The following is a 143,227-nucleotide window of genomic DNA, read 5'->3' as shown; positions in this document are numbered from 1 at the left end:
TTGTTCTCAGAATTCTACTAAAGTTTAAAAATGCTTTGGAAATATCCTATTGTTCTCGGTATGTCATTGTTTTTTTAAATAAGTTTGTAGAACTCTTTCATTGTTCTCGGAAATCTGCTGAAGTTTAAAAATGCTTTGGAACTCTTCCATTGTTCTCGGAATTCTGCTGAAGTTTAAAAATGCTTTGGAACTCTGACATTGTTCTCGGAATTCTGCTGAAGTTTAAAAATGCTTTGGAGCTGTTCCATTTTTCTCAGAATTCTGCTGAAGTTTAAAAATTCTTTGGAACTCTTCCATTGTTCTCGGAATTGTGCTGAAGTTTAAAAATGCTTTGGAACTCTTCCATTGTTCTCGGAATTCTGCTGAACTTTAAAAATGCTTTGGAACTCTTCCATTGTTCTCGGTAATCTACTGAAGTTTAAAAATGCTTTGGAACTCCGCCATTGTTCCCGGTATGTCATTGTTTTTTTAAATAAGTCTGTAGAACTCTCCCATTGTTCTCAGGATTCTGCTAAAGTTTAAAAATGCTTTGGAACTCTTCCATTGTTCTCGGAATTCTGCTGAAGTTTAAAAATGCTTTGGAAATCTTCCATTGTTCTCAGAATTATGCTGAAGTTTAAAAATGCTTTTGAACTCTTCCATTGTACTCGGACTTCTGCTGAAGTTTAAAAATGCTTTGGAACTCTTCCCTTGTTCTTGGAATTCTGCTGAAATTTAAAAATGCTTTGGAACTCTTCCATTGTTCTCGGAATTCTGCTGAAGTTTAAAAATGCTTTGGAACTTTTCCATTGTTCTCGGAATTCTGTTGAAGTTTAAAAATGCTTTAGAACTCTTCCATTGTTCTCGGAATTCTGCTGAAGTTTAAAAATGCTTTGGAACTCTCCCATTGTTCTTTGAATTCTGCTCAAGATTAAAAATGCTTTGAAACTCTTCCATTGTTCTCGGAATGTTATTGTTTTTTTAAAATCAGTCTGTAGAACTTTCCCATTGTTCTCGTAATTCAGCTGAACTTTAAAAATGCTTTGGAACTGTTCCATTGTTCTCTGAATTCTGCTGAAGTTTAAAAATGCTTTGGAACTCTGCCATTGTTCTCAGAATGTTTTTGTTTTTTTCAATCAGTCTGTAGAACCCTCCCATTGTTCTCGAATTTCTACTAAAGTTTAAAACTGCTTTGGAACTCTTCCATTGTTCTCGGAATTCTGCTGAAGTTTAGGAATGCTTTGAAACTTTTCCATTGTTCTCGGAATGTTATTGTTTTTTTAAATAAGTCTGTAGAACTCTCCCTTTGTTCTCGGAAATCTGCTGAAGTTTAAAAATGCTTTAGAACTCTCCTATTGTTCTTGAAATTCTGCTGAAGATTAAAAATGCTTTGGAACTCTTCCATTTTTCTTGGAATTCGGCTGAAGTTTAAAAATGCTTTGGAACTCTTCCATTGTTCTCGGAATTCTGCTGAAGTTTAAAAATGCTTTGGAACTCTGACATTGTTCTCGGAATGTTATTGTTTTTTTAAATCAGTCGGTAGAACTGTCCTATTGTTCTCGGAATTCTACCAAAGTTTAAAAATGCTTTGGAAATATTCTATTGTTCTCGGTATGTCATTGCTTTTTTAAATAAGTTTGTAGAACTCTTTCATTGTTCTTGGAAACCTGCTGAAGTTTAAAAATGCTTTGGAACTCTTCCATTGTTCTCGGAATTCTGCTGAAGTTTAAAAATGCTTTGGAACTCTGACATTGTTCTCGGAATTCTGCTGAAGTTTAAAAATGCTTTGGAACTGGTTCATTGTTCTCAGAATTCTGCTGAAGTTTAAAAATGCTTTGGAACTCTTCCATTGTTCTCTGAATTCTGCTGAAGTTTAAAAATGTTTTGGAACTCTTCCATTGTTCTCGGAATTCTGCTGAAGTTTAAAAATACTTTGGAACTCTCCCATTGTTCTTCCTATGTCATTGTTTTTTTAAATAACTCTGTAGAACTCTTTCATTGTTCTCGGAATTCTGCTGAAGTTTAAAAATGCTTTGGAACTCTTCCATTGTTCTCGGAATTCTGCTGAAATTTAAAAATGCTTTGGAACTCTTCCATTGTTCTCGGAATTCTGCTAAAGTCTAAAAATGCTTTGAAACTTCCATTGTGTTCGGAATGTTATTGTTTTTTAAAATCAGTCTGTAGAACTTTCCCATGGTTCTCGGTATTCTGCTGAAGTTTAAAAATGCTTTGGAACTCTTACATTGTTCTCGGAATTCTGCTGAAGTTTAGGAATGCTTTGAAACTCTTCCATTGTTCTCGGAATGTTATTGTTTTTTTTAAATAAGTCTGTAGAACTCGCCCATTGTTCTCGGAAATCTGCTGAAGTTTAAAAATGCTTTAGAACTTTTCCATTGTTCTCGGAATTTTTTGAAGTTTAAAAATGCTTTGGAACTCTCCTATTATTCTTGGAATTCTGCTGAAGATTAAAAATGCTTTGGAACTCTTCCATTGTTCTTGGAATTCGGCTGAAGTTTAAAAATGCTTTGCAACTCTTCCATTGTTCTCGGAATTCTGCTGAAGTTTAAAAATTCTTTGGAAGTCTGACATTGTTCTCGGAATGTTATTGTTTTTTTAAATCAGTCGGTAGAACTTTCCTAGTGTTCTCGGAACTTTAAAAATGCTTTGAATTCTGCTGAAGTTTAAAAATGGTTTGGAACTCTCCCATTGTTCTCAGAATTCTTCTGAAGTTTAAAAATGCTTTTGAACTCTTCCATTGTTCTCGGAAGTCTGCTGAAGTTTAAAAATGCTTTGGAAGTCTTCCATTGTTCTCTGAATTCTGCTGAAGTTTAAAAATGGTTTGGAACTCTCCCATTGTTCTCAGAATCCTGCTGAAGTTTAAAAATGATTTTGATCTCTTCCATTGTTCTCGGAATTCTGCTGAAGTTTAAAAATGCTTTGGAACTCTTCCATTGTTCTTGGAATTCTGCTGAAATTTAAAAATGCTTTGGAACTCTTCCATTGTTCTCGGAATTCTGCTGAAGTTTAAAAATGCTTTGGAACTTTTCCATTGTTCTCGGATTTCTGCTGAAGTTTAAAAATGTTTAGGAGCTCTTCCATTGTTCTTGGAATTCTGCTGAAATTTAAAAATGCATTGGAACTCTTCTTTTGTTCTCGGAATTCTGCTGAAGTTTAAAAATGCTTTGGAACTTTTCCATTGTTCTCGGAATTCTGCTGAAGTTTAAAAATGCCTTGGAACTCTTCCACTGTTCTCGAAATTCTGCTGAAGATTAAAAATGCTTTGGAACTCTTCCATTGTTCTCGGAATACTGCTGAAATTTAAAAATGCTTTGGAACTCTTCCATTGTTCTCGGAATTCTGCTGAAGTTTAAAAATGCTTTGGAACTTTTCCATTGTTCTCGGAATTCTGCTGAAGTTTAAAAATGCCTTGGAACTCTTCCACTGTTCTCAAAAGTTTGCTGAAGATTAAAAATGCTTTGGAACTCTCCCATTGTTCTCGAAATGTTATTGTTTTTTTAAATCAGTCTGTAGAACTCTCCCATTGTTCTCAAAATTCTGCTGAAGTATGAAAATGCTTTAGTACTCTTCCCTTGTTCTCGGACTTCTGCTGAAGTTTAAAAATGCTTTGGAACTCTTCCATTGTTCTCGAAATTCTGCTGAAGTTTAAAAATGCTTTGGAACTCTTCCATTGTTCTCGGAATTCTGCTGATGTTTAAAAATGCTTTGGAACTCTTCCATTGTTCTCAGAAAACTGCTGAAGTTTAAAAATGCTTTGGAACTCTTCCATTTTTCTCAGAATTCTGCTGAAGTTTAAAAATGCTATGAAACTCTTCCATTGTTCTCGGAATTCTGCTGAAGTTTAAAAATGTTCTGGAACTTTTCCATTGTTCTCAAGATTCTGCTGAAGTTTAAAAATGCTTTGGAACTCTTCCATTGTTCTCAGAATTCTGCTGAAGTTTAAAAATGCTTTGGAACTCTTCCATTGTTCTCGGAATTCTGCTAAAGTCTAAAAATGCTTTGAAACTCTTCCATTGTGTACGGAATGTTATTGTTTTTTAAAATCAGTCTGTAGAACTTTCCCATGGTTCTCGGGATTCTGCTGAAGTTTAAAAATGCTTTGGAACTCTTCCATTGTTCTCGGAATTCTGCTGAAGTTTAGGAATGCTTTGAAACTCTTCCATTGCTCTCGGAAAGTTATTGTTTTTTTAAATATGTCTGTAGAACTCTCCCATTGTTCTCGGAAATCTGCTGAAGTTTAAAAATGCTTTAGAACTCTTCCATTGTTCTCGGAATTCTTTTGAAGTTTAAAAATGCTTTGGAACTCTCCTAATGTTCTTGGAATTCTGCTGAAGATTAAAAATGCTTTGGAACTCTTCCATTGTTCTTGGAATTCGGCTGAAGTTTAAAAATGCTTTGGAACTCTTCCATTCTTCTCGAAATTCTGCTGAAGTTTAAAAATGCTTTGGAACTCTGACATTGTTCTCAGAATGTTATTGTTTTTTTAAATCAGTCGGTAGAATTGTCCCATTGTTCTCAGAATTCTACTAAAGTTTAAAAATGCTTTGGAAATATCCTATTGTTCTCGGTATGTCATTGCTTTCTTAAATAAGTTTGTAGAACTCTTTCATTGTTCTCGGAAATCTGCTGAAGTTTAAAAATGCTTTGGAACTCTTCCATTGTTCTCGGAATTCTGCTGAAGTTTAAAAATGCTTTGGAACTCTGACATTGTTCTCGGAATTCTGCTGAAGTTTAAAAATGCTTTGGAGCTGTTCCATTTTTCTCAGAATTCTGCTGAAGTTTAAAAATTCTTTGGAACTCTTCCATTGTTCTCGGAATTGTGCTGAAGTTTAAAAATGCTTTGGAACTCTTCCATTGTTCTCGGAATTCTGCTGAACTTTAAAAATGCTTTGGAACTCTTCCATTGTTCTCGGTAATCTACTGAAGTTTAAAAATGATTTGGAACTCCGCCATTGTTCCCAGTATGTCATTGTTTTTTTAAATAAGTCTGTAGAACTCTCCCATTGTTCTCAGGATTCTGCTAAAGTTTAAAAATGCTTTGGAACTCTTCCATTGTTCTCGGAATTCTGCTGAAGTTTAAAAATGCTTTGGAACTCTTCCATTGTTCTCAGAATTATGCTGAAGTTTAAAAATGCTTTTGAACTCTTCCATTGTACTCGGACTTCTGCTGAAGTTTAAAAATGCTTTGGAACTCTTCCCTTGTTCTTGGAATTCTGCTGAAATTTAAAAATGCTTTGGAACTCTTCCATTGTTCTCGGAATTCTGCTGAAGTTTAAAAATGCTTTGGAACTTTTCCATTGTTCTCGGAATTCTGTTGAAGTTTAAAAATGCTTTAGAACTCTTCCATTGTTCTCGGAATTCTGCTGAAGTTTAAAAATGCTTTGGAACTCTCCCATTGTTCTTTGAATTCTGCTCAAGATTAAAAATGCTTTGAAACTCTTCCATTGTTCTCGGAATGTTATTGTTTTTTTAAAATCAGTCTGTAGAACTTTCCCATTGTTCTCGTAATTCAGCTGAACTTTAAAAATGCTTTGGAACTGTTCCATTGTTCTCTGAATTCTGCTGAAGTTTAAAAATGCTTTGGAACTCTGCCATTGTTCTCAGAATGTTTTTGTTTTTTTCAATCAGTCTGTAGAACCCTCCCATTGTTCTCGAATTTCTACTAAAGTTTAAAACTGCTTTGGAACTCTTCCATTGTTCTCGGAATTCTGCTGAAGTTTAGGAATGCTTTGAAACTTTTCCATTGTTCTCGGAATGTTATTGTTTTTTTAAATAAGTCTGTAGAACTCTCCCATTGTTCTCGGAAATCTGCTGAAGTTTAAAAATGCTTTAGAACTCTCCTATTGTTCTTGAAATTCTGCTGAAGATTAAAAATGCTTTGGAACTCTTCCATTTTTCTTGGAATTCGGCTGAAGTTTAAAAATGCTTTGGAACTCTTCCATTGTTCTCGGAATTCTGCTGAAGTTTAAAAATGCTTTGGAACTCTGACATTGTTCTCGGAATGTTATTGTTTTTTTAAATCAGTCGGTAGAACTGTCCTATTGTTCTCGGAATTCTACTAAAGTTTAAAAATGCTTTGGAAATATTCTATTGTTCTCGGTATGTCATTGCTTTTTTAAATAAGTTTGTAGAACTCTTTCATTGTTCTCGGAAACCTGCTGAAGTTTAAAAATGCTTTGGAACTCTTCCATTGTTCTCGGAATTCTGCTGAAGTTTAAAAATGCTTTGGAACTCTGACATTGTTCTCGGAATTCTGCTGAAGTTTAAAAATGCTTTGGAACTGGTTCATTGTTCTCAGAATTCTGCTGAAGTTTAAAAATGCTTTGGAACTCTTCCATTGTTCTCTGAATTCTGCTGAAGTTTAAAAATGTTTTGGAACTCTTCCATTGTTCTCGGAATTCTGCTGAAGTTTAAAAATGCTTTGGAACTGGTTCATTGTTCTCAGAATTCTGCTGAAGTTTAAAAATGCTTTGGAACTCTTCCATTGTTCTCTGAATTCTGCTGAAGTTTAAAAATGTTTTGGAACTCTTCCATTGTTCTCGGAATTCTGCTGAAGTTTAAAAATACTTTGGAACTCTCCCATTGTTCTTCCTATGTCATTGTTTTTTTAAATAACTCTGTAGAACTCTTTCATTGTTCTCGGAATTCTGCTGAAGTTTAAAAATGCTTTGGAACTCTTCCATTGTTCTCGGAATTCTGCTGAAATTTAAAAATGCTTTGGAACTCTTCCATTGTTCTCGGAATTTTCCTAAAGTCTAAAAATGCTTTGAAACTTCCATTGTGTTCGGAATGTTATTGTTTTTTAAAATCAGTCTGTAGAACTTTCCCATGGTTCTCGGTATTCTGCTGAAGTTTAAAAATGCTTTGGAACTCTTACATTGTTCTCGGAATTCTGCTGAAGTTTAGGAATGCTTTGAAACTCTTCCATTGTTCTCGGAATGTTATTGTTTTTTTAAATAAGTCTGTAGAACTCTCCCATTGTTCTCGGAAATCTGCTGAAGTTTAAAAATGCTTTAGAACTTTTCCATTGTTCTCGGAATTTTTTGAAGTTTAAAAATGCTTTGGAACTCTCCTATTATTCTTGGAATTCTGCTGAAGATTAAAAATGCTTTGGAACTCTTCCATTGTTCTTGGAATTCGGCTGAAGTTTAAAAATGCTTTGCAACTCTTCCATTGTTCTCGGAATTCTGCTGAAGTTTAAAAATTCTTTGGAAGTCTGACATTGTTCTCGGAATGTTATTGTTTTTTTAAATCAGTCGGTAGAACTTTCCTAGTGTTCTCGGAACTTTAAAAATGCTTTGAATTCTGCTGAAGTTTAAAAATGGTTTGGAACTTTTCCATTGTTCTCGGAATTCTGCTGAAGTTTAAAAATGCCTTGGAACTCTTCCACTGTTCTCGAAATTCTGCTGAAGATTAAAAATGCTTTGGAACTCTTCCATTGTTCTCGGAATACTGCTGAAATTTAAAAATGCTTTGGAACTCTTCCATTGTTCTCGGAATTCTGCTGAAGTTTAAAAATGCTTTGGAACTTTTCCATTGTTCTCGGAATTCTGCTGAAGTTTAAAAATGCCTTGGAACTCTTCCACTGTTCTCAAAATTTTGCTGAAGATTAAAAATGCTTTGGAACTCTCCCATTGTTCTCGAAATGTTATTGTTTTTTTAAATCAGTCTGTAGAACTCTCCCATTGTTCTCAAAATTCTGCTGAAGTATGAAAATGCTTTAGTACTCTTCCCTTGTTCTCGGACTTCTGCTGAAGTTTAAAAATGCTTTGGAACTCTTCCATTGTTCTCGAAATTCTGCTGAAGTTTAAAAATGCTTTGGAACTCTTCCATTGTTCTCGGAATTCTGCTGATGTTTAAAAATGCTTTGGAACTCTTCCATTGTTCTCAGAAAACTGCTGAAGTTTAAAAATGCTTTGGAACTCTTCCATTTTTCTCAGAATTCTGCTGAAGTTTAAAAATGCTATGAAACTCTTCCATTGTTCTCGGAATTCTGCTGAAGTTTAAAAATGTTCTGGAACTTATCCATTGTTCTCAAGATTCTGCTGAAGTTTAAAAATGCTTTGGAACTCTTCCATTGTTCTCAGAATTCTGCTGAAGTTTAAAAATGCTTTGGAACTCTTCCATTGTTCTCGGAATTCTGCTAAAGTCTAAAAATGCTTTGAAACTCTTCCATTGTGTTTGGAATGTTATTGTTTTTTAAAATCAGTCTGTAGAACTTTCCCATGGTTCTCGGTATTCTGCTGAAGTTTAAAAATGCTTTGGAACTCTTACATTGTTCTCGGAATTCTGCTGAAGTTTAGGAATGCTTTGAAACTCTTCCATTGTTCTCGGAATGTTATTGTTTTTTTAAATAAGTCTGTAGAACTCTCCCATTGTTCTCGGATATCTGCTGAAGTTTAAAAATGCTTTAGAACTTTTCCATTGTTCTCGGAATTTTTTGAAGTTTAAAAATGCTTTGGAACTCTCCTATTATTCTTGGAATTCTGCTGAAGATTAAAAATGCTTTGGAACTCTTCCATTGTTCTTGGAATTCGGCTGAAGTTTAAAAATGCTTTGCAACTCTTCCATTGTTCTCGGAATTCTGCTGAAGTTTAAAAATTCTTTGGAAGTCTGACATTGTTCTCGGAATGTTATTGTTTTTTTAAATCAGTCGGTAGAACTTTCCTAGTGTTCTCGGAACTTTAAAAATGCTTTGAATTCTGCTGAAGTTTAAAAATGGTTTGGAACTCTCCCATTGTTCTCAGAATTCTTCTGAAGTTTAAAAATGCTTTTTAACTCTTCCATTGTTCTCGGAAGTCTGCTGAAGTTTAAAAATGCTTTGGAAGTCTTCCATTGTTCTCTGAATTCTGCTGAAGTTTAAAAATGGTTTGGAACTCTCCCATTGTTCTCAGAATCCTGCTGAAGTTTAAAAATGATTTTGATCTCTTCCATTGTTCTCGGAATTCTGCTGAAGTTTAAAAATGCTTTGGAACTCTTCCATTGTTCTTGGAATTCTGCTGAAATTTAAAAATGCTTTGGAACTCTTCCATTGTTCTCGGAATTCTGCTGAAGTTTAAAAATGCTTTGGAACTTTTCTATTGTTCTCGGATTTCTGCTGAAGTTTAAAAATGTTTAGGAACTCTTCCATTGTTCTTGGAATTCTGCTGAAATTTAAAAATGCATTGGAACTCTTCTTTTTTTCTCGGAATTCTGCTGAAGTTTAAAAATGCTTTGGAACTTTTCCATTGTTCTCGGAATTCTGCTGAAGTTTAAAAATGCCGTGGAACTCTTCCATTGTTCTCGGAATACTGCTGAAATTTAAAAATGCTTTGGAACTCTTCCATTGTTCTCGGAATTCTGCTGAAGTTTAAAAATGCTTTGGAACTTTTCCATTGTTCTCGGAATTCTGCTGAAGTTTAAAAATGCCTTGGAACACTTTCACTGTTCTCAAAATTTTGCTGAAGATTAAAAATGCTTTGGAACTCTCCCATTGTTCTCGAAATGTTATTGTTTTTTTAAATCAGTCTGTAGAACTCTCCCATTGTTCTCAAAATTCTGCTGAAGTATGAAAATGCTTTAGTACTCTTCCCTTGTTCTCGGACTTCTGCTGAAGTTTAAAAATGCTTTGGAACTCTTCCATTGTTCTCGAAATTCTGCTGAAGTTTAAAAATGCTTTGGAACTCTTCCATTGTTCTCGGAATTCTGCTGATGTTTAAAAATGCTTTGGAACTCTTCCATTGTTCTCAGAAAACTGCTGAAGTTTAAAAATGCTTTGGAACTCTTCCATTTTTCTCAGAATTCTGCTGAAGTTTAAAAATGCTATGAAACTCTTCCATTGTTCTCGGAATTCTGCTGAAGTTTAAAAATGTTCTGGAATTTTTCCATTGTTCTCAAGATTCTGCTGAAGTTTAAAAATGCTTTGGAACTCTTCCATTGTTCTCAGAATTCTGCTGAAGTTTAAAAATGCTTTGGAACTCTTCCATTGTTCTCGGAATTCTGCTAAAGTCTAAAAATGCTTTGAAACTCTTCCATTGTGTTCGGAATGTTATTGTTTTTTAAAATCAGTCTGTAGAACTTTCCCATGGTTCTCGGGATTCTGCTGAAGTTTAAAAATGCTTTGGAACTCTTCCATTGTTCTCGGAATTCTGCTGAAGTTTAGGAATGCTTTGAAACTCTTCCATTGCTCTCGGAATGTTATTGTTTTTTTAAATATGTCTGTAGAACTCTCCCATTGTTCTCGGAAATCTGCTGAAGTTTAAAAATGCTTTAGAACTCTTCCATTGTTCTCGGAATTCTTTTGAAGTTTAAAAATGCTTTGGAACTCTCCTAATGTTCTTGGAATTCTGCTGAAGATTAAAAATGCTTTGGAACTCTTCCATTGTTCTTGGAATTCGGCTGAAGTTTAAAAATGCTTTGCAACTCTTCCATTGTTCTCGGAATTCTGCTGAAGTTTAAAAATTCTTTGGAAGTCTGACATTGTTCTCGGAATGTTATTGTTTTTTTAAATCAGTCGGTAGAACTGACCCATTGTTCTCGGAATTCTACTAAAGTTTAAAAATGCTTTGGAAATATCCTATTGTTCTCGGTATGTCATTGTTTTTTTAAATAAGTTTGTAAGTTTCCAAAATGCTTTGGAATTCTGACATTGTTCTCGGAATGTTATTGTTTTTTTAAATCAGTCGGTAGAACTTTCCTAGTGTTCTCGGAACTTTAAAAATGCTTTGAATTCTGCTGAAGTTTAAAAATGGTTTGGAACTCTCCCATTGTTCTCAGAATTCTGCTGAAGTTTAAAAATGCTTTTGAACTCTTCCATTGTTCTCGGAAGTCTGCTGAAGTTTAAAAATGCTTTGGAAGTCTTCCATTGTTCTCTGAATTCTGCTGAAGTTTAAAAATGGTTTGGAACTCTCCCATTGTTCTCAGAATCCTGCTGAAGTTTAAAAATGATTTTGAACTCTTCCATTGTTCTCGGAATTCTGCTGAAGTTTAAAAATGCTTTGGAACTCTTCCATTGTTCTTGGAATTCTGCTAAAATTTAAAAATGCTTTGGAACTCTTCCATTGTTCTCGGAATTCTGCTGAAGTTTAAAAATGCTTTGGAACTTTTCCATTGTTCTCGGATTTCAGCTGAAGTTTAAAGATGTTTAGGAACTCTTCCCTTGTTCTTGGAATTCTGCTGAAATTTAAAAATGCATTGGAACTCTTCCATTGTTCTCGGAATTCTGCTGAAGTTTAAAAATGTTCTGGAACTTTTCCATTGTTCTCAAGATTCTGCTGAAGTTTAAAAATGCTTTGGAACTCTTCCATTGTTCTCAGAATTCTGCTGAAGTTTAAAAATGCTTTGGAACTCTTCCATTGTTCTCGGAATTCTGCTAAAGTCTAAACATGCTTTGAAACTCTTCCATTGTGTTCGGAATGTTATTGTTTTTTAAAATCAGTCTGTAGAACTTTCCCATGGTTCTCGGGATTCTGCTGAAGTTTAAAAATGCTTTGGAACTCTTCCATTGTTCTCGGAATTCTGCTGAAGTTTAGGAATGCTTTGAAACTCTTCCATTGCTCTCGGAATGTTATTGTTTTTTTAAAAATGTCTGTAGAACTCTCCCATTGTTCTCGGAAATCTGCTGAAGTTTAAAAATGCTTTAGAACTCTTCCATTGTTCTCGGAATTCTTTTGAAGTTTAAAAATGCTTTGGAACTCTCCTAATGTTCTTGGAATTCTGCTGAAGATTAAAAATGCTTTGGAACTCTTCCATTGTTCTTGGAATTTGGCTGAAGTTTAAAAATGCTTTGGAACTCTGACATTGTTCTCAGAATGTTATTTTTTTTTAAATCAGTCGGTAGAATTGTCCCATTGTTCTCAGAATTCTACTAAAGTTTAAAAATGCTTTGGAAATATCCTATTGTTCTCGGTATGTCATTGTTTTTTTAAATAAGTTTGTAGAACTCTTTCATTGTTCTCGGAAATCTGCTGAAGTTTAAAAAATGCTTTGGAACTCTTCCATTGTTCTCGGAATTCTGCTGAAGTTTAAAAATGCTTTGGAGCTGTTCCATTTTTCTCAGAATTCTGCTGAAGTTTAAAAATTCTTTGGAACTCTTCCATTGTTCTCTGAATTCTGCTGAAGTTTAAAAATGCTTTGGAACTCTTCCATTGTTCTCGGAATTCTGCTGAAGTTTAGGAATGCTTTGAAACTCTTCCATTGTTCTCGGAATGTTATTGTTTTTTTAAATCAGTCGGTAGAACTGACCCATTGTTCTCGGAATTCTACTAAAGTTTAAAAATGCTTTGGAAATATCCTATTGTTCTCGGTATGTCATTGTTTTTTTAAATAAGTTTGTAAGTTTCCAAAATGCTTTGGAATTCTGACATTGTTCTCGGAATGTTATTGTTTTTTTAAATCAGTCGGTAGAACTTTCCTAGTGTTCTCGGAACTTTAAAAATGCTTTGAATTCTGCTGAAGTTTAAAAATGGTTTGGAACTCTCCCATTGTTCTCAGAATTCTGCTGAAGTTTAAAAATGCTTTTGAACTCTTCCATTGTTCTCGGAAGTCTGCTGAAGTTTAAAAATGCTTTGGAAGTCTTCCATTGTTCTCTGAATTCTGCTGAAGTTTAAAAATGGTTTGGAACTCTCCCATTGTTCTCAGAATCCTGCTGAAGTTTAAAAATGATTTTGAACTCTTCCATTGTTCTCGGAATTCTGCTGAAGTTTAAAAATGCTTTGGAACTCTTCCATTGTTCTTGGAATTCTGCTAAAATTTAAAAATGCTTTGGAACTCTTCCATTGTTCTCGGAATTCTGCTGAAGTTTAAAAATGCTTTGGAACTTTTCCATTGTTCTCGGATTTCAGCTGAAGTTTAAAGATGTTTAGGAACTCTTCCATTGTTCTTGGAATTCTGCTGAAATTTAAAAATGCATTGGAACTCTTCCATTGTTCTCGGAATTCTGCTGAAGTTTAAAAATGTTCTGGAACTTTTCCATTGTTCTCAAGATTCTGCTGAAGTTTAAAAATGCTTTGGAACTCTTCCATTGTTCTCAGAATTCTGCTGAAGTTTAAAAATGCTTTGGAACTCTTCCATTGTTCTCGGAATTCTGCTAAAGTCTAAACATGCTTTGAAACTCTTCCATTGTGTTCGGAATGTTATTGTTTTTTAAAATCAGTCTGTAGAACTTTCCCATGGTTCTCGGGATTCTGCTGAAGTTTAAAAATGCTTTGGAACTCTTCCATTGTTCTCGGAATTCTGCTGAAGTTTAGGAATGCTTTGAAACTCTTCCATTGCTCTCGGAATGTTATTGTTTTTTTAAAAATGTCTGTAGAACTCTCCCATTGTTCTCGGAAATCTGCTGAAGTTTAAAAATGCTTTAGAACTCTTCCATTGTTCTCGGAATTCTTTTGAAGTTTAAAAATGCTTTGGAACTCTCCTAATGTTCTTGGAATTCTGCTGAATATTAAAAATGCTTTGGAACTCTTCCATTGTTCTTGGAATTCGGCTGAAGTTTAAAAATGCTTTGGAACTCTGACATTGTTCTCAGAATGTTATTTTTTTTTAAATCAGTCGGTAGAATTGTCCCATTGTTCTCAGAATTCTACTAAAGTTTAAAAATGCTTTGGAAATATCCTATTGTTCTCGGTATGTCATTGTTTTTTTAAATAAGTTTGTAGAACTCTTTCATTGTTCTCGGAAATCTGCTGAAGTTTAAAAAATGCTTTGGAACTCTTCCATTGTTCTCGGAATTCTGCTGAAGTTTAAAAATGCTTTGGAGCTGTTCCATTTTTCTCAGAATTCTGCTGAAGTTTAAAAATTCTTTGGAACTCTTCCATTGTTCTCAGAATTCTGCTGAAGTTTAAAAATGCTTTGGAACTCTTCCATTGTTCTCGGAATTCTGCTGAAGTTTAGGAATGCTTTGAAACTCTTCCATTGTTCTCGGAATGTTATTGTTTTTTTAAATAAGTCTGTAGAACTCTCCCATTGTTCTCGGAAATCTGCTGAAGTTTAAAAATGCTTTAGAACTTTTCCATTGTTCTCGGAATTTTTTGAAGTTTAAAAATGCTTTGGAACTCTCCTATTATTCTTGGAATTCTGCTGAAGATTAAAAATGCTTTGGAACTCTTCCATTGTTCTTGGAATTCGGCTGAAGTTTAAAAATGCTTTGCAACTCTTCCATTGTTCTCGGAATTCTGCTGAAGTTTAAAAATGCTTTGGAACTCTTCCATTGTTCTTGGAATTCTGCTGAAATTTAAAAATGCTTTGGAACTCTTCCATTGTTCTCGGAATTCTGCTGAAGTTTAAAAATGCTTTGGAACTTTTCCATTGTTCTCGGATTTCTGCTGAAGTTTAAAAATGTTTAGGAACTCTTCCATTGTTCTTGGAATTCTGCTGAAATTTAAAAATGCATTGGAACTCTTCCATTGTTCTCGGAATTCTGCTGAAGTTTAAAAATGCTTTGGAACTTTTCCATTGTTCTCGGAATTCTGCTGAAGTTTAAAAATGCCTTGGAACTCTTCCACTGTTCTCGAAATTCTGCTGAAGATTAAAAATGCTTTGGAACTCTTCCATTGTTCTCGGAATTCTGCTGAAATTTAAAAATGCTTTGGAACTCTTCCATTGTTCTCGGAATTCTGCTGAAGTTTAAAAATGCTTTGGAACTTTTCCATTGTTCTCGGAATTCTGCTGAAGTTTAAAATTGCCTTGGAACTCTTCCACTGTTCTCGAAATTTTGCTGAAGATTAAAAATGCTTTGGAACTCTCCCATTGTTCTCGAAATGTAATTGTTTTTTTAAATCAGTCTGTAGAACTCTCCCATTGTTCTCAAAATTCTGCTGAAGTATGAAAATGCTTTAGAACTCTTCCCTTGTTCTCGTACTTCTGCTGAAGTTTAAAAATGCTTTGGAACTCTTCCATTGTTCTCGGAATTCTGCTGAAGTTTAAAAATGCTTTGGAAGTCTTCCATTGTTCTCTGAATTCTGCTCAAGTTTAAAAATGGTTTGGAACTCTCCCATTGTTCTCAGAATCCTGCTGAAGTTTAAAAATGATTTTGAACTCTTCCATTGTTCTCGGAATTCTGCTGAAGTTTAAAAATGCTTTGGAACTCTTCCATTGTTCTTGGAATTCTGCTGAAATTTAAAAATGCTTTGGAACTCTTCCATTGTTCTCGGAATTCTGCTGAAGTTTAAAAATCCTTTGGAACTTTTCCATTGTTCTCAGATTTCAGCTGAAGTTTAAAGATGTTTAGGAACTCTTCCATTGTTCTTGGAATTCTGCTGAAATTTAAAAATGCATTGGAACTCTTCCATTGTTCTCGGAATTCTGCTGAAGTTTAAAAATGTTCTGGAACTTTTCCATTGTTCTCAAGATTCTGCTGAAGTTTAAAAATGCTTTGGAACTCTTCCATTGTTCTCGGAATTCTGCTAAAGTCTAAACATGCTTTGAAACTCTTCCATTGTGTTCGGAATGTTATTGTTTTTTAAAATCAGTCTGTAGAACTTTCCCATGGTTCTCGGGATTCTGCTGAAGTTTAAAAATGCTTTGGAACTCTTCCATTGTTCTCGGAATTCTGCTGAAGTTTAGGAATGCTTTGAAACTCTTCCATTGCTCTCGGAATGTTATTGTTTTTTTAAAAATGTCTGTAGAACTCTCCCATTGTTCTCGGAAATCTGCTGAAGTTTAAAAATGCTTTAGAACTCTTCCATTGTTCTCGGAATTCTTTTGAAGTTTAAAAATGCTTTGGAACTCTCCTAATGTTCTTGGAATTCTGCTGAAGATTAAAAATGCTTTGGAACTCTTCCATTGTTCTTGGAATTCGGCTGAAGTTTAAAAATGCTTTGGAACTCTGACATTGTTCTCAGAATGTTATTTTTTTTTAAATCAGTCGGTAGAATTGTCCCATTGTTCTCAGAATTCTACTAAAGTTTAAAAATGCTTTGGAAATATCCTATTGTTCTCGGTATGTCATTGTTTTTTTAAATAAGTTTGTAGAACTCTTTCATTGTTCTCGGAAATCTGCTGAAGTTTAAAAAATGCTTTGGAACTCTTCCATTGTTCTCGGAATTCTGCTGAAGTTTAAAAATGCTTTGGAGCTGTTCCATTTTTCTCAGAATTCTGCTGAAGTTTAAAAATTCTTTGGAACTCTTCCATTGTTCTCTGAATTCTGCTGAAGTTTAAAAATGCTTTGGAACTCTTCCATTGTTCTCGGAATTCTGCTGAAGTTTAGGAATGCTTTGAAACTCTTCCATTGTTCTCGGAATGTTATTGTTTTTTTAAATAAGTCTGTAGAACTCTCCCATTGTTCTCGGAAATCTGCTGAAGTTTAAAAATGCTTTAGAACTTTTCCATTGTTCTCGGAATTTTTTGAAGTTTAAAAATGCTTTGGAACTCTCCTATTATTCTTGGAATTCTGCTGAAGATTAAAAATGCTTTGGAACTCTTCCATTGTTCTTGGAATTCGGCTGAAGTTTAAAAATGCTTTGCAACTCTTCCATTGTTCTCGGAATTCTGCTGAAGTTTAAAAATGCTTTGGAACTCTTCCATTGTTCTTGGAATTCTGCTGAAATTTAAAAATGCTTTGGAACTCTTCCATTGTTCTCGGAATTCTGCTGAAGTTTAAAAATGCTTTGGAACTTTTCCATTGTTCTCGGATTTCTGCTGAAGTTTAAAAATGTTTAGGAACTCTTCCATTGTTCTTGGAATTCTGCTGAAATTTAAAAATGTATTGGAACTCTTCCATTGTTCTCGGAATTCTGCTGAAGTTTAAAAATGCTTTGGAACTTTTCCATTGTTCTCGGAATTCTGCTGAAGTTTAAAAATGCCTCGGAACTCTTCCACTGTTCTCGAAATTCTGCTGAAGATTAAAAATGCTTTGGAACTCTTCCATTGTTCTCGGAATTCTGCTGAAATTTAAAAATGCTTTGGAACTCTTCCATTGTTCTCGGAATTCTGCTGAAGTTTAAAAATGCTTTGGAACTTTTCCATTGTTCTCGGAATTCTGCTGAAGTTTAAAAATGCCTTGGAACTCTTCCACTGTTCTCGAAATTTTGCTGAAGATTAAAAATGCTTTGGAACTCTCCCATTGTTCTCGAAATGTAATTGTTTTTTTAAATCAGTCTGTAGAACTCTCCCATTGTTCTCAAAATTCTGCTGAAGTATGAAAATGCTTTAGAACTCTTCCCTTGTTCTCGTACTTCTGCTGAAGTTTAAAAATGCTTTGGAACTCTTCCATTGTTCTCGGAATTCTGCTGAAGTTTAAAAATGCTTTGGAAGTCTTCCATTGTTCTCTGAATTCTGCTGAAGTTTAAAAATGGTTTGGAACTCTCCCATTGTTCTCAGAATCCTGCTGAAGTTTAAAAATGATTTTGAACTCTTCCATTGTTCTCGGAATTCTGCTGAAGTTTAAAAATGCTTTGGAACTCTTCCATTGTTCTTGGAATTCTGCTGAAATTTAAAAATGCTTTGGAACTCTTCCATTGTTCTCGGAATTCTGCTGAAGTTTAAAAATCCTTTGGAACTTTTCCATTGTTCTCGGATTTCAGCTGAAGTTTAAAGATGTTTAGGAACTCTTCCATTGTTCTTGGAATTCTGCTGAAATTTAAAAATGCATTGGAACTCTTCCATTGTTCTCGGAATTCTGCTGAAGTTTAAAAATGTTCTGGAACTTTTCCATTGTTCTCAAGATTCTGCTGAAGTTTAAAAATGCTTTGGAACTCTTCCATTGTTCTCGGAATTCTGCTAAAGTCTAAACATGCTTTGAAACTCTTCCATTGTGTTCGGAATGTTATTGTTTTTTAAAATCAGTCTGTAGAACTTTCCCATGGTTCTCGGGATTCTGCTGAAGTTTAAAAATGCTTTGGAACTCTTCCATTGTTCTCGGAATTCTGCTGAAGTTTAGGAATGCTTTGAAACTCTTCCATTGCTCTCGGAATGTTATTGTTTTTTTAAAAATGTCTGTAGAACTCTCCCATTGTTCTCGGAAATCTGCTGAAGTTTAAAAATGCTTTAGAACTCTTCCATTGTTCTCGGAATTCTTTTGAAGTTTAAAAATGCTTTGGAACTCTCCTAATGTTCTTGGAATTCTGCTGAAGATTAAAAATGCTTTGGAACTCTTCCATTGTTCTTGGAATTCGGCTGAAGTTTAAAAATGCTTTGGAACTCTGACATTGTTCTCAGAATGTTATTGTTTTTTTAAATCAGTCGGTAGAATTGTCCCATTGTTCTCAGAATTCTACTAAAGTTTAAAAATGCTTTGGAAATATCCTATTGTTCTCGGTATGTCATTGTTTTTTTAAATAAGTTTGTAGAACTCTTTCATTGTTCTCGGAAATCTGCTGAAGTTTAAAAAATGCTTTGGAACTCTTCCATTGTTCTCGGAATTCTGCTGAAGTTTAAAAATGCTTTGGAACTCTGACATTGTTCTCGGAATTCTGCTGAAGTTTAAAAATGCTTTGGAGCTGTTCCATTTTTCTCAGAATTCTGCTGAAGTTTAAAAATTCTTTGGAACTCTTCCATTGTTCTCTGAATTCTGCTGAAGTTTAAAAATGCTTTGGAACTCTTCCATTGTTCTCGGAATTCTGCTGAAGTTTAGGAATGCTTTGAAACTCTTCCATTGTTCTCGGAATGTTATTGTTTTTTTAAATAAGTCTGTAGAACTCTCCCATTGTTCTCGGAAATCTGCTGAAGTTTAAAAATGCTTTAGAACTTTTCCATTGTTCTCGGAATTTTTTGAAGTTTAAAAATGCTTTGGAACTCTCCTATTATTCTTGGAATTCTGCTGAAGATTAAAAATGCTTTGGAACTCTTCCATTGTTCTTGGAATTCGGCTGAAGTTTAAAAATGCTTTGCAACTCTTCCATTGTTCTCGGAATTCTGCTGAAGTTTAAAAATGCTTTGGAACTCTTCCATTGTTCTTGGAATTCTGCTGAAATTTAAAAATGCTTTGGAACTCTTCCATTGTTCTCGGAATTCTGCTGAAGTTTAAAAATGCTTTGGAACTTTTCCATTGTTCTCGGATTTCTGCTGAAGTTTAAAAATGTTTAGGAACTCTTCCATTGTTCTTGGAATTCTGCTGAAATTTAAAAATGCATTGGAACTCTTCCATTGTTCTCGGAATTCTGCTGAAGTTTAAAAATGCTTTGGAACTTTTCCATTGTTCTCGGAATTCTGCTGAAGTTTAAAAATGCCTTGGAACTCTTCCACTGTTCTCGAAATTCTGCTGAAGATTAAAAATGCTTTGGAACTCTTCCATTGTTCTCGGAATTCTGCTGAAATTTAAAAATGCTTTGGAACTCTCCCATTGTTCTCGAAATGTAATTGTTTTTTTAAATCAGTCTGTAGAACTCTCCCATTGTTCTCAAAATTCTGCTGAAGTATGAAAATGCTTTAGAACTCTTCCCTTGTTCTCGTACTTCTGCTGAAGTTTAAAAATGCTTTGGAACTCTTCCATTGTTCTCGGAATTCTGCTGAAGTTTAAAAATGCTTTGGAAGTCTTCCATTGTTCTCTGAATTCTGCTGAAGTTTAAAAATGGTTTGGAACTCTCCCATTGTTCTCAGAATCCTGCTGAAGTTTAAAAATGATTTTGAACTCTTCCATTGTTCTCGGAATTCTGCTGAAGTTTAAAAATGCTTTGGAACTCTTCCATTGTTCTTGGAATTCTGCTGAAATTTAAAAATGCTTTGGAACTCTTCCATTGTTCTCGGAATTCTGCTGAAGTTTAAAAATCCTTTGGAACTTTTCCATTGTTCTCGGATTTCAGCTGAAGTTTAAAGATGTTTAGGAACTCTTCCATTGTTCTTGGAATTCTGCTGAAATTTAAAAATGCATTGGAACTCTTCCATTGTTCTCGGAATTCTGCTGAAGTTTAAAAATGTTCTGGAACTTTTCCATTGTTCTCAAGATTCTGCTGAAGTTTAAAAATGCTTTGGAACTCTTCCATTGTTCTCGGAATTCTGCTAAAGTCTAAACATGCTTTGAAACTCTTCCATTGTGTTCGGAATGTTATTGTTTTTTAAAATCAGTCTGTAGAACTTTCCCATGGTTCTCGGGATTCTGCTGAAGTTTAAAAATGCTTTGGAACTCTTCCATTGTTCTCGGAATTCTGCTGAAGTTTAGGAATGCTTTGAAACTCTTCCATTGCTCTCGGAATGTTATTGTTTTTTTAAAAATGTCTGTAGAACTCTCCCATTGTTCTCGGAAATCTGCTGAAGTTTAAAAATGCTTTAGAACTCTTCCATTGTTCTCGGAATTCTTTTGAAGTTTAAAAATGCTTTGGAACTCTCCTAATGTTCTTGGAATTCTGCTGAAGATTAAAAATGCTTTGGAACTCTTCCATTGTTCTTGGAATTCGGCTGAAGTTTAAAAATGCTTTGGAACTCTGACATTGTTCTCAGAATGTTATTGTTTTTTTAAATCAGTCGGTAGAATTGTCCCATTGTTCTCAGAATTCTACTAAAGTTTAAAAATGCTTTGGAAATATCCTATTGTTCTCGGTATGTCATTGTTTTTTTAAATAAGTTTGTAGAACTCTTTCATTGTTCTCGGAAATCTGCTGAAGTTTAAAAAATGCTTTGGAACTCTTCCATTGTTCTCGGAATTCTGCTGAAGTTTAAAAATGCTTTGGAACTCTGACATTGTTCTCGGAATTCTGCTGAAGTTTAAAAATGCTTTGGAGCTGTTCCATTTTTCTCAGAATTCTGCTGAAGTTTAAAAATTCTTTGGAACTCTTCCATTGTTCTCTGAATTCTGCTGAAGTTTAAAAATGCTTTGGAACTCTTCCATTGTTCTCGGAATTCTGCTGAAGTTTAGGAATGCTTTGAAACTCTTCCATTGTTCTCGGAATGTTATTGTTTTTTTAAATAAGTCTGTAGAACTCTCCCATTGTTCTCGGAAATCTGCTGAAGTTTAAAAATGCTTTAGAACTTTTCCATTGTTCTCGGAATTTTTTGAAGTTTAAAAATGCTTTGGAACTCTCCTATTATTCTTGGAATTCTGCTGAAGATTAAAAATGCTTTGGAACTCTTCCATTGTTCTTGGAATTCGGCTGAAGTTTAAAAATGCTTTGCAACTCTTCCATTGTTCTCGGAATTCTGCTGAAGTTTAAAAATGCTTTGGAACTCTTCCATTGTTCTTGGAATTCTGCTGAAATTTAAAAATGCTTTGGAACTCTTCCATTGTTCTCGGAATTCTGCTGAAGTTTAAAAATGCTTTGGAACTTTTCCATTGTTCTCGGATTTCTGCTGAAGTTTAAAAATGTTTAGGAACTCTTCCATTGTTCTTGGAATTCTGCTGAAATTTAAAAATGCATTGGAACTCTTCCATTGTTCTCGGAATTCTGCTGAAGTTTAAAAATGCTTTGGAACTTTTCCATTGTTCTCGGAATTCTGCTGAAGTTTAAAAATGCCTTGGAACTCTTCCACTGTTCTCGAAATTCTGCTGAAGATTAAAAATGCTTTGGAACTCTTCCATTGTTCTCGGAATTCTGCTGAAATTTAAAAATGCTTTGGAACTCTCCCATTGTTCTCGAAATGTAATTGTTTTTTTAAATCAGTCTGTAGAACTCTCCCATTGTTCTCAAAATTCTGCTGAAGTATGAAAATGCTTTAGAACTCTTCCCTTGTTCTCGTACTTCTGCTGAAGTTTAAAAATGCTTTGGAACTCTTCCATTGTTCTCGGAATTCTGCTGAAGTTTAAAAATGCTTTGGAAGTCTTCCATTGTTCTCTGAATTCTGCTGAAGTTTAAAAATGGTTTGGAACTCTCCCATTGTTCTCAGAATCCTGCTGAAGTTTAAAAATGATTTTGAACTCTTCCATTGTTCTCGGAATTCTGCTGAAGTTTAAAAATGCTTTGGAACTCTTCCATTGTTCTTGGAATTCTGCTGAAATTTAAAAATGCTTTGGAACTCTTCCATTGTTCTCGGAATTCTGCTGAAGTTTAAAAATCCTTTGGAACTTTTCCATTGTTCTCGGATTTCAGCTGAAGTTTAAAGATGTTTAGGAACTCTTCCATTGTTCTTGGAATTCTGCTGAAATTTAAAAATGCATTGGAACTCTTCCATTGTTCTCGGAATTCTGCTGAAGTTTAAAAATGTTCTGGAACTTTTCCATTGTTCTCAAGATTCTGCTGAAGTTTAAAAATGCTTTGGAACTCTTCCATTGTTCTCGGAATTCTGCTAAAGTCTAAACATGCTTTGAAACTCTTCCATTGTGTTCGGAATGTTATTGTTTTTTAAAATCAGTCTGTAGAACTTTCCCATGGTTCTCGGGATTCTGCTGAAGTTTAAAAATGCTTTGGAACTCTTCCATTGTTCTCGGAATTCTGCTGAAGTTTAGGAATGCTTTGAAACTCTTCCATTGCTCTCGGAATGTTATTGTTTTTTTAAAAATGTCTGTAGAACTCTCCCATTGTTCTCGGAAATCTGCTGAAGTTTAAAAATGCTTTAGAACTCTTCCATTGTTCTCGGAATTCTTTTGAAGTTTAAAAATGCTTTGGAACTCTCCTAATGTTCTTGGAATTCTGCTGAAGATTAAAAATGCTTTGGAACTCTTCCATTGTTCTTGGAATTCGGCTGAAGTTTAAAAATGCTTTGGAACTCTGACATTGTTCTCAGAATGTTATTGTTTTTTTAAATCAGTCGGTAGAATTGTCCCATTGTTCTCAGAATTCTACTAAAGTTTAAAAATGCTTTGGAAATATCCTATTGTTCTCGGTATGTCATTGTTTTTTTAAATAAGTTTGTAGAACTCTTTCATTGTTCTCGGAAATCTGCTGAAGTTTAAAAAATGCTTTGGAACTCTTCCATTGTTCTCGGAATTCTGCTGAAGTTTAAAAATGCTTTGGAACTCTGACATTGTTCTCGGAATTCTGCTGAAGTTTAAAAATGCTTTGGAGCTGTTCCATTTTTCTCAGAATTCTGCTGAAGTTTAAAAATTCTTTGGAACTCTTCCATTGTTCTCTGAATTCTGCTGAAGTTTAAAAATGCTTTGGAACTCTTCCATTGTTCTCGGAATTCTGCTGAAGTTTAGGAATGCTTTGAAACTCTTCCATTGTTCTCGGAATGTTATTGTTTTTTTAAATAAGTCTGTAGAACTCTCCCATTGTTCTCGGAAATCTGCTGAAGTTTAAAAATGCTTTAGAACTTTTCCATTGTTCTCGGAATTTTTTGAAGTTTAAAAATGCTTTGGAACTCTCCTATTATTCTTGGAATTCTGCTGAAGATTAAAAATGCTTTGGAACTCTTCCATTGTTCTTGGAATTCGGCTGAAGTTTAAAAATGCTTTGCAACTCTTCCATTGTTCTCGGAATTCTGCTGAAGTTTAAAAATGCTTTGGAACTCTTCCATTGTTCTTGGAATTCTGCTGAAATTTAAAAATGCTTTGGAACTCTTCCATTGTTCTCGGAATTCTGCTGAAGTTTAAAAATGCTTTGGAACTTTTCCATTGTTCTCGGATTTCTGCTGAAGTTTAAAAATGTTTAGGAACTCTTCCATTGTTCTTGGAATTCTGCTGAAATTTAAAAATGCATTGGAACTCTTCCATTGTTCTCGGAATTCTGCTGAAGTTTAAAAATGCTTTGGAACTTTTCCATTGTTCTCGGAATTCTGCTGAAGTTTAAAAATGCCTTGGAACTCTTCCACTGTTCTCGAAATTCTGCTGAAGATTAAAAATGCTTTGGAACTCTTCCATTGTTCTCGGAATTCTGCTGAAATTTAAAAATGCTTTGGAACTCTCCCATTGTTCTCGAAATGTAATTGTTTTTTTAAATCAGTCTGTAGAACTCTCCCATTGTTCTCAAAATTCTGCTGAAGTATGAAAATGCTTTAGAACTCTTCCCTTGTTCTCGTACTTCTGCTGAAGTTTAAAAATGCTTTGGAACTCTTCCATTGTTCTCGGAATTCTGCTGAAGTTTAAAAATGCTTTGGAAGTCTTCCATTGTTCTCTGAATTCTGCTGAAGTTTAAAAATGGTTTGGAACTCTCCCATTGTTCTCAGAATCCTGCTGAAGTTTAAAAATGATTTTGAACTCTTCCATTGTTCTCGGAATTCTGCTGAAGTTTAAAAATGCTTTGGAACTCTTCCATTGTTCTTGGAATTCTGCTGAAATTTAAAAATGCTTTGGAACTCTTCCATTGTTCTCGGAATTCTGCTGAAGTTTAAAAATCCTTTGGAACTTTTCCATTGTTCTCGGATTTCAGCTGAAGTTTAAAGATGTTTAGGAACTCTTCCATTGTTCTTGGAATTCTGCTGAAATTTAAAAATGCATTGGAACTCTTCCATTGTTCTCGGAATTCTGCTGAAGTTTAAAAATGTTCTGGAACTTTTCCATTGTTCTCAAGATTCTGCTGAAGTTTAAAAATGCTTTGGAACTCTTCCATTGTTCTCGGAATTCTGCTAAAGTCTAAACATGCTTTGAAACTCTTCCATTGTGTTCGGAATGTTATTGTTTTTTAAAATCAGTCTGTAGAACTTTCCCATGGTTCTCGGGATTCTGCTGAAGTTTAAAAATGCTTTGGAACTCTTCCATTGTTCTCGGAATTCTGCTGAAGTTTAGGAATGCTTTGAAACTCTTCCATTGCTCTCGGAATGTTATTGTTTTTTTAAAAATGTCTGTAGAACTCTCCCATTGTTCTCGGAAATCTGCTGAAGTTTAAAAATGCTTTAGAACTCTTCCATTGTTCTCGGAATTCTTTTGAAGTTTAAAAATGCTTTGGAACTCTCCTAATGTTCTTGGAATTCTGCTGAAGATTAAAAATGCTTTGGAACTCTTCCATTGTTCTTGGAATTCGGCTGAAGTTTAAAAATGCTTTGGAACTCTGACATTGTTCTCAGAATGTTATTGTTTTTTTAAATCAGTCGGTAGAATTGTCCCATTGTTCTCAGAATTCTACTAAAGTTTAAAAATGCTTTGGAAATATCCTATTGTTCTCGGTATGTCATTGTTTTTTTAAATAAGTTTGTAGAACTCTTTCATTGTTCTCGGAAATCTGCTGAAGTTTAAAAAATGCTTTGGAACTCTTCCATTGTTCTCGGAATTCTGCTGAAGTTTAAAAATGCTTTGGAACTCTGACATTGTTCTCGGAATTCTGCTGAAGTTTAAAAATGCTTTGGAGCTGTTCCATTTTTCTCAGAATTCTGCTGAAGTTTAAAAATTCTTTGGAACTCTTCCATTGTTCTCTGAATTCTGCTGAAGTTTAAAAATGCTTTGGAACTCTTCCATTGTTCTCGGAAATCTGCTGAAGTTTAGGAATGCTTTGAAACTCTTCCATTGTTCTCGGAATGTTATTGTTTTTTTAAATAAGTCTGTAGAACTCTCCCATTGTTCTCGGAAATCTGCTGAAGTTTAAAAATGCTTTAGAACTTTTCCATTGTTCTCGGAATTTTTTGAAGTTTAAAAATGCTTTGGAACTCTTCCATTGTTCTTGGAATTCGGCTGAAGTTTAAAAATGCTTTGCAACTCTTCCATTGTTCTCGGAATTCTGCTGAAGTTTAAAAATGCTTTGGAACTCTTCCATTGTTCTTGGAATTCTGCTGAAATTTAAAAATGCTTTGGAACTCTTCCATTGTTCTCGGAATTCTGCTGAAGTTTAAAAATGCTTTGGAACTTTTCCATTGTTCTCGGATTTCTGCTGAAGTTTAAAAATGTTTAGGAACTCTTCCATTGTTCTTGGAATTCTGCTGAAATTTAAAAATGCATTGGAACTCTTCCATTGTTCTCGGAATTCTGCTGAAGTTTAAAAATGCTTTGGAACTTTTCCATTGTTCTCGGAATTCTGCTGAAGTTTAAAAATGCCTTGGAACTCTTCCACTGTTCTCGAAATTCTGCTGAAGATTAAAAATGCTTTGGAACTCTTCCATTGTTCTCGGAATTCTGCTGAAATTTAAAAATGCTTTGGAACTCTTCCATTGTTCTCGGAATTCTGCTGAAGTTTAAAAATGCTTTGGAACTTTTCCATTGTTCTCGGAATTCTGCTGAAGTTTAAAAATACCTTGGAACTCTTCCACTGTTCTCGAAATTTTGCTGAAGATTAAAAATGCTTTGGAACTCTCCCATTGTTCTCGAAATGTAATTGTTTTTTTAAATCAGTCTGTAGAACTCTCCCATTGTTCTCAAAATTCTACTGAAGTATGAAAATGCTTTAGAACTCTTCCCTTGTTCTCGTACTTCTGCTGAAGTTTAAAAATGCTTTGGAACTCTTCCATTGTTCTCGGAATTCTGCTGAAGTTTAAAAATGCTTTGGAACTCTTCCATTGTTCTCGGAATTCTGCTGATGTTTAAAAATGCTTTGGAACTCTTCCATTGTTCTCAGAAAACTGCTGAAGTTTAAAAATGCTTTGGAACTCTTCCATTTTTCTCAGAATTCTGCTGAAGTTTAAAAATGCTTTGAAACTCTTCCATTGTTCTCGGAATTCTGCTGAAGTTTAAAATGTTCTGGAACTTTTCCATTGTTCTCAAGATTCTTCTAAAGTTTAAAAATGCTTTGGAACTCTTCCATTGTTCTCAGAATTCTGCTGAAGTTTAAAAATGCTTTGGAACTCTTCCATTGTTCTCGGAATTCTGCTAAAGTCTAAAAATGCTTTGAAACTCTTCCATTGTGTTCGGAATGTTATTGTTTTTTAAAATCAGTCTGTAGAAATTTCCCATGGTTCTCGGGATTCTGCTGAAGTTTAAAAATGCTTTGGAACTCTTCCATTGTTCTCGGAATTCTGCTGAAGTTTAGGAATGCTTTTGAACTCTTCCATTGCTCTCGGAATGTTATTGTTTTTTTAAATATGTCTGTAGAACTCTCCCATTGTTCTCGGAAATCTGCTGAAGTTTAAAAATGCTTTAGAACTCTTCCATTGTTCTCGGAATTCTTTTGAAGTTTTAAAATGCTTTGGAACTCTCATAATGTTCTTGGAATTCTGCTGAAGATTAAAAATGCTTTGGAACTCTTCCATTGTTCTTGGAATTCGGCTGAAGTTTAAAAATGCTTTGGAACTCTTCCATTCTTCTCGAAATTCTGCTGAAGTTTAAAAATGCTTTGGAACTCTGACATTGTTCTCAGAATGTTATTGTTTTTTTAAATCAGTCGGTAGAATTGTCCCATTGTTCTCAGAATTCTACTAAAGTTTAAAAATGCATTGGAAATATCCTATTATTCTTGGCATGTCATTGTTTTTTTAAATAAGTTTGTAGAACTCTTTCATTGTTCTCGGAAATCTGCTGAAGTTTAGAAATGCTTTGGAACTCTTCCAGTGTTCTCGGAATTCTGCTGAAGTTTAAAAATGCTTTGGAACTCTGACATTGTTCTCGGAATTCTGCTGAAGTTTAAAAATGCTTTGGAGCTGTTCCATTTTTCTCAGAATTCTGCTGAAGTTTAAAAATTCTTTGGAACTCTTCCATTGTTCTCTGAATTCTGCTGAAGTTTAAAACTGCTTTGGAACTCTCTCATTGTTCTCGGAATTCTGCTGAAGTTTAAAAATGCTTTGGAACTCTGCCATTGTTCCCGGTATGTCATTGTTTTTTTAAAAAAGTCTGTAGAACTCTCCCATTGTTCTCAGGATTCTGCTAAAGTTTAAAAATGCTTTGGAACTTTTCCATTGTTCTCGGAATTTTGCTGAAGTTTAAAAATGCTTTGGAACTCTTCCATTGTTCGCAGAATTCTGCTGAAGTTTAAAAATGCTTTTGAACTCTTCCATTGTTCTCGGAATTCTGCTGAAGTTTAAAAATACTTTGGAACTCTCCCATTGTTCTTGGAATTCTGATGAAATTTAAAAATGCTTTGGAACTCTTCCATTGTTCTCGGAATTCTGCTGAAGTTTAAAAATACTTTGGAACTCTTCCATTTTTCTCAAAATTCTGCTGAAGTTTAAAATACTATGGAACTCTTCCATTGTTCTCGGAATTCTACTGAAGTATAAAAATGCTTTGGAACTCTCGCATTGTTTTCGGAATCTAATTGTTTTTTTAAATCAGTCTGTAAAACTCTTCCATTGTTCTTGGAATTCTATTGAAGATTAAAAATGCTTTGGAGCTCTTCCATTGTTCTCGAAATTCTGCTGAAGTCTAAAAATGCTATGGAACTCTTCCATTGTGCTCGGAAATCTGCTGAAATATAAAAATGCTTTGGAACTCTCCCATTGTTCTCGGAATGTTTTTGTTTTTTTAAATCAGTCTGTAAAACTCTCCCATTGTTCTTGGAATTCTTTTGAAGTTTAAAAATGCTTTGGAACTTTCCCATTCTTTGCAAAAATGTTATTTTTTTTTTAATAAGTATGTAGAACTCTCCCATTGTTCTCTGAATTCTGCTGATTATTAAAAATGCTTTGGAACTCTTCCATTGTTCTCAAAATTCTGCTGAAGTTTAAAAATAGTATGTACAACTCTCCCATTGTTCTCGGAATTTTGCTGAAGTTTAAAAATGCTTTGGAACTCTTCCATTGTTCTCGGAATGTTATTGTTTTTTTAATTCAGTCTGTAGAACTCTCCCATTGTTCTCGGAATTCTACTAAAGTTTAAAAATGCTTTGGAACTCTTCCATTGTTCTCGGTATTCTGCTGAAGTTTAAAAATGCTTTGGAACTCTGCCATTGTTCTCGGAATGTTATTGTTTTTTTAAATCAGTCTGTAGAACTCTCCCATTGTTATCGGATTTCTACTAAAGTTTAAAAATGCTTTGGAACTCTTCCATTGTTCTCGGAATTCTGCTGAAGTTTAAAAATGCTTTGGAACTCTTCCATTGTTCTCGGAATTGTGCTGAAGTTTAAAAATGCTTTGGAACTCTTCCATTGTTCTCGGAGTTGTGCTGAAGTTTAAAAATGCTTTGGAATTCTTCCAATGTTCTCGGAATTCTGCTGAAGTCTAAAAATGCTTTGAAACTCTTCCATTGTGTTCGGAATGTTATTTTTTTTTTAAAATCAGTCTGTAGAACTTTCCCATTGTTCTCGGAATTCAACTGAACTTTAAAAATTCTTTGGAACTGTTCCTTTGTTCTCGGAATTCTGCTGAAGTTTAAAAATGCTTTGGAATTCTTCCATTATTCTCGGAATTCTGCTGAAGTTTAAAAATGCTTTAGAACTCTTCCCTTGTTCTCGGACTTCTGATGAAGTTTAAAAATGCTTTGGAACTCTTCCATTGTTTTCGAAATTCTGCTGAAGTTTAAAAATGAAATGGAACTCTTCCATTGTTCTAGGAATTCTGATGAAGTATAAAAATGCTTTGGAACTCTCCCATTGTTATCGGAATGTTATTGTTTTTTTAAATCAGTCTGTAAAACTCTTCCATTTTTCTTGGAATTCTATTGAAGTTTAAAAATGCTTAGGAACTTTCCCATTCTTCTCGGAATGTTATTGTTTTTTCTAAATAAGTTTGTAGTACTCTCTCATTGTTCTCGGAATTCTGCTGAAGATTAAAAATGTTTGGAACTCTTCCATTGTTCTCGAAATTCTGCTGAAGTTTAAAAATGCTATGGAACACTTCCATTGTTCTCGGAATTCTCCTGAAATACAAAAATGCTTTGGAACTCTCCCATTGTTATCGGAATGCTATTCTTTTTTTAAATCAGTCTGTAAAACTCTTCCATTGTTCTCGGAATTCTGCTGAAGTTTAAAAATGCTTTGGAACTCTTCCATTGTTCTCGGAATTCTGCTGAAGTTTAAAAATGCTTTGGAACTCTCCCATTGTTCTTGGAATTCTGCTCAAGATTAAAAATGCTTTGAAACTCTTCCATTGTTCTCGGAATTCTGCTGAAGTTTAAAAATGCTTTGGAACTCTCCCACTGTTCTTGGAATGTTATTCTTTTTTTAAATCAGTCTGTAAAACTCTTCCATTGTTCTCGGAATTCTGCTGAAGTTTAAAAATGCTTTGGATCTCTTCCATTGTTCTCGGAATTCTGCTGAAGTTTAAAAATGCTTTGGAACTCTCCCATTGTTCTTGGAATTCTGCTCAAGATTAAAAATGCTTTGAAACTTTTCCATTGTTCTCGGAATTCTGCTGAAGTTTAAAAATGCTTTGGAACTCTCCCATTGTTCTTGGAATTCTGCTCAAGTTTATAAATGCTTTGAAACTCTTCCATTGTTCTACGAATTCTGCTAAAGTTTAAAAATGCTTTGGAACTCTGCCATTGTTCTCGGAATGTTATTGTTTTTTTAAATCAGTCTGTAGAACTCTCCCATTGTTCTCGGATTTCTACTAAAGTTTAAAAATGCTTTGGAACTCTTCCATTGTTCTCAGAATTCTGCTGAAGTTTAAAAATGCTTTGGAACTCTTCCATAGTTCTCGGAATTGTGCTGAAGTTTAAAAATGCTTTGGAACTCTTCTATAGTTCTCGGAATTGTGCTGAAGTTTAAAAATGCTTTGGAACTCTTCCATTGTTCTCGGAATTCTGCTGAACTTTAAAAATGCTTTGGTACTCTTCCATTGTTCTCGGTATTCTGCTGAAGTTTAAAAATGCTTTGGAACTCCGCCATTGTTCCCGGTATGTTATTGTTTTTTCAATAAGTCAATAGAACTCTCCCAATGTTCTCAGGATTCTGCTAAAGTTTAAAAATGCTTTGGAACTCTTCCATTGTTCTCGGAATTCTGCTGAAATTTAAAAATGCTTTGGAACTCTTCCATTGTTCTCAGAATTCTGCTGAATTTTAAAAATGCTTTTGAACTCTTCCATTGTTCTCGGACTTCTGCTGAAGTTTAAAAATGCTTTGGAACTCTTCCATTGTTCTTGGAATTCTGCTGAAATTTAAAAATGCTTTGGAACTCTTCCCATGTTCTCGGAATTCTGCTGAAGTTTAAAAATGCTTTGGAACTTTTCCATTGTTCTCGGAATTCTGCTGAAGTTTAAAAATGCTTTAGAACTCTTCCATTGTTCTCGGAATTCTTTTGAAGTTTTAAAATGCTTTGGAACTCTCATAATGTTCTTGGAATTCTGCTGAAGATTAAAAATGCTTTGGAACTCTTCCATTGTTCTTGGAATTCGGCTGAAGTTTAAAAATGCTTTGGAACTCTTCCATTCTTCTCGAAATTCTGCTGAAGTTTAAAAATGCTTTGGAACTCTGACATTGTTCTCAGAATGTTATTGTTTTTTTAAATCAGTCGGTAGAATTGTCCCATTGTTCTCAGAATTCTACTAAAGTTTAAAAATGCATTGGAAATATCCTATTATTCTTGGCATGTCATTGTTTTTTTAAATAAGTTTGTAGAACTCTTTCATTGTTCTCGGAAATCTGCTGAAGTTTAGAAATGCTTTGGAACTCTTCCAGTGTTCTCGGAATTCTGCTGAAGTTTAAAAATGCTTTGGAACTCTGACATTGTTCTCGGAATTCTGCTGAAGTTTAAAAATGCTTTGGAGCTGTTCCATTTTTCTCAGAATTCTGCTGAAGTTTAAAAATTCTTTGGAACTCTTCCATTGTTCTCTGAATTCTGCTGAAGTTTAAAACTGCTTTGGAACTCTCTCATTGTTCTCGGAATTCTGCTGAAGTTTAAAAATGCTTTGGAACTCTGCCATTGTTCCCGGTATGTCATTGTTTTTTTAAAAAAGTCTGTAGAACTCTCCCATTGTTCTCAGGATTCTGCTAAAGTTTAAAAATGCTTTGGAACTTTTCCATTGTTCTCGGAATTTTGCTGAAGTTTAAAAATGCTTTGGAACTCTTCCATTGTTCGCAGAATTCTGCTGAAGTTTAAAAATGCTTTTGAACTCTTCCATTGTTCTCGGAATTCTGCTGAAGTTTTAAAATACTTTGGAACTCTTCCATTGTTCTTGGAATTCTGATGAAATTTAAAAATGCTTTGGAACTCTTCCATTGTTCTCGGAATTCTGCTGAAGTTTAAAAATACTTTGGAACTCTTCCATTTTTCTCAAAATTCTGCTGAAGTTTAAAATACTATGGAACTCTTCCATTGTTCTCGGAATTCTACTGAAGTATAAAAATGCTTTGGAACTCTCGCATTGTTTTCGGAATCTAATTGTTTTTTTAAATCAGTCTGTAAAACTCTTCCATTGTTCTTGGAATTCTATTGAAGATTAAAAATGCTTTGGAGCTCTTCCATTGTTCTCGAAATTCTGCTGAAGTCTAAAAATGCTATGGAACTCTTCCATTGTGCTCGGAATTCTGCTGAAATATAAAAATGCTTTGGAACTCTCCCATTGTTCTCGGAATGTTTTTGTTTTTTTAAATCAGTCTGTAAAACTCTCCCATTGTTCTTGGAATTCTTTTGAAGTTTAAAAATGCTTTGGAACTTTCCCATTCTTTGCAAAAATGTTATTTTTTTTTTAATAAGTATGTAGAACTCTCCCATTGTTCTCTGAATTCTGCTGATTATTAAAAATGCTTTGGAACTCTTCCATTGTTCTCAAAATTCTGCTGAAGTTTAAAAATAGTATGTACAACTCTCCCATTGTTCTCGGAATTTTGCTGAAGTTTAAAAATGCTTTGGAACTCTTCCATTGTTCTCGGAATGTTATTGTTTTTTTAATTCAGTCTGTAGAACTCTCCCATTGTTCTCGGAATTCTACTAAAGTTTAAAAATGCTTTGGAACTCTTCCATTGTTCTCGGTATTCTGCTGAAGTTTAAAAATGCTTTGGAACTCTGCCATTGTTCTCGGAATGTTATTGTTTTTTTAAATCAGTCTGTAGAACTCTCCCATTGTTATCGGATTTCTACTAAAGTTTAAAAATGCTTTGGAACTCTTCCATTGTTCTCGGAATTCTGCTGAAGTTTAAAAATGCTTTGGAACTCTTCCATTGTTCTCGGAATTGTGCTGAAGTTTAAAAATGCTTTGGAACTCTTCCATTGTTCTCGGAGTTGTGCTGAAGTTTAAAAATGCTTTGGAATTCTTCCAATGTTCTCGGAATTCTGCTGAAGTCTAAAAATGCTTTGAAACTCTTCCATTGTGTTCGGAATGTTATTTTTTTTTTAAAATCAGTCTGTAGAACTTTCCCATTGTTCTCGGAATTCAACTGAACTTTAAAAATTCTTTGGAACTGTTCCTTTGTTCTCGGAATTCTGCTGAAGTTTAAAAATGCTTTGGAATTCTTCCATTATTCTCGGAATTCTGCTGAAGTTTAAAAATGCTTTAGAACTCTTCCCTTGTTCTCGGACTTCTGATGAAGTTTAAAAATGCTTTGGAACTCTTCCATTGTTTTCGAAATTCTGCTGAAGTTTAAAAATGAAATGGAACTCTTCCATTGTTCTAGGAATTCTGATGAAGTATAAAAATGCTTTGGAACTCTCCCATTGTTATCGGAATGTTATTGTTTTTTTAAATCAGTCTGTAAAACTCTTCCATTTTTCTTGGAATTCTATTGAAGTTTAAAAATGCTTAGGAACTTTCCCATTCTTCTCGGAATGTTATTGTTTTTTCTAAATAAGTTTGTAGTACTCTCTCATTGTTCTCGGAATTCTGCTGAAGATTAAAAATGTTTGGAACTCTTCCATTGTTCTCGAAATTCTGCTGAAGTTTAAAAATGCTATGGAACACTTCCATTGTTCTCGGAATTCTCCTGAAATACAAAAATGCTTTGGAACTCTCCCATTGTTATCGGAATGCTATTCTTTTTTTAAATCAGTCTGTAAAACTCTTCCATTGTTCTCAGAATTCTGCTGAAGTTTAAAAATGCTTTGGAACTCTTCCATTGTTCTCGGAATTCTGCTGAAGTTTAAAAATGCTTTGGAACTCTCCCATTGTTCTTGGAATTCTGCTCAAGATTAAAAATGCTTTGAAACTCTTCCATTGTTCTCGGAATTCTGCTGAAGTTTAAAAATGCTTTGGAACTCTCCCACTGTTCTTGGAATGTTATTCTTTTTTTAAATCAGTCTGTAAAACTCTTCCATTGTTCTCGGAATTCTGCTGAAGTTTAAAAATGCTTTGGATCTCTTCCATTGTTCTCGGAATTCTGCTGAAGTTTAAAAATGCTTTGGAACTCTCCCATTGTTCTTGGAATTCTGCTCAAGATTAAAAATGCTTTGAAACTTTTCCATTGTTCTCGGAATTCTGCTGAAGTTTAAAAATGCTTTGGAACTCTCCCATTGTTCTTGGAATTCTGCTCAAGTTTATAAATGCTTTGAAACTCTTCCATTGTTCTACGAATTCTGCTAAAGTTTAAAAATGCTTTGGAACTCTGCCATTGTTCTCGGAATGTTATTGTTTTTTTAAATCAGTCTGTAGAACTCTCCCATTGTTCTCGGATTTCTACTAAAGTTTAAAAATGCTTTGGAACTCTTCCATTGTTCTCAGAATTCTGCTGAAGTTTAAAAATGCTTTGGAACTCTTCCATAGTTCTCGGAATTGTGCTGAAGTTTAAAAATGCTTTGGAACTCTTCTATAGTTCTCGGAATTGTGCTGAAGTTTAAAAATGCTTTGGAACTCTTCCATTGTTCTCGGAATTCTGCTGAACTTTAAAAATGCTTTGGTACTCTTCCATTGTTCTCGGTATTCTGCTGAAGTTTAAAAATGCTTTGGAACTCCGCCATTGTTCCCGGTATGTTATTGTTTTTTCAATAAGTCAATAGAACTCTCCCAATGTTCTCAGGATTCTGCTAAAGTTAAAAAATGCTTTGGAACTCTTCCATTGTTCTCGGAATTCTGCTGAAATTTAAAAATGCTTTGGAACTCTTCCATTGTTCTCAGAATTCTGCTGAATTTTAAAAATGCTTTTGAACTCTTCCATTGTTCTCGGACTTCTGCTGAAGTTTAAAAATGCTTTGGAACTCTTCCATTGTTCTTGGAATTCTGCTGAAATTTAAAAATGCTTTGGAACTCTTCCCATGTTCTCAGAATTCTGCTGAAGTTTAAAAATGCTTTGGAACTTTTCCATTGTTCTCGGAATTCTGCTGAAGTTTAAAAATGCTTTAGAACTCTTCCATTGTTCTCCGAATTCTGCTGAAGTTTAAAAATGCTTTGGAACTCTGCCATTGTTCTCAGAATGTTATTGTTTTTTTAAATTAGTCTGTAGAACTCTCCCATTGTTCTCGGATTTCTACTAAAGTTTAAAAATGCTTTGGAACTCTTCCATTGTTCTCGGAATTCTGCTGAAGTTTAAAAATGCTTTGGAACTCTTCCATTGTTCTCGGAATTGAGATGAAGTTTGAAAATGCTTTGGAACTCTTCCATTGTTCTCGGAATTGTGCTGAAGTTTAAAAATGCTTTGGAACTCTTCCATTGTTCTCGGAATTCTGCTGACGTCTAAAAATGCTTTGAAACTCTTCCATTGTGTTCGGAATGTTATTGTTTTTTTTAAATCAGTCTGTAGAAGTTTCCCATTGTTCTCAGAATTCAGCTGAACTTTAAAAATGCTTTAGAACTGTTCCATTGTTCTCGGAATTCTGCTTAAGTTTAAAAATGCTTTGGAACTCTTCCATTGTTCTCGGAATTCTGCTGAAGTTTAAAAATGGTTTGGAACTCTCCCATTCCTCTCAGAATTCTGCTGAAGTTTAAAAATGCTTTTGAACTCTTCCATTGTTCTCGGAATTGTGCTGAAGTTTAAAAATGCTTTGGAACTCTTCCATTGTTCTCGGAATTCTGCTGACGTCTAAAAATGCTTTGAAACTCTTCCATTGTGTTCGGAATGTTATTGTTTTTTTTAAATCAGTCTGTAGAAGTTTCCCATTGTTCTCAGAATTCAGCTGAACTTTAAAAATGCTTTAGAACTGTTCCATTGTTCTCGGAATTCTGCTTAAGTTTAAAAATGCTTTGGAACTCTTCCATTGTTCTCGGAATTCTGCTGAAGTTTAAAAATGGTTTGGAACTCTCCCATTCCTCTCAGAATTCTGCTGAAGTTTAAAAATGCTTTTGAACTCTTCCATTGTTCTCGGAATTCTGCTGAAGTTTAAAAATGCTTTGGAACTCTCCCATTGTTCTTGGAATTCTGCTCAAGTTTAAAAATGCTTTGAAACTCTTCCATTGTTCTACGAATTCTGCTAAAGTTTAAAAATGCTTTGGAACTCTGCCATTGTTCTCGGAATGTTATTGTTTTTTTAAATCAGTCTGTAGAACTCTCCCATTGTTCTCGGATTTCTACTAAAGTTTAAAAATGCTTTGGAACTCTTCCCTTGTTCTCGGATTTCTGCTGAAGTTTATAAATGCTTTGGAACTCTTCCATAGTTCTCGGAATTGTGCTGAAGTTTAAAAATGCTTTGGAACTCTTCCATAGTTCTCGGAATTGTGCTGAAGTTTAAAAATGCTTTGGAACTCTTCCATTGTTCTCGGAATTCTGCTGAACTTTAAAAATGCTTTGGTACTCTTCCATTGTTCTCGGTATTCTACTGAAGTTTAAAAATGCTTTGGAACTCCTCCATTGTTCCCGGTATGTCATTGTTTTTTAAATAAGTCTATAGAACTCTCCCATTGTTCTCAGGATTCTGCTAAAGTTTAAAAATGCTTTGGAACTCTTCCATTGTTCTCGGAATTCTGCTGAAGTTTAAAAATGCTTTGGAACTCTTCCATTGTTCTCAGAATTCTGCTGAAGTTTAAAAATGCTTTTGAACTCTTCCATTGTTCTCGGACTTCTGCTGAAGTTTAAAAATGCTTTGGAACTCTTCCATTGTTCTTGGAATTCTGCTGAAATTTAAAAATGCTTTGGAACTCTTCCATTGTTCTCGGAATTCTGCTGAAGTTTAAAAATGCTTTGGAACTTTTCCATTGTTTTCGGAATTCTGCTGAAGTTTAAAAATGCTTTAGACCTTTTCCATTGTTCTCCGAATTCTGCTGAAGTTTAAAAATGCTTTGGAACTCTGCCATTGTACTCAGAATGTTATTGTTTTTTTAAATTAGTCTGTAGAACTCTCCCATTGTTCTCGGATTTCTACTAAAGTTTAAAAATGCTTTGGAACTCTTCCATTGTTCTCGGAAACCTGCTGAAGTTTAAAAATGCTTTGGAACTCTTCCATTTTTCTCGGAATTGTGCTGAAGTTTGAAAATGCTTTGGAACACTTCCATTCTTCTCGGAATTGTGCTGAAGTTTAAAAATGCTTTGGAACTCTTCCATTGTTCTCGGAATTCTGCTGAAGTCTAAAAATGTTTGAAACTCTTTCATTGTGTTCGGAATGTTATTGTTTTTTTAAAATCAGTCTGTAGAACTTTCCCATTGTTCTCAGAATTCAGCTGAACTTTAAAAATGCTTTGGAACTGTTCCATTGTTCTCGGAATTCTGCTTAAGTTTAAAAATGCTTTGGAACTCTTCCATTGTTCTCGGAATTCTGCTGAAGCTTAAAAATGGTTTGGAACTCTCCCATTGTTCTCAGAATTCTGCTGAAGTTTAAAAATGCTTTTGAACTCTTCCATTGTTCTCGGAATTCTGCTGAAGTTTAAAAATGCTTTGGAACTCTTCCATTGTTCTTGGAATTCTGCTGAAATTTAAAAATGCTTTGGAACTCTTCCATTGTTCTTGGAATTCTGCTGAAGTTTAAAAATGCTTTGGAACTTTTCCATTGTTCTCGGAATTCTGCTGATGTTTAAAAATGCTTAGGAACTCTTCCATTGTTCTTGGAATTCTGCTGAAATTTAAAATGCTTCGGAACTTTTCCATTGTTCTCGGAATTCTGCTGAAGTTTAAAAATGCCTTGGAACTCTTCCACTGTTCTCGAAATTCTGCTGAAGATTAAAAATGCTTTGGAACTCTTCCATTGTTCTCGGAATTCTGCTGAAGGTTACAAATGCTTAGGAACTCTCCCATTGTTCTCGAAATGTTATTGTATTTTTAAATCAGTCTGTAGAACTCTCCCATTGTTCTCAAAATTCGGCTGAAGTTAGAAAATGCTTTAGAACTCTTCCCTTGTTCTCGGACTTCTGCTGAAGTTTAAAAATGCTTTGGAACTCTTCCATTTTTCTCAAAATTCTGCTGAAGTTTAAAATACTATGGAACTCTTCCATTGTTCTCGGAATTCTACTGAAGTATAAAAATGCTTTGGAACTCTCCCATTGTTCTCGGAATCTAATTGTTTTTTTAAATCAGTCTGTAAAACTCTTCCATTGTTCTTGGAATTCTATTGAAGTTTAAAAATGCTTTGGAACTTTCCCATTCTTCTTGGAATGTTATTGTTTTTTTTAAATAAGTATGTAGAACTCTCCCATTGTTCTCGGACTCCTGCTGAAGATTAAAAATGCTTTGGAACTCTTCCATTGTTCTCGAAATTCTGCTGAAGTTTAAAAATGCTATGGAACACTTCCATTGTTCTCGGAATTCTGCTGAAATATAAAAATGCTTTGGAACTCTCCCATTGTTCTCGGAATGTTATTGTTTTTTTAAATCAGTCTGTAAAACTCTCCAATTGTTCTTGGAATTCAATTGAAGTTTAAAAATGCTTTGGAACTTTCCCATTCTTCGCAGAATGTTATTTTTTTTAAATAAGTATGTAGAACTCTCCCATTGTTCTCTGAATTCTGCTGAAGTTTAAAAACGCTATGGAACTCTTCCATTGTTTTTGGAATTCTGCTGAAGTTTAAAAATAGTATGTAGAACTCTCCCATTGTTCTCGGAATTTTTCTGAAGTTTAAAAATGCTTTGGAACTCTTCCATTGTTCTCGTATTTCTGCTGAAGTTTAAAAATGCTTTGGAACTCTTCCATTGTTCTCGGAATTCTGCTGAAGTTTAAAAATGCTTTAGAACTGTTCCATTGTTCTCGGAATTCTGCTTAAGTTTAAAAATGCTTTGGAACTCTTCCATTGTTCTCGGAATTCTGCTGAAGTTTAAAAATGGTTTGGAACTCTCCCATTCTTCTCAGAATTCTGCTGAAGTTTAAAAATGCTTTTGAACTCTTCCATTGTTCTCGGAATTCTGCTGAAGTTTAAAAATGCTTTGGAACTCTCCCATTGTTCTTGGAATTCTGCTCAAGTTTAAAAATGCTTTGAAACTCTTCCATTGTTCTACGAATTCTGCTAAAGTTTAAAAATGCTTTGGAACTCTGCCATTGTTCTCGGAATGTTATTGTTTTTTTAAATCAGTCTGTAGAACTCTCCCATTGTTCTCGGATTTCTACTAAAGTTTAAAAATGCTTTGGAACTCTTCCCTTGTTCTCGGATTTCTGCTGAAGTTTATAAATGCTTTGGAACTCTTCCATAGTTCTCGGAATTGTGCTGAAGTTTAAAAATGCTTTGGAACTCTTCCATAGTTCTCGGAATTGTGCTGAAGTTTAAAAATGCTTTGGAACTCTTCCATTGTTCTCGGAATTCTGCTGAACTTTAAAAATGCTTTGGTACTCTTCCATTGTTCTCGGTATTCTACTGAAGTTTAAAAATGCTTTGGAACTCCGCCATTGTTCCCGGTATGTCATTGTTTTTTAAATAAGTCTATAGAACTCTCCCATTGTTCTCAGGATTCTGCTAAAGTTTAAAAATGCTTTGGAACTCTTCCATTGTTCTCGGAATTCTGCTGAAGTTTAAAAATGCTTTGGAACTCTTCCATTGTTCTCAGAATTCTGCTGAAGTTTAAAAATGCTTTTGAACTATTCCATTGTTCTCGGACTTCTGCTGAAGTTTAAAAATGCTTTGGAACTCTTCCATTGTTCTTGGAATTCTGCTGAAATTTAAAAATGCTTTGGAACTCTTCCATTGTTCTCGGAATTCTGCTGAAGTTTAAAAATGCTTTGGAACTTTTCCATTGTTTTCGGAATTCTGCTGAAGTTTAAAAATGCTTTAGACCTTTTCCATTGTTCTCCGAATTCTGCTGAAGTTTAAAAATGCTTTGGAACTCTGCCATTGTTCTCAGAATGTTATTGTTTTTTTAAATTAGTCTGTAGAACTCTCCCATTGTTCTCGGATTTCTACTAAAGTTTAAAAATGCTTTGGAACTCTTCCATTGTTCTCGGAAACCTGCTGAAGTTTAAAAATGCTTTGGAACTCTTCCATTTTTCTCGGAATTGTGCTGAAGTTTGAAAATGCTTTGGAACACTTCCATTCTTCTCGGAATTGTGCTGAAGTTTAAAAATGCTTTGGAACTCTTCCATTGTTCTCGGAATTCTGCTGAAGTCTAAAAATGTTTGAAACTCTTTCATTGTGTTCGGAATGTTATTGTTTTTTTAAAATCAGTCTGTAGAACTTTCCCATTGTTCTCAGAATTCAGCTGAACTTTAAAAATGCTTTGGAACTGTTCCATTGTTCTCGGAATTCTGCTTAAGTTTAAAAATGCTTTGGAACTCTTCCATTGTTCTCGGAATTCTGCTGAAGCTTAAAAATGGTTTGGAACTCTCCCATTGTTCTCAGAATTCTGCTGAAGTTTAAAAATGCTTTTGAACTCTTCCATTGTTCTCGGAATTCTGCTGAAGTTTAAAAATGCTTTGGAACTCTTCCATTGTTCTTGGAATTCTGCTGAAATTTAAAAATGCTTTGGAACTCTTCCATTGTTCTTGGAATTCTGCTGAAGTTTAAAAATGCTTTGGAACTTTTCCATTGTTCTCGGAATTCTGCTGATGTTTAAAAATGCTTAGGAACTCTTCCATTGTTCTTGGAATTCTGCTGAAATTTAAAATGCTTCGGAACTTTTCCATTGTTCTCGGAATTCTGCTGAAGTTTAAAAATGCCTTGGAACTCTTCCACTGTTCTCGAAATTCTGCTGAAGATTAAAAATGCTTTGGAACTCTTCCGTTGTTCTCGGAATTCTGCTGAAGGTTAAAAATGCTTAGGAACTCTCCCATTGTTCTCGAAATGTTATTGTATTTTTAAATCAGTCTGTAGAACTCTCCCATTGTTCTCAAAATTCGGCTGAAGTTAGAAAATGCTTTAGAACTCTTCCCTTGTTCTCGGACTTCTGCTGAAGTTTAAAAATGCTTTGGAACTCTTCCATTTTTCTCAAAATTCTGCTGAAGTTTAAAATACTATGGAACTCTTCCATTGTTCTCGGAATTCTACTGAAGTATAAAAATGCTTTGGAACTCTCCCATTGTTCTCGGAATCTAATTGTTTTTTTAAATCAGTCTGTAAAACTCTTCCATTGTTCTTGGAATTCTATTGAAGTTTAAAAATGCTTTGGAACTTTCCCATTCTTCTTGGAATGTTATTGTTTTTTTTAAATAAGTATGTAGAACTCTCCCATTGTTCTCGGAATTCTGCTGAAGATTAAAAATGCTTTGGAACTCTTCCATTGTTCTCGGAATTCTGCTGAAGATTAAAAATGCTTTGGAACTCTTCCATTGTTCTCGAAATTCTGCTGAAGTTTAAAAATGCTATGGAACACTTCCATTGTTCTCGGAATTCTGCTGAAATATAAAAATGCTTTGGAACTCTCCCATTGTTCTCGGAATGTTATTGTTTTTTTAAATCAGTCTGTAAAACTCTCCAATTGTTCTTGGAATTCTATTGAAGTTTAAAAATGCTTTGGAACTTTCCCATTCTTCGCAGAATGTTATTTTTTTTAAATAAGTATGTAGAACTCTCCCATTGTTCTCTGAATTCTGCTGAAGTTTAAAAACGCTATGGAACTCTTCCATTGTTTTTGGAATTCTGCTGAAGTTTAAAAATAGTATGTAGAACTCTCCCATTGTTCTCGGAATTTTTCTGAAGTTTAAAAATGCTTTGGAATTCTTCCATTGTTCTCGGATTTCTGCTGAAGTTTAAAAATGCTTTGGAACTCTTCCATTGTTCTCAGAATTCTGCTGAAGCTTAAAAATGCTTTGGAACTCTTCCATTGTTCTTGGAATGTCATTGTTTTTTTACATATGTCTGTAGAACTCTCACATTTTTCTCAGAATTCTGCTGAAGTTCAAAAATGCTTTGGAACTCTTCCATTGTTCTCGGAATTCTGCTGAAGTTTAAAAATGCTTTGGAACTCTCCTATTGTTCTCGGTATGTCATTGTTTTTTAAGAAAGTCTGTAGAACTCTTAGATTGTTCTTGGAATTCTGCTGAAGTTTAAAAATGCTTTGGAACTCTTCCATTGTTCTCGGAATTCTGCTGAAGTTTAAAAATGCTTTGGAAGTCTTCCATTGTTGTCGGAATTCTGCTGAAGTTTAAAAATGCTTTGTAACTCTTCCATTGTTCTCAGAATTCTGCTGAAGTTTAAAAATGCTTTGTAACTCTTCCATTGTTCTCGGAATTCTGCTGAAGTTTAAAAATGGTTTGGAATTCTCCCATTGTTCTCAGAATTCTGCTGAAGTTTAAAAATGCTTTTGAACTCTTCCATTGTTCTCGGAATTCTGCTGAAGTTTAAAATTGCTTTGGAACTCTTCCATTGTTCTTGGAATTCTGCTGAAATTTAAAAATGCTTTGGAACTCTTCCATTGTTCTTGGAATTCTGCTGAAGTTTAAAAATGCTTTGGAACTTTTCCATTGTTCTCGGAATTCTGCTGAAGTTTATAAATGCTTAGGAACTCTTCCATTGTTCTTGGAATTCTGCTGAAATTTAAAAATGCTTTGGAACTTTTCCATTGTTCTCGGAATTCTGCTGAAGTTTAAAAATGCCTTGGACCTCTTCCACTGTTCTCGAAATTCTGCTGAAGATTAAAAATGCTTTGGAACTCTTCCATTGTTCTCAGAATTCTGCTGAAGGTTAAAAATGCTTTGGAACTTTTCCATTGTTCTCGGAATTCTGCTGAAGTTTAAAAATGCCTTGGAACTCTTCCACTGTTCTCGAAATTCTGCTGAAGATTAAAAATGCTTTGGAACTCTTCCATTGTTCTCAGAATTCTGCTGAAGGTTAAAAAGGCTTTGGAACTCTCCCATTGTTCTCGAAATGTTATTGTTTTTTTAAATCAGTCTGTAAAACTCTTCCATTGTTCTTGGAACTCTATTGAAGTTTAAAAATGCTTTGGAACTTTCCCATTCTTCTTGGAATGTTATTGTTTTTTTTAAATAAGTATGTAGAACTCTCCCATTGTTCTCGGACTTCTGCTGAAGATTAAAAATGCTTTGGAACTCTTCCATTGTTCTTGGAATGTCATTGTATTTTACATAAGTCTGTAGAACTCTCACATTTTTCTCGGAATTCTGCTGAAGTTCAAAAATGCTTTGGAACTCTTCCATTGTTCTCGGAATTCTGCTGAAGTTTAAAAATGCTTTGGAACTCTGCCATTGTTCTCGGAATGTTATTGTTTTTTTATTTCAGTCTGTAGAACTCTCCCATTGTTCTCGGAATTCTACTAAAGTTTAAAAATGCTTTGGAACTCTCCTATTGTTCTCGGTATGTCATTGTTTTTTAAGAAAGTCTGTAGAACTCTTAGATTGTTCTTGGAATTCTGCTGAAGTTTAAAAATGCTTTGGAACTCTTCCATTGTTCTCGGAATTCTGCTGAAGTTTAAAAATGCTTTGGAAGTCTTCCATTGTTGTCGGAATTCTGCTGAAGTTTAAAAATGCTTTGGAACTTTCCCATTCTTCTTGGAATGTTATTGTTTTTTTTAAATAAGTATGTAGTACTCTCCCATTGTTCTCGGACTTCTGCTGAAGATTAAAAATGCTTTGGAACTCTTCCATTGTTCTCAAAATTCTGCTGAAGTTTAAAAATGCTATGGAACTCTTCCATTGTTCTCGGAATTCTGCTGAAATATAAAAATGCTTTTGAACTCTCCCATTGTTCTCGGAATGTTATTGTTTTTTAAATCAGTCTGTAAAACTCTCCCATTGTTCTTTGAACTCTATTGAAGTTTAAAAATGCTTTGGAACTTTCCCATTCTTCGCAGAATGTTATTTTTTTTAAATAAGTATGTAGAACTCTCCCATTGTTCTCTGAATTCTGCTGAAGTTTAAAAACGCTATGGAACTCTTCCATTGTTTTTGGAATTCTGCTGCAGTTTAAAAATAGTATGTAGAACTCTCCCATTGTTCTCGGAATTTTGATGAAGTTTAAAAATGCTTTGGAACTCTTCCATTGTTCTCGTATTTCTGCTGAAGTTTAAAAATGCTTTGGAACTCTTCCATTGTTGATGGAATGTCATTGTTTTTTTACATAAGTCTGTAGAACTCTCACAATGTTCTCGGAATTCTGCTGAAGTTCAAAAATGCTTTGGAACTCTTCCATTGTTCTCGGAATTCTGCTGAAGTTTAAAAATGCTTTGGAACTCTGCCATTGTTCTCGGAATGTTATTGTTTTTTTAATTCAGTCTGTAGAACTCTCCCATTGTTCTCGGAATTCTACTAAAGTTTAAAAATGCTTTGGAACTCTCCTATTGTTCTCGGTATGTCATTGTTTTTTAAGAAAGTCTGTAGAACTCTTAGATTGTTCGTGGAATTCTGCTGAAGTTTAGAAATGCTTTGGAACTCTTCCATTGTTCTCGGAATTCTGCTGAAGTTTAAAAATGCATTGGAACTCTTCCATTATTCTCGGAATTCTGCTGAAATTTAAAAATGCTTTAGAACTCTTCCCTTGTTCTCGGACTTCTGATGAAGTTTAAAAATGCTTTGGAACTCTTCCATTGTTTTCGAAATTCTGCTGAAGTTTAAAAATGAAATGGAACTCTTCCATTGTTCTAGGAATTCTGATGAAGTATAAAAATGCTTTGGAACTCTCCCATTGTTCTCGGTATGTTATTGTTTTTTTAAATCAGCCTGTAAAACTCTTCCATTTTTCTTTGAATTCTATTGAAGTTTAAAAATGCTTAGGAACTTTCCCATTCTTCCCGGAATGTTATTGTTTTTTTTTCAATAAGTATGTTGAACTCTCCCATTGTTCTCGAATTTCTGCTGAAGATTAAAAATGCTTTGGAACTCTTCCATTGTTCTCGAAATTCTGCTGAAGTTTAAAAATGCTATGGAACTCTTCCATTGTTCTCGGAATTCTCCTGAAATATAAAAATGTTTTGGAACTCTCCCATTGTTATCGGAATGTTATTGTTTTTTAAATCAGTCTGTAAAACTCTTCCATTGTTCTCGGAATTCTGCTGAAGTTTAAAAATGCTTTGGAACTCTTCCATTGTTCTCGGAATTCTGATGAAGTTTAAAAATGCTTTGGAACTATCCCATTGTTCTTGGAATTCTGCTCAAGATTAAAAATGCTTTGAAACTCTTCCATTGTTCTCCGAATTCTGCTGAAGTTTAAAAATTCTTTGGAACTCTGCCATTGTTCTCGGAATGTTATTGTTTTTTTAAATCAGTCTGTAGAACTCTCCCATTGTTCTCGGATTTCTACTAAAGTTTAAAAATGCTTTGGAACTCTTCCATTGTTCTCGGAATTCTGCTGAAGTTTAAAAATGCTTTGGAACTCTTCCATTGTTCTCGGAATAGTGCTGAAGTTTAAAAATGCTTTGGAACTCTTCCATTGTTCTCAGAATTGTGCTGAAGTCTAAAAATGCTTTGGAACTCTTCCATTGTTCTCGGAATTCTGCTGAAGTCTAAAAATGCTTTGAAACTCTTCCATTGTGTTCGGAATGTTATTAATTTTTTAAAATCAGTCTGTAGAACTTTCCCATTGTTCTCGGAATTCTGCTGAACTTTAAAAATGCTTTGGAACTGTTCCATTGTTCTCGGAATTCTGCTGAAGTCTAAAAATGCTTTGGAACTCTTCCATTATTCTCGGAATTCTGCTGAAGGTTAAAAATGCTTTGGAACTCTCCCATTGTTCTCAAAATGTTATTGTTTTTTTAAATCAGTCTGTAAACTCTTCCATTGTTCTTGGAACTCTATTGAAGTTTAAAAATGCTTTGGAACTTTCCCATTCTTCTTGGAATGTTATTGTTTTTTTTAAATAATTATGTAGAACTCTCCCATTGTTCTCGGACTTCTGCTGAAGATTAAAAATGCTTTGGAACTCTCCCATTGTTCTCGGAATGTTATTGTTTTTTTAAATCAGTCTGTAAAACTCTCCCATTGTTGTTGGAATTCTATTGAAGTTTAAAAATGCTTTGGAACTTTCCCATTCTTCGCAGAATGTTATTTTTTTTAAATAAGTATGTAGAACTCTCCCATTGTTCTCTGAATTCTGCTGAAGTTTAAAAACGCTATGGAACTCTTCCATTGTTTTTGGAATTCTGCTGAAGTTTAAAAATAGTATGTAGAACTCTCCCATTGTTCTCGGAATTTTGCTGAAGTTTAAAAATGCTTTGGAACTCTTCCATTGTTCTCAGAATTCTGCTGAAGCTTAAAAATGCTTTGGAACTCTTCCATTGTTCTTGGAATGTCATTGTTTTTTTACATAAGTCTGTAGAACTCTCACATTGTTCTCTTAATTCTGCTGAAGTTGAAAAATGCTTTGGAACTCTTCCATTGTTCTCGGAATTCTGCTGAAGGTTAAAAATGCTTTGGAACTCTGCCATTGTTCTCGGAATGTTATTGTTTTTTTAATTCAGTACATAGAATTCTCCCATTGTTCTCGGAATTCTGCTGAACTTTAAAAATGCTTTGGAACTGTTCCATTGTTCTTGGAATTCTGCTGAAGTTTAAAAATGCTTTGGAACTCTTCCATTGTTCTCGGAATTCTGCTGAAGTCTAAAAATGCTTTGAAACTCTTCCATTGTGTTCGTAATGTTATCGTTTTTTTAAAATCAGTCTGTAGAACTTTCCCATTGTTCTCGGAATTCTGCTGAACTTTAAAAATGCTTTGGAACTCTGCCATTGTTCTCGGAATGTTACTGTTTTTTTAAATCAGTCTGTAGAACTCTCCCATTGTTCTCGGATTTCTACTAAAGTTTAAAAATGCTTTGGAACTCTTCCATTGTTCTCGGAATTCTGCTGAAGTTTAAAAATGGTTTGGAACTCTCCCATTGTTCTCAGAATTCTTCTGAAGTTTAAAAATGGTTTTGAACACTTCCATTGTTCTCGGAATTCTGCTGAAGTTTAAAAATGCTTTGGAACTCTTCCATTGTTCTTGGAATTCTGCTGAAATTTAAAAATGCTTTGGAACTCTTCAATTGTTCTTGGAATTCTGCTGAAGTTTAAAAATGCTTTGGAACTTTTCCATTGTTCTCGGAATTCTGCTGAAGTTTAAAAATGCCTTGGAACTCTTCCACCGTTCTCGAAATTCTGCAGAAGATTAAAAATGCTTTGGAACTCTTCCATTGTTCTCGGAATTCTGCTGAAGGTTAAAAATGCTTTGGAACTCTCCCATTGTTCTCAAAATGTTATTGTTTTTTTAAGTCAGTCTGTAAAACTCTTCCATTGTTCTTGGAACTCTACTGAAGTTTAAAAATGCTTTGGAACTTTTCCATTCTTCTTGGAATGTTATTGTTTTTTTTAAATAAGTATGTAGTACTCTCCCATTGTTCTCGGACTTCTGCTGAAGATTAAAAATGCTTTGGAACTCTTCCATTGTTCTCAAAATTCTGCTGAAGTTTAAAAATGCTATGGAACTCTGCCATTGTTCTCGGAATTCTGCTGAAATATAAAAATGCTTTGGAACTCTCCCATTGTTCTCGGAATGTTATTGTTTTTTTAAATCAGTCTGTAAAACTCTCCCATTGTTCCAAATGCCTTGGAACTCTTCCACCGTTCTCGAAATTCTGCAGAAGATTAAAAATGCTTTGGAACTCTTCCATTGTTCTCGGAATTCTGCTGAAGGTTAAAAATGCTTTGGAACACTTCCATTGTTCTCAAAATGTTATTGTTTTTTTAAGTCAGTCTGTAAAACTCTTCCATTGTTCTTGGAACTCTACTGAAGTTTAAAAATGCTTTGGAACTTTCCCATTCTTCTTGGAATGTTATTGTTTTTTTTAAATAAGTATGTAGTACTCTCCCATTGTTCTCAGAATTCTTCTGAAGTTTAAAAATGCTTTTGAACTCTTCCACTGTTCTCGGAATTCTGCTGAAGTTTAAAAATGCTTTGGAACTCTTCCATTGTTCTTGGAATTCTGCTGAAATTTAAAAATGCTTTGGAACTCTTCCATTGTTCTTGGAATTCTGCTGAAGTTTAAAAATGCTTTGGAACTCTTCCATTGTTCTCGGATTTCTGCTGAAGTTTAAAAATGCTTTGGAACTCTTCCATTGTTCTCAGAATTCTGCTGAAGCTTAAAAATGCTTTGGAACTCTTCCATTGTTCTTGGAATGTCATTGTTTTTTTACATAAGTCTGTAGAACTCTCACAATGTTCTCGGAATTCTGCTGAAGTTCAAAAATGCTTTGGAACTCTTCCATTGTTCTCGGAATTCTGCTGAAATTTAAAAATGCTTTAGAACTCTGCCATTGTTCTCGGAATGTTATTGTTTTTTTAATTCAGTCTGTAGAACTCTCCCATTGTTCTCGGAATTCTACTAAAGTTTAAAAATGCTTTGGAACTCTCCTATTGTTCTCAGTATGTCATTGTTTTTTAAGAAAGTTTGTAGAACTCTTACATTGTTCTTGGAATTCTGCTGAAGTTTAGAAATGCTTTGGAACTCTTCCATTGTTCTCGGAATTCTGCTGAAGTTTAAAAATGCTTTGGAACTCTTCCATTATTCTCGGAATTCTGCTGAAGTTTAAAAATGCTTTAGAACTCTTCCCTTGTTCTCGGACTTCTGATGAAGTTTAAAAATGCTTTGGAAGTCTTCCATTGTTTTCGAAATTCTGCTGAAGTTTAAAAATGAAATGGAACTCTTCCATTGTTCTAGGAATTCTGATGAAGTATAAAAATGCTTTGGAACTCTCCCATTGTTCTCGGAATGTTATTGATTTTTTAAATCAGTCTGTGAAACTCTTCCATTTTTCTTGGAATTCTATTGAAGTTTAAAAATGCTTAGGAACTTTCCCATTCTTCTCGGAATGTTATTGTTTTTTTTAAATAAGTATGTAGAGCTCTCCCATTGTTCTCGGACTTCTACTTAAGTTTAAAAATGTTTTGGAACTCTTCCATTGATCTCGGAATTCTGCTGAAGTTTAAAAATGCTTTGGAACTCTTCCATTGTTCTCAGAATTCTGCTGAAGTTTAAAAATGCTTTGGAAGTCTTCCATTGTTCTTGGAATTCTGCTGAAGTTTAAAAATGCTTTGGAATTTTTGCATTGTTCTCGGAACTCTGCTGAAGTTTTAAAATGCTTAGGAACTCTTCCATTGTTCTTGGAATTCTGCTGAAATTTAAAAATGCTTTGGAACTTTTACATTGTTCTCGGAGTTCTGCTGAAGTTTAAAAATGCCTTGGAACTCTTCCACTGTTCTCGAAATTCTGCTGAAGATTAAAAATGCTTTGGAACTCTTCCATTGTTCTCGGAATTCTGCTGAAGGTTAAAAATGCTTTGGAACTCTCCCATTGTTCTCGAAATGTTATTGTTTTTTTAAATCAGTCTGTAGAAATCTCCCATTGTTCTCAAAATTCTGCTGAAGTTTGAAAATGCTTTAGAACTCTTCCCTTGTTCTCGGACTTCTGCTGAAGTTTAAAAATGCTTTGGAACTATTCCATTTTTCTCAAAATTCTGCTGAAGTTTAAAATACTATGGAACTCTTCCATTTTTCTCGGAATTCTACTGAAGTTTAAAAATGCTTTGGAATTTTCCCATTCTTCTTGGAATGTTATTGTTTTTTTTAAATAAGTATGTAGAACTCTCCCATTGTTCTCGGACTTCTGCTGAAGATTAAAAATGCTTTGGAACTCTTCCATTGTTCTCGAAATTCTGCTGAAGTTTAAAAATGCTATGGAACTCTTCCATTGTTCTCGGAATGTTATTGTTTTTTTTAAAATCAGTCTGTAAAACTCTCCCATTGTTCTTGGAATTCTTTTGAAGTTTAAAAATGCTTTGGACATTTCCCATTCTTCGCAGAATGTTATTTTTTTTAAATAAGTATGTAGAACTCTCCCATTGTTCTCTGAATTCTGCTGAAGTTTAAAAACGCTATGGAACTCTTCCATTGTTTTTGAAATTCTGCTGAAGTTTAAAAATAGTATGTAGAACTCTCCCATTGTTCTCGGAATTTTGCTGAAGTTTAAAAATGCTTTGGAACTCTTCCATTGTTCTCAGAATTCTGCTGAAGTTTAAAAATGCTTTGGAACTCTTCCATTGTTCTCAGAATTCTGCTGAAGCTTAAAAATGCTTTGGAACTCTTCCATTGCTCTTGGAATGTCATTGTTTTTTTACATAAGTCTGTAGAACTCTCACATTGTTCTCGGAATCCTGCTGAAGTTCAAAAATGCTTTGGAACTCTTCCATTGTACTCGGAATTCTGCTGAAGTTTAAAAATGCTTTGGAACTCTGCCATTGTTCTCGGAATGTTATTGTTTTTTTAAATCAGTCTGTAGAACTCTCCCATTGTTCTTGGAATTCTATTAAAGTTTAAAAATGCTTTGGAACTCTCCTATTGTTCTCAGTATGTCATTGTTTTTTAAGTAAGTCTGTAGAACTCTTTCATTGTTCTTGGAATTCTGCTGAAGTTTAAAAATGCTTTGGAAATTTTACATTGTTCTCGGAATTCTGCTGAAGTTTAAAAATGCCTTGGAACTCTTCCACTGTTCTCGGAATTCTGCTGAAAGTTAAAAATGCTTTGGAACTCTCCCATTGTTCTCGAAATGTTATTGTTTTTTAAATCAGTGTGTAGAACTCTCACATTGTTCTCAAAATTCTGCTGAAGTTTGAAAATGCTTTAGAACTCTTCCATTGTTCTCGGACTTCTGCTGAAGTTTAAAAATGCTTTGGAACTCTTCCATTTTTCTCGAAATTCTGCTGAAGTTTAAAAAAGCTATGGAACTCTTCCATTGTTCTCGGAATGTTATTGTTTTTTTAAATCAGTCTGTAAAACTCTCCCATTGTTCTTGGAATTCTATTGAAGTTTAAAAATGCTTTGGAACTTTCCCATTCTTCTCAGAATGTTATTGTTTTTTAAAATAAGTATGTAGAACTCTCCCATTGTTCTCGGACTTCTGCTGAATATTAAATATGCTTTGGAACTCTTGCATTATTCTCGAAATTTTGCTGAAGTTTAAAAATGCTATGGAACTCTTCCATTGTTCTCGGAAATCTGATGAAGTATATAAATGCTTTTGAACTCTCCCATTGTTCTCGGAATGTTATTGTTTTTTTAAATCAGCCTGTAAAACTCTCCCATTGTTCTTGGAATTCTATTGATGTTTAAAAATGCTTTGGAATTCTTCCATTGTTTTTGGAATTCTGCTGAAGTTTAAAAATGCTTTGGAACTCTCCCATTTTTCTCGGTATGTTATTGTTTTTAAATAAGTCTGTAGAACTCTTTCATTGTTCTCGGAATTCTGATGAAGTTTAAAAATGCTTTGGAACTCTTCCATTGTTCTCAGACTTCTGCTGAAGTTTAAAAATGCTTTGGAACTCTTCCATTTTTCTTGAAATTCTGCTGAAGTTTAAAAAAGCTATGGAACTCTTCTATCGTTCTCGGAATTCTGCTGAAGTATAAAAATGCTTTGGAACTCTCCCACTGTTCTCGGAATGTTATTGTTTTTTTAAATCAGTCTTTAAAACTCTCCCATTGTTCTTGGAATTCTATTGATGTTTAAAAATGCAATGGAACTTTCCCATTCTTCGCAGAATGTTATCTTTTTTATATAAGTATGTAGAACTCTCCCATTGTTCTCTGAATACTGCTGAAGTTTAAAAATGCTATGGAACTCTTCCATTGTTTATGGAATTCTGCTGAAGTTTAAAAATAGTATGTAGAACTCTCCCATTGTTCTTGGAATTTTGCTGACGTTTAAAAATGCTTTGGAACTCTTCCATTGTTCTCGGATTTCTGCTGAAGTTTAAAAATGCTTTGTAACTCTTCCATTGTTCTCGGAATTCTGCTGAAGTTTAAAAATGCTTTGGAACTCTTCCATTGTTCTTGGAATGACGTTGTTTTTTTGCATAAGTCTGTAGAACTCTCCCATTGTTCTCGGAATTCTGCTGAAGTTTAAAAATGCTTTAGAACTCTTCCATTGTTCTCGGAATTCTGCTGAAGTTTAAAAATGCTTTGGAACTGTTCAATTGTTCTCGAAACTCTACTGAAGTTTAAAAATGCTTTGGAACTATTTCATTTTTTTCGGAATTCTGCTGAAGTTTAAAAATGCTTTGGATCTCTTCCATTGTTCTCGGAATTCTGCTGAAGTTTAAAAATGCTTTGGAACTTTTCCATTGTTCTCGGAATTCTGCTGAAGTTTAGAAATGCTTTGGAACTCTTCCATTGTTCTTGCATTTCTGCTGAAATTTAAAAATGCTTTGGAACTCTTCCATTGTTCTCGGAATTCTGCTGAAGTTTAAAAATGCTTTGGAACTCTTCCATTGTTCTCAGACTTCTGCTGAAGTTTAAAAATGATTTGGAACTCTTCCATTTTTCTTGAAATTCTGCTGAAGTTTAAAAAAGCTATGGAACTCTTCTATAGTTCTCGGAATTCTGCTGAAGTATAAAAATGCTTTGGAACTCTCCCACTGTTCTCGGAATGTTATTGTTTTTTTAAATCAGTCTTTAAAACTCTCCCATTGTTCTTGGAATTCTATTGATGTTTAAAAATGCAATGGAACTTTCCCATTCGTCGCAGAATGTTATCTTTTTTTATATAAGTATGTAGAACTCTCCCATTGTTCTCTGAATACTGCTGAAGTTTAAAAATGCTATGGAACTCTTCCATTGTTTATGGAATTCTGCTGAAGTTTAAAAATAGTATGTAGAACTCTCCCATTGTTCTTGGAATTTTGCTGATGTTTAAAAATGCTTTGGAACTCTTCCATTGTTCTCGGATTTCTGCTGAAGTTTAAAAATGCTTTGTAACTCTTCCATTGTTCTCGGAATTCTGCTGAAGTTTAAAAATGCTTTGGAACTCTTCCATTGTTCTTGGAATGACGTTGTTTTTTTTGCATAAGTCTGTAGAACTTTCCCATTGTTCTCGGAATTCTGCTGAAGTTTAAAAATGCTTTAGAACTCTTCCATTGTTCTCGGAATTCTGCTGAAGTTTAAAAATGCTTTGGAACTGTTCAATTGTTCTCGAAGCTCTACTGAAGTTTAAAAATGCTTTGGAACTCTTTCATTTTTTTCGGAATTCTGCTGAAGTTTAAAAATGCTTTGGATCTCTTCCATTGTTCTCGGTATTCTGCTGAAGTTTAAAAATGCTTTGGAACTTTTCCATTGTTCTCGGAATTCTGCTGAAGTTTAGAAATGCTTTGGAACTCTTCCATTGTTCTTGCAATTCTGCTGAAATTTAAAAATGCTTTGGAACTCTTCCATTGTTCTCGGAATTCTGCTGAAGTTTAAAAATGCTTTGGAAATTTTCCATTGTTCTCAGAATTCTGCTGAAGTTTAAAAATGCCTTGGAACTCTTCCACTGTTCTCGAAATTCTGCTGAAGATTAAAAATGCTTTGGAACTCTTCCATTGTTCTTGGAATTCTGGTGAAGGTTAAAAATGCTTTGGAACTCTCCCATTGTTCTCGAAATGTTATTGTTTTTTTAAATCAGTCTGTAGAACTTTCACATTGTTCTCAAAATTCTGCTGAAATTTGAAAATGCTTTAGAACTCTTCCATTGTTCTCGGACTTCTGCTGAAGTTTAAAAATGCTTTGGAACTCTTCCATTTTTCTCAAAATTTTGCTGAAGTTTAAAAAAGCTATGGAACTCTTCCATTGTTCTCGGAATTCTGCTGAAGAATAAAAATGCTTTGGAACTCTCCCATTGTTCTTGGAATACTATTGTTTTTTTAAATCAGTCTGTAAAACTCTCCCATTGTTCTTGGAATTCTATTGAAGTTTAAAAATGCTTTGGAACGCTCCCATTCTTCTCGGAATGTTATTGTTTTTGTTAAATAAGTATGTAGAACGCTCCCATTGTTCTCGGACTTCTGCTGAATATTAAAAATGCTTTGGAACTCTTCCATTGTTCTCGAAATTTTGCTGAAGTTTAAAAATGCTATGGAACTCTTCCATTGTTCTCAGAAATCTGCTGAAGTATAAAAATGCTTTGGAACTCTCCCATTGTTCTCGGAATGTTATTGTTTTTTTAAATCAGTCTGTGAAACTCTCCCATTGTTCTTGGAATTCTATTGATGTTTAAAAATGCTTTGGAACTTTCCCATTCTTCACAGAATGTTATTTTTTTTTTAAATAAGTATGTAGAACTCTCCCATTGTTCTCTGAATTCTGCTGAAGTTTAAAAACGCTATGGAACTCTTCCATTGTTTTTGGAATTCTGCTGAAGTTTAAAAATAGTATGTAGAACTCTCCCATTGTTCTTGGAAATTTGCTGAAGTTTAAAAATTCTTTAGAACTCTTCCATTGTTCTCGGAATTCTGCTGAAGTTTAAAAATGCTTTGGAACTGTTCAATTGTTCTCGAAACTCTACTGAAGTTTAAAAATGCTTTGGAACTCTTTCATTTTTTTCGGAATTCTGCTGAAGTTTAAAAATGCTTTGGATCTCTTCCATTGTTCTCGGAATTCTGCTGAAGTTTAAAAATGCTTTGGAACTTTTCCATTGTTCTCGGAATTCTGCTGAAGTTTAGAAATGCTTTGGAACTCTTCCATTGTTCTTGCATTTCTGCTGAAATTTAAAAATGCTTTGGAACTCTTCCATTGTTCTCGGAATTCTGCTGAAGTTTAAAAATGCTTTGGAACTCTTCCATTGTTCTCAGACTTCTGCTGAAGTTTAAAAATGATTTGGAACTCTTCCATTTTTCTTGAAATTCTGCTGAAGTTTAAAAAAGCTATGGAACTCTTCTATAGTTCTCTGAATTCTGCTGAAGTATAAAAATGCTTTGGAACTCTCCCACTGTTCTCGGAATGTTATTGTTTTTTTAAATCAGTCTTTAAAACTCTCCCATTGTTCTTGGAATTCTATTGATGTTTAAAAATGCAATGGAACTTTCCCATTCTTCGCAGAATGTTATCTTTTTTTATATAAGTATGTAGAACTCTCCCATTGTTCTCTGAATACTGCTGAAGTTTAAAAATGCTATGGAACTCTTCCATTGTTTATGGAATTCTGCTGAAGTTTAAAAATAGTATGTAGAACTCTCCCATTGTTCTTGGAATTTTGCTGACGTTTAAAAATGCTTTGGAACTCTTCCATTGTTCTCGGATTTCTGCTGAAGTTTAAAAATGCTTTGTAACTCTTCCATTGTTTTTGGAATTCTGCTGAAGTTTAAAAATGCTTTGGAACTCTTCCATTGTTCTTGGAATGACGTTGTTTTTTTGCATAAGTCTGTAGAACTCTCCCATTGTTCTCGGAATTCTGCTGAAGTTTAAAAATGCTTTAGAACTCTTCCATTGTTCTCGGAATTCTGCTGAAGTTTAAAAATGCTTTGGAACTGTTCAATTGTTCTCGAAACTCTACTGAAGTTTAAAAATGCTTTGGAACTCTTTCATTTTTTTCGGAATTCTGCTGAAGTTTAAAAATGCTTTGGATCTCTTCCATTGTTCTCGGAATTCTGCTGAAGTTTAAAAATGCTTTGGAACTTTTCCATTGTTCTCGGAATTCTGCTGAAGTTTAGAAATGCTTTGGAACTCTTCCATTGTTCTTGCAATTCTGCTGAAATTTAAAAATACTTTGGAACTCTTCCATTGTTCTCGGAATTCTGCTGAAGTTTAAAAATGATTTGGAAATTTTCCATTGTTCTCAGAATTCTGCTGAAGTTTAAAAATGCCTTGGAACTCTTCCACTGTTCTCGAAATTCTGCTGAAGATTAAAAATGCTTTGGAACTCTTCCATTGTTCTTGGAATTCTGCTGAAGGTTAAAAATGCTTTGGAACTCTCCCATTGTTCTCGAAATGTTATTGTTTTTTTAAATCAGTCTGTAGAACTTTCACATTGTTCTCAAAATTCTGCTGAAATTTGAAAATGCTTTAGAACTCTTCCATTGTTCTCGGACTTCTGCTGAAGTTTAAAAATGCTTTGGAACTCTTCCATTTTTCTCAAAATTTTGCTGAAGTTTAAAAAAGCTATGGAACTCTTCCATTGTTCTCGGAATTCTGCTGAAGAATAAAAATGCTTTGGAACTCTCCCATTGTTCTTGGAATACTATTGTTTTTTTAAATCAGTCTGTAAAACTCTCCCATTGTTCTTGGAATTCTATTGAAGTTTAAAAATGCTTTGGAACGCTCCCATTCTTCTCGGAATGTTATTGTTTTTGTTAAATAAGTATGTAGAACGCTCCCATTGTTCTCGGACTTCTGCTGAATATTAAAAATGCTTTGGAACTCTTCCATTGTTCTCGAAATTTTGCTGAAGTTTAAAAATGCTATGGAACTCTTCCATTGTTCTCAGAAATCTGCTGAAGTATAAAAATGCTTTGGAACTCTCCCATTGTTCTCGGAATGTTATTGTTTTTTTAAATCAGTCTGTGAAACTCTCCCATTGTTCTTGGAATTCTATTGATGTTTAAAAATGCTTTGGAACTTTCCCATTCTTCACAGAATGTTATTTTTTTTTTAAATAAGTATGTAGAACTCTCCCATTGTTCTCTGAATTCTGCTGAAGTTTAAAAACGCTATGGAACTCTTCCATTGTTTTTGGAATTCTGCTGAAGTTTAAAAATAGTATGTAGAACTCTCCCATTGTTCTTGGAAATTTGCTGAAGTTTAAAAATTCTTTAGAACTCTTCCATTGTTCTCGGAATTCTGCTGAAGTTTAAAAATGCTTTGGAACTGTTCAATTGTTCTCGAAACTCTACTGAAGTTTAAAAATGCTTTGGAACTCTTTCATTTTTTTCGGAATTCTGCTGAAGTTTAAAAATGCTTTGGATCTCTTCCATTGTTCTCGGAATTCTGCTGAAGTTTAAAAATGCTTTGGAACTTTTCCATTGTTCTCGGAATTCTGCTGAAGTTTAGAAATGCTTTGGAACTCTTCCATTGTTCTTGCATTTCTGCTGAAATTTAAAAATGCTTTGGAACTCTTCCATTGTTCTCGGAATTCTGCTGAAGTTTAAAAATGCTTTGGAACTCTTCCATTGTTCTCAGACTTCTGCTGAAGTTTAAAAATGATTTGGAACTCTTCCATTTTTCTTGAAATTCTGCTGAAGTTTAAAAAAGCTATGGAACTCTTCTATAGTTCTCTGAATTCTGCTGAAGTATAAAAATGCTTTGGAACTCTCCCACTGTTCTCGGAATGTTATTGTTTTTTTAAATCAGTCTTTAAAACTCTCCCATTGTTCTTGGAATTCTATTGATGTTTAAAAATGCAATGGAACTTTCCCATTCTTCGCAGAATGTTATCTTTTTTTATATAAGTATGTAGAACTCTCCCATTGTTCTCTGAATACTGCTGAAGTTTAAAAATGCTATGGAACTCTTCCATTGTTTATGGAATTCTGCTGAAGTTTAAAAATAGTATGTAGAACTCTCCCATTGTTCTTGGAATTTTGCTGACGTTTAAAAATGCTTTGGAACTCTTCCATTGTTCTCGGATTTCTGCTGAAGTTTAAAAATGCTTTGTAACTCTTCCATTGTTTTTGGAATTCTGCTGAAGTTTAAAAATGCTTTGGAACTCTTCCATTGTTCTTGGAATGACGTTGTTTTTTTGCATAAGTCTGTAGAACTCTCCCATTGTTCTCGGAATTCTGCTGAAGTTTAAAAATGCTTTAGAACTCTTCCATTGTTCTCGGAATTCTGCTGAAGTTTAAAAATGCTTTGGAACTGTTCAATTGTTCTCGAAACTCTACTGAAGTTTAAAAATGCTTTGGAACTCTTTCATTTTTTTCGGAATTCTGCTGAAGTTTAAAAATGCTTTGGATCTCTTCCATTGTTCTCGGAATTCTGCTGAAGTTTAAAAATGCTTTGGAACTTTTCCATTGTTCTCGGAATTCTGCTGAAGTTTAGAAATGCTTTGGAACTCTTCCATTGTTCTTGCAATTCTGCTGAAATTTAAAAAAGCTTTGGAACTCTTCCATTGTTCTCGGAATTCTGCTGAAGTTTAAAAATGCTTTGGAAATTTTCCATTGTTCTCGGAATTCTGCTGAAGTTTAAAAATGCCTTGGAACTCTTCCACTGTTTTCGAAATTCTGCTGAAGATTAAAAATGCTTTGGAATTCTTCCATTGTTCTTGGAATTCTGCTGAAGGTTAAAAATGCTTTGGAACTCTCCCATTGTTCTCGAAATGTTATTGTTTTTTTAAATCAGTCTGTAGAACTTTCACATTGTTCTCAAAATTCTGCTGAAATTTGAAAATGCTTTAGAACTCTTCCATTGTTCTCGGACTTCTGCTGAAGTTTAAAAATGCTTTGGAACTCTTCCATTTTTCTCAAAATTTTGCTGAAGTTTAAAAAGCTATGGAACTCTTCCATTGTTCTTGGAATTCTGCTGAAGTATAAAAATGCTTTGGAACTCTCCCATTGTTCTTGGAATACTATTGTTTTTTTAAATCAGTCTGTAAAACTCTCCCATTGTTCTTGGAATTCTATTGAAGTTTAAAAATGCTTTGGAACGCTCCCATTCTTCTCGGAATGTTATTGTTTTTGTTAAATAAGTATGCAGAACGCTCCCATTGTTCTCGGACTTCTGCTGAATATTAAAAATGCTTTGGAACTCTTCCATTGTTCTCGAAATTTTGCTGAAGTTTAAAAATGCTATGGAACTCTTCCATTGTTCTCAGAAATCTGCTGAAGTATAAAAATGCTTTGGAACTCTCCCATTGTTCTCGGAATGTTATTGTTTTTTTAAATCAGTCTGTGAAACTCTCCCATTGTTCTTGGAATTCTATTGATGTTTAAAAATGCTTTGGAACTTTCACATTCTTCATAGAATGTTATTTTTTTTTTAAATAAGTATGTAGAACTCTCCCATTGTTCTCTGAATTCTGCTGAAGTTTAAAAACGCTATGGAACTCTTCCATTGTTTTTGGAATTCTGCTGAAGTTTAAAAATAGTATGTAGAACTCTCCCATTGTTCTTGGAAATTTGCTGAAGTTTAAAAATGCTTTAGAACTCTTCCATTGTTCTCGGAATTCTGCTGAAGTTTAAAAATGCTTTGGAACTGTTCAATTGTTCTCGAAACTCTACTGAAGTTTAAAAATGCTTTGGAACTCTTTCATTTTTTTCGGAATTCTGCTGAAGTTTAAAAATGCTTTGGATCTCTTCCATTGTTCTCGGAATTCTGCTGAAGTTTAAAAATGCTTTGGAACTTTTCCATTGTTCTCGGAATTCTGCTGAAGTTTAGAAATGCTTTGGAACTCTTCCATTGTTCTTGCAATTCTGCTGAAATTTAAAAATGCTTTGGAACTCTTCCATTGTTCTCGGAATTCTGCTGAAGTTTAAAAATGCTTTGGAACTCTTCCATTGTTCTCAGACTTCTGCTGAAGTTTAAAAATGATTTGGAACTCTTCCATTTTTCTTGAAATTCTGCTGAAGTTTAAAAAAGCTATGGAACTCTTCTATAGTTCTCGGAATTCTGCTGAAGTATAAAAATGCTTTGGAACTCTCCCACTGTTCTCGGAATGTTATTGTTTTTTTAAATCAGTCTTTAAAACTCTCCCATTGTTCTTGGAATTCTATTGATGTTTAAAAATGCAATGGAACTTTCCCATTCGTCGCAGAATGTTATCTTTTTTTATGTAAGTATGTAGAACTCTCCCATTGTTCTCTGAATACTGCTGAAGTTTAAAAATGCTATGGAACTCTTCCATTGTTTATGGAATTCTGCTGAAGTTTAAAAATAGTATGTAGAACTCTCCCATTGTTCTTGGAATTTTGCTGATGTTTAAAAATGCTTTGGAACTCTTCCATTGTTCTCGGATTTCTGCTGAAGTTTAAAAATGCTTTGTAACTCTTCCATTGTTCTCGGAATTCTGCTGAAGTTTAAAAATGTTTTGGAACTCTTCCATTGTTCTTGGAATGACGTTGTTTTTTTTGCATAAGTCTGTAGAACTTTCCCATTGTTCTCGGAATTCTGCTGAAGTTTAAAAATGCTTTAGAACTCTTCCATTGTTCTCGGAATTCTGCTGAAGTTTAAAAATGCTTTGGAACTGTTCAATTGTTCTCGAAACTCTACTGAAGTTTAAAAATGCTTTGGAACTCTTTCATTTTTTTCGGAATTCTGCTGAAGTTTAAAAATGCTTTGGATCTCTTCCATTGTTCTCGGAATTCTGCTGAAGTTTAAAAATGCTTTGGAACTTTTCCATTGTTCTCGGAATTCTGCTGAAATTTAGAAATGCTTTGGAACTCTTCCATTGTTCTTGCCATTCTGCTGAAATTTAAAAATGCTTTGGAACTCTTCCATTGTTCTCGGAATTCTGCTGAAGTTTAAAAATGCTTTGGAAATTTTCCATTGTTCTCGGAATTCTGCTGAAGTTTAAAAATGCCTTGGAACTCTTCCACTGTTCTCGAAATTCTGCTGAAGATTAAAAATGCTTTGGAACTCTTCCATTGTTCTTGGAATTCTGCTGAAGGTTAAAAATGCTTTGGAACTCTCCCATTGTTCTCGAAATGTTATTGTTTTTTTAAATCAGTCTGTAGAACTTTCACATTGTTCTCAAAATTCTGCTGAAATTTGAAAATGCTTTAGAACTCTTCCATTGTTCTCGGACTTCTGCTGAAGTTTAAAAATGCTTTGGAACTCTTCCATTTTTCTCAAAATTTTGCTGAAGTTTAAAAAAGCTATGGAACTCTTCCATTGTTCTCGGAATTCTGCTGAAGTATAAAAATGCTTTGGAACTCTCCCATTGTTCTTGGAAAACTATTGTTTTTTTAAATCAGTCTGTAAAACTCTCCCATTGTTCTTGGAATTCTATTGAAGTTTAAAAATGCTTTGGAACGCTCCCATTCTTCTCGGAATGTTATTGTTTTTGTTAAATAAGTATGCAGAACGCTCCCATTGTTCTCGGACTTCTGCTGAATATTAAAAATGCTTTGGAACTCTTCCATTGTTCTCGAAATTTTGCTGAAGTTTAAAAATGCTATGGAACTCTTCCATTGTTCTCAGAAATCTGCTGAAGTATAAAAATGCTTTGGAACTCTCCCATTGTTCTCGGAATGTTATTGTTTTTTTAAATCAGTCTGTGAAACTCTCCCATTGTTCTTGGAATTCTATTGATGTTTAAAAATGCTTTGGAACTTTCCCATTCTTCACAGAATGTTATTTTTTTTTAAAATAAGTATGTAGAACTCTCCCATTGTTCTCTGAATTCTGTTGAAGTTTAAAAACGCTATGGAACTCTTCCATTGTTTTTGGAATTCTGCTGAAGTTTAAAAATAGTATGTAGAACTCTCCCATTGTTCTTGGAAATTTGCTGAAGTTTAAAAATGCTTTAGAACTCTTCCATTGTTCTCGGAATTCTGCTGAAGTTTAAAAATGCTTTGGAACTGTTCAATTGTTCTCGAAACTCTACTGAAGTTTAAAAATGCTTTGGAACTCTTTCATTTTTTTCGGAATTCTGCTGAAGTTTAAAAATGCTTTGGATCTCTTCCATTGTTCTCGGAATTCTGCTGAAGTTTAAAAATGCTTTGGAACTTTTCCATTGTTCTCGGAATTCTGCTGAAGTTTAGAAATGCTTTGGAACTCTTCCATTGTTCTTGCAATTCTGCTGAAATTTAAAAATGCTTTGGAACTCTTCCATTGTTCTCGGAATTCTGCTGAAGTTTAAAAATGCTTTGGAACTCTTCCATTGTTCTCAGACTTCTGCTGAAGTTTAAAAATGATTTGGAACTCTTCCATTTTTCTTGAAATTCTGCTAAAGTTTAAAAAAGCTATGGAACTCTTCTATAGTTCTCGGAATTCTGCTGAAGTATAAAAATGCTTTGGAACTCTCCCACTGTTCTCGGAATGTTATTGTTTTTTTAAATCAGTCTTTAAAACTCTCCCATTGTTCTTGGAATTCTATTGATGTTTAAAAATGCAATGGAACTTTCCCATTCGTCGCAGAATGTTATCTTTTTTTATATAAGTATGTAGAACTCTCCCATTGTTCTCTGAATACTGCTGAAGTTTAAAAATGCTATGGAACTCTTCCATTGTTTATGGAATTCTGCTGAAGTTTAAAAATAGTATGTAGAACTCTCCCATTGTTCTTGGAATTTTGCTGATGTTTAAAAATGCTTTGGAACTCTTCCATTGTTCTCGGATTTCTGCTGAAGTTTAAAAATGCTTTGTAACTCTTCCATTGTTCTCGGAATTCTGCTGAAGTTTAAAAATGCTTTGGAACTCTTCCATTGTTCTTGGAATGACGTTGTTTTTTTTGCATAAGTCTGTAGAACTTTCCCATTGTTCTCGGAATTCTGCTGAAGTTTAAAAATGCTTTAGAACTCTTCCATTGTTCTCGGAATTCTGCTGAAGTTTAAAAATGCTTTGGAACTGTTCAATTGTTCTCGAAACTCTACTGAAGTTTAAAAATGCTTTGGAACTCTTTCATTTTTTTCGGAATTCTGCTGAAGTTTAAAAATGCTTTGGATCTCTTCCATTGTTCTCGGAATTCTGCTGAAGTTTAAAAATGCTTTGGAACTTTTCCATTGTTCTCGGAATTCTGCTGAAGTTTAGAAATGCTTTGGAACTCTTCCATTGTTCTTGCAATTCTGCTGAAATTTAAAAATGCTTTGGAACTCTTCCATTGTTCTCGGAATTCTGCTGAAGTTTAAAAATGCTTTGGAAATTTTCCATTGTTCTCGGAATTCTGCTGAAGTTTAAAAATGCCTTGGAACTCTTCCACTGTTTTCGAAATTCTGCTGAAGATTAAAAATGCTTTGGAATTCTTCCATTGTTCTTGGAATTCTGCTGAAGGTTAAAAATGCTTTGGAACTCTCCCATTGTTCTCGAAATGTTATTGTTTTTTTAAATCAGTCTGTAGAACTTTCACATTGTTCTCAAAATTCTGCTGAAATTTGAAAATGCTTTAGAACTCTTCCATTGTTCTCGGACTTCTGCTGAAGTTTAAAAATGCTTTGGAACTCTTCCATTTTTCTCCAAATTTTGCTGAAGTTTAAAAAAGCTATGGAACTCTTCCATTGTTCTCGGAATTCTGCTGAAGTATAAAAATGCTTTGGAACTCTCCCATTGTTCTTGGAATACTATTGTTTTTTTAAATCAGTCTGTAAAACTCTCCCATTGTTCTTGGAATTCTATTGAAGTTTAAAAATGCTTTGGAACGCTCCCATTCTTCTCGGAATGTTATTGTTTTTGTTAAATAAGTATGCAGAACGCTCCCATTGTTCTCGGACTTCTGCTGAATATTAAAAATGCTTTGGAACTCTTCCATTGTTCTCGAAATTTTGCTGAAGTTTAAAAATGCTATGGAACTCTTCCATTGTTCTCAGAAATCTGCTGAAGTATAAAAATGCTTTGGAACTCTCCCATTGTTCTCGGAATGTTATTGTTTTTTTAAATCAGTCTGTGAAACTCTCCCATTGTTCTTGGAATTCTATTGATGTTTAAAAATGCTTTGGAACTTTCCCATTCTTCACAGAATGTTATTTTTTTTTTAAATAAGTATGTAGAACTCTCCCATTGTTCTCTGAATTCTGCTGAAGTTTAAAAACGCTATGGAACTCTTCCATTGTTTTTGGAATTCTGCTGAAGTTTAAAAATAGTATGTAGAACTCTCCCATTGTTCTTGGAAATTTGCTGAAGTTTAAAAATGCTTTAGAACTCTTCCATTGTTCTCGGAATTCTGCTGAAGTTTAAAAATGCTTTGGAACTGTTCAATTGTTCTCGAAACTCTACTGAAGTTTAAAAATGCTTTGGAACTCTTTCATTTTTTTCGGAATTCTGCTGAAGTTTAAAAATGCTTTGGAACATTTCCATTGTTCTCGGAATTCTGCTGAAGTTTAGAAATGCTTTGGAACTCTTCCATTGTTCTTGCAATTCTGCTGAAATTTAAAAATGCTTTGGAACTCTTCCATTGTTCTCGAAATTCTGCTGAAGATTAAAAATGCTTTGGAATTCTTCCATTGTTCTTGGAATTCTGCTGAAGGTTTAAAAATGCTTTGGAACTCTCCCATTGTTCTCGAAATGTTATTGTTTTTTTAAATCAGTCTGTAGAACTTTCACATTGTTCTCAAAATTCTGCTGAAATTTGAAAATGCTTTAGAACTCTTCCATTGTTCTCGGACTTCTGCTGAAGTTTAAAAATGCTTTGGAACTCTTCCATTTTTCTCAAAATTTTGCTGAAGTTTAAAAAAGCTATGGAACTCTTCCATTGTTCTCGGAATTCTGCTGAAGTATAAAAATGCTTTGGAACTCTCCCATTGTTCTTGGAATACTATTGTTTTTTTAAATCAGTCTGTAAAACTCTCCCATTGTTCTTGGAATTCTATTGAAGTTTAAAAATGCTTTGGAGCGCTCCCATTCTTCTCGGAATGTTATTGTTTTTGTTAAATAAGTATGCAGAACGCTCCCATTGTTCTCGGACTTCTGCTGAATATTAAAAATGCTTTGGAACTCTTCCATTGTTCTCGAAATTTTGCTGAAGTTTAAAAATGCTATGGAACTCTTCCATTGTTCTCAGAAATCTGCTGAAGTATAAAAATGCTTTGGAACTCTTGCATTGTTCTCGGAATTCTGCTGAAGCTTAAAAATGCTTTGGAACTCTTCCATTGTTCTCGGAATTCTGCTGAAGTTTAAAAATGCTTTGGAACTCTTCCATTGTTCTCGGAATTCTGCTGAAGTTTAAAAATGCTTTGGAACTCTCCCATTGTTCTCGGAATGTTATTGTTTTTTTTAAATCAGTCTGTAGAACTCTCCCATTTTTCTCGGAATTCTGCTGAAGTTTAAAAATGCTTTGGAACTCTTCCATTGTTCTCTGAATTCTGCTGAAGTTTAAAAATGCTTTGGAACTCTTCCATTGTTCTCGGAATTCTGCTGAAGTTTAAAAATGCTTTGGAACTGTTCAACTGTTCTCGAAACTCTACTGAAGTTTAAAAATGCTTTGGAACTCTTCCATTGTTCTCGGAATTCTGCTGAAGTTTAAAAATGCTTTGGAACTTTTCCATTGTTCTCGGAATTCTGCTGAAGTTTAAAAATGCTTTGGAACTCTTCCATTGTTCTTGGAATTCTGCTGAAATTTAAAAATGCTTTGGAAATTTTCCATTGTTCTCGGAATTCTGCTGAAGTTTAAAAATGCCTTGGAACTCTTCCACTGTTCTCGGAATTCTGCTGAAGGTTAAAAATGCTTTGGAACTCTCCCATTGTTCTCAAAATGTTATTGTTTTTCTAAATCAGTCTGTAGAACTCTCACATTGTTCTCAAAATTCTGCTGAAGTTTGAAAATGCTTTAGAACTCTTCCATTGTACTCGGACTTCTGCTGAAGTTTAAAAATGCTTTGGAACTCTTCCATTTTTCTCGAAATTCTGATGAAGTTTAAAAAAGCTATGGAACTCTTCCATTGTTCTCGGAATTCTGCTGAAGTATAAAAATGCTTTGGAACTCTCCCATTGTTCTCGGAATGTTATTGTTTTTTTAAATCAGTCTGTAAAACTCTCCCATTGTTCTTGGAATTCTATTGAAGTTTAAAAATGCTTTGGAACTTTCCCATTCTTCTCAGAATGTTATTGTTTTTTAAAATAAGTATGTAGAACTCTCCCATTGTTCTCGGACTTCTGCTGAATATTAAAAATGCTTTGGAACTCTTGCATTGTTTTCGAAATTTTGCTGAAGTTTAAAAATGCTATGGAACTCTTCCATTGTTCTCGGAAATCTGCTGAAGTATAAAAATTAGTGTTGAGCGAACATGCTCGACACTGCTCGGTACTCGCTCGATTTCCGAGAAAAATGGAAGACTTCCAAAGCATTTTTCAACTTTAGCAAAATTCAGAGAACAATGGGAGAGTCCTACATACTATTTTTAAGCTTCAGCAGAATTCCGAGAAAATTGGAAGAGTTTCAAAGTATTTTTAAACTACTGCAGAATTCCCAGAACAATGGGAGCAATTTACGAACTTATTAAAAAAAAAAATAACATTCAGAGAACAATGGGTGAGTTCTACATACTGTTTTTAGACTTCAGCAGAATTCCAAGAACAATGGTAGAGGTCTACAGACTTATTTAAAAAAAAACTAATAATTAGTGTTGAGCGAACATGCTCGACACTGCTCGGTACTCGCCCGAGCATCACGCTACTCGGGATGTTCGGCGAGCACCGAGCATTTCCGGGTTAATCGGGCAGAAGCTCGGGTCTCCGCCCTGCCTGTTTGGCGCTCTTTACAGAGCCAATGAACATGCAGGGATTGCCAGCCAGTCACTGTCATGCTGCAGCCATGTTGGTTGTGGGCATTACAGTGATTGGCTGGCCGCACAGCGTCACCTCGAGTATTTAAAAGCGGGCGCCGCCATCTTGGACACAGTCGCTCCGGATCAGACAGTGTAGGGACAGCGCTGCTGATTTAGGGAGAGATATATCCTGCAAAATAGTTAGTGTAGGGTCTGTAAAGGCTGCCAGATCAAACAAACAGTCCTTCTCAGGACTAATATCCATCCCAGGTATATCAGGCAGGCAGGCAGGCAGGCTGTATAGGAGACGCAGTGGTTATACCAGCAAACGCTGCATTACAGTCCTGTGTGCTGCTCCTGTTGCTGAAATTGCTGGACTTAGCTCCAGGTCCCGGGGGCCAGGAAAAATCCTTTTTTTTTAATCTAAATCCTCTTTATTTTTTCCTCCTTCACAATGTACAAATACCCATCTTATTAACATTTTGGTACCCCCCCCGCAAAAAAAAAAAGTGTGCCTCTGATTTTTCAGACACAAATATATCTGTTGAAATTAGTCTGGTGTAGGCCAGAGAAATAGAAGTGTGCAGTTCTATGGGCCATTTGTATCTAAAAAAAACAGTTTGAGTGTGTCGCTCACTGTTCAGCCACAAATATATATATATTTTAAAAAGCCTGGTATACACCAGTAAATTATTACTGTGGTTTTGATGTTCCACGGTAAAAAATCTCTATTATCCTGCTTTTTGCATTTTTTGCTGTAAAAAAAAATAATAGTGTCTCCCTGATTTTTCAGACACAAATATATCTGTTGAAAATAGTCTGGTGTAGGCCCGAGAAATACGAGTGTGGTTTTGCAGTTCCACGGTACAAACCTCTGTATTATCCACTTTTGGGCCATTTGTATCTAAAAAAAACAGTTTGAGTGTGTCGCTCACTTTTCAGCCGCAAATATATATATATTTTAAAAAGCCTGGTATGCACCTGTAAATTATTACTGTGGTTTTGATGTTCCACGGTAAAACATCTCTATTATCCTGTTTTGGGCATTTTTTGCTGTATAAAAATAATAATAGTGTCTCCCTGATTTTTCAGACACAAATATATCTGTTGAAAATAGTCTGGTGTAGGCCCGAGAAATACAAGTGTGGTTTTGCAGTTCCACGGTACAAACCTCTGTATTATCCACTTTTGGGCCATTTGTATCTAAAAAAAACAGTTTGAGTGTGTCGCTCACTGTTCAGCCGCAAATATATATATATTTTAAAAAGCCTGGTATACACCAGTAAATTATTACTGTGGTTTTGATGTTCCACGGTAAAACATCTCTATTATCCTGTTTTTGGCATTTTTTGCTGTATGAAAATAATAATAGTGTCTCCCTGATTTTTCAGACACAAATATATCTGTTGAAAATAGTCTGGTGTAGGCCCGAGAAATACAAGTGTGGTTTTGCAGTTCCACGGTACAAACCTCTGTATTTTCCACTTTTGGGCCTTTTGTATCTAAAAAAAACAGTTTGAGTGTGTCGCTCACTGTTCATCCGCAAATATATGTATATTTTAAAAAGCCTGGTATACACCAGTAAATTATTACTGTGGTTTTGATGTTCCACGGTAAAACATCTCTATTATCCTGTTTTTAGCATTTTTTGCTGTATAAAAATAATAGTGTCTCCCTGATTTTTCAGACACAAATATATCTGTTGAAAATAGTCTGGTGTAGGCCAGAGAGACAGAAGTGTGATTTTGCTGTTCCACGGTAAAAAATCTCTATTATCCTGCTTTTTGCATTTTTTGCTGTAAAAAAAAAAAAATAGTGTCTCCCTGATATTTCAGACACATATATATCTGTTGGAAATAGTCTGGTGTAGGCCAGAGAGACAGAAGTGTGCTTTTGCTGTTCCATGGTAAAAAATCTCTATTATCCTGCTTTTTGCATTTTTTGCTGTAAAAAAAAAAAAAAAATAGTGTCTCCCTGATTTTTCAGACACAAATATATCTGTTGAAAATAGTCTGGTGTAGGCCCGAGAAATACAAGTGTGGTTTTGCAGTTCTACGGTACAAACCTCTGTATTATCCACTTTTGGGCCATTTGTATCTAAAAAAAACAGTTTGAGTGTGTCGCTCACTGTTCAGCTGCAAATATATATATATTTTAAAAAGCCTGGTATACACCAGTAAATTATTACTGTGGTTTTGATGTTCCACGGTAAAACATCTCTATTATCCTGTTTTTGGCATTTTTTGCTGTATAAAAATAATAATAGTGTCTCCCTGATTTTTCAGACGCAAATATATCTGTTGAAAATAGTCTGGTGTAGGCCAGAGAGAGAGAAGTGTGCTTTTGCTGTTCCACGGTAAAAAATCTCTATTATCCTGCTTTTTGCATTTTTTGCTGTAAAAAAAAAAAATTGTGTCTCCCTGATTTTTCAGACACAAATATATCTGTTGAAAATAGTCTGGTGTAGGCCCGAGAAATACAAGTGTGGTTTTGCAGTTCCACGGTACAAACCTCTGTATTATCCACTTTTGGGCCATTTGTATCTAAAAAAAACAGTTTGAGTGTGTCGCTCACTGTTCAGCCGCAAATATATATATATTTTAAAAATACTGGTATACACCAGTAAATTATTACTGTGGTTTTGATGTTCCACGGTAAAACATCTCTATTATCCTGCTTTTTGCATTTTTTGCTGTAAAAAAAAAAAAAATAGTGTCTCCCTGATATTTCAGACACATATATATCTGTTGAAAATAGTCTGGTGTAGGCCAGAGAGACAGAAGTGTGCTTTTGCTGTTCCACGGTAAAAAATCTCTATTATGCTGCTTTTTGCATTTTTGCTGTAAAAAAAAAAAAAAATAGTGTCTCCCTGATTTTTCAGACACAAATATATCTGTTGAAAATAGTCTGGTGTAGGCCCGAGAAAAACAAGTGTGGTTTTGCAGTTCCACGGTACAAACCTCTGTATTATCCACTTTTGGGCCATTTGTATCTAAAAAAAACAGTTTGATTGTGTCGTTCACTGTTCAGCTGCAAATATATATATATTTTAAAAAGCCTGGTATACACCAGTAAATTATTACTGTGGTTTTGATGTTCCACGGTAAAACATCTCTATTATCCTGTTTTTGGCATTTTTTGCTGTATAAAAATAATAATAGTGTCTCCCTGATTTTTCAGACACAAATATATCTGTTGAAAATAGTCTGGTGTAGGCCCGAGAAATACAAGTGTGGTTTTGCAGTTCCACGGTACAAACCTCTGTATTTTCCACTTTTGGGCCTTTTGTATCTAAAAAAAAACAGTTTGAGTGTGTCGCTCACTGTTCATCCGCAAATATATGTATATTTTAAAAAGCCTGGTATACACCAGTAAATTATTACTGTGGTTTTGATGTTCCACGGTAAAACATCTCTATTATCCTGTTTTTAGCATTTTTTGCTGTATAAAAATAATAGTGTCTCCCTGATTTTTCAGACACAAATATATCTGTTGAAAATAGTCTGGTGTAGGCCAGAGAGACAGAAGTGTGATTTTGCTGTTCCACGGTAAAAAATCTCTATTATCCTGCTTTTTGCATTTTTTGCTGTAAAAAAAAAAAAATAGTGTCTCCCTGATTTTTCAGACACAAATATATCTGTTGAAAATAGTCTGGTGTAGGCCAGAGAGACAGAAGTGTGCTTTTGCTGTTCCATGGTAAAAAATCTGTATTATCCTGCTTTTTGCATTTTTTGCTGTAAAAAAAAAAAAAAAAATAGTGTCTCCCTGATATTTCAGACACATATATATCTGTTGGAAATAGTCTGGTGTAGGCCAGAGAGACAGAAGTGTGCTTTTGCTGTTCCATGGTAAAAAATCTCTATTATCCTGCTTTTTGCATTTTTTGCTGTAAAAAAAAAAAAAAAATAGTGTCTCCCTGATTTTTCAGACACAAATATATCTGTTGAAAATAGTCTGGTGTAGGCCCGAGAAATACAAGTGTGGTTTTGCAGTTCTACGGTACAAACCTCTGTATTATCCACTTTTGGGCCATTTGTATCTAAAAAAAACAGTTTGAGTGTGTCGCTCACTGTTCAGCTGCAAATATATATATATTTTAAAAAGCCTGGTATACACCAGTAAATTATTACTGTGGTTTTGATGTTCCACGGTAAAACATCTCTATTATCCTGTTTTTGGCATTTTTTGCTGTATAAAAATAATAATAGTGTCTCCCTGATTTTTCAGACGCAAATATATCTGTTGAAAATAGTCTGGTGTAGGCCAGAGAGAGAGAAGTGTGCTTTTGCTGTTCCACGGTAAAAAATCTCTATTATCCTGCTTTTTGCATTTTTTGCTGTAAAAATAAAAAATTGTGTCTCCCTGATTTTTCAGACACATATATATCTGTTGAAAATAGTCTGGTGTAGGCCAGAGAGACAGAAGTGTGCTTTTGCTGTTCCACGGTAAAAAATCTCTATTATGCTGCTTTTTGCATTTTTGCTGTAAAAAAAAAAAAAAATAGTGTCTCCCTGATTTTTCAGACACAAATATATCTGTTGAAAATAGTCTGGTGTAGGCCCGAGAAAAACAAGTGTGGTTTTGCAGTTCCACGGTACAAACCTCTGTATTATCCACTTTTGGGCCATTTGTATCTAAAAAAAACAGTTTGAGTGTGTCGCTCACTGTTCAGCTGCAAATATATATATATTTTAAAAAGCCTGGTATACACCAGTAAATTATTACTGTGGTTTTGATGTTCCACGGTAAAGCATCTCTATTATCCTGTTTTTGGCATTTTTTGCTGTATAAAAATAATAATAGTGTCTCCCTGATTTTTCAGACACAAATATATCTGTTGAAAATAGTCTGGTGTAGGCCCGAGAAATACAAGTGTGGTTTTGCAGTTCCACGGTACAAACCTCTGTATTTTCCACTTTTGGGCCTTTTGTATCTAAAAAAAAACAGTTTGAGTGTGTCGCTCACTGTTCATCCGCAAATATATGTATATTTTAAAAAGCCTGGTATACACCAGTAAATTATTACTGTGGTTTTGATGTTCCACGGTAAAACATCTCTATTATCCTGTTTTTAGCATTTTTTGCTGTATAAAAATAATAGTGTCTCCCTGATTTTTCAGACACAAATATATCTGTTGAAAATAGTCTGGTGTAGGCCAGAGAGACAGAAGTGTGATTTTGCTGTTCCACGGTAAAAAATCTCTATTATCCTGCTTTTTGCATTTTTTGCTGTAAAAAAAAAAAAATAGTGTCTCCCTGATTTTTCAGACACAAATATATCTGTTGAAAATAGTCTGGTGTAGGCCAGAGAGACAGAAGTGTGCTTTTGCTGTTCCATGGTAAAAAATCTGTATTATCCTGCTTTTTGCATTTTTTGCTGTAAAAAAAAAAAAAAAAATAGTGTCTCCCTGATATTTCAGACACATATATATCTGTTGGAAATAGTCTGGTGTAGGCCAGAGAGACAGAAGTGTGCTTTTGCTGTTCCACGGTAAAAAATCTCTATTATCCTGCTTTTTGCATTTGTTGCTGTAAAAAAAAAAAAAAAATAGTGTCTCCCTGATTTTTCAGACACAAATATATCTGTTGAAAATAGTCTGGTGTAGGCCCGAGAAATACAAGTGTGGTTTTGCAGTTCTACGGTACAAACCTCTGTATTATCCACTTTTGGGCCATTTGTATCTAAAAAAAACAGTTTGAGTGTGTCGCTCACTGTTCAGCTGCAAATATATATATATTTTAAAAAGCCTGGTATACACCAGTAAATTATTACTGTGGTTTTGATGTTCCACGGTAAAACATCTCTATTATCCTGTTTTTGGCATTTTTTGCTGTATAAAAATAATAATAGTGTCTCCCTGATTTTTCAGACGCAAATATATCTGTTGAAAATAGTCTGGTGTAGGCCAGAGAGAGAGAAGTGTGCTTTTGCTGTTCCACGGTAAAAAATCTCTATTATCCTGCTTTTTGCATTTTTTGCTGTAAAAAAAAAAAATTGTGTCTCCCTGATTTTTCAGACACAAATATATCTGTTGAAAATAGTCTGGTGTAGGCCCGAGAAATACAAGTGTGGTTTTGCAGTTCCACGGTACAAACCTCTGTATTATCCACTTTTGGGCCATTTGTATCTAAAAAAAACAGTTTGAGTGTGTCGCTCACTGTTCAGCCGCAAATATATATATATTTTAAAAATACTGGTATACACCAGTAAATTATTACTGTGGTTTTGATGTTCCACGGTAAAACATCTCTATTATCCTGCTTTTTGCATTTTTTGCTGTAAAAAAAAAAAAAAATAGTGTCTCCCTGATATTTCAGACACATATATATCTGTTGAAAATAGTCTGGTGTAGGCCAGAGAGACAGAAGTGTGCTTTTGCTGTTCCACGGTAAAAAATCTCTATTATGCTGCTTTTTGCATTTTTGCTGTAAAAAAAAAAAAAAAATAGTGTCTCCCTGATTTTTCAGACACAAATATATCTGTTGAAAATAGTCTGGTGTAGGCCCGAGAAAAACAAGTGTGGTTTTGCAGTTCCACGGTACAAACCTCTGTATTATCCACTTTTGGGCCATTTGTATCTAAAAAAAACAGTTTGAGTGTGTCGCTCACTGTTCAGCTGCAAATATATATATATTTTAAAAAGCCTGATATACACCAGTAAATTATAACTGTGGTTTTGCTGTTCCACAGTAAAAAATCTCTATTATTCAGGTTTTGGTAGTTTTTTCCGTAAAGAAAAACAGTAGTGTCTCCTGACTGTTGTGACACAAAAATATATCTGTTGAAAATAGTCTTGTGTAGGCCCGACATCCCAGTGTGGTTTCGCAGTTCCACGGGTCAAATCGCTGTACTATCCAGTTTTGGGCCTTTGGTATCTAAAAAAAAAGCAATTTGAGTGTGTCGCTCACTGTTCAGCTGCAAATATCTCTATTTAAAAAAGCGTGGTATACTCCAGTAAACAATAACTGTGGTTTTCCTCTTCCACGGTTCTAATCTACTCTTTGTTACCCTTTTTCCATTGATAGTGCAATTGTAAGCTATTTTACTTAATTTACAATGGGCAAGGCGCGTGGCAAGGGACGTGGAAGTGGACGTTCTGGTCATGGTTCGTGCAGAGGACGGGGCCGTGGCCAAGGTGAAAATGTGCCACAACCAACAGCCACATCTTCTCGCTCCCACTTCTTGACCGAATTGCTAGGGAAGCACAGAACAACACCAGTATTGAGAACTGATCAGTGTGAACAGGTTATTAATTGGATAGCAGATAATACTTCCAGTTACCTGGGCATCACCACCTCCGGTCTGTCTTCCACACGGTCAACTCTTAGTAGCCGTGAGTCTCGACCGCATACTCCTCCTCACCCTGATGCTCCTTCCTCCCACCATGCCGAATGTCGTCAGACAGCAAATGATCCCACACTTGGACACTCTGAAGAGCTGTTCACTGGTCCATTTCCATATTTGGGCCCCTTGCCTGATACGCTTGAAGTGGTGGAAGAGGAGATCCCATGTTGCGATGCCCAAATATTTGAACAGTCACGGCCACAGGAAGTCGACATTGGCAATCTGTCACAAGAGGTGGACGATGACGAGACACAATTGCCAGGAAGTGAGGAGGAGGATCGTGGTGCGCAAGTGGAAGAGGAGGAGGTGGTGGATGATCTAGTAACTGACCCAACGTGGAAGGAGGACATGCAGAGTGAGGCCAGCAGCACACAGGGGGAGGGAGGCAGAGTACCCCAACAGGCAGGAAGAAGCAGTGTGGTGGCCGCAGACAGAAGGCAGGCAACCGTTCCCCGTAACACGAGGGACGTTGCCAGTACAAGCGGTATGTCTTCCAGAGTCTGGAATTTTTTAAAGACTCTGCTGATAGCCCCAAAAAGGCCATATGTTCCACCTGCCATGCCAGCATCAGCAGGGGTGACAAAACTACCAGCCTGACCACCACCAGCATGATCAGGCACATGGCAGCAAAGCACCCGACTTTGTGGGGCGAAACCCAGGGTCCACGACCAGTGTCAGCGGGTGTCACCACTGCTTCTTCCACTGTTGTGCGTGCAATACAACCACCTGTTGTGTGTGCAAGGCAATCCCCTGTCCATACTGCATGTAAAGATGTCCCCTCCTCTCAGTCTTCACTTGTTATGGCAGTTTCTCAAGAAACAGCATCAACGTCCACGTCCACGTCCCACCGCAGCGTTCAATTGTCCATATCCCAGACCTTTGAACGAAAGCGGAAATTCGCAGCTAACGCCCCATAGGCCACAGTCCTAAATTCGCACATTTCACGACTGCTTGCATTGGAAATGCTGCCTTTTAGGCTGGTGGAGACGGAATCCTTCCGCAATCTTATGGCGGTGGCCGTCCCTCGGTACTCGGTCCCCAGCCGACACTATTTTGCCCGGTGTGCCATCCCCGCACTACACAAGCACGTGTCCCAAAGCATCTGCCGTGCCCTCAACAACGCAGTTACTGGGAGAGTCCACCTGACAACGGACACGTGGACAAGTGCTTGTGGCCAGGGACGGTACATCTCTCTGACGGCACACTGGGTAAACATAGTGGAAGCCGGGACCCAGTCAGACCTTGGGACGGAACACATCCTCCCCACACCGAGGATTGCGGGCCCTATGTCAGTTAGAGTTGCCCCCACAGTGTACAGCTCCTGCGCATCCTCCTCCTCCTCCTCCTCCTCATGTTCAGCCTCCATCTCAGATATCACCACATCAGTTACAAGCTGGAAGCATTGCAGTACTGCCTCCGCCAAGCCGCAACAGGCTGTGCTAAAACTCATAAGCTTAGGTGATAAACCTCACACTGCTTGTGAGTTGTGGACAGCTGTGAAAGAGCAGGCAGATCTGTGGCTGAGACCGCTGTACCTACATCCCGGCATGGTCGTGTGTGACAATGGCTGTAACCTGGTGGCGGCTCTGAGGCGAGGTGAGATCACACACGTACCATGCCTGGCTCATGTGCTTGTACCTCGAGTTGCCAGATCTGCTCGTGAAAGTATGCCGCCTGTCAGCTCATTTTCGCAAGTTGGCTACAGCTTCCGCCGCCCTTGCTGTGTTGCATCAGCGTTTGCAGCTTCCAGCACACCGACTGGTGTGTGATGTCCCCACACGTTGGAACTCTACCCTCCACATGTTGCAAAGGATTTGTGAGCAGAAGAGAGCAGTTGTGGAGTACCAGCTGCAACAAGGCCGTCGATATTCAGGTCAGACTCCACACATGAGACCTCAGGAGTGGACCTGGATGTCTGACATATGTACCATCCTGACAAACTTTGAGGAGGCCACCAACATGGTGAGTGGCGATGACGCCATCATTAGTGTCAGCATCCCACTTGTCTGTCTTTTGCAACGCTCTCTGCAGAGAATTAAAGAGGAGGCATTGCAGCCAGAGTATGATGAGATGGATCAAGAAGCCGTAGCGGGCGATTACACACAGCCCAGCCTCATCTCATCCCAACGTGCATTGGGGGACAATGAGGGAGAGGAGGAGGAGGAGGAAGAACAGGAGCAGCTATCATGCATTGTAGACGGTAGTACCTGTACAAGTGTCATACCGTCGGTTCAGCGTGGGTGGCCTGAGGACAGGGGGAAGGAGGAAGAGGAGGAGGAGAGCATGGTCAGTCGTCATCTTGGTGAGGACACGGAAATCTTGCTCGTTACCAGTCTGGCACGCATGGCTGACTTTATGTTATGCTGCCTTAACCGTGACCCTCGCGTTGTCAAAATGTTGGGTGACAGTCATTACTGGTTGGTGACACTTGTAGACCCCCGCTACAAGGAGAACTTTCACTCTCTTTTTCCTGAGGTGGAGAGGTCTACAAAATTGGAGCAATACCAGAAGGCCCTTGCTGCAGAACTCTTAAAAAACTTCCCATCTGAACATGCTAGCGGCAGAGGTCACAGTTCGTTGCCCAACCAAGGCGTACAGGCGAGAGAGATGCAACTCCAATCCAGCAGAGGCAGGGGAACACTGTCAACATTCTGGGACAGTTTTCTGACACCCGCCCAGCTTACAGGCCCTGAGGCGCGGGGTACTCTCACAAGGAGTGGAAAGTTTCAAAAGATGGTGAGGGAGTACCTTGCCGATCGTACCAGCATCCTCCGTGATTCCTCTGTGCCTTTTAATTATTGGGTATCCAAGCTGGACACTTGGAATGAACTCGCTCTGTATGCCTTGGAGGTCCTGGCCTGCCCTGCTGCTAGCGTGTTATCGGAGCGTGTTTTTAGTGCCGCTGGGGGAACTATAACTGATAAGCGCACTCGCCTGTCAACTGACAATGCTGACAAGCTGACCCTTATCAAAATGAACAAGGGCTGGATTGGGCCAGAATTCTCATCACCACCAAATGACAGCAGAGTAACATAAAGTCAAATCCACTGTGTTATTTCGGGAGGTGTATTCACATGCACCGCTTCACACCCACACATGGGTATACGCTTCCTCGTTTCGGCTGTTTAATCTTCTTCCCCTTATCCTCAGCCTCCACCACCACTATACCACCAGGGTGCCAGCATTGCAAGTTCCTCCGTCCTAATTTTTGGCAGCTTTTGCTGGGAAAGCATAAGCAAATACCATGGGACACCCACTCCCCAATAATGGGACTTATGTTTGTAATATGCTGTACTGCATGGCTCTTGTAAGGGGCATTGCAAGTTGCTCCGTCCTAATTTTTGGCAGCTTTTGCTGGGAAAGCATAAGCAAATACTATGGGGGACCCACTCCCCAATAATGGGACTTATGTTTGTAATATGCTGTACTGCATGGCTCTTGTAAGTGGCATTGCAAGTTCCTCCGTCCTAATTTTTGGCAGCTTTTGCTGGAAAAGCATAATCAAATACTATGGGAGACCCACTCCCCAATAATGGGACTTATGTTTGTAATATGCTGTACTGCATGGCTCTTGTAAGGGGCATTGCAAGTTGCTCCGTCCTAATTTTTGGCAGCTTTTGCTGGGAAAGCATAAGCAAATACTATGGGAGACCCACTCCTCAATAATGGGACTTATGTTTGTAATATGCTGTACTGCATGGCTCTTGTAAGGGGCATTGCAAGTTGCTCCGTCCTAATTTTTGGCAGCTTTTGCTTGCAAGACATAAGCAAATACTATGGGACACCCACTCCCCAATAATGGGACTTATGTTTGTAATATGCTGTACTGCATGTGACGCGCCCCCTGGGCCATGTGTACACGTGTGTGGGATACCCGGTGCCGGGTCTCTGGGGTCTGTAGTCTCCGTGGCAGTGACCCGGTCCCATGGCTCAGGCTGGTCAAACCAGTGGCAATCTTTCTTAGGTTTTGAGGTTAATTGTCCGACTGCGCCACCCGTGGATTGCGGTCAGGGAGTACCACCGCTGCGAGGCAGACCGCTGAGGCTGGTGTTGTGTGCGCAGCATAAAATGGGATAACTCCCCTCGGGAGGAGTATAGCCTCAGGGCAGTGAGTGTGGATGATGAGGGTGATGGTGCATGAGCGCAGCAGGAATGACTCAGAGTCTTTGCAGTGCAGTTCAGGGTCTTTGCTGATGATTATAAGGTAGACCCTCCCGGGAATACTGGCTAGCATAAGAGGCCTGGTCAGTCTGTGAGCAAGCAGGAGTTCCCCTGGCCAGGTGGAGTTGTAGGCCACCCCGTCTGTCTGCACTCTTCCTGGCTACCTTGCTGTAAGCGGGTAGAAGTAGCCCACGTCCCTGAGTGTACCGTGTAGTGCTCAGCCGTATGGCTGGTGACTTGGGGCCTTCTGTTAGCCTCCGCTCCACGACGGTGGTGCTGGTCCCTTGCTTGTGACTGAGCCTCCGGGCTTCTATGGCCAGAGGACCTGAAATCCCCTGCCGGCTGGTTTCTGCTGCTGGATATACAGTACAGACCAAAAGTTTGGACACACCTTCTCATTTAAAGATTTTTCTGTATTTTCATGACTATGAAAATTGTACATTCACACTGAAGGCATCAAAACTATGAATTAACACATGTGGAATTATATACTTAACAAAAAAGTGTGAAACAACTGAAAATATGTCTTATATTCCAGGTTCTTCAAAGTAGCCACCTTTTGCTTTGATAACTGCTTTGCACGCTCTTGGCATTCTCTTGATGAGCTTCAAGAGGTAGTTACCGGAAATGGTTTTCACTTCACAGGTGTGCCCTGTCAGGTTTAATAAGTGGGATTTTTTGCCTTATAAATGGGGTTGGGACCATCAGTTGTGTTGTGCAGAAGTCAGGTGGATACACAGCTGATAGTTCTACTGAATAGACTGTTAGAATTTGTATTATGGCAAGAAAAAAGCAGCTAAGTAAAGAAAAACGAGTGGCCATCATTACTTTAAGAAATGAAGGTCAGTCAGTCCGAAAAATTGGGCAAACTTTGAAAGTGTCCCCAAGTGCAGTTGCAAAAACCATCAAGTGCTACATCAAGTTTTGGGCACTTGTTAGGCTTTTAAAAGACTGCCGGGGGTGCCACTGCAAAAATGCTCGAGTCTCCCATAGACTAACATTGGGCTCGTTGCTCGGGTCGAGCACACGAGTATCACGGCGAGCTTGGCCCGAGCTTCGAGCACCCGAGCATTTTAGTGCTCGCTCAACACTAATAAAAATGCTTTGGAACTCTCCCATTGTTCTCGGAATGTTATCTTTTTTTAAATAAGTATGGAGAACTCTCCCATTGTTCTCTGAATTCTGCTGAAGTTAAAAACACTATAGAACTCTTCCATTGTTTATGAAATTCTGCTGAAGTTTAAAAATAGTATGTAGAACTCTCCCATTGTTCTCGGAATTTTGCTGAAGTTTAAAAATGCTTTGGAACTCTTCCATTGTTCTCGGATTTCTGCTGAAGTTGAAAAAAGCTTTGGAACACTTCCATTGTTCTCGGAATTCTGCTGAAGTTTAAAAATGCTTTGGAACTCTTCCATTGTTCTCGGAATGTTATTGTTTTTTTAAATCAGTCTGTAGAACACTCCCACTGATCTCGAAATTCTACTAAAGTTTAAAAATGCTTTGGAACTATCCTATTGTTCTCGGTATGTAATTGTTTTTTAAATAAGTCTATAGAACTCTTTCATTGTTCTCGGAATTCTGCTGAAGATTAAAAATGCTTTGGAACTCTTCCATTGTTCTCAGAATTCTGCTGAAGGTTAAAAATGCTTTGGAACTCTTCCATTGTTCTCGGAATTCTGCTGAAGTTTAAAAATGCTTTGGAACTGTTCCATTGTTCTCGGAATTCTGCTGAAGTTTAAAAATGCTTTGGAACTCTTCCATTGTTCTCGGAATTCTGCTGAAATTTAAAAGTGCTTTTGAACTCTCCCATTGTTCTCGGATTGTTATTGTTTTTTTTATATCAGTTTGTAGAACTCTCAGATTGTTCTCGGAATTCTGCTGAAGTTTAAAAATGCTTTGGAACTCTTCCATTGTTCTCGGAATTCTGCTGAAGTTTAAAAATGCTTTGGAACTCTTCTATTATTCTCGGAGTTCTGCTGCAGTTTAAAAATGCTTTGGAACTCTGCCACTGTTCTCGGAATGTTATTGTTTTTTAAATCAGTTTGTAGAACTCTCCATTTGTTCTCTCAATTCTGCTGAATTTTAAAAAAGTTTGGGAACTCTTCCATTGCTCTCGGAATTCAGCTTAAGTTTAAAAATCAATTGGAACTCTTCCATTGTTCTCGGAATTCTGCTGACGTTTAAAAATGCTTTGGAACTGTTCCATTGTTCTCGGAATTCTGCTGAAGTTTAAAAATGCTTTGGAACTCTTCCATTGTTCTCGGAGTTCTGCTGAAGTTTAAAAATGCTTTGGGACTTTTCCATTGTTCTGGGAATTCTGCTGAAGTTTAAAATTGCTTTGGAACTCTTCCATTATTCTCGGAATTCTGCTGAAGTTTAAAAATGCTTTGGAACTCTTCCATTGTTCTAAGAATTCTGCTGAAGTTTAAAAATGCTTTGGAACTCTGCCATTCTTCTCGGAATGTTATTGTTTTTTTAAAACAGTCTGTAGAACTCTCCCATTGTTCTCGGAATTCTACTAAAGTTTAAAAATGCTTTGGAACTCTCCCATTCTTCTCAGAATGGTATTGTTTTTTTAAATCAGTCTGTAGAACTCTCCGATTGTTCTCGGAATTCTGCTGAAGTTTAAAAATGCTTTGGAACTCTGCCATTCTTATCGGAATGTTACTGTTTTTTTTAAATCAGTCTGTAGAACACTCCCATTGATCTCGGAATTCTACTAAAGTTTAAAAATGCTTTGGAACTATCCTATTGTTCACGGTATGTCATTGTTTTTTTAAATAAGTCTGTAGAACTCTTTCATTGTTCTCGGAATTCTGCTGAAGTTTAAAAATGCTTTGGAACTCTTCCATTGTTCTCGGAATTCTGCTGAAGTTTAAAAATGCTTTGGAACTCTGCCATTCTTATCGGAATGTTATTGTTCTTTAAAATCAGTCTGTAGTACTCTCCCATTGTTCTCGGAATTCTGCTGAAGTTTAAAAACCCTTTTGAACTCTTCCATTGTTCTCGGAATTCTGCTGAAGTTTAAAAATGCTTTGGAACACTTCCATTGTTCTCGGAATGTTATTGTTTTTTTAAATCAGTCTGTAGAACACTCCCATTGATCTCGGATATCTACTAAAGTTTAAAAATGCTTTGGAACTATCCTATTGTTCTCGGTATGTCATTGTTTTTTAAATAAGTCTGTAGAACTCTTCCATTGTTCTCGGAATTCTGCTGAAATTTAAAAGTGCTTTTGAACTCTCCCATTGTTCTCGGAATTCTGCTGAAGTTTAAAAATGCTTTGGAACACTTCCATTGTTCTCGAAATTCTGCTGAAGTTTAAAAATGCTTTGGAACTCTTTCATTGTTTTCAGAATTCTCCTGAAGTTTAAAAATGCTTTGGAACTCTCCCATTGTTCTCGGTATGTCATTTTTTTTTAAATAAGTCTGTAGAACTATTTCATTGTTCTTGGAATTCTGCTGAAGTTTAAAAATGCTTTGGAACTCTTCCGTTGTTCTCGGAATTCTGCTGAAGTTTAATAATGATTTGGAACTCTTCCATTGTAATCGGAATTCTGCTGAAGTTTAAAAATGGTTTGCAACTGTTCATTTGTTCTCGAAACTCTACTGAAGTTTAAAAATGCTTTGGAACTCTTTCATTGTTTTCGGAATTCTGCTGAAGTTTAAAAATGCTTTGGATCTCTTCTATTATTCTCGCAGTTCTGCTGCAGTTTAGAAATGCTTTGGAACTCTGCCATTGTTCTCGGAATTTTATTGTTTTTGAAATCAGTTTGTAGAACTCTCCATTTGTTCTCTCAATTCTGCTGAATTTTAAAAAAGTTTTGGAACGCTTCCATTGCCCTCGGAATTCTGCTGAAGTTTAAAAATTATTTGGAACTCTTCCATTGTTCTCGGAATTCTGCTGACGTTTAAAAATACTTTGCAACTGATCCATTGTTCTCGGAATTCTGCTGAAGTTTAAAAATGCTTTGGAACTCTTCCATTGTTCTCGGAATTCTGCTGAAGTTTAAAAATGCTTTGGGACTTTTCCATTGTTCTGGGAATTCTGCTGAAGTTTAAAAATGCTTTGAAACTCTTCCATTATTCTCGGAATTCTGCTGAAGTTTAAAAATGCTTTGGAACTCTTCCATTGTTCTAAGAATTCTGATGAAGTTTAAAAATGCTTTGGAACTCTGCCATTCTTCTCGGAATGTTATTGTTTTTTTAAAACAGTCTGTAGAACTCTCCCATTGTTTTCGGAATTCTACTAAAGTTTAAAAATGCTTTGGAACTCTCCCATTCTTCTCAGAATGGTATTGTTTTTTTAAATCAGGCTGTAGAACTCTCCGATTGTTCTCGGAATTCTGCTGAAGTTTAAAAATGCTTTGGAACTCTGCCATTGTTCTCGGATATCTGCTGAAGTTTAAAAATGCTTTGGAACACTTCCATTGTTCTCGGAATGTTATTGTTTTTTTAAATCAGTCTGTAGAACACTCCCACTGATCTCAGACTTCTACTAAAGTTTAAAAATGCTTTGGAACTATCCTATTGTTCTCGGTATGTCATTGTTTTTTAAATAAGTCTGTAGAACTCTTTCATTGTTCTCGGAATTCTGCTGAGGATTAAAAATGCTTTGGAACTCTTCCATTGTTCTCGGAATTCTGATGAAGTTTAAAAATGCTTTGGAACTCTTCCATTGTTCTCGGAATTCTGCTGAAGTTTAAAAATGCTTTGGAACTGTTCCATTGTTCTCGGAATTCTGCTGAAGTTTAAAAATGCTTTGGAACTCTTCCATTGTTCTCGGAATTCTGCTGAAATTTCAAAGTGCTTTGGAACTCTCCCATTGTTCTCGGATTGTTATTGTTTTTTTTAAATCAGTTTGTAGACCTCTCCCATTGTTCTCGGAATTCTGCTGAAGTTTAAAAATGCTTTGGAACTCTTCCATTGTTCTCGGAATTCTGCTGAAGTTTAAAAATGCTTTGGAACACTTCCATTGTTCTCGAAATTCTGCTGAAGTTTAAAAATGCTTTGGAACTCTTCCATTGTTTTCAGAATTCTCCTGAAGTTTAAAAATGCTTTGGAACTCTCCCATTGTTCTCGGTATGTCATTTTTTTTTTAAACAAGTCTGTAGAACTATTTCATTGTTCTCGGAATTCTGCTGAAGTTTAAAAATGCTTTGGAACTCTTCCATTGTAATCGGAATTCTGCTGAAGTTTAAAAATGGTTTGGAACTGTTCATTTGTTCTCGAAACTCTACTGAAGTTTAAAAATGCTTTGGAACTCTTCTATTATTCTCGGAGTTCTGCTGAAGTTTAAAAATGCTTTGGAACTCTGCCATTGCTCTATTTTAATTCTGCTGAAGCTTAAAAATTATTTGGAACTCTTCCATTGTTCTCGGAATTCTGCTGATGTTTAAAAATGCTTTGGAACTGTTCCATCGGTCTCGGAATTCTGCTGAAGTTTAAAAATGCTTTGGAACTCTCCCATTGTTCTCGGTATGTCATTTTTTTTTTAAACAAGTCTGTAGAACTATTTCATTGTTCTCGGAATTCTGCTGAAGTTTAAAAATGCTTTAGAACTCTTCCACTGTAATCGGAATTCTGCTGAAGTTTAAAAATGGTTTGGAACTGTTCATTTGTTCTCGAAACTCTACTGAAGTTTAAAAATGCTTTGGAACTCTTTCATTGTTTTCGGAATTCTGCTGAAGTTTAATAATGCTTTGGAACTCTTCTATTATTCTCGGAGTTCTGCTGAAGTTTAAAAATGCTTTGGAACTCTGCCATTGCTCTATTTTAATTCTGCTGAAGTTTAAAAATTATTTGGAACTCTTCCATTGTTCTCGGAATTCTGCTGATGTTTAAAAATGCTTTGGAACTTTTCCATTGGTCTCGGAATTCTGCTGAAGTTTAAAAATGCTTTGGAACTCTTCCATTGTTCTCGGAATTCTGCTGAAGTTTAAAAATGTTTTGGGACTTTTCCATTGTTCTGGGAATTCTGCTGAAGTTTAAAAATGCTTTAGAACTCTTCCATTATTCTCGGAATTCTGCTGAAGTTTAAAAATGCTTTGGAACTCTGCCATTCTTCTCGGAATGTTATTGTTTTTTTAAAACAGTCTGTAGAACTCTCCCATTGTTCTCGGAATTCTACTAAATTATAAAAATGCTTTGGAACTCTCCCATTGTTCTCGGAATGTTAATGTTTTTTTAAATCAGTCTGTAGAACACTCCCATTGATCTCGGAATTCTACTAAAGTTTAAAAATGCTTTGGAACTATCCTATTGTTCTCGGTATGTCATTGTTTTTTTAAATACGTCTGTAGAACTCTTTCATTGTTCTCGGAATTCTGCTGAACATTAAAAATGCTTTGGAACTCTTCCATTGTTCATGGAATTCTGCTGAAGTTTAAAAATGCTTTGGGACTCTTCCATTGTTCTCGGAATTCTGCTGAAGTTTAAAAATGCTTTGGAACTGTTCCATTGTTCTCGGAATTCTGCTGAAGTTTAAAAATGCTTTGGAACTCTTCCATTGTTCTCGGAATTCTGCTGAAATTTAAAAGTGCTTTGGAACTATCCCATTGTTCTCGGATTGTTATTGGTTTTTTTAAATCAGTCTGTAGAACTCTCCCATTGTTCTCGAAATTCTGCTGATGTTTAAAAATGCTATGGAGCTCTTCCATTGTTTTCAGAATTCTGCTGAAGTTTAAAAATGCTTTGGAACTCTCCCATTGTTCTTGGTATGTCATTGTTTTTTTAAATAAGTCTTTAGAACTCTTTCATTGTTCTCGGAATTCTGCTGAAGTTTAAAAATGCTTTGGAACTCTTCAATTGTTCTCGGAATTCTGCTAAAGTTTAAAAATGCTTTGGAACTCTTCCATTGTTCTCGGAATTCTGCTGAAGCTTAAAAATGATTTGGAACTCTTCCACTCTTCTCGGAATTCTGCTGAAGCTTAAAAATGCTTTGGAACTCTGCCATTGTTCTCGGAATGTTATTGTTTTTTTAAATCTGTCTGTAGAACACTCCCATTGATCTCGGAATTCTACTAAAGTTTAAAAATGCTTTGGAACTATCCTATTGTTCTTGATATGTCATTGTTTTTTTACATAAGTCTGTAGAACTCTTTCATTGTTCTCGGAATTCTGCTGAAGATTAAAAATGCTTTGGAACTCTTCCATTGTTCTCGGAATTCTGCTGAAGTTTAAAAATTCTTTGGAACTCTTCCATTGTTCTCGTAATTCTGCTGAAGTTTAAAAATGCTTTGGAACTGTTCCATTGTTCTCGGAATTCTGTTGAAGTTTAAAAATGCTTTGGAACTCTTCCATTGTTCTCGTAATTCTGCTGAAATTTAAAAGTGCTTTGGAACTCTCCCATTGTTCTTGGATTGTTATTGTTTTTTTTAAATCAGTCTGTAGAACTCTCCCATTGTTCTCGGAATTCTGCTGAAGTTTAAAAATGCTTTGGAACTATTCTATTGTTCTCGGAAATCTGTAGAAATTTAAAAATGCTTTAGAACTCTTCCATTGCTCTCGGAATTCTGCTGAAGTTTAAAAATGCTTTGGAACTCTCCCATTGTTCTTGGAATTCTGCTCAAGATTAAAAAAGCTTTGGAACTCTTCCATTGTTCTCCGAATTCTGCTGAAGTTTAAAAATGCTTTGGAACTCTGTCATTGTTCTCAGAATTCTGCTGAAGTTTAAAAATGCTTTGGAAATCTTCCATTGTTCTCGGAATTCTGCTGATGTTGAAAAATGATTTGGAACTCTTCCATTGTTCTCGGAATTCTGCTGAAGTTTAAAAATGCTTTGGAACACTTCCATTGTTCTCGAAATTCTGCTGAAGTTTAAAAATGCTTTGGAACTCTTCCATTGTTTTCAGAATTCTGCTGAAGTTTAAAAATGCTTTGGAACTCTCCCATTGTTCTCGGTATGTAATTGTTTTTTTTAAATAAGTCTGTAGAACTCTTTCATTGTTCTCGGAAATCTGCTGAAGTTTAAAAATGCTTTGGAACTCTTCCATTGTTCTCGGAATTCTGCTGAAGTTTAAAAATGGTTTGGAACTGTTCATTTGTTCTAGAAACTCTACTGAAGTTTAAAAATGCTTTGGAACTCTTTCATTGTTTTCGGAATTCTGCTGAAGTTTAAAAATGATTTGGAACTCTTCTATTATTCTCGGAGTTCTGCTGAAGTTTAAAAATGCTTTGGTAATCTGCCTTTGTTCTCGGAATGTTATTGTTTTTGAAATCAGTTTGTAGAACTCTCCATTTGTTCTCTCAATTCTGCTGAATTTTAAAAATGCTTTGGAACTCTTCCATTGTTCTCGTAATTCTGCTGAAGTTTAAAAATGCTTTGGAACTGTTCCATTGTTCTCGGAATTCTGTTGAAGTTTAAAAATGCTTTGGAACTCTTCCATTGTTCTCGTAATTCTGCTGAAATTTAAAAGTGCTTTGGAACTCTCCCATTGTTCTTGGATTGTTATTGTTTTTTTTAAATCAGTCTGTAGAACTCTCCCATTGTTTTCGGAATTCTGCTGAAGTTTAAAAATGCTTTGGAACTATTCTATTGTTCTCGGAAATCTGTAGAAATTTAAAAATGCTTTAGAACTCTTCCATTGCTCTCGGAATTCTGCTGAAGTTTAAAAATGCTTTGGAACTCTCCCATTGTTCTTGGAATTCTGCTCAAGATTAAAAAAGCTTTGGAACTCTTCCATTGTTCTCCGAATTCTGCTGAAGTTTAAAAATGCTTTGGAACTCTGTCATTGTTCTCAGAATTCTGCTGAAGTTTAAAAATGCTTTGGAAATCTTCCATTGTTCTCGGAATTCTGCTGATGTTGAAAAATGATTTGGAACTCTTCCATTGTTCTCGGAATTCTGCTGAAGTTTAAAAATGCTTTGGAACACTTCCATTGTTCTCGAAATTCTGCTGAAGTTTAAAAATGCTTTGGAACTCTTCCATTGTTTTCAGAATTCTGCTGAAGTTTAAAAATGCTTTGGAACTCTCCCATTGTTCTCGGTATGTAATTGTTTTTTTTAAATAAGTCTGTAGAACTCTTTCATTGTTCTCGGAAATCTGCTGAAGTTTAAAAATGCTTTGGAACTCTTCCATTGTTCTCGGAATTCTGCTGAAGTTTAAAAATGGTTTGGAACTGTTCATTTGTTCTAGAAACTCTACTGAAGTTTAAAAATGCTTTGGAACTCTTTCATTGTTTTCGGAATTCTGCTGAAGTTTAAAAATGATTTGGAACTCTTCTATTATTCTCGGAGTTCTGCTGAAGTTTAAAAATGCTTTGGTAATCTGCCTTTGTTCTCGGAATGTTATTGTTTTTGAAATCAGTTTGTAGAACTCTCCATTTGTTCTCTCAATTCTGCTGAATTTTAAAAATGCTTTGGAACTCTGCCATTGTTGTCGGAATGTTATTGTTTTTTTAAATCAGTCTGTAGAACTCTCCCATTGTTCTCGGAATTCTACTAAAGTTTAAAAATGCTTTGGAACTCTCCCATTGTTCTCAGAATGTTATTGATTTTTAAAATCAGTCTGTAGAACTCGCCAATTGTTCTCGGAATTCTGCTGAAGTTTAAAAACCCTTTTGAACTCTTCCATTGTTCTCGGAATTCTGCTGAAGTTTAAAAATGCTTTGTAACACTTCCATTGTTCTCGGAATGTTATTGTTTTTTTAAATCAGTCTATAGAACACTCCCACTGATCTCGGAATTCTACTAAAGTTTAAAAATGCTTTGGAACTATCCTATTGCTCTCGGTATGTCATTGTTTTTTAAATAAGTCTGTAGAACTCTCTCATTGTTCTCGGAATTCTGCTGAGGATTAAAAATGCTTTGGAACTCTTCCATTGTTCTCGGAACGTTATTGTTTTTTTAAATCTGTCTGTAGAACACTCCCATTGATCTCTGAATTCTACTAAAGTTTAAAAATGCTTTGGAACTATCCTATTGTTCTCGGTATGTCATTGTTTTTTTACATAAGTCTGTAGAACTCTTTCATTGTTCTCGGAATTCTGTTGAAGATTAAAAATGCTTTGGAACTCTTCCATTGTTCTCGGAATTCTGCTGAAGTTTAAAAATGCTTTGGAACTGTTCCATTGTTATCGGAATTCTGTTGAAGTTTAAAAATGCTTTGGAACTCTTCCATTGTTCTCGGATTGTTATTGTTTTTTTTAAATCAGTCTGTAGAACTCTCCCATTGTTTTCGGAATTCTGCTGAAGTTTAAAAATGCTTTGGAACTATTCTATTGTTCTCGGAATTCTGTTGAAGTTTAAAAATGCTTTAGAACTCTTCCATTGCCCTCGGAATTCTGCTGAAGTTTAAAAATGCTTTGGAACTCTCCCATTGTTCTTGGAATTCTGCTCAAGATTAAAAATGCTTTGGAACTCTTCCATTGTTCTCCGAATTCTGCTGAAGTTTAAAAATGCTTTGGAACTCTGCCATTGTTCTCAGAATTCTGCTGAAGTTTAAAAATGCTTTGGAACTCTTCCATTGTTCTCGGAATTCTGCTGATGTTGAAAAATGATTTGGAAATCTTCTATTGTTCTCGGAATTCTGCTGAAGTTTAAAAATGCTTTGGAACTCTGCCATTGTTCTCAGAATGTTATTGTTTTTTTAAATCAGTCTGTAGAACACTCCCACTGATCTCGGAATTCTACTAAAGTTTAAAAATACTTTGGAACTATCCTATTGTTCTCGGTATGTCATTGTTTTTTTAAATAAGTCTGTAGAACTCTTTCATTGTTCTGGGAATTCTGCTGAAGATTAAAAATGCTTTGGAACTCTTCCATTGTTCTCGGAATTCTGCTGAGGTTTAAAAATGCTTTGGAACTCTTCCATTGTTCTCGGAATTCTGCTGAAGTTTAAAAATGCTTTGGAACTGTTCCATTGTTCTCGGAATTCTGCTGAAGTTTAAAAATGCTTTGGAACTCTTCCATTGTTCTCGGAATTCTGCTGAAATTTAAAAGTGCTTTGGAACTCTCCCATTGTTCTCGGATTGTTATTGTTCTTTTTAAATCAGTCTGTAGAACTCTTCCATTGTTTTCAGAATTCTCCTGAAGTTTAAAAATGCTTTGGAACTCTCCCATTGTTCTCGGTATGTCATTTTTTTTTTAAACAAGTCTGTAGAACTATTTCATTGTTCTCGGAATTCTGCTGAAGTTTAAAAATGCTTTGGAACTCTTCCATTGTAATCGGAATTCTGCTGAAGTTTAAAAATGGTTTGGAACTGTTCATTTGTTCTCGAAACTCTACTGAAGTTTAAAAATGCTTTGGAACTCTTCTATTATTCTCGGAGTTCTGCTGAAGTTTAAAAATGCTTTGGAACTCTGCCATTGCTCTATTTTAATTCTGCTGAAGCTTAAAAATTATTTGGAACTCTTCCATTGTTCTCGGAATTCTGCTGATGTTTAAAAATGCTTTGGAACTGTTCCATCGGTCTCGGAATTCTGCTGAAGTTTAAAAATGCTTTGGAACTCTCCCATTGTTCTCGGTATGTCATTTTTTTTTTAAACAAGTCTGTAGAACTATTTCATTGTTCTCGGAATTCTGCTGAAGTTTAAAAATGCTTTAGAACTCTTCCACTGTAATCGGAATTCTGCTGAAGTTTAAAAATGGTTTGGAACTGTTCATTTGTTCTCGAAACTCTACTGAAGTTTAAAAATGCTTTGGAACTCTTTCATTGTTTTCGGAATTCTGCTGAAGTTTAATAATGCTTTGGAACTCTTCTATTATTCTCGGAGTTCTGCTGAAGTTTAAAAATGCTTTGGAACTCTGCCATTGCTCTATTTTAATTCTGCTGAAGTTTAAAAATTATTTGGAACTCTTCCATTGTTCTCGGAATTCTGCTGATGTTTAAAAATGCTTTGGAACTTTTCCATTGGTCTCGGAATTCTGCTGAAGTTTAAAAATGCTTTGGAACTCTTCCATTGTTCTCGGAATTCTGCTGAAGTTTAAAAATGTTTTGGGACTTTTCCATTGTTCTGGGAATTCTGCTGAAGTTTAAAAATGCTTTAGAACTCTTCCATTATTCTCGGAATTCTGCTGAAGTTTAAAAATGCTTTGGAACTCTGCCATTCTTCTCGGAATGTTATTGTTTTTTTAAAACAGTCTGTAGAACTCTCCCATTGTTCTCGGAATTCTACTAAATTATAAAAATGCTTTGGAACTCTCCCATTGTTCTCGGAATGTTAATGTTTTTTTAAATCAGTCTGTAGAACACTCCCATTGATCTCGGAATTCTACTAAAGTTTAAAAATGCTTTGGAACTATCCTATTGTTCTCGGTATGTCATTGTTTTTTTAAATACGTCTGTAGAACTCTTTCATTGTTCTCGGAATTCTGCTGAACATTAAAAATGCTTTGGAACTCTTCCATTGTTCATGGAATTCTGCTGAAGTTTAAAAATGCTTTGGGACTCTTCCATTGTTCTCGGAATTCTGCTGAAGTTTAAAAATGCTTTGGAACTGTTCCATTGTTCTCGGAATTCTGCTGAAGTTTAAAAATGCTTTGGAACTCTTCCATTGTTCTCGGAATTCTGCTGAAATTTAAAAGTGCTTTGGAACTATCCCATTGTTCTCGGATTGTTATTGGTTTTTTTAAATCAGTCTGTAGAACTCTCCCATTGTTCTCGAAATTCTGCTGATGTTTAAAAATGCTATGGAGCTCTTCCATTGTTTTCAGAATTCTGCTGAAGTTTAAAAATGCTTTGGAACTCTCCCATTGTTCTTGGTATGTCATTGTTTTTTTAAATAAGTCTTTAGAACTCTTTCATTGTTCTCGGAATTCTGCTGAAGTTTAAAAATGCTTTGGAACTCTTCAATTGTTCTCGGAATTCTGCTAAAGTTTAAAAATGCTTTGGAACTCTTCCATTGTTCTCGGAATTCTGCTGAAGCTTAAAAATGATTTGGAACTCTTCCACTCTTCTCGGAATTCTGCTGAAGCTTAAAAATGCTTTGGAACTCTGCCATTGTTCTCGGAATGTTATTGTTTTTTTAAATCTGTCTGTAGAACACTCCCATTGATCTCGGAATTCTACTAAAGTTTAAAAATGCTTTGGAACTATCCTATTGTTCTTGATATGTCATTGTTTTTTTACATAAGTCTGTAGAACTCTTTCATTGTTCTCGGAATTCTGCTGAAGATTAAAAATGCTTTGGAACTCTTCCATTGTTCTCGGAATTCTGCTGAAGTTTAAAAATTCTTTGGAACTCTTCCATTGTTCTCGTAATTCTGCTGAAGTTTAAAAATGCTTTGGAACTGTTCCATTGTTCTCGGAATTCTGTTGAAGTTTAAAAATGCTTTGGAACTCTTCCATTGTTCTCGTAATTCTGCTGAAATTTAAAAGTGCTTTGGAACTCTCCCATTGTTCTTGGATTGTTATTGTTTTTTTTAAATCAGTCTGTAGAACTCTCCCATTGTTCTCGGAATTCTGCTGAAGTTTAAAAATGCTTTGGAACTATTCTATTGTTCTCGGAAATCTGTAGAAATTTAAAAATGCTTTAGAACTCTTCCATTGCTCTCGGAATTCTGCTGAAGTTTAAAAATGCTTTGGAACTCTCCCATTGTTCTTGGAATTCTGCTCAAGATTAAAAAAGCTTTGGAACTCTTCCATTGTTCTCCGAATTCTGCTGAAGTTTAAAAATGCTTTGGAACTCTGTCATTGTTCTCAGAATTCTGCTGAAGTTTAAAAATGCTTTGGAAATCTTCCATTGTTCTCGGAATTCTGCTGATGTTGAAAAATGATTTGGAACTCTTCCATTGTTCTCGGAATTCTGCTGAAGTTTAAAAATGCTTTGGAACACTTCCATTGTTCTCGAAATTCTGCTGAAGTTTAAAAATGCTTTGGAACTCTTCCATTGTTTTCAGAATTCTGCTGAAGTTTAAAAATGCTTTGGAACTCTCCCATTGTTCTCGGTATGTAATTGTTTTTTTTAAATAAGTCTGTAGAACTCTTTCATTGTTCTCGGAAATCTGCTGAAGTTTAAAAATGCTTTGGAACTCTTCCATTGTTCTCGGAATTCTGCTGAAGTTTAAAAATGGTTTGGAACTGTTCATTTGTTCTAGAAACTCTACTGAAGTTTAAAAATGCTTTGGAACTCTTTCATTGTTTTCGGAATTCTGCTGAAGTTTAAAAATGATTTGGAACTCTTCTATTATTCTCGGAGTTCTGCTGAAGTTTAAAAATGCTTTGGTAATCTGCCTTTGTTCTCGGAATGTTATTGTTTTTGAAATCAGTTTGTAGAACTCTCCATTTGTTCTCTCAATTCTGCTGAATTTTAAAAATGCTTTGGAACTCTTCCATTGTTCTCGTAATTCTGCTGAAGTTTAAAAATGCTTTGGAACTGTTCCATTGTTCTCGGAATTCTGTTGAAGTTTAAAAATGCTTTGGAACTCTTCCATTGTTCTCGTAATTCTGCTGAAATTTAAAAGTGCTTTGGAACTCTCCCATTGTTCTTGGATTGTTATTGTTTTTTTTAAATCAGTCTGTAGAACTCTCCCATTGTTTTCGGAATTCTGCTGAAGTTTAAAAATGCTTTGGAACTATTCTATTGTTCTCGGAAATCTGTAGAAATTTAAAAATGCTTTAGAACTCTTCCATTGCTCTCGGAATTCTGCTGAAGTTTAAAAATGCTTTGGAACTCTCCCATTGTTCTTGGAATTCTGCTCAAGATTAAAAAAGCTTTGGAACTCTTCCATTGTTCTCCGAATTCTGCTGAAGTTTAAAAATGCTTTGGAACTCTGTCATTGTTCTCAGAATTCTGCTGAAGTTTAAAAATGCTTTGGAAATCTTCCATTGTTCTCGGAATTCTGCTGATGTTGAAAAATGATTTGGAACTCTTCCATTGTTCTCGGAATTCTGCTGAAGTTTAAAAATGCTTTGGAACACTTCCATTGTTCTCGAAATTCTGCTGAAGTTTAAAAATGCTTTGGAACTCTTCCATTGTTTTCAGAATTCTGCTGAAGTTTAAAAATGCTTTGGAACTCTCCCATTGTTCTCGGTATGTAATTGTTTTTTTTAAATAAGTCTGTAGAACTCTTTCATTGTTCTCGGAAATCTGCTGAAGTTTAAAAATGCTTTGGAACTCTTCCATTGTTCTCGGAATTCTGCTGAAGTTTAAAAATGGTTTGGAACTGTTCATTTGTTCTAGAAACTCTACTGAAGTTTAAAAATGCTTTGGAACTCTTTCATTGTTTTCGGAATTCTGCTGAAGTTTAAAAATGATTTGGAACTCTTCTATTATTCTCGGAGTTCTGCTGAAGTTTAAAAATGCTTTGGTAATCTGCCTTTGTTCTCGGAATGTTATTGTTTTTGAAATCAGTTTGTAGAACTCTCCATTTGTTCTCTCAATTCTGCTGAATTTTAAAAATGCTTTGGAACTCTGCCATTGTTGTCGGAATGTTATTGTTTTTTTAAATCAGTCTGTAGAACTCTCCCATTGTTCTCGGAATTCTACTAAAGTTTAAAAATGCTTTGGAACTCTCCCATTGTTCTCAGAATGTTATTGATTTTTAAAATCAGTCTGTAGAACTCGCCAATTGTTCTCGGAATTCTGCTGAAGTTTAAAAACCCTTTTGAACTCTTCCATTGTTCTCGGAATTCTGCTGAAGTTTAAAAATGCTTTGTAACACTTCCATTGTTCTCGGAATGTTATTGTTTTTTTAAATCAGTCTATAGAACACTCCCACTGATCTCGGAATTCTACTAAAGTTTAAAAATGCTTTGGAACTATCCTATTGCTCTCGGTATGTCATTGTTTTTTAAATAAGTCTGTAGAACTCTCTCATTGTTCTCGGAATTCTGCTGAGGATTAAAAATGCTTTGGAACTCTTCCATTGTTCTCGGAACGTTATTGTTTTTTTAAATCTGTCTGTAGAACACTCCCATTGATCTCTGAATTCTACTAAAGTTTAAAAATGCTTTGGAACTATCCTATTGTTCTCGGTATGTCATTGTTTTTTTACATAAGTCTGTAGAACTCTTTCATTGTTCTCGGAATTCTGTTGAAGATTAAAAATGCTTTGGAACTCTTCCATTGTTCTCGGAATTCTGCTGAAGTTTAAAAATGCTTTGGAACTGTTCCATTGTTATCGGAATTCTGTTGAAGTTTAAAAATGCTTTGGAACTCTTCCATTGTTCTCGGATTGTTATTGTTTTTTTTAAATCAGTCTGTAGAACTCTCCCATTGTTTTCGGAATTCTGCTGAAGTTTAAAAATGCTTTGGAACTATTCTATTGTTCTCGGAATTCTGTTGAAGTTTAAAAATGCTTTAGAACTCTTCCATTGCCCTCGGAATTCTGCTGAAGTTTAAAAATGCTTTGGAACTCTCCCATTGTTCTTGGAATTCTGCTCAAGATTAAAAATGCTTTGGAACTCTTCCATTGTTCTCCGAATTCTGCTGAAGTTTAAAAATGCTTTGGAACTCTGCCATTGTTCTCAGAATTCTGCTGAAGTTTAAAAATGCTTTGGAACTCTTCCATTGTTCTCGGAATTCTGCTGATGTTGAAAAATGATTTGGAAATCTTCTATTGTTCTCGGAATTCTGCTGAAGTTTAAAAATGCTTTGGAACTCTGCCATTGTTCTCAGAATGTTATTGTTTTTTTAAATCAGTCTGTAGAACACTCCCACTGATCTCGGAATTCTACTAAAGTTTAAAAATACTTTGGAACTATCCTATTGTTCTCGGTATGTCATTGTTTTTTTAAATAAGTCTGTAGAACTCTTTCATTGTTCTGGGAATTCTGCTGAAGATTAAAAATGCTTTGGAACTCTTCCATTGTTCTCGGAATTCTGCTGAGGTTTAAAAATGCTTTGGAACTCTTCCATTGTTCTCGGAATTCTGCTGAAGTTTAAAAATGCTTTGGAACTGTTCCATTGTTCTCGGAATTCTGCTGAAGTTTAAAAATGCTTTGGAACTCTTCCATTGTTCTCGGAATTCTGCTGAAATTTAAAAGTGCTTTGGAACTCTCCCATTGTTCTCGGATTGTTATTGTTCTTTTTAAATCAGTCTGTAGAACTCTCCCATTGTTCTCGGAATTCTGCTGAAGTTTAAAAATGCTTTGGAACTCTTACATCGTTCTCGGAATTCTGCTGATGTTTAAAAATGTTTTGGAACTCTTCCATTGTTTTCAGAATTCTGCTGAAGTTTAAAAATGCTTTGGAACTCTCCCATTGTTCTCGGTATGTCATTGTTTTTTTAAATAAGTCTGTAGAACTCTTTCATTGTTCTCGGAATTCTGCAGAAGTTTAAAAATGCTTTGGATCTCTTCCATTGTTCTCGGAATTCTGCTGAAGTTTAAAAATGATTTGGAACTCTTCCACTGTTCTCGGAATTCTGCTGAAGCTTAAAAATGCTTTGAAACTCTGCCATTGTTCTCGGAATGTTATTGTTTTTTTAAATCTGTCTGTAGAACACTCCCATTGATCTCAGAATTCTACTAAAGTTTAAAAATGCTTTGGAACTATCCTATTGCTCTCGGTATGTCAATGTTTTTTTACATAAGTCTGTAGAACTTTTTCATTCTTCTGGGAATTCTGCTGAAGTTTAAAAAATCTTTGGAACTCTGCCATTCTTCTCGGAATGTTATTGTTTTTTTAAAACAGTCTGTAGAAGGCTCCCATTTTTCTCGGAATTCTACTAAAGTTTAAAAATGCTTTGGAACTCTCCTATTCTTCTCAGAAAGTTATTGTTTTTTTTTAAATCAGTCTGTAGAACTCTCCGATTGTTCTCTGAATTCTGCTGAAGTTTAAAAATGCTTTGCAACTCTGCCATTGCTCTCGGAATGTTACTGTTTTTTTAAATCAGTCTGTACAACACTCCCATTGATCTCGGAATTCTACTAAAGTTTAAAAATGCTTTGGAACTAGTCTATTGCTCTCGGTATGTCATTGTTTTTTTAAATAAGTCTGTAGAACTGTTTCATTGTTCTCGGAATTCTGCTGAAGATTAAAAATGCTTTGGAACTCTTCCAATGTTCTCGGAATTATGCTGAAGTTTAAAAATGCTTTGGAACACTTCCATTGTTCTCGAAATTCTGCTGAAGTTTAAAAATGCTTTGGAACTGTTCCATTGTTCTCGGAATTCTGATGAAGTTTAAAAATGCTTTGGAAACCTTCCATTGTTCTCGGAATTCTGCTGAAATTTAAAAGTGCTTTGGAACTCTCCCATTGTTATCGGATTGTTATTGTTTTTATTAAATCAGTCTGTAGAACGCTGCCATTGTTCTCGGATTTCTGCTGCAGTTTAAAAATGCTTTGGAACACTTCCATTGTTCTCGAAATTCTGCTGATGTTTAAAAATGCTTTGGAACTCTTCCATTGTTTTCAGAATTCTGCTGAAGTTTAAATATGCTTTGGAACTCTCCCATTGTTCTTGGTATGTCATTATTTTTTTAAATAAGTCTGTAGAACTCTTTCATTGTTCTCGGAATTCTGCTGAAGTTTAAAAATGATTTGGAACTCATCCATTGTTCTCGGAATTCTGCTGAAGTTTTAAAATGCTTTGGAATTCTTCCATTGTTCTCGGAATTCTGCTGAAGTTTAAAAATGATTTGGAACTCTTCCACTGTTCTCGGAATTCTGCTGAAGTTTAAAAATGCTTTGGAACTCTGCCATTGTTCTCGGAATGTTATTGTTTTTTTAAATCAGTCTGTAGAACACTCCCATTGATCTCGGAATTCTAGTAAAGTTTAAAAATGCTGTGGAACTATCCTATTGTTCTCGGTATGACATTGTTTTTTTACATAAGTCTGTAGAACTCTTTCATTGTTCTCGGAACTCTGCTGAAGATTAAAAATGCTTTGGATCTTTTCCATTGTTCTCGGAATTCTGCTGAAGTTTAAAAATTGTTTGGAACTCTTCCATTGTTCTCGAAATTCTGCTGAAATTTAAAAATGCTTTGGAACTCTTCCATTGTTCTTGGACTTCTGCTGAAGTTTAAAAATGCTTTGGAACTCTTCCATTGTTCTCGGAATTCTGCTGAAATTTAAAAGTGCTTTCGAACTCTCCCATTGTTCTAGGATTGTTATTGTTTTTTATAAATCAGTCTGTAGAACTCTCCCATTGTTCTCGGAATTCTGCTGAAGTTTAAAAATGCTTAGAAACTCTTCCATTGTTCTCGGAATTCTACTGAAGTTTAAAAATGATTTGGAACACTTCCATTGTTCTCGAAATTCTGCTGAAGTTTAAAAATGCTTTGGAACTGTTCCATTGTTGTCGGAATTCTGCTGCAGTTTAAAAATGCTTTGGAACACTTCCATTGTTCTCGAAATTCTGCTGATGTTTAAAAATGCTTTGGAACTCTTCCATTGTTTTCAGAATTCTGCTGAAGTTTAAATATGCTTTGGAACTCTCCCATTGTTCTTGGTATGTCATTATTTTTTTAAATAAGTCTGTAGAACTCTTTCATTGTTCTCGGAATTCTGCTGAAGTTTAAAAATGCTTTGGAACTCTTCCATTGTTCTCGGAATTCTGCTGAAGTTTTAAAATGCTTTGGAACTCTTCCATTGTTCTCGGAATTCTGCTGAAGTTTAAAAATGATTTGGAACTCTTCCACTGTTCTCGGAATTCTGCTGAAGTTTAAAAATGCTTTGGAACTCTGCCATTGTTCTCGGAATGTTATTGTTTTTTTAAATCAGTCTGTAGAACACTCCCATTGATCTCGGAATTCTAGTAAAGTTTAAAAATGCTGTGGAACTATCCTATTGTTCTCGGTATGACATTGTTTTTTTACATAAGTCTGTAGAACTCTTTCATTGTTCTCGGAACTCTGCTGAAGATTAAAAATGCTTTGGATCTTTTCCATTGTTCCCGGAATTCTGCTGAAGTTTAAAAATTGTTTGGAAATCTTCCATTGTTCTCCAAATTCTGCTGAAATTTAAAAATGCTTTGGAACTCTTCCATTGTTCTTGGACTTCTGCTGAAGTTTAAATATGCTTTGGAACTCTTCCATTGTTCTCGGAATTCTGCTGAAATTTAAAAGTGCTTTCGAACTCTCCCATTGTTCTAGGATTGTTATTGTTTTTTATAAATCAGTCTGTAGAACTCTCCCATTGTTCTCGGAATTCTGCTGAAGTTTAAAAATGCTTAGAAACTCTTCCATTGTTCTCGGAATTCTACTGAAGTTTAAAAATGATTTGGAACACTTCCATTGTTCTCGAAATTCTGCTGAAGTTTAAAAATGCTTTGGAACTCTTCCATTGTTTTCAGAATTCTGCTGAAGTTTAAAAATGCTATGGAACTCTCCCATTGTTCTCGGTATGTCATTGTTTTTTTAAATAAGTCTGTAGAACTCTTTCATTGTTCTCGGAATTCTGCTGAAGTTTAAAAATGATTTGGAACTCTTCCATTGTAATCGGAATTCTGCTGAAGTTTAAAAATGGTTAGGAACTGTTCATTTGTTCTCGAAACTCTACTGAAATTTAAAAATGCTTTGGAACTCTTTCATTGTTTTCGGAATTCTGCTGAAGTTTAAAAATGCTTTGGAACTCTTCTATTATTCTCGGAGTTCTGCTGAAGTTTAAAAATGTTTGGAACTCTCCCATTGTTCTCGGAATGTTTTTGTTTTTTAAATCAGTTTGTAGAAGACTCCATTTGTTCTCTGAATTCTGCTGAATTTTAAAAATGTTTTGGAACTCTTCCATTGTTCTCGGAATTCTGCTGAAGTTTAAAAATGCTTTGGAACTGTTCCATTGTTCTCAGAATTCTGCTGAAGTTTAAAAATGATTTGGAACTCTTCCACTTTTCTCGGAATTCTGCTGAAGCTTAAAAATGCTTTGGAACTCTGCCATTGTTCTCGGAATGTTATTGTTTTTTAAATCTGTCTGTAGAACACTTCCATTGATCTCGGAATTCTACTAAGGTTTAAAAATGCTTTGGAACTATCCTATTGTTCTCGGTATGTCATTGTTTTTTTACATAAGTCTGTAGAACTCTTTCATTGTTCTTGGAATTCTGCTGAAGATTAAAAATGCTTTGGAACTCTTCCATTGTTCTCGTAAATCTGCTGAAGTTTAAAAATGCTTTGGAACTCTTCCATTGTTCTCGGAATTCTGCTGAAGTTTAAAAATGCTTTGGAACTGTTCCATTTTTCTCGGAATTCTGTTGAAGTTTAAAAATGCTTTGGAACTCTTCCATTGTTCTCGGAATTCTGCTGAAATTTAAAAATGCTTTGGAACTCTCCCATTGTTCTCGGATTGTTATTGTTTTTTTTAAATCAGTCTGTAGAACTCTCCCATTGTTCTCGGAATTCTGCTGAAGTTTAAAAATGCTTTGGAACTCTTACATTGTTCTCGGAATTCTGATGAAGTTTAATTATGCTTTGGAACACTTCCATTGTTCTCGAAATTCTGCTGATGTTTAAAAATGCTTTGGAACTCTTCCATTGTTTTCAGAATTCTGCTGAAGTTTAAAAATGCTTTCTAACTCTCCCATTGTTCTTGGTATGTCATTGTTTTTTCAAATAAGTCTGTAGAACTCTTTCATTGTTCTCGGAATTCTGCTGAAGTTTAAAAATTCTATGGAACTCTTCCATTGTTCTCGGAATTCTGCTGAAGTTTAAAAATGATTTGGAACTCTTCCACTGTTCTCGGAATTCTGCTGAAGCTTAAAAATGTTTGGAACTCTGCCATTGTTCTCGGAATGTTATTGTTTTTTAAATCAGTTTGTAAAACTCTCCATTTGTTCTCTGAATTCTGCTGAATTTTAAAAATGTTTTGGAACTCTTCCATTGTTCTCGGAATTCTGCTGAAGTTTAAAAAAGCTTTGGAACTGTTCCATTGTTCTCGGAATTCTGCTGAAGTTTAAAAATGATTTGGAACTCTTCCACTGTTCTCGGAATTCTGCTGAAGCTTAAAAATGCTTTGGAACTCTGCCATTGTTCTCGGAATGTTATTGTTTTTTTAAATCTGTCTGTAGAACACTCCCATTGATCTCGGAATTCTACTAAAGTTTAAAAATGCTTTGGAACTATCCTATTGTTCTCGGTATGTCATTGTTTTTTTACATAAGTCTGTAGAACTATTTCATTGTTCTCGGAATTCTGCTGAAATTTAAATATGCTTTGGAACTCTCCCATTGTTCTTGGTATGTCATTATTTTTTTAAATAAGTCTGTAGAACTCTTTCATTGTTCTCGGAATTCTGCTGAAGTTTAAAAATGCTTTGGAACTCATCCATTGTTCTCGGAATTCTGCTGAAGTTTTAAAATGCTTTGGAACTCTTCCATTGTTCTCGGAATTCTGCTGAAGTTTAAAAATGATTTGGAACTCTTCCACTGTTCTCGGAATTCTGCTGAAGTTTAAAAATGCTTTGGAACTCTGCCATTGTTCTCGGAATGTTATTGTTTTTTTAAATCAGTCTGTAGAACACTCCCATTGATCTCGGAATTCTAGTAAAGTTTAAAAATGCTGTGGAACTATCCTATTGTTCTCGGTATGACATTGTTTTTTTACATAAGTCTGTAGAACTCTTTCATTGTTCTCGGAACTCTGCTGAAGATTAAAAATGCTTTGGATCTTTTCCATTGTTCTCGGAATTCTGCTGAAGTTTAAAAATTGTTTGGAACTCTTCCATTGTTCTCGAAATTCTGCTGAAATTTAAAAATGCTTTGGAACTCTTCCATTGTTCTTGGACTTCTGCTGAAGTTTAAAAATGCTTTGGAACTCTTCCATTGTTCTCGGAATTCTGCTGAAATTTAAAAGTGCTTTCGAACTCTCCCATTGTTCTAGGATTGTTATTGTTTTTTATAAATCAGTCTGTAGAACTCTCCCATTGTTCTCGGAATTCTGCTGAAGTTTAAAAATGCTTAGAAACTCTTCCATTGTTCTCGGAATTCTACTGAAGTTTAAAAATGATTTGGAACACTTCCATTGTTCTCGAAATTCTGCTGAAGTTTAAAAATGCTTTGGAACTGTTCCATTGTTGTCGGAATTCTGCTGCAGTTTAAAAATGCTTTGGAACACTTCCATTGTTCTCGAAATTCTGCTGATGTTTAAAAATGCTTTGGAACTCTTCCATTGTTTTCAGAATTCTGCTGAAGTTTAAATATGCTTTGGAACTCTCCCATTGTTCTTGGTATGTCATTATTTTTTTAAATAAGTCTGTAGAACTCTTTCATTGTTCTCGGAATTCTGCTGAAGTTTAAAAATGCTTTGGAACTCTTCCATTGTTCTCGGAATTCTGCTGAAGTTTTAAAATGCTTTGGAACTCTTCCATTGTTCTCGGAATTCTGCTGAAGTTTAAAAATGATTTGGAACTCTTCCACTGTTCTCGGAATTCTGCTGAAGTTTAAAAATGCTTTGGAACTCTGCCATTGTTCTCGGAATGTTATTGTTTTTTTAAATCAGTCTGTAGAACACTCCCATTGATCTCGGAATTCTAGTAAAGTTTAAAAATGCTGTGGAACTATCCTATTGTTCTCGGTATGACATTGTTTTTTTACATAAGTCTGTAGAACTCTTTCATTGTTCTCGGAACTCTGCTGAAGATTAAAAATGCTTTGGATCTTTTCCATTGTTCCCGGAATTCTGCTGAAGTTTAAAAATTGTTTGGAAATCTTCCATTGTTCTCCAAATTCTGCTGAAATTTAAAAATGCTTTGGAACTCTTCCATTGTTCTTGGACTTCTGCTGAAGTTTAAATATGCTTTGGAACTCTTCCATTGTTCTCGGAATTCTGCTGAAATTTAAAAGTGCTTTCGAACTCTCCCATTGTTCTAGGATTGTTATTGTTTTTTATAAATCAGTCTGTAGAACTCTCCCATTGTTCTCGGAATTCTGCTGAAGTTTAAAAATGCTTAGAAACTCTTCCATTGTTCTCGGAATTCTACTGAAGTTTAAAAATGATTTGGAACACTTCCATTGTTCTCGAAATTCTGCTGAAGTTTAAAAATGCTTTGGAACTCTTCCATTGTTTTCAGAATTCTGCTGAAGTTTAAAAATGCTATGGAACTCTCCCATTGTTCTCGGTATGTCATTGTTTTTTTAAATAAGTCTGTAGAACTCTTTCATTGTTCTCGGAATTCTGCTGAAGTTTAAAAATGATTTGGAACTCTTCCATTGTAATCGGAATTCTGCTGAAGTTTAAAAATGGTTAGGAACTGTTCATTTGTTCTCGAAACTCTACTGAAATTTAAAAATGCTTTGGAACTCTTTCATTGTTTTCGGAATTCTGCTGAAGTTTAAAAATGCTTTGGAACTCTTCTATTATTCTCGGAGTTCTGCTGAAGTTTAAAAATGTTTGGAACTCTCCCATTGTTCTCGGAATGTTTTTGTTTTTTAAATCAGTTTGTAGAAGACTCCATTTGTTCTCTGAATTCTGCTGAATTTTAAAAATGTTTTGGAACTCTTCCATTGTTCTCGGAATTCTGCTGAAGTTTAAAAATGCTTTGGAACTGTTCCATTGTTCTCAGAATTCTGCTGAAGTTTAAAAATGATTTGGAACTCTTCCACTTTTCTCGGAATTCTGCTGAAGCTTAAAAATGCTTTGGAACTCTGCCATTGTTCTCGGAATGTTATTGTTTTTTAAATCTGTCTGTAGAACACTTCCATTGATCTCGGAATTCTACTAAGGTTTAAAAATGCTTTGGAACTATCCTATTGTTCTCGGTATGTCATTGTTTTTTTACATAAGTCTGTAGAACTCTTTCATTGTTCTTGGAATTCTGCTGAAGATTAAAAATGCTTTGGAACTCTTCCATTGTTCTCGTAAATCTGCTGAAGTTTAAAAATGCTTTGGAACTCTTCCATTGTTCTCGGAATTCTGCTGAAGTTTAAAAATGCTTTGGAACTGTTCCATTTTTCTCGGAATTCTGTTGAAGTTTAAAAATGCTTTGGAACTCTTCCATTGTTCTCGGAATTCTGCTGAAATTTAAAAATGCTTTGGAACTCTCCCATTGTTCTCGGATTGTTATTGTTTTTTTTAAATCAGTCTGTAGAACTCTCCCATTGTTCTCGGAATTCTGCTGAAGTTTAAAAATGCTTTGGAACTCTTACATTGTTCTCGGAATTCTGATGAAGTTTAATTATGCTTTGGAACACTTCCATTGTTCTCGAAATTCTGCTGATGTTTAAAAATGCTTTGGAACTCTTCCATTGTTTTCAGAATTCTGCTGAAGTTTAAAAATGCTTTCTAACTCTCCCATTGTTCTTGGTATGTCATTGTTTTTTCAAATAAGTCTGTAGAACTCTTTCATTGTTCTCGGAATTCTGCTGAAGTTTAAAAATTCTATGGAACTCTTCCATTGTTCTCGGAATTCTGCTGAAGTTTAAAAATGATTTGGAACTCTTCCACTGTTCTCGGAATTCTGCTGAAGCTTAAAAATGTTTGGAACTCTGCCATTGTTCTCGGAATGTTATTGTTTTTTAAATCAGTTTGTAAAACTCTCCATTTGTTCTCTGAATTCTGCTGAATTTTAAAAATGTTTTGGAACTCTTCCATTGTTCTCGGAATTCTGCTGAAGTTTAAAAAAGCTTTGGAACTGTTCCATTGTTCTCGGAATTCTGCTGAAGTTTAAAAATGATTTGGAACTCTTCCACTGTTCTCGGAATTCTGCTGAAGCTTAAAAATGCTTTGGAACTCTGCCATTGTTCTCGGAATGTTATTGTTTTTTTAAATCTGTCTGTAGAACACTCCCATTGATCTCGGAATTCTACTAAAGTTTAAAAATGCTTTGGAACTATCCTATTGTTCTCGGTATGTCATTGTTTTTTTACATAAGTCTGTAGAACTCTTTCATTGTTCTCGGAATTCTGCTGAAATTTAAATATGCTTTGGAACTCTCCCATTGTTCTTGGTATGTCATTATTTTTTTAAATAAGTCTGTAGAACTCTTTCATTGTTCTCGGAATTCTGCTGAAGTTTAAAAATGCTTTGGAACTCATCCATTGTTCTCGGAATTCTGCTGAAGTTTTAAAATGCTTTGGAACTCTTCCATTGTTCTCGGAATTCTGCTGAAGTTTAAAAATGATTTGGAACTCTTCCACTGTTCTCGGAATTCTGCTGAAGTTTAAAAATGCTTTGGAACTCTGCCATTGTTCTCGGAATGTTATTGTTTTTTTAAATCAGTCTGTAGAACACTCCCATTGATCTCGGAATTCTAGTAAAGTTTAAAAATGCTGTGGAACTATCCTATTGTTCTCGGTATGACATTGTTTTTTTACATAAGTCTGTAGAACTCTTTCATTGTTCTCGGAACTCTGCTGAAGATTAAAAATGCTTTGGATCTTTTCCATTGTTCTCGGAATTCTGCTGAAGTTTAAAAATTGTTTGGAACTCTTCCATTGTTCTCGAAATTCTGCTGAAATTTAAAAATGCTTTGGAACTCTTCCATTGTTCTTGGACTTCTGCTGAAGTTTAAAAATGCTTTGGAACTCTTCCATTGTTCTCGGAATTCTGCTGAAATTTAAAAGTGCTTTCGAACTCTCCCATTGTTCTAGGATTGTTATTGTTTTTTATAAATCAGTCTGTAGAACTCTCCCATTGTTCTCGGAATTCTGCTGAAGTTTAAAAATGCTTAGAAACTCTTCCATTGTTCTCGGAATTCTACTGAAGTTTAAAAATGATTTGGAACACTTCCATTGTTCTCGAAATTCTGCTGAAGTTTAAAAATGCTTTGGAACTGTTCCATTGTTGTCGGAATTCTGCTGCAGTTTAAAAATGCTTTGGAACACTTCCATTGTTCTCGAAATTCTGCTGATGTTTAAAAATGCTTTGGAACTCTTCCATTGTTTTCAGAATTCTGCTGAAGTTTAAATATGCTTTGGAACTCTCCCATTGTTCTTGGTATGTCATTATTTTTTTAAATAAGTCTGTAGAACTCTTTCATTGTTCTCGGAATTCTGCTGAAGTTTAAAAATGCTTTGGAACTCTTCCATTGTTCTCGGAATTCTGCTGAAGTTTTAAAATGCTTTGGAACTCTTCCATTGTTCTCGGAATTCTGCTGAAGTTTAAAAATGATTTGGAACTCTTCCACTGTTCTCGGAATTCTGCTGAAGTTTAAAAATGCTTTGGAACTCTGCCATTGTTCTCGGAATGTTATTGTTTTTTTAAATCAGTCTGTAGAACACTCCCATTGATCTCGGAATTCTAGTAAAGTTTAAAAATGCTGTGGAACTATCCTATTGTTCTCGGTATGACATTGTTTTTTTACATAAGTCTGTAGAACTCTTTCATTGTTCTCGGAACTCTGCTGAAGATTAAAAATGCTTTGGATCTTTTCCATTGTTCCCGGAATTCTGCTGAAGTTTAAAAATTGTTTGGAAATCTTCCATTGTTCTCCAAATTCTGCTGAAATTTAAAAATGCTTTGGAACTCTTCCATTGTTCTTGGACTTCTGCTGAAGTTTAAATATGCTTTGGAACTCTTCCATTGTTCTCGGAATTCTGCTGAAATTTAAAAGTGCTTTCGAACTCTCCCATTGTTCTAGGATTGTTATTGTTTTTTATAAATCAGTCTGTAGAACTCTCCCATTGTTCTCGGAATTCTGCTGAAGTTTAAAAATGCTTAGAAACTCTTCCATTGTTCTCGGAATTCTACTGAAGTTTAAAAATGATTTGGAACACTTCCATTGTTCTCGAAATTCTGCTGAAGTTTAAAAATGCTTTGGAACTCTTCCATTGTTTTCAGAATTCTGCTGAAGTTTAAAAATGCTATGGAACTCTCCCATTGTTCTCGGTATGTCATTGTTTTTTTAAATAAGTCTGTAGAACTCTTTCATTGTTCTCGGAATTCTGCTGAAGTTTAAAAATGATTTGGAACTCTTCCATTGTAATCGGAATTCTGCTGAAGTTTAAAAATGGTTAGGAACTGTTCATTTGTTCTCGAAACTCTACTGAAATTTAAAAATGCTTTGGAACTCTTTCATTGTTTTCGGAATTCTGCTGAAGTTTAAAAATGCTTTGGAACTCTTCTATTATTCTCGGAGTTCTGCTGAAGTTTAAAAATGTTTGGAACTCTCCCATTGTTCTCGGAATGTTTTTGTTTTTTAAATCAGTTTGTAGAAGACTCCATTTGTTCTCTGAATTCTGCTGAATTTTAAAAATGTTTTGGAACTCTTCCATTGTTCTCGGAATTCTGCTGAAGTTTAAAAATGCTTTGGAACTGTTCCATTGTTCTCAGAATTCTGCTGAAGTTTAAAAATGATTTGGAACTCTTCCACTTTTCTCGGAATTCTGCTGAAGCTTAAAAATGCTTTGGAACTCTGCCATTGTTCTCGGAATGTTATTGTTTTTTAAATCTGTCTGTAGAACACTTCCATTGATCTCGGAATTCTACTAAGGTTTAAAAATGCTTTGGAACTATCCTATTGTTCTCGGTATGTCATTGTTTTTTTACATAAGTCTGTAGAACTCTTTCATTGTTCTTGGAATTCTGCTGAAGATTAAAAATGCTTTGGAACTCTTCCATTGTTCTCGTAAATCTGCTGAAGTTTAAAAATGCTTTGGAACTCTTCCATTGTTCTCGGAATTCTGCTGAAGTTTAAAAATGCTTTGGAACTGTTCCATTTTTCTCGGAATTCTGTTGAAGTTTAAAAATGCTTTGGAACTCTTCCATTGTTCTCGGAATTCTGCTGAAATTTAAAAATGCTTTGGAACTCTCCCATTGTTCTCGGATTGTTATTGTTTTTTTTAAATCAGTCTGTAGAACTCTCCCATTGTTCTCGGAATTCTGCTGAAGTTTAAAAATGCTTTGGAACTCTTACATTGTTCTCGGAATTCTGCTGAAGTTTAATTATGCTTTGGAACACTTCCATTGTTCTCGAAATTCTGCTGATGTTTAAAAATGCTTTGGAACTCTTCCATTGTTTTCAGAATTCTGCTGAAGTTTAAAAATGCTTTCTAACTCTCCCATTGTTCTTGGTATGTCATTGTTTTTTCAAATAAGTCTGTAGAACTCTTTCATTGTTCTCGGAATTCTGCTGAAGTTTAAAAATTCTATGGAACTCTTCCATTGTTCTCGGAATTCTGCTGAAGTTTAAAAATGATTTGGAACTCTTCCACTGTTCTCGGAATTCTGCTGAAGCTTAAAAATGTTTGGAACTCTGCCATTGTTCTCGGAATGTTATTGTTTTTTAAATCAGTTTGTAAAACTCTCCATTTGTTCTCTGAATTCTGCTGAATTTTAAAAATGTTTTGGAACTCTTCCATTGTTCTCGGAATTCTGCTGAAGTTTAAAAAAGCTTTGGAACTGTTCCATTGTTCTCGGAATTCTGCTGAAGTTTAAAAATGATTTGGAACTCTTCCACTGTTCTCGGAATTCTGCTGAAGCTTAAAAATGCTTTGGAACTCTGCCATTGTTCTCGGAATGTTATTGTTTTTTTAAATCTGTCTGTAGAACACTCCCATTGATCTCGGAATTCTACTAAAGTTTAAAAATGCTTTGGAACTATCCTATTGTTCTCGGTATGTCATTGTTTTTTTACATAAGTCTGTAGAACTCTTTCATTGTTCTCGGAATTCTGCTGAAATTTAAATATGCTTTGGAACTCTCCCATTGTTCTTGGTATGTCATTATTTTTTTAAATAAGTCTGTAGAACTCTTTCATTGTTCTCGGAATTCTGCTGAAGTTTAAAAATGCTTTGGAACTCATCCATTGTTCTCGGAATTCTGCTGAAGTTTTAAAATGCTTTGGAACTCTTCCATTGTTCTCGGAATTCTGCTGAAGTTTAAAAATGATTTGGAACTCTTCCACTGTTCTCGGAATTCTGCTGAAGTTTAAAAATGCTTTGGAACTCTGCCATTGTTCTCGGAATGTTATTGTTTTTTTAAATCAGTCTGTAGAACACTCCCATTGATCTCGGAATTCTAGTAAAGTTTAAAAATGCTGTGGAACTATCCTATTGTTCTCGGTATGACATTGTTTTTTTACATAAGTCTGTAGAACTCTTTCATTGTTCTCGGAACTCTGCTGAAGATTAAAAATGCTTTGGATCTTTTCCATTGTTCTCGGAATTCTGCTGAAGTTTAAAAATTGTTTGGAACTCTTCCATTGTTCTCGAAATTCTGCTGAAATTTAAAAATGCTTTGGAACTCTTCCATTGTTCTTGGACTTCTGCTGAAGTTTAAAAATGCTTTGGAACTCTTCCATTGTTCTCGGAATTCTGCTGAAATTTAAAAGTGCTTTCGAACTCTCCCATTGTTCTAGGATTGTTATTGTTTTTTATAAATCAGTCTGTAGAACTCTCCCATTGTTCTCGGAATTCTGCTGAAGTTTAAAAATGCTTAGAAACTCTTCCATTGTTCTCGGAATTCTACTGAAGTTTAAAAATGATTTGGAACACTTCCATTGTTCTCGAAATTCTGCTGAAGTTTAAAAATGCTTTGGAACTGTTCCATTGTTGTCGGAATTCTGCTGCAGTTTAAAAATGCTTTGGAACACTTCCATTGTTCTCGAAATTCTGCTGATGTTTAAAAATGCTTTGGAACTCTTCCATTGTTTTCAGAATTCTGCTGAAGTTTAAATATGCTTTGGAACTCTCCCATTGTTCTTGGTATGTCATTATTTTTTTAAATAAGTCTGTAGAACTCTTTCATTGTTCTCGGAATTCTGCTGAAGTTTAAAAATGCTTTGGAACTCTTCCATTGTTCTCGGAATTCTGCTGAAGTTTTAAAATGCTTTGGAACTCTTCCATTGTTCTCGGAATTCTGCTGAAGTTTAAAAATGATTTGGAACTCTTCCACTGTTCTCGGAATTCTGCTGAAGTTTAAAAATGCTTTGGAACTCTGCCATTGTTCTCGGAATGTTATTGTTTTTTTAAATCAGTCTGTAGAACACTCCCATTGATCTCGGAATTCTAGTAAAGTTTAAAAATGCTGTGGAACTATCCTATTGTTCTCGGTATGACATTGTTTTTTTACATAAGTCTGTAGAACTCTTTCATTGTTCTCGGAACTCTGCTGAAGATTAAAAATGCTTTGGATCTTTTCCATTGTTCCCGGAATTCTGCTGAAGTTTAAAAATTGTTTGGAAATCTTCCATTGTTCTCCAAATTCTGCTGAAATTTAAAAATGCTTTGGAAATCTTCCATTGTTCTTGGACTTCTGCTGAAGTTTAAATATGCTTTGGAACTCTTCCATTGTTCTCGGAATTCTGCTGAAATTTAAAAGTGCTTTCGAACTCTCCCATTGTTCTAGGATTGTTATTGTTTTTTATAAATCAGTCTGTAGAACTCTCCCATTGTTCTCGGAATTCTGCTGAAGTTTAAAAATGCTTAGAAACTCTTCCATTGTTCTCGGAATTCTACTGAAGTTTAAAAATGATTTGGAACACTTCCATTGTTCTCGAAATTCTGCTGAAGTTTAAAAATGCTTTGGAACTCTTCCATTGTTTTCAGAATTCTGCTGAAGTTTAAAAATGCTATGGAACTCTCCCATTGTTCTCGGTATGTCATTGTTTTTTTAAATAAGTCTGTAGAACTCTTTCATTGTTCTCGGAATTCTGCTGAAGTTTAAAAATGATTTGGAACTCTTCCATTGTAATCGGAATTCTGCTGAAGTTTAAAAATGGTTAGGAACTGTTCATTTGTTCTCGAAACTCTACTGAAATTTAAAAATGCTTTGGAACTCTTTCATTGTTTTCGGAATTCTGCTGAAGTTTAAAAATGCTTTGGAACTCTTCTATTATTCTCGGAGTTCTGCTGAAGTTTAAAAATGTTTGGAACTCTCCCATTGTTCTCGGAATGTTTTTGTTTTTTAAATCAGTTTGTAGAAGACTCCATTTGTTCTCTGAATTCTGCTGAATTTTAAAAATGTTTTGGTACTCTTCCATTGTTCTCGGAATTCTGCTGAAGTTTAAAAATGCTTTGGAACTGTTCCATTGTTCTCAGAATTCTGCTGAAGTTTAAAAATGATTTGGAACTCTTCCACTTTTCTCGGAATTCTGCTGAAGCTTAAAAATGCTTTGGAACTCTGCCATTGTTCTCCGAATGTTATTGTTTTTTAAATCTGTCTGTAGAACACTTCCATTGATCTCGGAATTCTACTAAGGTTTAAAAATGCTTTGGAACTATCCTATTGTTCTCGGTATGTCATTGTTTTTTTACATAAGTCTGTAGAACTCTTTCATTGTTCTTGGAATTCTGCTGAAGATTAAAAATGCTTTGGAACTCTTCCATTGTTCTCGTAAATCTGCTGAAGTTTAAAAATGCTTTGGAACTCTTCCATTGTTCTCGGAATTCTGCTGAAGTTTAAAAATGCTTTGGAACTGTTCCATTTTTCTCGGAATTCTGTTGAAGTTTAAAAATGCTTTGGAACTCTTCCATTGTTCTCGGAATTCTGCTGAAATTTAAAAATGCTTTGGAACTCTCCCATTGTTCTCGGATTGTTATTGTTTTTTTTAAATCAGTCTGTAGAACTCTCCCATTGTTCTCGGAATTCTGCTGAAGTTTAAAAATGCTTTGGAACTCTTACATTGTTCTCGGAATTCTGCTGAAGTTTAATTATGCTTTGGAACACTTCCATTGTTCTCGAAATTCTGCTGATGTTTAAAAATGCTTTGGAACTCTTCCATTGTTTTCAGAATTCTGCTGAAGTTTAAAAATGCTTTCTAACTCTCCCATTGTTCTTGGTATGTCATTGTTTTTTCAAATAAGTCTGTAGAACTCTTTCATTGTTCTCGGAATTCTGCTGAAGTTTAAAAATTCTATGGAACTCTTCCATTGTTCTCGGAATTCTGCTGAAGTTTAAAAATGATTTGGAACTCTTCCACTGTTCTCGGAATTCTGCTGAAGCTTAAAAATGTTTGGAACTCTGCCATTGTTCTCGGAATGTTATTGTTTTTTAAATCAGTTTGTAAAACTCTCCATTTGTTCTCTGAATTCTGCTGAATTTTAAAAATGTTTTGGAACTCTTCCATTGTTCTCGGAATTCTGCTGAAGTTTAAAAAAGCTTTGGAACTGTTCCATTGTTCTCGGAATTGTGCTGAAGTTTAAAAATGATTTGGAACTCTTCCACTGTTCTCGGAATTCTGCTGAAGCTTAAAAATGCTTTGGAACTCTGCCATTGTTCTCGGAATGTTATTGTTTTTTTAAATCTGTCTGTAGAACACTCCCATTGATCTCGGAATTCTACTAAAGTTTAAAAATGCTTTGGAACTATCCTATTGTTCTCGGTATGTCATTGTTTTTTTACATAAGTCTGTAGAACTCTTTCATTGTTCTCGGAATTCTGCTGAAGATTAAAAATGCTTTGGAACTCTTCCATTGTTCTCGGAATTCTGCTGAAGTTTAAAAATGTTTTGGAACTCTCCATTGTTCTCGGAATTCTGCTGAAGTTTAAAAATTATTTGGAACTCTTCCATTGTTCTCGGAATTCGGCTGAAGTTTAAAAATGCTTTGGAACTGTTCCATTGTTCTTGGAATTCTGCTGAAGTTTAAAATTGTTTTGGAACTCTTCCATTGTTCTCGGAATTCTGCTGCAGTTTAAAAATGCTTTGGAACTCTTCCATTGCTCTCGGAATTCTGCTGAAGTTTAAAAATGCTTTTTTAACTTTTCCATTGTTCTGGGAATTCTGCTGAAGTTTAAACATGCTTTGGAACTCTTCCATTGTTCTCGGAATTCTGCTGAAGCTTAAAAATGCTTTGGAACTCTGCCATTGTTCTCGGAATGTTATTGTTTTTTAAATCTGTCTGTAGAACACTTCCATTGATCTCGGAATTCTACTAAAGTTTAAAAATGCTTTGGAACTATCCTATTGTTCTCGGTATGTCATTGTTTTTTTACATAAGTCTGTAGAACTCTTTCATTGTTCTTGGAATTCTGCTGAAGATTAAAAATGCTTTGGAACTCTTCCATTGTTCTCGTAAATCTGCTGAAGTTTAAAAATGCTTTGGAACTCTTCCATTGTTCTCGGAATTCTGCTGAAGTTTAAAAATGCTTTGGAACTGTTCCATTTTTCTCGGAATTCTGTTGAAGTTTAAAAATGCTTTGGAACTCTTCCATTGTTCTCGGAATTCTGCTGAAATTTAAAAATGCTTTGGAACTCTCACATTGTTCTCGGATTGTTATTGTTTTTTTAAAATCAGTCTGTAGAACTCTCCCATTGTTCTCGGAATTCTGCTGAAGTTTAAAAATGCTTTGGAACTCTTACATTGTTCTCGGAATTCTGCTGAAGTTTAATTATGCTTTGGAACACTTTCATTGTACTCGAAATTCTGTTGATGTTTAAAAATGCTTTGGAACTCTTCCATTGTTTTCAGAATTCTGCTGAAGTTTAAAAATGCTTTCTAACTCTCCCATTGTTCTTGGTATGTCATTGTTTTTTCAAATAAGTCTGTAGAACTCTTTCATTGTTCTCGAAATTCTGCTGAAGTTTAAAAATGCTATGGAACTCTTCCATTGTTCTCGGAATTCTGCTGAAGTTTAAAAATGATTTGGAACTCTTCCACTGTTCTCGGAATTCTGCTGAAGCTTAAAAATGCTTTGGAACTCTGCCATTGTTCTCGGAATGTTATTGTTTTTTAAATCAGTTTGTAAAACTCTCCATTTGTTCTCTGAATTCTGCTGAATTTTAAAAATGTTTTGGAACTCTTCCATTGTTCTCGGAATTCTGCTGAAGTTTAAAAAAGCTTTGGAACTGTTCCATTGTTCTCGGAATTCTGCTGAAGTTTAAAAGTGATTTGGAACTCTTCCACTGTTCTCGGAATTCTGCTGAAGCTTAAAAATGCTTTGGAACTCTGCCATTGTTCTCGGAATGTTATTGTTTTTTTAAATCTGTCTGTAGAACACTCCCATTGATCTCGGAATTCTACTAAAGTTTAAAAATGCTTTGGAACTATCCTATTGTTCTCGGTATGTCATTGTTTTTTTTACATAATTCTGTAGAACTCTTTCATTGTTCTCGGAATTCTGCTGAAGATTAAAAATGCTTTGGAACTCTTCCATTGTTCTCGGAATTCTGCTGAAGTTTAAAAATGTTTTGGAACTCTCCATTGTTCTCGGAATTCTGCTGAAGTTTAAAAATTATTTGGAACTCTTCCATTGTTCTCGGAATTCGGCTGAAGTTTAAAAATGCTTTGGAACTGTTCCATTGTTCTTGGAATTCTGCTGAAGTTTAAAATTGTTTTGGAACTCTTCCATTGTTCTCGGAATTCTGCTGCAGTTTAAAAATGCTTTACAACTCTTCCATTGCTCTCGGAATTCTGCTGAAGTTTAAAAATGCTTTTTTAACTTTTCCATTGTTCTGGGAATTCTGCTGAAGTTTAAATATGCTTTGGAACTCTTCCATTGTTCTCGGAATTCTGCTGAAGCTTAAAAATGCTTTGGAACTCTGCCATTGTTCTCGGAATGTTATTGTTTTTTAAATCTGTCTGTAGAACACTTCCATTGATCTCGGAATTCTACTAAAGTTTAAAAATGCTTTGGAACTATCCTATTGTTCTCGGTATGTCATTGTTTTTTTTACATAAGTCTGTAGAACTCTTTCATTGTTCTTGGTATTCTGCTGAAGATTAAAAATGCTTTTGAACTCTTCCATTGTTCTCGTAAATCTGCTGAAGTTTAAAAATGCTTTGGAACTCTTCCATTGTTCTCGGAATTCTGCTGAAGTTTAAAAATGCTTTGGAACTGTTCCATTTTTCTCGGAATTCTGTTGAAGTTTAAAAATGCTTTGGAACTCTTCCATTGTTCTCGGAATTCTGCTGAAATTTAAAAATGCTTTGGAACTCTCCCATTGTTCTCGGATTGTTATTGTTTTTTTTAAATCAGTCTGTAGAACTCTCCCATTGTTCTCGGAATTCTGCTGAAGTTTAAAAATGCTTTGGAACTCTTACATTGTTCTCGGAATTCTGCTGAAGTTTAATTATGCTTTGGAACACTTCCATTGTTCTCAAAATTCTGTTGATGTTTAAAAATGCATTGAAACTCTTCCATTGTTTTCAGAATTCTGCTGAAGTTTAAAAATGCTTTCTAACTCGCCCATTGTTCTTGGTATGTCATTGTTTTTTCAAATAAGTCTGTAGAACTCTTTCATTGTTCTCGGAATTCTGCTGAAGTTTAAAAATGCTATGGAACTCTTCCATTGTTCTCGGAATTCTGCTGAAGTTTAAAAATGATTTGGAACTCTTCCACTGTTCTCGGAATTCTGCTGAAGCTTAAAAATGCTTTGGAACTCTGCCATTGTTCTCGGAATGTTATTGTTTTTTAAATCAGTTTGTAAAACTCTCCATTTGTTCTCTGAATTCTGCTGAATTGTAAAAATGTTTTGGAACTCTTCCATTGTTCTCGGAATTCTGCTGAAGTTTAAAAAAGCTTTGGAACTGTTCCATTGTTCTCGGAATTCTGCTGAAGTTTAAAAATGATTTGGAACTCTTCCACTGTTCTCGGAATTCTGCTGAAGCTTAAAAATGCTTTGGAACTCTGCCATTGTTCTCGGAATGTTATTGTTTTTTTAAATCTGTCTGTAGAACACTCCCATTGATCTCGGAATTCTACTAAAGTTTTAAAATGCTTTGGAACTATCCTATTGTTCTCGGTATGTCATTGTTTTTTTACATAAGTCTGTAGAACTCTTTCATTGTTCTCGGAATTCTGCTGAAGATTAAAAATGCTTTGGAACTCTTCCATTGTTCTCGGAATTCTGCTGAAGTTTAAAAATGTTTTGGAACTCTCCATTGTTCTCGGAATTCTGCTGAAGTTTAAAAATTATTTGGAACTCTTCCATTGTTCTCGGAATTCGGCTGAAGTTTAAAAATGCTTTGGAACTGTTCCATTGTTCTTGGAATTCTGCTGAAGTTTAAAATTGTTTTGGAACTCTTCCATTGTTCTCGGAATTCTGCTGCAGTTTAAAAATGCTTTGGAACTCTTCCATTGCTCTCGGAATTCTGCTGAAGTTTAAAAATACTTTTTTAACTTTTCCATTGTTCTGGGAATTCTGCTGAAGTTTAAACATGCTTTGGAACTCTTCCATTGTTCTCGGAATTCTGCTGAAGTTTAAAAATGCTTTGGAACTCTTCCATTGTTCTCGGAATTCTGCTGAAGTATAAAAATGCTTTGGAACTCTCCCATTCTTCTCAGAATGTTATTGTTTTTTTTACATCAGTCTGTAGAACTCTCCAATTGTTCTCGGAATTCTGCTGAAATTTAAAAATGCTTTGGAACTCTGCCATTGTTCTCAGAATGCTATTGTTTTTTTAAATCAGTCTGTACAACACTCCCATTGATCTCGGAATTCTACTAAAGTTTAAAAATGCTTTGGAACTATCCTTTTGTTCTCGGTTTGTCATTGTTTTTTAAAAAAGTCTGTAGAAGTCTCCCATTGTTCTCGGTATTCTACTAAAGTTTAAAAATGCTTTGGAACTCTCCCATTCTTCTCAGAATGTTATTGTTTTTTTTACATCAGTCTGTAGAACTCTCCAATTGTTCTCGGAATTCTGCTGAAATTTAAAAATGCTTTGGAACTCTGCCATTGTTCTCAGAATGTTATTGTTTTTTTAAATCAGTCTGTACAACACTCCCATTGATCTCGGAATTCTACTAAAGTTTAAAAATGCTTTGGAACTATCCTATTGTTCTCGGTATGTCATTGATTTTTACATAAGTCTGTAGAACTCTTTCATTGTTCTCGGAATTCTGCTGAAGATTAAAAATGCTTTGGAACTCTTCCATTGTTCTCGGAATTCTGCTGAAGTTTAAAAATGCTTTGGAACTCTTCCATTGTTCTCGGAATTCTGCTAAAGTTTAAAAATGCTTTGGAACTGTTCCATTGTTCTCGGAATTCTGCTGAAGTTTAAAAATGCTTTGGAACTCTTCCATTGTTCTCGGAATTCTGCTGAAATTTAAAAGTGCTTTGGAACTCTCCCATTGTTCTCGGATTGTTATTGTTTTTATTAAATCAGTCTGTAGAACTCTCCCATTGTACTCGGAATTCTGCTGATGTTTAAAAATGCTTTGGAACACTTCCATTGTTCTCAAAATTCTGCTGATGTTTAAAAATGCTTTGGAACTCTTCCATTGTTTTCAGAATTCTGTTGAAGTTTAAATATGCTTTGGAACTCTCCCATTGTTCTTGGTATGTCATTGTTTTTTTAAATAAGTCTGTAGAACTCTTTCATTTTTCTCGGAATTTTGCTGAAGTTTAAAAATGCTTTGGAGCTCTTCCATTGTTCTCAGAATTCTGCTGAAGTTTTAAAATGCTTTGGAACTCTTCCATTGTTCTCAGAATTCTGCTGAAGTTTAAAAATGATTTGGAACTTTTCCACTGTTCTCAGAATTCTGCTGAAGTTTAAAAATGCTTTGGAACTCTGCCATTGTTCTCGGAATGTTATTGTTTTTTTAAATCAGTCTGTAGAACACTCCCATTGATCTCGGAATTCTACTAAAGTTTAAAAATGCCTTGGAACTATCCTATTGTTCTCGGTATGTCATTGTTTTTTTACATAAGTCTGTAGAACTCTTTCATTGTTCTCAGAATCCTGCTGAAGATTAAAACTGCTTTGGAACTTTTCCATTGTTCTCGGAAATCTGCTGAAGTTTAAAAATCCTTTGGAACTGTTCCATTGTTCTTGGAATTCTGCTGAAGTTTAAAAATGCTTTGGAACTCTTCCATTGTTCTCGGAATTCTGCTGAAATTTAAAAGTGCTTTGGAACTCTCCCATTTTTCTCGGATTGTTATTGTTTTTATTAAATCAGTCTGTAGAACTCTCCCATTGTTCTCGGAATTCTGCTGAAGTTTAAAAATGCTTTGGAACACTTCCATTGTTCTTGAAATTCTGCTGATGTTTAAAAATGCTTTGGAAATATCCTATTGTTCTCGGTATGTCATTGTTTTTTTACATAAGTCTGTAGAACTCTTTCATTGTTCTCAGAATTCTGCTGAAGATTAAAACTGCTTTGGAACTTTTCCATTGTTCTCGGAATTCTGTTGAAGTTTAAAAATGCTTTGGAACTGTTCCATTGTTCTCGGAATTCTGTTGAAGTTTAAAAATGCTTGGAACTGTTCAATTGTTCTCGAAACTCTACTGAAGTTTAAAAATGCTTTGGAACTCTTTCATTGTTCTCGGAATTCTGCTGAAGTTTAAAAATGAATTGGAACTCTTTCACTGTTCTTGGAATTCTGCTGAAGTTTAAAAATGCTTTGGAACTCTGCCATTGTTCTCGGAATGTTATTGTTTTTTTAAATCAGTCTGTAGAACTCTTCCATTGATCTCGGAATTCTGCTGAAGTTTAAAAATGCTTTGAAACTCTTCCATTGTTCTCAGAATTCTGCTGAAGTTTAAAAATGCTTTGGAACACTTCCATTGTTCTCGAAATTCTGCTGAAGTTTAAAAATGCTTTGGAACTCTTCCATTGTTTTCAGAATTCTGCTGAAGTTTAAAAATGCTTTGGAACTCTCCCATTGTTCTCGGTATGTCATTATTTTTTTAAATAAGTCTGTAGAACTCTTTCATTGTTCTCGGAATTCTGCTGAAGATTAAAAATGCTTTGGAACTCTTCCATTGTTCTCGGAATTCTGCTAAAGTTTAAAAATGCTTTGGAACTCTTCCATTGTAATCGGAATTCTGCTGAAGTTTAAAAAGAGTTTGGAACGGTTCATTTGTTCTCGAAACTCTACTGAAATTTAAAAATGCTTTGGAACTCTTTCATTGTTTTCAGAATTCTGCTGAAGTTTAAAAATGCTTTGGAACTCTTCTATTATTCTCAGAGTTCTTCTGAAGTTTAAAAATGCTTTGGAACTCTGCCATTGTTCTCGGAATGTTATTGTTTTTTAAATCAGTTTGCAGAACTCTCCATTTGTTCTCTGAATTCTGCTGAATTTTAAAAATGTTTTGGAACTCTTCCATTGTTCTCGGAATTCTGCTGAAGTTTAAAAAAGCTTTGGAACTGTTCCATTGTTCTCGGAATTCTGCTGAAGTTTAAAAATGATTTGGAACTCTTCCACTGTTCTCGGAATTCTGCTGAAGCTTAAAAATGCTTTGGAACTCTGCCATTGTTCTCGGAATGTTATTGTTTTTTTAAATCTCTCTGTAGAACACTCCCATTGATCTCGGAATTCTACTAAAGTTTAAAAATGCTTTGGAACTATCCTATTGTTCTCGGTATGTCATTGTTTTTTTACATAAGTCTGTAGAACTCTTTCATTGTTCTCGGAATGCTGCTGTAGATTAAAAATGCTTTGGAACTCTTCCACTGTTCTCGGAATTCTGCTGAAGTTTAAAAATGCTTTGGAACTCTTCCATTGTTCTCGGAATTCTGCTGAAATTTAAAAGTGCTTTGGAACTCTCCCATTGTTCTCGGAATGTTATTGTTTTTTAAATCAGTTTGTAGAACTCTCCATTTGTTCTCTGAATTCTGCTGAATTTTAAAAATGTTTTGGAACACTCCATTGTTCTCGGACTTCTGCTGAAGTTTAAAAATTATTTGGAACCCTTCCATTGTTCTCGGAATTCTGCTGAAGTTTAAAAATGCTTTGGAACTGTTCCATTGTTCTCGGAATTCTGCTGAAGTTTAAAAATGTTTTGGAACTCTTCCATTGCTCTCGGAATTCTGCTGCAGTTTAAAAATGCTTTGGAACTCTTCCATTGTTCTCGGAATTCTGCTGATGTTTAAAAATGCTTTGGGACTTTTCCATTGTTCTGGGAATTCTGCTGAAGTTTAAAAATGCTTTGGAACTCTTCCATTGTTCTCGGAATTCTGCTGAAGTTTAAAAATGCTTTGGAACTCTTCCATTGTTCTCGGAATTCTGCTGAAGTTTAAAAGTGCTTTGGAACTCTTCCATTGTTCTCGGAAATCTGCTGAAGTTTAAAAATGCTTTGGAACTGTACAATTGTTCTCGAAACTCTACTGAAGATTAAAAATGCTTTGGAACTCTTTCATTGTCTTCGGAATTCTGCTGAAGTTTAAAAATGCTTTGGAACTGTTCCATTGTTCTCGGAATTCTGTTGAAGTTTAAAAATGCTTTGGAACTCTGCCATTGTTCTCGAAATTCTGATGAAATTTAAAAATGCTTTGGAACTCTTCCATTGTACTTGGAATTCTGCTGAAGTTTAAAAATGCTTTGGAACACTCCCATTGATCTCGGAATTCTACTAAAGTTAAAAAAAATGCTGTAGAGCTATCCTATTGTTCTCGGTATGTCATTGTTTTTTTACATAAGTATGTAGAACTCTTTCATTGTTCTCGGAATTCTGCTGAAGATTAAAAATGCTTTGGAACTTTTCCATTGTTCTCGAAATTCTGCTGAAATTTAAAAATGCTTTGGAACTTTTCCATTGTTCTTGGAATTCTGCTGAAGTTTAAAAATGCTTTAGAACTCTTCCATTGTTCTCGGAATTCTGCTGAAATTTAAAAGTGCTTTGGAACTCTCCCATTGTTCTAGGATTGTTATTGTTTTTTTTATATCAGTCTGTAGAACTCTCCCATTGTTCGCGGAATTCTGCTGAAGTTTAAAAATGCTTTGAAACTCTTCCATTGTTCTCGGAATTCTGCTGAAGTTTAAAAATGCTTTGGAACTGTTCCATTGTTCTCGGAATTCTGCTGAAGTTTAAAAATTATTTCGAACTCTTCCACTGTTCTCGGAATTCTGTTGAAGCTTAAAAATGCTTTGGAACTCTGCCATTGCTCTCGGAATGTTATTGTTTGTTTAAATCTGTCTGTAGAACACTCCCATTGATCTCGGAATTCTACTAAAGTTTAAAAATGCTTTGGAACTATCCTATTGTTCTCGGTATGTCATTGTTTTTTTACATAAGTCTGTAGAACTCTTTCATTGTTCTCGGAATTCTGCTGAAGATTAAAAATGCTTTGGAACTCTTCCATTGTTCTCGGAATTCTGCTGAAGTTTAAAAATGCTTTGGAACTCTTCCATTGTTCTCGGAATTCTGCTGAAGTTTAAAAATGCTTTGGAACTGTTCCATTGTTCTTGGAATTCTGTTGAAGTTTAAAAATGCTTTGGAACTCTTCCATTGTTCTCGGAATTCTGCTGAAGTTTAAAAATGCTTTGGAACTCTGCCATTCTTCTCGGAATGTTATTGTTTTTTAAAACAGTCTGTAGAAGTCTCCCATTGTTCTCGGAATTCTACTAAAGTTTAAAAATGCTTTGGAACTCTCCCATTCTTCTCAGAATGTTATTGTTTTTTTTACATCAGTCTGTAGAACTCTCCGATTGTTCTCGGAATTCTGCTGAAGTTTAAAAATGCTTTGGAACTCTGCCATTGTTCTCGGAATGTTATTGTTTTTTAAATCAGTCTCTACAACACTCCCATTGATCTCGGAATTCTACTAAAGTTTAAAAATGCTTTGGAACTATCCTATTGTTCTCGGTATGTCATTGTTTTTTTAAATAAGTCTGTAGAACTGTTTCATTGTTCTCGGAATTCTGCTGAAGATTAAAAATGCTTTGGAACTCTTCCATTGTTCTCAGAATTCTGCTGAAGTTTAAAAATGCTTTGGAACTCTTCCATTGTTCTCGGAATTCTGCTGAAGTTTAAAAATGCTTTGGAACTGTTCCATTGTTCTCGGAATTCTGCTGAAGTTTAAAAATGCTTTGGAACTCTTCCATTGTTCTCGGAATTCTGCTGAAATTTAAAAGTGCTTTGGAACTCTCCCATTGTTCTCGGATTGTTATTGTTTTTGCTAAATCAGTCTGTGGAACTCTCCCATTGTTCTCGGAATTCTGCTGAAGTTTAAAAATGCTTTGGAACACTTCCATTGTTCTCGAAATTCTGCTGATGATTAAAAATGCTTTGGAACTCTTCCATTGTTTTCAGAATTCTGCTGAAGTTTAAATATGCTTTGGAACTCTCCCATTGTTCTTGGTATGTCACTGTTTTTTTAAATAAGTCTGTAGAACTCTTTCATTGTTCTCTGAATTTTGCTGAAGTTTAAAAATGCTTTGGAACTCTTCCATTGTTCTCGGAATTCTGCTGAAGTTTTAAAATGCTTTGGAACTCTTCCATTTTTCTCGGAATTCTGCTGAAGTTTAAAAATGATTTGGAACTCTTCCACTGTTCTCGGAATTCTGCTGAAGTTTAAAAATGCTTTGGAACTCTGCCGTTGTACTCGGAATGTTATTGTTTTTTTAAATCAGCCTGTAGAACACTCCCATTGATCTCGGAATTCTACTAAAGTTTAAAAATGCTGTGGAACTATCCTATTGTTCTTGGTATGTCATTGTTTTTTGAAATAAGTCTGTAGAACTCTTCCATTGTTCTCGGAATTTTGCTGAAGTTTAAAAATGCTTTGGAACTCTTCCATTGTTCTTGGAATTTTGCTGAAGTTTAAAAATGCTTTGGAACTCTTTCATTGTTCTCAGAATTCTGCTGAAGTTTAAAAATGCTTTGGAAATCTTCCATTGTTCTCGGAATTCTGCTGAAGTTTAAAAATGCTTTGGAACTGTTTCATTGTTCTCGGAATTCTGTTGAAGTTTAAAAATGCTTTGGAACTCTTCCATTGTTCTCGAAATTCTGCTGAAATTTAAAAATGCTTTGGTACTCTTCCATTGTTCTTGGAATTCTGCTGAAGTTTAAAAATGCTTTGGAACTCTCCCATTGTTTTCAGAATGTTATTGTTTTTTTTAAATCAGTCTGTAGAACTCTCCCATTTTTCTTGGAATTCTGCTGAAGTTTAAAAATGCTTTGGAACTCTTGCATTGTTCTCGGAATTCTGCAAAAGTTTAAAAATTCTTTGGAACACTTCCATTGTTCTCGAAATTCTGCTGAAGTTTAAAAATTCTTTGGAACTCTTCCATTGTTTTCAGAATGCTGCTGAAGTTTAAAAATGCTTTGGAACTCTCCCATTATTCTTGGTATGTCATTGCTTTTTTAAATAAGTCTGCAGAACTCTTTCATTTATCTCAGAATTCTGCTGAAGTTTAAAAGTGCTTTGGAACTCTTCCATTGTTCTCGGAATTGTGCTGAAGTTTAAAAATGCCTTGGAACTGTTCAATTGTTCTCGAAACTCTACTGAAGTTTAAAAATGCTTTGGAACTCTTTCATTGTTTTCGGAAATCTGCTGAAGTTTAAAAATGCTTTGGAACTGTTCCATTATTCACAGAATTCTGCTGAAGTTTAAAAATGTTTTGGAACTCTCCCATTGTTCTTGGAATGTTATTGTTTTTCACATCAGTTTGTAGAACTCTCCCATTGTTCTCTGAATTCTGCTGAATTTTAAAAATGCTTTGGAACTCTTCCATTGCCTTCGGAATTCTGCTGAAGTTTAAAAATGATTTGGAAATCTTCCATTGTTCTGGGTCTTCTGCTGTAGTTTAAAAATGCTTTGGAACTCTTCCATTGTTCTCTGAATTCTGCTGAAGTTTAAAAATGCTTTGGAAATCTTCTATTGCTCTTGGAATTCTGGTGAAGTTTAAAAATGCTTTGGAACTCTTCCATTGTTCTCGGAATTCTGCTGAAGTTTAAAAATGCTTTGGAACTGTTTCATTGTTCTCGGAATTCTGTTGAAGTTTAAAAATGCTTTGGAACTCTTCCATTATTCTTGAAATTCTGCTGAAATTTAAAAATGCTTTGGTACTCTTCCATTGTTCTTGGAATTCTGCTGAAGTTTAAAAATGCTTTGGAACTCTCCCATTGTTTTCAGAATGTTATGGTTTTTTTTAAATCAGTCTGTAGAACTCTCCCATTTTTCTTGGAATTCTGCTGAAGTTTAAAAATGCTTTGGAACTCTTGCATTGTTCTCGGAATTCTGCAGAAGTTTAAAAATTCTTTGGAACACTTCCATTGTTCTCGAAATTCTGCTGAAGTTTAAAAATTCTTTGGAACTCTTCCATTGTTTTCAGAATGCTGCTGAAGTTTAAAAATGCTTTGGAACTCTCCCATTATTCTCGGTATGTCATTGCTTTTTTAAATAAGTCTGCAGAACTCTTTCATTTATCTCAGAATTCTGCTGAAGTTTAAAAATGCTTTGGAACTCTTTCATTGTTTTCGGAAATCTGCTGAAGTTTAAAAATGCTTTGGAACTGTTCCATTATTCACAGAATTCAGCTGAAGTTTAAAAATGTTTTGGAACTCTCCCATTGTTCTTGGAATGTTATTGTTTTTCAAATCAGTTTGTAGAACTCTCCCATTGTTCTCTGAATTCTGCTGAATTTTAAAAATGCTTTGGAACTCTTCCATTGCCTTCGGAATTCTGCTGAAGTTTAAAAATGATTTGGAAATCTTCCATTGTTCTGGGTCTTCTGCTGCAGTTTAAAAATGCTTTGGAAATCTTCCATTGCTCTTGGAATTCTGGTGAAGTTTAAAAATGCTTTGGAACTCTTCCATTGTTCTCGGAATTCTGCTGAAGTTTAAAAATGCTTTGGGACTTTTCCATTGTTCTTTGAATTCTGCTGAAGTTTAAAAATGCTTTGGAACTCTGCCATTCTTATCGGAATGTTATTGTTTTTTAAAATCAGTCTGTAGAACTCTCCCATTGTTCTCGGAATTCTACTAAAGTTTAAAAATGCTTTGGAACTCTCCCATTGTTTTCAGAATGTTATTGTTTTTTTAAAATCAGTCTGTAGAACTCTCCAATTGTTCTCGGAATTCTGCTGAAGTTTAAAAATGCTTTGGAACACTTCCATTGTTCTAGAAATTTTGCTGAAGTTTAAAAATGCTTTGGAAATCTTCCATTGTTTTCGGAATTCTGCTGAAGTTTAAAAATGCTTTAGAACTCTCCCATTGCTCTCGGAATGTCTTTGCTTTTTAAATAAGGCTATAGTGCTCTTTCATTGTTCTCGGAATTCTGCTGAAGTTTAAAAATGCTTTGGAACTCTTCCATTGTTCTCGGAATTTTGCTGAAGCTTAAAAATGCTTTGGAACTCTTCCATTGTTCTCGGAATTCTGCTGAAGTTGAAAAATGATTTGGAACTCTTCTATTGTTCTCGGAATTCTGCTGAAGTTTAAAAATGCTTTGGAACTCTGCCATTGTTCTCGGAATGTTATTGTTTTTTTAAATCAGTCTGTAGAACACTCCCATTGATCTCGGAATTCTACTAACGTTTAAAAATGCTTTGGAACTATCCTATTGTTCTCGGTATGTCATTGTTTTTTGAAATAAGTCTGTAGAACTCTTTCATTGTTCTCGGAATTCTGCTGAAGTTTAAAAATGCTTTGGAACTGTTCCATTGTTCTCGTAATTCTGATGACGTTTAAAAATGCTTTGGAACTCTTCCATTGTTCTCGGAATTCTGCTGAAATTTAAAAGTGCTTTGGAACTCTCCCATTGTTCTAGGATTGTTATTGTTTTTTTTAAATCAGTCTGTAGAACTCTCCCAGTGTTCGCGGAATTCTGCTGAAGTTTAAAAATGCTTTGAAACTCTTCCATTGTTCTCGGAATTCTGCTGAAGTTTAAAAATGCTTTGGAACACTTCCATTATTCTCGAAATTCTGCTGAAGTTTAAAAATGCTTTGGAACTCTTCCATTGTTTTCAGAATTCTGCTGAAGTTTAAAAATGCTTTGGAACTCTCCCATTGTTCTCGGTATGTCATTGTTTTTTTAAATAAGTCTGTAGAACTCTTTCATTGTTCTCGGAATTCTGCTGAAGTTTAAAAATGCTTTGGAACTCTTCCATTGTTCTTGGAATTCTGCTGAAGTTTAAAAATGCTTTGGAACTCTTCCATTGTTCTCGGAATTCTGCTGAAATTTAAAAGTGCTTTGGAACTCTCCCATTGTTCTCGGAATGTTATTGTTTTTTAAATCAGTTTGTAGAACTCTCCATTTGTTCTCTGAATTCTGCTGAATTTTAAAAATGTTTTGGAACTCTCCATTGTTCTCGGACTTCTGCTGAAGTTTAAAAATTATTTGGAACTCTTCCATTGTTCTCGGAATTCTGCTGAAGTTTAAAAATGCTTTGGAACTGTTCCATTGTTCTCGGAATTCTGCTGAAGTTTAAAAATGTTTTGAAACTCTTCCATTGCTCTCGGAATTCTGCTGCAGTTTAAAAATGCTTTGGAACTCTTCCATTGTTCTCGGAATTCTGCTGATGTTTAAAAATGCTTTGGGACTTTTCCATTGTTCTGGGAATTCTGCTGAAGTTTAAAAATGCTTTGGGACTCTTCCATTGTTCTCGGAATTCTGCTGAAGTTTAAAAATGCTTTGGAACTCTTCCATTGTTCTCGGAATTCTGCTGAAGTTTAAAAGTGCTTTGGAACTCTTCCATTGTTCTCGGAATTCTGCTGAAGTTTAAAAATGCTTTGGAACTGTACAATTGTTCTCGAAACTCTACTGAAGATTAAAAATGCTTTGGAACTCTGTCATTGTCTTCGGAATTCTGCTGAAGTTTAAAAATGCTTTGGAACTGTTCCATTGTTCTCGGAATTCTGTTGAAGTTTAAAAATGCTTTGGAACTCTGCCATTGTTCTCGAAATTCTGATGAAATTTAAAAATGCTTTGGAACTCTTCCATTGTACTTGGAATTCTGCTGAAGTTTAAAAATGCTTTGGAACACTCCCATTGATCTCGGAATTCTACTAAAGTTAAAAAAAATGCTGTAGAGCTATCCTATTGTTCTCGGTATGTCATTGTTTTTTTACATAAGTATGTAGAACTCTTTCATTGTTCTCGGAATTCTGCTGAAGATTAAAAATGCTTTGGAACTTTTCCATTGTTCTCGAAATTCTGCTGAAATTTAAAAATGCTTTGGAACTCTTCCATTGTTCTTGGAATTCTGCTGAAGTTTAAAAATGCTTTAGAACTCTTCCATTGTTCTCAGAATTCTGCTGAAATTTAAAAGTGCTTTGGAACTCTCCCATTGTTCTAGGATTGTTATTGTTTTTTTTAAATCAGTCTGTAGAACTCTCCCATTGTTCGCGGAATTCTGCTGAAGTTTAAAAATGCTTTGAAACTCTTCCATTGTTCTCGGAATTCTGCTGAAGTTTAAAAATGCTTTGGAACACTTCCATTATTCTTGAAATTCTGCTGAAGTTTAAAAATTCTTTGGAACTCTTCCATTGTTTTCAGAATTCTGCTGAAGTTTAAAAATGCTTTGGAACTCTCCCATTGTTCTCGGTATGTCATTGTTTTTTTAAATAAGTCTGTAGAACTCTTTCATTGTTCTTGGAATTCTGCTGAAGTTTAAAAATGCTTTGGAACTCTTCCATTGTTCTTGGAATTCTGCTGAAGTTTAAAAATGCTTTGGAACTCTTCCATTGTTCTCGGAATTCTGCTGAAATTTAAAAGTGCTTTGGAACTCTCCCATTGTTCTCGGAATGTTATTGTTTTTTAAATCAGTTTGTAGAACTCTCCATTTGTTCTCTGAATTCTGCTGAATTTTAAAAATGTTTTGGAACTCTTCCATTGTTCTCGGAATTCTGCTGAAGTTTAAAAATGCTTTGGAACTGTTCCATTGTTCTCGGAATTCTGCTGAAGTTTAAAAATTATTTCGAACTCTTCCACTGTTCTCGGAATTCTGTTGAAGCTTAAAAATGCTTTGGAACTCTGCCATTGCTCTCGGAATGTTATTGTTTGTTTAAATCTGTCTGTAGAACACTCCCATTGATCTCGGAATTCTACTAAAGTTTAAAAATGCTTTGGAACTATCCTATTGTTCTCGGTATGTCATTGTTTTTTTACATAAGCCTGTAGAACTCTTTCATTGTTCTCGGAATTCTGCTGAAGATTAAAAATGCTTTGGAACTCTTCCATTGTTCTCGGAATTCTGCTGAAGTTTAAAAATGCTTTGGAACTCTTCCATTGTTCTCGGAATTCTGCTGAAGTTTAAAAATGCTTTGGAACTGTTCCATTGTTCTTGGAATTCTGTTGAAGTTTAAAAATGCTTTGTTACACTTCCATTGTTCTCGGAATTCTGCTGAAGTTTAAAAATGCTTTGGAACTCTGCCATTCTTCTCGGAATGTTATTGTTTTTTTAAAACAGTCTGTAGAAGTCTCCCATTGTTCTCGGAATTCTACTAAAGTTTAAAAATGCTTTGGAACTCTCCCATTCTTCTCAGAATGTTATTGTTTTTTTTACATCAGTCTGTAGAACTCTCCGATTGTTCTCGGAATTCTGCTGAAGTTTAAAAATGCTTTGGAACTCTGCCATTGTTCTCGGAATGTTATTGTTTTTTAAATCAGTCTCTACAACACTCCCATTGATCTCGGAATTCTACTAAAGTTTAAAAATGCTTTGGAACTATCCTATTGTTCTCGGTATGTCATTGTTTTTTTAAATAAGTCTGTAGAACTGTTTCATTGTTCTCGGAATTCTGCTGAAGATTAAAAATGCTTTGGAACTCTTCCATTGTTCTCAGAATTCTGCTGAAGTTTAAAAATGCTTTGGAACTCTTCCATTGTTCTCGGAATTCTGCTGAAGTTTAAAAATGTTTTGGAACTCTTCCATTGTTCTCGGAATTCTGCTGAAGTTTAAAAATGCTTTGGAACTCTTCCATTGTTCTTGGAATTCTGCTGAAATTTAAAAGTGCTTTGGAACTCTCCCATTGTTCTCGGAATGTTATTGTTTTTTATAAATCAGTCAGTAGAACTCTCCGATTGTTCTCGGAATTCTGCTGAAATTTATAAATATTTTGGAACTCTTCCATTGTTCTCGGAATACTGCTGAAGTTAACAATGCTTTGGAACTCTCCCACTGTTCTTGGAATTCTGCTGAAGTTTAAAAATGCTTTGGAACACTTCCCTTGTTCTCGAAATTCTGCTGAAGTTTAAAAATGCTTTGGAACTCTTCCACTGTTTTCAGAATTCTGCTGAAGTTTAAAAATGCTTTGGAACTCTCCCATTGTTCTTGGTATGTCATTGTGTTTTTAAATAAGTCTGTAGAACTCTTTGATTGTTCTCGGAATTCTGCTGAGGTTTAAAAATGCTTTGGAACTCTTCCATTGTTCTCGGGATTCTGCTGAAGTTTAAAAATGCTTTGGAACTCTTCCATTGTAATCGGAATTCTGTTGAAGTTTAAAAATGGTTTGGAACTGTTTATTTGTTCTCGAAACTCTACTGAAGTTTAAAAATGCTTTGGAACTCTTTCATTGTTTTCGGAATTCAGCTGAAGTTTAAAAATGCTTTGGAACGCTTCCTTATTCTCAGAATTCTGCTGAAGTTTAAAAATGCTTTGGGACTCTCCCATTGTTCTCGGAATGTTATTGTTTTTTAAATCAGTTTGCAGAACTCTCCCATTGTTCTCTGAATTCTGCTGAATTATAAAAATTTTTGGAACTCTTCCATTGTTCTCGGAATTCTGCTGAAGTTTAAAAATTATTTCTAACTCTTCCATTGTTCTCGGAATTCTGCTGAAGTTTAAAAATGCTTTGGAACTGTACCATTGTTCTCGGAATTCTGCTGAAGTTTAAAAATGCTTTGGAACTCTTCCATTGTTCTCCGAATTCTGCTGAAATTTAAAAATGCTTTGGAACTCTTCCATTGTTCTCGGAATTCTGCTGAAGTTTAAAAATGCTTTGGGACTTTTCCATTGTTCTGGGAATTCTGCTGAGGTTTAAAAATGCTTTGGAACTCTTCCATTTTTCTCAGAATTCTGCTGAAGTTTAAAAATGCTTTGGAACTCTTCCATTGTTCTCGGAATTCTGCTGAAGTTTAAAAATGCTTTGGAACTCTTCCATTGTTCTCGGAATTCTGCTGAAGTTTAAAAATGCTTTGGAACTCTTCCATTGTTCTCGGAATTCTGCTGAAATTTAAAAGTGGTTTGGAACTCTCCCATTGTTCTCGGAATGTTATTGTTTTTTATAAATCAGTCTGTAGAACTCTCCCATTGTTCTCGGAATTCTGCTGAAGTTTAAAAATGCTTTGGAACTCTTCCATTGTTCTCGGAATTCTGCTGAAGTTTAAAAATGCTTTGGAACTCTTCCATTGTTCTCGGAATTCTGCTGAAGTTTAAAAATGCTTTGGAACTCTTCCATTGTTCTCGGAATTCTGCTGAAATTTAAAAATGCTTTGGAACTCTTCCATTGTTCTCGGAATTCTGCTGAAGTTTAAAAATGCTTTGGAACTCTTCCATTGTTCTCGGAATTCTGCTGAAATTTAAAAATGCTTTGGAACTCTTCCATTGTTCTCGGAATTCTGCTGAAGTTTAAAAATGCTGTGGAACTTTTCCATTGTTCTCGGAATTCTGCTGAAGTTGAAAAATGATTTGGAACTCTCCCATTGTCCTCGGTATGTCATTTTTTTTTTAAATAAGTCTGTAGAACTCTTTCATTGTACTCGGAAATCTGCTGAAGGTTAAAAATGCTTTGGAACTCTTCCATTGTTCTCGGTATGTCATTGCTTTTTGAATAAGTTTGTATAACTCTTTCATTGTTCTGGGAATTCTGCTGAAGTTTAAAAATGCTTTGGAACTCTTCCATTGTTTTCGGAATTCTGCTGAAGTTTAAAAATACTTTGGAACTCTTCCATTGTTCTCGGAATTCTGCTGAAGTTTAAAAATGCTTTGGAACTATCCTATTGTTCTCGGTATGTCATTGTATTTTTAAATAAGTCTGTATAACTCTTTCATTGTTCTCGGAATTCTGCTGAAGATTAAAAATGCCTTGGAACTCTTCCATTGTTCTCGGAATTCTGCTGAAGTTTAAAAATGCTTGGGAACTCTTCCATTGTTCTCGGAATTCTGCTGAAGTTTAAAAATGTTTTGGAACTCTTCCATTGTTCTCGGAATTCTGCTGAAGTTTAAAAATGCTTTGGAACTCTTCCATTGTTCTTGGAATTCTGCTGAAATTTAAAAGTGCTTTGGAACTCTCCCATTGTTCTCGGAATGTTATTGTTTTTTATAAATCAGTCAGTAGAACTCTCCGATTGTTCTCGGTATTCTGCTGAAATTTATAAATATTTTGGAACTCTTCCATTGTTCTCGGAATACTGCTGAAGTTAACAATGCTTTGGAACTCTCCCACTGTTCTTGGAATTCTGCTGAAGTTTAAAAATGCTTTGGAACACTTCCCTTGTTCTCGAAATTCTGCTGAAGTTTAAAAATGCTTTGGAACTCTTCCATTGTTTTCAGAATTCTGCTGAAATTTAAAAATGCTTTGGAACTCTCCCATTGTTCTTGGTATGTCATTGTGTTTTTAAATAAGTCTGTAGAACTCTTTGATTGTTCTCGGAATTCTGCTGAAGTTTAAAAATGCTTTGGAACTCTTCCATTGTTCTCGGGATTCTGCTGAAGTTTAAAAATGCTTTGGAACTCTTCCATTGTAATCGGAATTCTGTTGAAGTTTAAAAATGGTTTGGAACTGTTTATTTGTTCTCGAAACTCTACTGAAGTTTAAAAATGCTTTGGAACTCTTTCATTGTTTTCGGAATTCAGCTGAAGTTTAAAAATGCTTTGGAACGCTTCCTTATTCTCAGAATTCTGCTGAAGTTTAAAAATGCTTTGGAACTCTCCCATTGTTCTCGGAATGTTATTGTTTTTTAAATCAGTTTGGAGAACTCTCCCATTGTTCTCTGAATTCTGCTGAATTATAAAAATTTTTGGAACTCTTCCATTGTTCTCGGAATTCTGCTGAAGTTTAAAAATTATTTGGAACTCTTCCATTGTTCTCGGAATTCTGCTGAAGTTTAAAAATGCTTTGGAACTGTACCATTGTTCTCGGAATTCTGCTGAAGTTTAAAAATGCTTTGGAACTCTTCCATTGTTCTCCGAATTCTGCTGAAATTTAAAAATGCTTTGGAACTCTTCCATTGTTCTCGGAATTCTGCTGAAGTTTAAAAATGCTTTGGGACTTTTCCATTGTTCTGGGAATTCTGCTGAGGTTTAAAAATGCTTTGGAACTCTTCCATTTTTCTCAGAATTCTGCTGAAGTTTAAAAATGCTTTGGAACTCTTCCATTGTTCTCGGAATTCTGCTGAAGTTTAAAAATGCTTTGGAACTCTTCCATTGTTCTCGGAATTCTGCTGAAGTTTAAAAATGCTTTGGAACTCTTCCATTGTTCTCGGAATTCTGCTGAAGTTTAAAAATGCTTTGGAACTCTTCCATTGTTCTCGGACTTCTGCTGAAATTTAAAAATGCTTTGGAACTCTTCCATTGTTCTCGGAATTCTGCTGAAGTTTAAAAATGCTGTGGAACTTTTCCATTGTTCTCGGAATTCTGCTGAAGTTGAAAAATGATTTGGAACTCTTCCATTGTTCTCGAAATTCTGCTGAAGATTAAAAATGCTTTGGAACTCTTCCATTGTTCTCGGAATTCTGCTGAAGGTTAAAAATGCTTTGGAACTCTCCCATTGTCCTCGGTATGTCATTTTTTTTTAAAATAAGTCTGTAGAACTCTTTCATTGTACTCGGAAATCTGCTGAAGGTTAAAAATGCTTTGGAACTCTTCCATTGTTCTCGGTATGTCATTGCTTTTTGAATAAGTTTGTATAACTCTTTCATTGTTCTCGGAATTTTGCTGAAGTTTAAAAATGCTTTGGAACTCTTCCATTGTTTTCGGAATTCTGCTGAAGTTTAAAAATACTTTGGAACTCTTCCATTGTTCTCGGAATTCTGCTGAAGTTTAAAAATGCTTTGGAACTATCCTATTGTTCTCGGTATGTCATTGTATTTTTAAATAAGTCTGTAGAACTCTTTCATTGTTCTCGGAATTCTGCTGAAGATTAAAAATGCCTTGGAACTCTTCCATTGTTCTCGGAATTCTGCTGAAGTTTAAAAATGCTTGGGAACTCTTCCATTGTTCTCGGAATTCTGCTGAAGTTTAAAAATGTTTTGGAACTCTTCCATTGTTCTCGGAATTCTGCTGAAGTTTAAAAATGCTTTGGAACTCTTCCATTGTTCTTGGAATTCTGCTGAAATTTAAAAGTGCTTTGGAACTCTCCCATTGTTCTCGGAATGTTATTGTTTTTTATAAATCAGTCAGTAGAACTCTCCGATTGTTCTCGGAATTCTGCTGAAATTTATAAATATTTTGGAACTCTTCCATTGTTCTCGGAATACTGCTGAAGTTAACAATGTTTGGAACTCTCCCACTGTTCTTGGAATTCTGCTGAAGTTTAAAAATGCTTTGGAACACTTCCCTTGTTCTCGAAATTCTGCTGAAGTTTAAAAATGCTTTGGAACTCTTCCATTGTTTTCAGAATTCTGCTGAAGTTTAAAAATGCTTTGGAACTCTCCCATTGTTCTTGGTATGTCACTGTGTTTTTAAATAAGTCTGTAGAACTCTTTGATTGTTCTCGGAATTCTGCTGAAGTTTAAAAATGCTTTGGAACTCTTCCATTGTTCTCGGGATTCTGCTGAAGTTTAAAAATGCTTTGGAACTCTTCCATTGTAATCGGAATTCTGTTGAAGTTTAAAAATGGTTTGGAACTGTTTATTTGTTCTCGAAACTCTACTGAAGTTTAAAAATGCTTTGGAACTCTTTCATTGTTTTCGGAATTCAGCTGAAGTTTAAAAATGCTTTGGAACGCTTCCATTATTCTCAGAATTCTGCTGAAGTTTAAAAATGCTTTGGAACTCTCCCATTGTTCTCAGAATGTTATTGTTTTTTAAATCAGTTTGCAGAACTCTCCCATTGTTCTCTGAATTCTGCTGAATTATAAAAATTTTTGGAACTCTTCCATTGTTCTCGGAATTCTGCTGAAGTTTAAAAATTATTTGGAACTCTTCCATTGTTCTCGGAATTCTGCTGAAGTTTAAAAATGCTTTGGAACTGTACCATTGTTCTCGGAATTCTGCTGAAGTTTAAAAATGCTTTGGAACTCTTCCATTGTTCTCCGAATTCTGCTGAAATTTAAAAATGCTTTGGAACTCTTCCATTGTTCTCGGAATTCTGCTGAAGTTTAAAAATGCTTTGGGACTTTTCCATTGTTCTGGGAATTCTGCTGAGGTTTAAAAATGCTTTGGAACTCTTCCATTTTTCTCAGAATTCTGCTGAAGTTTAAAAATGCTTTGGAACTCTTCCATTGTTCTCGGAATTCTGCTGAAGTTTAAAAATGCTTTGGAACTCTTCCATTGTTCTCGGAATTCTGCTGAAGTTTAAAAATGCTTTGGAACTCTTCCATTGTTCTCGGAATTCTGCTGAAATTTAAAAGTGGTTTGGAACTCTCCCATTGTTCTCGGAATGTTATTGTTTTTTATAAATCAGTCTGTAGAACTCTCCCATTGTTCTCGGAATTCTGCTGAAATTTAAAAATGCTTTGGAACTCTTCCATTGTTCTCGGAATTCTGCTGAAGTTTAACAATGCTTTGGAACTCTCCCACTGTTCTCGGAATTCTGCTGAAGTTTAAAAATGCTTTTGAACTCTTCCATTGCTCTCGGAATTCTGCTGAAGTTTAAAAATGCTTTGGAACTCTTACATTTTTCTCGGAATTCTGCTGAAATTTAAAAATGCTTTGGAACTCTTCCATTGTTCTCGGAATTCTGCTGAAGTTTGAAAATGCTTTGTAACTTTTCCATTGTTTTCGGAATTCTGCTGAAGTTTAAAAATGATTTGGAAATCTTCCATTGTTCTCGAAATTCTGCTGAAGTTTAAAAATGCTTTGGAACTCTTCCATTTTTCTCGGAATTCTGCTCAAATTTAAAAATGCTTTGGAACTCTTCCATTGTTCTCGGAATTCTGCTGAAGTTTAAAAATGCTTTGTAACTTTTCCATTGTTCTCGGAATTCTGCTGAAGTTTAAAAATGATTTGGAAATCTTCCATTGTTCTCGAAATTCTGCTGAAGTTTAAAAATGCTTTGGAACTCTTCCATTGTTCTCGGAATTCTGCTGAAGTTTAAAAATGCTTTGGAAGTCTGCCATTCTTCTCGGAATGTTATTGTTTTTTTAAATCAGTCTGTAGTACTCTCCCATTGTTCTCGGGATTCTACTAAAGTTTAAAAATGCTTTGGAACTCTCCCATTGTTCTCAGAATGTTATTCTTTTTTTTAAATCAGTCTGTAGAATTCTCCCATTGTTCTCGGCATTCTGCTGAAGTTTAAAAATGCTTTGGAACTCTTCCATTGTTCTCGGAATTCTGCTGAAGTTTAAAAATGCTTTGGAACACTTCCATTGTTCTCGAAGTTCTGCTGAAGTTTAAAAATGCTTTGGAACTCTTCCATTGTTCTCGATATGTCATTGCTTTTTGAATAAGTCTGTAGAACTCTTTCATTGTTCTCGGAATTCTGCTGAAGTTTAAAAATGCTTTGGAACTCTTCCTTTGTTCTCAGAATTCTGCTTAAGTTTAAAAATACTTTGGAACTCTTGCATTGTTCTCGGAATTCTGCTGAAGTTTAAAAATGATTTGGAACTCTTCCATTGTTCTCGGAATTCTGCTGAAGTTTAAAAATGCTTTGGAACTTTGCCATTGTTCTCAGAATGTTATTGTTTTTTTAAATCAGTCTGTAGAACACTCCCATTGATCTCGGAATTCTACTAAAGTTTAAAAATGCTTTGGAACTATCCTATTGTTCTCGGTATGTCATTGTTTTTTTAAATAAGTCTGTAGAACTCTTTCATTGTTCTCGGAATTCTGCTGAAGTTTAAAAATGCTTTGGAACACTTCCATTGTTCTCAGAATTCTGCTGAAGTTTAATAATGCTTTGGAACTCTTCCATTGTTCTCGGAATTCTGCTGAAGTTTAAAAATGCTTTGGAACTCTTCCATTGTTCTAGGAATTCTGCTGAAATTTAAAAGTGCTTTGGAACTCTCCCATTCTTCTCGGAATTTTATTGTTTTTTATAAATCAGTCTGTAGAACTCTCCAATTATTCTCGGAATTCTGCTGAAGTTTAAAAATGCTTTGGAACTCTGCCATTGTTCTCGGAATGTTATTGTTTTTTAAATCAGTTTGCAGAACTCTCCCATTGTTCTCTGAATTCTGCTGAATTATACAAATTTTTGGAACTCTTCCATTGTTCTCGGAATTCTGCTGAAGTTTAAAAATGCTTTGGAACTGTACCATTGTTCTCGGAATTCTGCTGAAGTTTAAAAATGCTTTGGAACTCTTCCATTGTTCTCCGAATTCTGCTGAAGTTTAAAAATGCTTTGGAACTCTTCCATTGTTCTCGGAATTCTGCTGAAGTTTAAAAATGCTTTGGGACTTTTCCATTGTTCTGGGAATTCTGCTGAGGTTTAAAAATGCTTTGGAACTCTTCCATTGTTCTCAGAATTCTGCTGAAGTTTAAAAATGCTTTGGAACTCTTCCATTGTTCTCGGAATTCTGCTGAAGTTTAAAAATGCTTTGGAACTCTTCCATTGTTCTCAGAATTCTGCTTAAGTTTAAAAATACTTTGGAACTCTTGCATTGTTCTCGGAATTCTGCTGAAGTTTAAAAATGCTTTGGAACTCTTCCTTTGTTCTCAGAATTCTGCTTAAGTTTAAAAATACTTTGGAACTCTTGCATTGTTCTCGGAATTCTGCTGAAGTTTAAAAATGATTTGGAACTCTTCCATTGTTCTCGGAATTCTGCTGAAGTTTAAAAATGCTTTGGAACTTTGCCATTGTTCTCAGAATGTTATTGTTTTTTTAAATCAGTCTGTAGAACACTCCCATTGATCTCGGAATTCTACTAAAGTTTAAAAATGCTTTGGAACTATCCTATTGTTCTCGGTATGTCATTGTTTTTTTAAATAAGTCTGTAGAACACTTTCATTGTTCTCGGAATTCTGCTGAAGTTTAAAAATGCTTTGGAACACTTCCATTGTTCTCAGAATTCTGCTGAAGTTTAATAATGCTTTGGAACTCTTCCATTGTTCTCGGAATTCTGCTGAAGTTTAAAAATGCTTTGGAACTCTTCCATTGTTCTCGGAATTCTGCTGAAATTTAAAAGTGCTTTGGAACTCTCCCATTCTTCTCAGAATTTTATTGTTTTTTATAAATCAGTCTGTAGAACTCTCCAATTATTCTCGGAATTCTGCTGAAGTTTAAAAATGCTTTGGAACTCTGCCATTGTTCTCGGAATGTTATTGTTTTTTAAATCAGTTTGCAGAACTCTCCCATTGTTCTCTGAATTCTGCTGAATTATACAAATTTTTGGAACTCTTCCATTGTTCTCGGAATTCTGCTGAAGTTTAAAAATGCTTTGGAACTGTACCATTGTTCTCGGAATTCTGCTGAAGTTTAAAAATGCTTTGGAACTCTTCCATTGTTCTCCGAATTCTGCTGAAGTTTAAAAATGCTTTGGAACTCTCCCATTGTTCTCGGAATTCTGCTGAAGTTTAAAAATGCTTTGGGACTTTTCCATTGTTCTGGGAATTCTGCTGAGGTTTAAAAATGCTTTGGAACTCTTCCATTGTTCTCAGAATTCTGCTGAAGTTTAAAAATGCTTTGGAACTCTTCCATTGTTCTCGGAATTCTGCTGAAGTTTAAAAATGCTTTGGAACTCTTCCATTGTTCTCGGAATTCTGCTGAAATTTAAAAGTGCTTTGGAACTCTCCCATTGTTCTCGGAATGTTATTGTTTTTTATAAATCAGTCTGTAGAACTCTCCCATTGTTCTCGGAATTCTGCTGAAATTTAAAAATGCTTTGGAACTCTTCCATTATTCTCGGAATTCTGCTGAAGTTTAACAATGCTTTGGAACTCTCCCACTGTTCTCGGAATTCTGCTGAAGTTTAAAAATGCTTTGGAACTCTTCCATTGTTCTCGGAATTCTGCTGAAGTTTAAAAATGCTTTGGAACACTTCCATTGTTCTCGGAATTCTGCTGAAGTTTAAAAATGCTTTAGAACTCTTCCATTGTTCTCGAAATTCTGCTGAAGTTTAAAAATGGTTTGGAACTCTTCCATTGTTCTCGGAATTCTGCTGAAATTTAAAAGTGCTTTGGAACTCTCCCATTGTTCTCGGAATTTTATTGTTTTTTATAAATCAGTCTGTAGAACTCTCTAATTATTCTCGGAATTCTGTTGAAGTTTAAAAATGCTTTGGAACTCTCCCATTGTTCTCGGAATGTTATTGTTTTTTAAATCAGTTTGCAGAACTCTCCCATTGTTCTCTGAATTCTGCTGAATTATAAAAATTTTTGGAACTCTTCCATTGTTCTCAGAATTCTGCTGAAGTTTAAAAATTATTTGGAACTCTTCCATTGTTCTCGGAATTCTGCTGAAGTTTAAAAATGCATTGGAACTGTACCATTGTTCTCGGAATTCTGCTGAAGTTTAAAAATGCTTTGGAACTCTTCCATTGTTCTCAGAATTCTGCTGAAGTTTAAAAATGCTTTGGAACTCTTCCATTGTTCTCGGAATTCTGCTGAAGTTTAAAAATGCTTTGGAACTCTTCCATTGTTCTCGGAATTCTGCTGAAGTTTAAAAATACTTTGGAACTCTTCCATTGTTCTCGGAATTCTGCTTAAATTTAAAAGTGCTTTAGAACTCTCCCATTGTTCTTGGAATGTTATTGTTTTTTATAAATCAGTCTGTAGAACTCTCCCATTGTTCTCGGAATTCTGCTGAAATTTAAAAATGCTTTGGAACTCTTCCATTATTCTCGGAATTCTGCTGAAGTTTAACAATGCTTTGGAACTCTCCCACTGTTCTCGGAATTCTGCTGAAGTTTAAAAATGCTTTTGAACTCTTCCATTGTTCTCGGAATTCTGCTGAAATTTAACAATGCTTTGGAACTCTTCCATTGTTCTCGGAATTCTGCTGAAGTTTAAAAATGCTTTGTAACTTTTCCATTGTTCTCGGAATTCTGATGAAGTTTAAAAATGATTTGGAAATCTTCCATTGTTCTCGAAATTCTGCTGAAGTTTAAAAATGCTTTGGAACTCTTCCATTGTTCTTGGAATTCTGCTGAAGTTTAAAAATGCTTTGGAACTCTGCCATTCTTCTCGGAATGTTATTGTTTTTTTAAATCAGTCTGTAGAACTCTCCCATTGTTCTCGGGATTCTACTAAAGTTTAAAAATGCTTTGGAACTCTCCCATTGTTCTCAGAATGTTATTCTTTTTTTTAAATCAGTCTGTAGAATTCTCCCATTGTTCTCGGCATTCTGCTGAAGTTTAAAAACGCTTTGGAACTCTTCCATTGTTCTCGGAATTCTGCTGAAGTTTAAAAATGCTTTGGAACTCTTCCATTGTTCTCGGAATTCTGCTGAAGTTTAAAAATGCTTTGGAACTCTTCCATTGTTCTCGGAATTCTGCTGAAGTTTAAAAATGCTTTGGAACTCTTCCATTGTTCTTGAAATTCTGCTGAAGTTTAAAAATGCTTTGGGACTTTTCCATTGTTCTGGGAATTCTGCTGAGGTTTAAAAATGCTTTGGAACTCTTCCATTGTTCTCAGAATTCTGCTGAAGTTTAAAAATGCTTTGGAACTCTTCCATTGTTCTCGGAATTCTGCTGAAGTTTAAAAGTGCTTTGGAACTCTTCCATTGTTCTCGGAATTCTGCTGAAGTTTAAAAATGCTTTGGAACTCTTCCATTGTTCTCGGAATTCTACTGAAATTTAAAAGTGCTTTGGAACTCTCCCATTGTTCTCGGAATGTTATTGTTTTTTATAAATCAGTCTGTAGTACTCTCCCATTGTTCTCAGAATTCTGCTGAAATTTAAATATGCTTTGGAACTCTTCCATTATTCTCGGAATTCTGCTGAAGTTTAACAATGCTTTGGAACTCTCCCACTGTTCTCGGAATTCTGCTGAAGTTTAAAAATGCTTTTGAACTCTTCCATTGTTCTCGGAATTCTGCTGAAGTTTAAAAATGCTTTGGAACTCTTCCATTGTTCTCGGAATTCTGCTGAAGTTTAAAAATGATTTGGAACTCTTCCATTGTTCTCGGAATTCTGCTGAAGTTTAAAAATGCTTTGGAACTTTGCCATTGTTCTCAGAATGTTATTGTTTTTTTAAATCAGTCTGTAGAACACTCCCATTGATCTCGGAATTCTACTAAAGTTTAAAAATGCTTTGGAACTATCCTATTGTTCTCGGTATGTCATTGTTTTTTTAAATAAGTCTGTAGAACTCTTTCATTGTTCTCGGAATTCTGCTGAAGTTTTAAAATGCTTTGGAACACTTCCATTGTTCTCGGAATTCTGCTGAAGTTTAAAAATGCTTTGGAACTCTTCCATTGTTCTCGGAATTCTGCTGAAGTTTAAAAATGCTTTGGAACTCTTCCATTGTTCTCGGAATTCTGCTGAAATTTAAAAGTGCTTTGGAACTCTCCCATTGTTCTCGGAATTTTATTGTTTTTATAAATCAGTCTGTAGAACTCTCCAATTATTCTCGGAATTCTGCTGAAGTTTAAAAATGCTTTGGAACTCTCCCATTTTTCTCGGAATGTTATTGTTTTTTAAATCAGTTTGCACAACTCTCCCATTGTTCTCTGAATTCTGCTGAATTATAAAAAGTTTTGGAACTCTTCCATTGTTCTCGGAATTCTGCTGAAGTTTAAAAATTATTTGGAACTCTTCCATTGTTCTCGGAATTCTGCTGAAGTTTAAAAATGCTTTGGAACTGTACCATTGTTCTCGGAATTCTGCTGAAGTTTAAAAATGCTTTGGAAATCTTCCATTGTTCTCCGAATTCTGCTGAAGTTTAAAAATGCTTTGGAACTCTTCCATTGTTCTCGGAATTCTGCTGAAGTTTAAAAATGCTTTGGGACTTTTCCATTGTTCTGGGAATTGGGCTGAGGTTTAAAAATGCTTTGGAACTCTTCCATTGTTCTCAGAATTCTGCTGAAGTTTAAAAATGCTTTGGAACTCTTCCATTGTTCTCGGAATTCTGCTGAAGTTTAAAAATGCTTTGGAACTCTTCCATTGTTCTCGCAATTCTGCTGAAATTTAAACGTGCTTTGGAACTCTCCCATTGTTCTCGGAATGTTAATGTTTTTTATAAATCAGTCTGTAGAACTCTCCCATTGTTCTCGGAATTCTGCTGAAATTTAAAAATGCTTTGGAACTCTTCCATTATTCTCGGAATTCTGCTGAAGTTTAACAATGCTTTGGAACTCTCCCACTGTTCTCGGAATTCTGCTGAAGTTTAAAAATGCTTTGGAACACTTCCATTGTTCTCAGAATTCTGCTGAAATTTAAAAGTGCTTTGAAACTCTCCCATTGTTCTCGGAATTTTATTGTTTTTTATAAATCAGTCTGTAGAACTCTCCAATTATTCTCGGAATTCTGCTGAAGTTTAAAAGTGCTTTGGAACTCTCCCATTGTTCTCGGAATGTTATTGTTTTTTAAATCAGTTTGCAGAACTCTCCCATTGTTCTCTGAATTCTGCTGAATTATAAAAAATTTTGGAACTCTTCCATTGTTCTCGGAATTCTGCTGAAGTTTAAAAATTATTTGGAACTCTTCCATTGTTCTCGGAATTCTGCTGAAGTTTAAAAATGCTTTGGAACTGTACCATTGTTCTCGGAATTCTGCTGAAGTTTAAAAATGCTTTGGAACTCTTCCATTGTTCTCCGAATTCTGCTGAAGTTTAAAAATGCTTTGGAACTCTTCCATTGTTCTCGGAATTCTGCTGAAGTTTAAAAATGCTTTGGGACTTTTCCATTGTTCTGGGAATTCTCCTGAGGTTTAAAAATGCTTTGGAACTCTTCCATTGTTCTCAGAATTCTGCTGAAGTTTAAAAATGCTTTGGAACTCTTCCATTGTTCTCGGAATTCTGCTGAAGTTTAAAAATGCTTTGGAACTCTTCCATTGTTCTCGGAATTCTGCTGAAGTTTAAAAATGCTTTGGAACTCTTCCATTGTTCTCAGAATTCTGCTGAAATTTAAAAGTGCTTTGGAACTCTCCCATTGTTCTCGGAATGTTATTGTTTTTCATAAATCAGTCTGTAGAACTCTCCAATTGTTCTCGGAATTCTGCTTAAATTTAAAAATGCTTTGGAACTCTTCCATTATTCTCGGAATTCTGCTGAAGTTTAACAATGCTTTGGAACTCTCCCACTGTTCTCGGAATTCTGCTGAAGTTTAAAAATGCTTTTGAACTCTTCCATTGTTCTCGGAATTCTGCTGAAGTTTAAAAATGCTTTGGAACTCTCACATTTTTCTCAGAATTCTGCTGAAATTTAAAAATGCTTTGGAACTCTTCCATTGTTCTCGGAATTCTGCTGAAGTTTAAAAATGCTTTGTAACTTTTCCATTGTTTTCGGAATTCTGATGAAGTTTAAAAATGATTTGGAAATCTTCCATTGTTCTCGAAATTCTGCTGAAGCTTAAAAATGCTTTGGAACTCTTCCATTGTTCTCGGAATTCTGCTGAAGTTTAGAAATGCTTTGGAACTCTGCCATTCTTCTCGGAATGTTATTGTTTTTTTAAATCAGTCTGTAGAACTCTCCCATTGTTCTCGGGATTCTACTAAAGTTTAAAAATGCTTTGGAACTCTCCCATTGTTCTCAGAATGTTATTCTTTTTTTTAAATCAGTCTGTACAATTCTCCCATTGTTCTCGGCATTCTGCTGAAGTTTAAAAACGCTTTGGAACTCTTCCATTGTTCTCGGAATCCTGCTGAAGTTTAAAAATGCTTTGGGACTTTTCCATTGTTCTGGGAATTCTGCTGAGGTTTAAAAATGCTTTGGAACTCTTCCATTGTTCTCAGAATTCTGCTGAAGTTTAAAAATGCTTTGGAACTCTTCCATTGTTCTCGGAATTCTGCTGAAGTTTAAAAATGCTTTGGAACTCTTCCATTGTTCTCGCAATTCTGCTGAAATTTAAACGTGCTTTGGAACTCTCCCATTGTTCTCGGAATGTTAATGTTTTTTATAAATCAGTCTGTAGAACTCTCCCATTGTTCTCGGAATTCTGCTGAAATTTAAAAATGCTTTGGAACTCTTCCATTATTCTCGGAATTCTGCTGAAGTTTAACAATGCTTTGAACTCTCCCACTGTTCTCGGAATTCTGCTGAAGTTTAAAAATGCTTTGGAACTCTTCCATTGTTCTCGGAATTCTGCTGAAGTTTAAAAATGCTTTGGAACACTTCCATTGTTCTCGGAATTCTGCTGAAATTTAAAAGTGCTTTGGAACTCTCCCATTGTTCTCAGAATTTTATTGTTTTTTATAAATCAGTCTGTAGAACTCTCCAATTATTCTCGGAATTCTGCTGAAGTTTAAAAGTGATTTGGAACTCTCCCATTGTTCTCGGAATGTTATTGTTTTTTAAATCAGTTTGCAGAACTCTCCCATTGTTCTCTGAATTCTGCTGAATTATAAAAAATTTTGGAACTCTTCCATTGTTCTCGGAATTCTGCTGAAGTTTAAAAATTATTTGGAACTCTTCCATTGTTCTCGGAATTCTGCTGAAGTTTAAAAATGCTTTGGAACTGCACCATTGTTCTCGGAATTCTGCTGAAGTTTAGAAATGCTTTGGAACTCTTCCATTGTTCTCCGAATTCTGCTGAAGTTTAAAAATGCTTTGGAACTCTTCCATTGTTCTCGTAATTCTGCTGAAGTTTAAAAATGCTTTGGAACTTTGCCATTGTTCTCAGAATGTTATTGTTTTTTTAAATCAGTCTGTAGAACACTCCCATTGATCTCGGAATTCTACTAAAGTTTAAAAATGCTTTGGAACTATCCTATTGTTCTCGGTATGTCATTGTTTTTTTAAATAAGTCTGTAGAACTCTTTCATTGTTCTCGGAATTCTGCTGAAGATTAAAAATGCTTTGGAACTCTTCCATTGTTCTCGGAATTCTGCTGAAGTTTAATAATGCTTTGGAACACTTCCATTGTTCTCGGAATTCTGCTGAAGTTTAAAAATGCTTTGGAACTCTTCCATTGTTCTCGGAATTCTGCTGAAGTGTAAAAATGCTTTGGAACTCTTCCATTGTTTTCGGAATTCTGCTGAAATTTAAAAATGCTTTGGAACTCTTCCATTGTTCTCGCAATTCTGCTGAAATTTAAACGTGCTTTGGAACTCTCCCATTGTTCTCGGAATGTTAATGTTTTTTATAAATCAGTCTGTAGAACTCTCCCATTGTTCTCGGAATTCTGCTGAAATTTAAAAATGCTTTGGAACTCTTCCATTATTCTCGGAATTCTGCTGAAGTTTAACAATGCTTTGGAACTCTCCCACTGTTCTCGGAATTCTGCTGAAGTTTAAAAATGCTTTGGAACACTTCCATTGTTCTCAGAATTCTGCTGAAATTTAAAAGTGCTTTGAAACTCTCCCATTGTTCTCGGAATTTTATTGTTTTTTATAAATCAGTCTGTAGAACGCTCCAATTATTCTCGGAATTCTGCTGAAGTTTAAAAGTGCTTTGGAACTCTCCCATTGTTCTCGGAATGTTATTGTTTTTTAAATCAGTTTGCAGAACTCTCCCATTGTTCTCTGAATTCTGCTGAATTATAAAAAATTTTGGAACTCTTCCATTGTTCTCGGAATTCTGCTGAAGTTTAAAAATTATTTGGAACTCTTCCATTGTTCTCGGAATTCTGCTGAAGTTTAAAAATGCTTTGGAACTGTACCATTGTTCTCGGAATTCTGCTGAAGTTTAAAAATGCTTTGGAACTCTTCCATTGTTCTCCGAATTCTGCTGAAGTTTAAAAATGCTTTGGAACTCTTCCATTGTTCTCGGAATTCTGCTGAAGTTTAAAAATGCTTTGGGACTTTTCCATTGTTCTGGGAATTCTCCTGAGGTTTAAAAATGCTTTGGAACTCTTCCATTGTTCTCAGAATTCTGCTGAAGTTTAAAAATGCTTTGGAACTCTTCCATTTTTCTCGGAATTCTGCTGAAGTTTAAAAATGCTTTGGAACTCTTCCATTGTTCTCGGAATTCTGCTGAAGTTTAAAAATGCTTTGGAACTCTTCCATTGTTCTCAGAATTCTGCTGAAATTTAAAAGTGCTTTGGAACTCTCCCATTGTTCTCGGAATGTTATTGTTTTTCATAAATCAGTCTGTAGAACTCTCCAATTGTTCTCGGAATTCTGCTTAAATTTAAAAATGCTTTGGAACTCTTCCATTATTCTCGGAATTCTGCTGAAGTTTAACAATGCTTTGGAACTCTCCCACTGTTCTCGGAATTCTGCTGAAGTTTAAAAATGCTTTTGAACTCTTCCATTGTTCTCGGAATTCTGCTGAAGTTTAAAAATGCTTTGGAACTCTCACATTTTTCTCAGAATTCTGCTGAAATTTAAAAATGCTTTGGAACTCTTCCATTGTTCTCGGAATTCTGCTGAAGTTTAAAAATGCTTTGTAACTTTTCCATTGTTTTCGGAATTCTGATGAAGTTTAAAAATGATTTGG

Source organism: Phyllobates terribilis, unplaced genomic scaffold (genome assembly GCF_046119375.1).
Source record: "Phyllobates terribilis strain yellow unplaced genomic scaffold, ASM4611937v1 Scaffold_11__3_contigs__length_659146591, whole genome shotgun sequence".
Taxonomy (NCBI): Eukaryota; Metazoa; Chordata; class Amphibia; order Anura; family Dendrobatidae; genus Phyllobates; species Phyllobates terribilis.
The sequence above is the reverse complement of the archived record's forward strand: the minus strand, read 5'-3'. Positions refer to the sequence as shown.